The 144,179-nt window shown below is 46.8% G+C and overlaps 2 protein-coding genes across 2 annotated transcripts; one reads left to right on the top strand and one right to left on the bottom strand.

Annotated features, from left to right (window-relative positions):
- The first annotated feature begins 36,774 nt into the window (after positions 1-36,774).
- Positions 36,775-40,497, top strand: LOC137517929 (E3 ubiquitin-protein ligase TRIM39-like). The gene has a single exon (XM_068235005.1). It carries the CDS (start codon positions 36,783-36,785, stop codon positions 38,349-38,351), a length of 1,569 nt encoding a protein of 522 aa, XP_068091106.1. The 5' UTR covers positions 36,775-36,782; the 3' UTR covers positions 38,352-40,497.
- Positions 40,498-43,070: 2,573 nt separating this feature from the next.
- Positions 43,071-123,255, bottom strand: OPLAH (5-oxoprolinase, ATP-hydrolysing). Its single transcript, XM_068238115.1, has 27 exons — positions 123,204-123,255; positions 116,289-116,472; positions 111,854-112,045; positions 110,833-110,947; positions 107,303-107,426; positions 102,946-103,141; positions 98,587-98,752; positions 97,357-97,495; positions 92,701-92,768; positions 91,300-91,565; positions 89,040-89,152; positions 84,413-84,583; positions 77,410-77,547; positions 73,581-73,719; positions 68,936-69,048; positions 67,364-67,515; positions 67,118-67,278; positions 66,571-66,672; positions 64,801-64,975; positions 62,233-62,417; positions 58,673-58,819; positions 57,912-58,046; positions 57,053-57,202; positions 55,564-55,721; positions 51,025-51,185; positions 48,161-48,258; positions 43,071-45,162 (listed from the first exon to the last, which is right to left on the bottom strand). The coding sequence occupies exons 2-27, from the start codon at positions 116,454-116,456 to the stop codon at positions 45,013-45,015; spliced, it is 3,882 nt and encodes a 1,293-aa protein (XP_068094216.1). The 5' UTR covers positions 116,457-116,472; positions 123,204-123,255; the 3' UTR covers positions 43,071-45,012.
- Positions 123,256-144,179: the final 20,924 nt, after the last annotated feature.

The raw sequence follows: 144,179 nt of genomic DNA, 5'->3' as shown, positions 1-144,179 counted from the left end.
GCTTGGGGGTAATCAGTAACAAGCTGCTCCCCATCCCCTTCTTGCACCTCTGACACTGTAGTTGCCATTGGCAGGGATTGCTATGTATAGAGTGCTTGGGGGTAATCAGTAACAAGCTGTTCCCCATCCCCTTCTTGTACCTCTGACACTGTAGTTGCCATTGGCAGGGATTGCTATGTATAGAGTGCTTGGGGGTAATCAGTAACAAGCTCCTCCCCATCCCCTTCTTGTACCTCTGACACTGTAGTTGCCATTGGCAGGGATTGCTATGTATATAGTGCTTGGGGGTAATCAGTAACAAGCTGCTCCCCATCCCCTTCTTGCACCTCTGACACTGTAGTTGCCATTGGCAGGGATTGCTATGTATAGAGTGCTTGGGGGTAATCAGTAACAAGCTGCTCCCCATCCCCTTCTTGCACCTCTGACACTGTAGTTGCCATTGGCAGGGATTGCTATGTATAGAGTGCTTGGGGGTAATCAGTAACAAGCTGTTCCCCATCCCCTTCTTGTACCTCTGACACTGTAGTTGCCATTGGCAGGGATTGCTATGTATAGAGTGCTTGGGGGTAATCAGTAACAAGCTCCTCCCCATCCCCTTCTTGTACCTCTGACACTGTAGTTGCCATTGGCAGGGATTGCTATGTATATAGTGCTTGGGGGTAATCAGTAACAAGCTGCTCCCCATCCCCTTCTTGCACCTCTGACACTGTAGTTGCCATTGGCAGGGATTGCTATGTATAGAGTGCTTGGGGGTAATCAGTAACAAGCTCCTCCCCATCCCCTTCTTGTACCTCTGACACTGTAGTTGCCATTGGCAGGGATTGCTATGTATATAGTGCTTGGGGGTAATCAGTAACAAGCTGCTCCCCATCCCCTTCTTGCACCTCTGACACTGTAGTTGCCATTGGCAGGGATTGCTATGTATAGAGTGCTTGGGGGTAATCAGTAACAAGCTGTTCCCCATCCCCTCCTTGCACCTCTGACACTGTAGTTGCCATTGGCAGGGATTGCTATGTATAGAGTGCTTGGGGGTAATCAGTAACAAGCTGCTACCCATCCCCCTTCGTGCACCTCTGACACTGTAGTTGCCATTGGCAGGGATTGCTATGTATAGAGTGCTTGGGGGTAATCAGTAACAAGCTGCTCCCCATCCCCTTCTTGCACCTCTGACACTGTAGTTGCCATTGGCAGGGATTGCTATGTATAGAGTGCTTGGGGGTAATCAGTAACAAGCTGTTCCCCATCCCCTCCTTGCACCTCTGACACTGTAGTTGCCATTGGCAGGGATTGCTATGTATAGAGTGCTTGGTGGTAATCAGTAACAAGCTGCTCCCCATCCCCTTCTTGCACCTCTGACACTGTAGTTGCCATTGGCAGGGATTGCTATGTATAGAGTGCTTGGGGGGTAATCAGTAACAAGCTGCTCCCCATCCCCTTCTTGCTCCTCTGACACTGTAGTTGCCATTGGCAGGGATTGCTATGTATAGAGTGCTTGGGGGTAATCAGTAACAAGCTGTTCCCCATCCCCTTCTTGCACCTCTGACACTCTGGTTGCCATTGGCAGGTTTTGGTGCGCCGTATCATTTGTTATGTATAGAGTGCTTGGGGGGGCCCAATGTAAACCTTGCACCGGGGCCCACAGCTCCTTAGGTACGCTGATGGTCCGGCCCGAGGGAAGCTGGTTGAAGAAGCGGAAGCCTGGGTGAGATGGGTCCTTGATGATTCTTATAGCTCTGGAGCGCAGTCTGGAAAAAAACGTTAAAAAGTTGATCCAGGGAGGGAAGAGGTTTCCCAATGATCCTTTCCTGATCTTATGACCCTCTGTAGTTTGAGTCTGTCGTTGGCTGAGGAGCAGAGGTCAGATTGGATCGTGGCAGTGTAGAAGCTCGTCAGAATTTCCTGGGCCATGCCCAACTTCTTCAGTTGGCGGAGGAAGAATAGTCTCTGCTGGGCTTTTTTCTGGGTGGAGGTCATGTTGGCTTTCCAAGTCAGGTCCTTGGAGATTGTAGTGCCTAGGAGGCGTGCACAGGGGACGCTTGCCACTTTCGTGCCATCAATACAGATTGGAGGTGGGGTGGGAGCAGGCCTTCTAAAGTCAACAATCAGCTCAAGGATTTTTCCAGTGTTGAGGACTAGGCCATTCTCCCTACATCACTGGCAACAACCATCCCACCACATTGTTTAGAGATCAGCAATCTTTCATCAATAAACCACAAGCAGATCATTATCTTGCTTTGTCCACAGCACTGACTGTCCTGAGAGGAGCTCACAATCTAATGCTGGATACACACCATGCGTTTCCGCGTTCGATGCGACCGTCGATACGCATCGATTCGATTATTTCCGACATGTCCTATTCGTGGTTCGATGGATCGTTAGGTCGATTTGCCATACTTTACATGGCATTCGACCTAAAAATCATCGAAATGCGTTCGGAAATGCTAGGAAATAATCGAATCGACGCGTATTGACGGTCGCATTCGACGCGGAAACGCATGGTGTGTATTCACCATAACCCTACCATAGTCATAGTCTAATGTCCTACCATATTATTATTATGTATTTATATAGCACTGACATCTTCTACAGCACATTACAGAGTACATAGTCATGTCACTGACTGTCCTCAGAGGAGCTCACAATCTAACCCTACCATAGTCCTAGTCTAATGTCCTACCATATTATTATTATGTATTTATATAGCACTGACATCTTCTGCAGCACTGTACAGAGTACATAGTCATGTCACTGACTGTCCTCAGAGGAGCTCACAATCTAATCCTACCATAGTCATAGTCTAATGTCCTACCATATTATTATTATGTATTTATATAGCACTGATATCTTCTGCAGCACATTACAGAGTACATAGTCATGTCACTGACTGTCCTCAGAGGAGCTCACACTCTAACCCTACCATAGCCATAGTCTAATGCCCTACCATATTATTATCATGTATTTATATAGCACGGACATCTTCTGCAGCACATTACAGAGTACATAGTCATGTCACTGACTGTCCTCAGAGGAGCTCACAATCTAATCCTACCATAGTCATAGTCTAATGTCCTACCATATTATTATTATTATATACTAGCTGATGATCCGGCGTTGCCCGGGTATGTATTTGGCTGGTGTCGGCTCCGCCCACTTTTTCTAACCCTAACACACAAACACTCAATGGCCAAGTTTGTGAGCTTTGGCATCAATAATTTGTATATTCCCATAAAAATTAAATAAATCAGATTGGTGTTTTGTGGCTCCGCCCCTCTCCAGCATTTGAACCCCAGTCACCCAATGACCAACTGTAGCAGGTTTGAGGCATCTGCTATTAGCAGTGTAAAAATGGCAGCAATTTAAATATTCCCTTTGAAAATCAACAAGTGAATTTTGATTAGCTATTATAGGCTCCACCTACTCCCCATAATATTAATGTCAGTCACCCAGTGACCATCTGGGCAAAATTTGAGAACCCTGCCATTAACAGTGTAAGAAGGGCTGCAGTTTATATTTTACCAGTGAAATTAGTTTTTGGCTCCGCCCACTTTTTGTAACCTGGACACACAGTCACTCAATGACCAAGTTTGTGAGCTTTCGGGTCCTTGGCATCATTAAAAACAAATCTGATTGGCTGTTAGTGGCTCCACCCCCTTTTCTGAATTTGAACCCCAGTGACCCAATAACCAACTAGCAGGTTTGAGGGTGACTGAGATTAATATGCAGGGAAAATGGATGGAGCCTATAATAGCCAATCAAAATGTACCTGTTTATTTTAAAGGGGAATATTTATATTGATGCCATTTTTACACTGTTAATAGCAGATGCCATTGTCATTGGGTGACTGGGGTTCAAATGCTGGAGAGGGGCGGAGTAACAAACTGCCAATCTGATTTGTTTAATTTCTATGGGAATATACAAATTATTGATGCCAAAGACCCCAAAGTTCACAAACTAGGTCATTGAGTGTTTGCGTGTTAGGATTAGAAAAAGTGGGTGGAGCTAACACTAGCCAAATGCATACCCGGGCATTGCCGGGTCATCAGCTAGTGTGTATATGTATACACACGCTCGCGCACGCACGCACGCACGCACGCACGCACGCACGCACGCACACACACACACACACACACACGTATGTTTGTATGTATGCATTACAGTGAACCCAAGGTGAGAATGATACGGAGGCTGCCATATTTATTTCCTTGTATGTGCCACGGCCCGGGATCACTCGAAAACGGCTTGACTGATTTGAACGAAACTTGGTATACAGATCCCTTACTACCTGGGATGATAGGTTCTGGGGGTCTCACATCCCCCCGCACACCTGGGCGGAGCTACAAACAGCAAATCAGATTTCACCCATTCAAGTCAATGGAAAAAATGGAAAAGGCTGCCATTCTCACAGCAATCAAGCCAGAGTCCCCACACTTGGCACAGTTGGTCACTTGGTGATCGAGGTTACAAATCCAGGAAAAGTGGGCGGAGCATAAAACAGCCAATCACATTCCAGCCATTCATTTTCACTGGGAAAATGTAAACTGCAGCCATTCTTACACTGTTAATCGCAGGGTTCTCAAACTTGCCACAGTTGGTCACTGGGTGAACGAGATTAAAGGGAACCAGAGAGGAAGCACCCTTGTGTATTTTACCATGTATATCAGTAAGAACATTAGAGAAAACACTTACCATGCTCTCTGTTTCCTCCTCACTGCTAAAAGTGTCTGTTAACAGCAGTCACAAGAATCCCAGACTGAGCAATTAAATCTGGCTTTGCTGGGAATGATTATTGCTGAGTCATTATAGCAAAGCCACAAGGGGGCAGGCTTGGGCTTGAAATAACACCACAGAATACAGACTTAGCTATAATCTTTCTGTAGCAAAGCTAGACGGAGCAGCCTGACTTCTCAGTCGGGGATTCTTATCAGACGTGATAACAGTCAGATTACACAGAGAACAATGAAACAAAGGGCAGATTAGGTGTTTACTGTCATGTTCCCACTGATTTATAAGGTAAAATACAAGAGGGTGCTTCATCTCTGGTTCTCTTTAATATTCGGGGAAGTGGGTGGAGCCTGCAACAGCCAATCAAAAGTCACCTATTGATTTTCAAGGGAAATATTTAAACTGCTGCCATTCTTACACTGTTAATGGCAGAGGCTTCAAACAGGGGTTTAAATTCACTTAAGGGGGCAGAGCCACACACTGCCAATCAGATTTGTTTAATTTCAATGGGAAAATACAAGTTTTCACATTGGGCACTTTACCGCATTTGCATCCGCGAATCGGCAGCCCAAATCTCCCGATTATTTCAATAGAACGAGAATCACAGAGCAATCGCCCCAAAATGCTGCATGCAGCGCGTTTGCGATTAATCAAAATCACAACCGCTGCAGTGTGAATGTATCCATAGGGATACATTGTAGCAGTGCTTTGGTAATCGCCGGCGATCAGCAAAGTGCTGAAAAATCACCCCAGTGTGAACCAACCCTCATTGATGCCAAGGAGTCCAAAGCTCACAAACTTGGCCATTGAGTGTTTGTGTGTTAGGGATAGAAAGTGGGCGGAGCCAACACCAGCCAAATACATACACAGGCAACCAGCTAGTCTATATATATTACTAGCTGATTGCCCGGCGTTGCCCGTGTATGTATTTGGCTGTTGTCAGCTCCACCCACTTTTTCTAACCCTAACACACAAACACTCAATGGCCAAGTTTGTGAGCTTTGCGGTCTTTGGTATCAATAATTTGCATTGAAATGAAAAAATCTGATTAACTGTTTGAAGCTCCACCCCCTTTTCTGAATTTGAACCCCAGTCACCCAATGACCAACTGTACCAGGTTAACATTAACAGTGCAAGAATGGTAGTAATTAAATATTCCCCTTGAAAAGCAATAGGTGAAGTATGATTCACTTTTGTAGGCTCCACCCACTTTTCTGAATATTAATCTCAGTCACCCAGTGACCAACTGTGCAAAGTTTGAGAACCCTGCCATTAACAGTGTAAGAATGGCTGCAGTTTACATTTTCCCAGTGAAATTTGTATTTGTCTCCAGCCACTGATGACCCGGCGTTGCCTAGGTATGTATTTGACTGGTGTTGGCTCCGCCCTGCCATTAACCTCCTTGCCGGTTATCCCAAGCTCAGCTCGGGGTAACCTGCGTAGGAGGATTTCTCAGGCCCCGCTGGGCCAATTTTCAAAATGTTTTTTTTCCTACACGCAGCTAGCACTTTGCTAGCTGCGTGTGGTACGCGATCGCCGCTGCTACCCGCCGATTCGCCGCTACCCGCCGCGCCAATCAGTGCCAGGCAGCGCTGAGGGGTGGATCGGGATTCCCTCTGACGTCCATGACGTCAGTGACGTCATCCCGCCCCGTCGCCATGGGTGACCGGGGAAGCGCAGCAGGAAATCCCGTTCTGAACGGGATTTCCTGCTTACTCTGATTGCCGGAGGCGATCGGAGTCGGTGGGGGGATGCCGCTGCTCAGCGGCTATCATATAGCGACCCCTGGGCTCGCTACATGATTTAAAGAAGAAAAAAATTTAAAAAAAGTGCTGCGCTGCCCCCTTGCCGCGGGAATTAGACCGGCAAGGGGGTTAACAGTGTAAGAATGGCTGCAGTTTACACTTTCCCAGTGAAATTTGGTTTTGGCTCCGCCCACTTTTTGTAACCTGGACACACAGTCACTCCATGACCAAGTTTGTGAGCTTTGGGGTCCTTGGCATCAATAATTTGTATTTTCCCATGAAATGAAACAAATCTGATTCACTGTTTGTGGCTCTGTCCTCTTTTCTGAATTTGAACCCCAGTGACCCAATGACCAACTGTACCAGGTTTTAGGCTTGTGCCATTAACAATGCAAGAATGGCATTTTATTATTCTCCTTGAAAAGCGACATGTGAATTTTGATTGGCATTTTTAGGCTCCACCCACTTTCCTGAATATTAATCCCAGTCACCCAGTAACCAGCTGTGCAAAGTTTGAGAACCCTGCCATTAACAGTGAAGAAAGGCTGCAGTTTACAATTTCCCAGAAAAAAAATCTGTTTTTAACTCCACCCACTTTTTGTAACCTGGACACACCATCACTCAATGACCAAGTTTGTGAGCTTTTGGGTTCCTGGCATCAAAATTGTGCTAATGGAAGCAGTTTATCCAGCAAAGAAATCTGGCTGTTTTTGGCCCCGCCCCTTTACTGAATTTGAACCCCAGACACTTAAAGTGAACCTCCGGACTAAAAATCTACTCAGCAGAACTGAAAAGGCTTGGTGTTTCTTTAACAGTTTCACAGCATCAGAACTTTGTTTTTCTTACCAAAGCATCATTTTTACCTGCATTTTTAGCTAAGCTCCACCCACCAAAGAAAACTGCCTGGGCTTTTTTCCCTGATGCTGTGCAAAGCATGATGGGATTTTCTACGTAATTTACGTTGCCTAGCAACTGGGAGGGGTGATCAGCACACAGGACAGTTGGAACTGTGTTTCATGCTACCTGTCACCTCGTTTCAATCAAAAAGATGGCTGCCCTCACGAAATCAAACATTTGCCTGTTTATTAAAACAGGGTGGGTAAGAGATTATATTACCTATCTATTTTAATTAATATAAGTAATGTAACTTAATGACAGTATGTTTGTTTAGGCTGAAGTTCCTCTTTAACGACCGACTGTAGCAGGTTTGAGGCCTCTGCCATTAACAGTGTAAGCATGGCTGCAGTTTCAATATTCCCCTTGAAAATCAATAGGTGAATTTTGATTGGCTCTTGTAGGCTCCACCTACTTTCTGAATATTAATCCTAGTCACTCAGTGACCAACTGTGTCAAGTTTGAGAACCCTGCCATTAACAGTGTAAGAATAGGTGCAGTTTATATTTTCCCATGTAAAAAGTTAGTTGTTTTTGGCTCCGCCCACTATTTCTAACCATGACATACAGTCACTCAATGACCAAGTTTATGAGCTGTGGGGTCCTTGGCATCAATAAGTTGCATTTTACCATTGAAATTAAACAAATGTGATTGACTGTTTTTGGCCCGCCCCCTTCAGAATTTAAACCTCAGTCTCCCAGTGACTGACTGTACCAGATTTAAGGCCTCTGCCATTAAGAGTGCATGAATGGCAACAATGTAAATATTCCCCTTGAAAATAAACAGGTGAATTTTGATTGGCTGCTGTAGGCTCCACCCACTTTCCTGAATATTAGTCCCAGTCACCCTGTGAGTCGTGACCAACTGTGTCAAGTTTGAGAACCCTGCCAATAACAGAATGGCTGAAATCATTCTAACAAATCTGATTGGCTGTTTGTGTCTCCACCCCTTTAGTGAATTTGGACCCCAGTCACCCAATGACTGACTGTATCAGGTTTGAGGCCTCTGTCATTAACAGTGTAAGAATGGTAGCAATGTAACTATTCCCCTTGAAAATCAATAGGTGAATTTTGATTGGCTGTTGTAGGCTCCACCCACTTTTTGAATATTCATCCCAGTCACCCAGTGGCCAATTGTGTAAAGTTTGGGAACCCTGCCATGTAAAAAATTTAGTTGTTGGCACCGCCCACTTTTTCTAATCTTGACATACAGTCACTCAATTATCAAGTTTATCAGGTTTGGGGTTCTTGGTATCAATACTTTGTATATTCCCATTGAAAAATAAACAAATCTGGCTGTTTGTGGCTCCGCCCCCTTTCTGAATTTGAACCCTAGTCACCCAGTGACCTACTGTACCAGGTTTGAGACATCTGCTATGAACAGTATAAGAGAATGGTAGCAGCTTAAATATTCCCTTTAAAAATCAAGGTTTGAGGCCTCTGTCATTAACAGTGTAAGAATGGTAGCAATGTAAATATTCCCCTTGAAAATCAATAGGTGAATTTTGATTGGCTGTTGTAAGCTCCACCCACTTTCTTGAATATGAATCCCAGTCACCCAGTGACCACATGTGCAAAGTTTGAGAACCCTGCCATTAACAGTGTAAGAATGGCTACAGTTTATATTTTCCCAGTGAAATTTGTTTTTGGCTCCGCCCACTTTTTGTAACCTGGACACACAGTCACTCAATAGGCAAGTGTGTGAGCTTTCAGGTTCCTGGCATCAAAAATGTGTGAATTGAAGCAGTTTATCCACCAAGTAAATCTGATTGGCTGTTTGTGGCCCCACCCCTTTAGTGAATTTGGACCCCAGTCACCCAATGACCGACTGTAGCAAGTCTGAAGCCTCTGCCATTAACAGTGTAAGAATAGCAGCAGTTTAAATATTCCCCTTGAAAATGAATAGGTTATTTTTTATTGGCTGTTGTAGGCTCCACCCACTTTCCTGAATCTTAATCTCATTCACCCAGTGGCCAAGTGTGAGAACCCTGCGATTAACAGTCTAAGAATGGCTGCAGTTTACATTTTCCCATTTAAAATGAACGGCTGAAATTTGATTGGCTGTTTTATGCTCCGCCCACTTTTCCTGGATTTGTAACCTCGGTCACCAAGTGACCAACTGTGCCAAGTGTGGGGACTCTGGCTTGATTACTGTGAGAATGGCAGCCTTTTCCATTTTTTCCATTGACATGAATGGGTGAAATCTGATTGGCTGTTTGTAGCTCCGCCCACGTGTGCAGGGGGGCCGCGAGACCCCCAGAACATATCATCCCAGGTAGTGAGGGATCTATATACCAAGTTTCGTTCAAATCGGTCAAGGGGTTTTCGAGTGATCGCGGCACATACACACATACATACATACATACATACATACATACATACATCCGATTTTATATATATAGATATGCTGCCCCAGGGTAGGTAGTACAGCTGCCCCAGCGTAGGTAGTACAGCTGCCCCAGCGTAGGTAGTATAGATGCCCCAGCGTAGGTAGTATAGATGCCCCAGCGTAGGTAGTACAGCTGCCCCAGCGTAGGTAGTATAGCTGCCCCAGCGTAGGTAGTACAGCTGCCCCAGTGTAGGTAGTATAGATGCCCCAGCGTAGGTAGTACAGCTGTCCCAGCGTAGGTAGTACAGCTGCCCCAGTGTAGGTAGTATGCTGCCCCAGGGTAGGTAGTATGCTGCCCCAGTGTGTAGGTAGTATGCCTGCCCCAGGGTAGGTAGTATGCTGCCCCAGTGTGTAGGTAGTATGCCTGCCCCAGGGTAGGTAGTATGCTGCCCCAGTGTGTAGGTAGTATGCCTGCCCCAGGCTAGGTAGTATGCCTGCCCCAGGGTAGGTAGTATGCTGCCCCAGCGTAGGTAGTATGCTGCCCCCCATATAGGTAATATGCTGCCCCAGCGTAGGTAGTACAGCTGCCCCAGCGTAGGTAGTACAGCTCCCCCAGCGTAGGTAGTATAGCTGCCCCAGCGTAGGTAGTATGCTGCCCCAGTGTGTAGGTAGTATGCCTGCCCCAGGGTAGGTAGTATGCTGCCCCAGTGTGTAGGTAGTATGCCTGCCCCAGGCTAGGTAGTATGCCTGCCCCAGGGTAGGTAGTATGCTGCCCCAGCGTAGGTAGTATGCTGCCCCCCATATAGGTAATATGCTGCCCCAGGGTAGGTAGTACAGCTGCCCCAGTGTGTGGGTAGTATGGCTGCCCCAGCGTAGGTAGTATAGCTGCCCCAGCGTAGGTAGTATGCTGCCCCAGTGTGTAGGTAGTATGCCTGCCCCAGGCTAGGTAGTATGCCTGCCCCAGGGTAGGTAGTATGCTGCCCCAGCGTAGGTAGTATGCTGCCCCCCATATAGGTAATATGCTGCCCCAGGGTAGGTAGTACAGCTGCCCCAGGGTAGGTAGTATGCTGCCCCAGCCTGCTCCCCATCCCCTCCCGCGGCCGCCGCTTGTGCATCCTTGTGAGCTGGTGGCCACTACCTCTGTTTCTGTTCCCACCTGCTGCCTCCTCTCCTACGTCAGGCGTCTCCCCGCCTCCTCTCCCTCTGTAGTGCTACAAGAAAATGGCCACCGATGTCCGCATTTGTAGACATCGTAGGCCATTTTCTTGTAGCAATACAGAAGGGAGAGAGAGCGGGGTGGCGATCGGCTGGGGGTGCTTGGAGAATTTTAGGGGATGCTTCAAAACCCCCTGGCGCCGCCTATGTGCACAGGGGCACCCAGCATGGCACCACATCACCCAGAAGGCCCCATAGAGGCACCATAGCTCCCAGCATGGCAACACAGCACACAGCAATGGGGGGTATGCTGGGAGCTATGTTGCCTCTGTGTGTGCATATTGGGTGCTGTGATTCCATGCTAGATGCTGTGATCAGGGTTGCCAACCGTCCGGCTGTGGACGGGCAATCTGTACAAATCACTTGAAATTAATCATGTTTTCAAGGTCGCCGTCCGTCAAAAAAAAGAAAAAACAATTTCACAGTTTTTGGTGCATTGCTTTGGGCTCTTTTCCACTATGAAATGCAATCGTGTTTTCGATCGCGTTTCAATTTCCACCATGCGATTGAGCTTCTATACTCAGTATAGTAGAGCTCAATCGCATCCAAAACGCTGCAGGAGGACGACTGTGCTTGGACCAGAATGGCATTGCAATCGGATCGCACTAATGGAAATTGCTGCTGCACTACTTTGCAATTTGCAATCAGAAACAAATCACAAATCGCAGGGCAGTGGAAAAAGGCCCTTAGAGAGGATGAACAGCTCCCACTATCAACATGCGGTTCAACAAGCCTGAACAGTTACGCCTCCTCCTGCTCCCGCCCTCCAATCAGAAGCCTTCTGTTCCGGCTGTCAGCTCTCTGTTCCGGCTGTCAGCCAGCAAATAGAAGCGAGAGAGACAGCCAAGCGTGCCCCACCCCCACGACCCCGGAGTCCTGCTCTAGGCCAGCATGGTGAGGAGGTAACTGTATCCCTGAAGTGCTTCTCCAGGTATCACTGCCCTGCAATCCACCTTATCTATGCTGCTCACACCGGAACGGATAAAAATGGCGCCGCATTGACTTCAATTATATAATGCTATTTAGCGTTATGTGTTAAATGGCGCAGGCAGTGTGCCTTACACTTATAACGCTAAATAGCATTATAAGTCTTAAAGGATTTCCGAGGCAAAATAAAAAAAAAAAAGTTAACTACCTGCATCATATTTGAGGGCATGGAGGACGCCGTCCGCGCCCTCCGTGCCGTTCCGCCGGGTCCCCGCCGCTCAATAGCCCCCCAGGCCGGCTTCGGACCTCACGGCCCGGGTCGGGCTCTCCTGCCTCTACAAACATGGCCGCATGAGCTGGCGGCGGCTGCGCAGCTCTAGGGCCAACTAGGGCTGTTTCCTGTAGCGTGGATCGGGAGGTTGGCCCTAGAGCTGCGTAGCCGCACTCACGGCTATGCGGACTGTGCAGCCGCGGCCAGCTCATGCAGCCATGTTTGTAGAGGCAGGAGAGCCCGACTCGGGTAGTGAGGTCGGGAGCCGGCCTGGGGGGCTATTGAGCGGCGGGGACCCGGCAGAACGGCACGGAGGGCGCGGACGGCGTCCTCCGTGCCCTCAAATATGATGCAGGTCGTTAACTTTTTTTTTTGATTTGGCCTCAGAAGTCCTCTAACCTCCCTGTCGGTGCATTTCTGTTTGGAATTATGAGCCAAAAGCGGTTTATTTTTTTTCTAGAATTTTCGGCCTCCAATTCTTAAGTCATAATTTACCAAAATATGACAGAATAAAAGCCTGGTAGACATTCTGCATATAAATAAAAGACTAGAACACAAATTTTGTGAATTAATTAAGCTTATGAAGACCCTTACAAATGTTGAAAATGTACAAATAAGAGAGTAGTCAAAATCAGGGCAGAGGTTGGTGCAGGCAGCAGGCAGAAAACAGTGAAAATCAGAGCAAAAATCGGTAACAGTATGGCAGAAGAGCTTCGCTCAGAAGCAGTTGGGAACCAAATGGCTATATTGTTACCATCCTGTGCTTTCAAATAAGCTTTTCTGCCATCTCTGCCTTGGCAGTCAGGTGACACAGGGGAGAGATCAAATTACAACTTGTGATTAGAGACAAATGAGGCTAAACTCTCTCTATATATACATGTACATACAAACATGTACATACAAACATGTACGTACATACATACATACAAACATACATGTACATACATACACGTACATACATACATGTACAGTGACTTGCAAAGGTATTCGGCCCCCTTGACGTTTTCCACATTTTGTCACATTACTGCCACAAACATGAATCAATTTTATTGGAATTCCACGTGAAAGACCAATACAAAGTGGTGTACATGTGAGAAGTGGATCGAAAATCATACATCATTCCAAATATTTTTTACAAATAAATAACTGCAAAGTGGAGTTGTGCGTAATTATTCGGCCCCCTGAGTCAATACTTTGTAGAACCACCTTTTGCTGCAATTACAGCTGCCAGTCTTTTAGGGTATGTCTCTACCAGCTTTGCACATCTAGAGACTGAAATCCTTGCCCATTCTTCTTTGCAAAACAGCTCCAGCTCAGTCAGATTAGATGGACAGCGTTTGTGAACAGCAGTTTTCAGAACTTGCCACAGATTCTCGATTGGATTTAGATCTGGACTTTGACTGGGCCATTCTAACACATGGATATGTTTTGTTTTAAACTATTCCATTGTTGCCCTGGCTTTATGTTTAGGGTCATTGTCCTGCTGGAAGGTGAATCTCCGCCCCAGTCTCAAGTCTTTTGCAGTCTCCAAGAGGTTTTCTTCCAAGTTTGCCCTGTATTTGGCTCCATCCATCTTCCCATCAACTCTGACCAGCTTCCCTGTCCCTGCTGAAGAGATGCAGCCCCCGAGCATGATGCTGCCACCACCATATTTGACAGTGGGGATGGTGTGTTCTTAGTGATGTGCAGTGTTAGTTTTCCGCCACACATAGCGTTTTGCATTTTGGCCATTTTGGTCTCATCTGACCAGAGCACCTTCTTCCACATGGTTGCTGTGTCCCCCACATGGCTTGTGGCAAACTGCAAACGGGACTTCTTATGCTTTTCTGTTAGCAATGGCTTTCTTCTTGTCACTCTTCCATAAGAGCCAACTTTGTACAGTGCACAACAAATAGTTGTCCTATGGACAGATTCCCCCACCTGAGCTGTAGTTCTCTGCAGCTCGTCCAGAGTCGCAATGGGCCTCTTGACTGCATTTCTGATCAGCGCTCTCCTTGTTCGGCCTGTGAGTTTAGGTGGACGGCCTTGTCTTGGTAGGTTTACAGTTGTGCCATACTCCTTCCATTTCTGAACGATCGCTTGAACAGTGCTCCGTGGGATGTTCAAGGCTTTGGAAATCATTTTGTAGCCTAAGCCTTCTTTAAATTTCTCAATAACTTTATCCCTGACCTGTCTGGTGTGTTCTTTGGACTTCATGGTGTTGTTGCTCCCAATATTCTCTTAGACAACCTCTGAGGCTGACACAGAGCAGCTGTATTTGTACTGCTGACATTAGATTACACACAGGTGTACTCTATTTAGTCATTAGCACTCATCGGGCAATGTCTATGGGCAACTGACTGCACTCAGACCAAAGGCACACCCCACTTTGCAGTTATTTATTTGTAAAAAATGTTTGGAATCATGTACGATTTTTGTTCCACTTCTCACGTGTAGACCACTTTGTATTGTTATTTCACGTGGAATTCCAATAAAATTGATTCATGTTTGTGGCAGTAATATGACAAAATGTGGAAAACTTCAAGGGGGCCGAATACTTTTGCAAGCCACTATACATACATACATACATACATACGTGAACGTACATGTATGTACATGCATGTACATGTATGTACATGCATGTATGTACTAGAGATAGCCCGAACGGTTCGCTGGCGAACGGTTCCAGGCGAACTTTGGGGGTTCGCGTTCGCCGGCGAAGGCGAACTTTTGCGGAAGTTCGATTCGCCCCATAATGCTCCATTAGGGTCAACTTTGACCCTCTACATCACAGTCAGCAGGCACATTGTAGCCAATCAGGCTACACTCAATCCTGGAGCCACTCCCCCCCCCCTTATATTAGGCAGGCTCCGCCGGCCATTACACTCACTCGTGTGCCAGCAGTAATTAGTGAAGGGACAGCTGCATCAGACTCTCTCATAGGGAAAGATTAGTTAGGCTCTTGGCTTGTTAGCTTGCACCTGCTGATTGTTATTGCTAAATTAGCACCCCTCACCCTCAACAGCTCATTTGAGAGCTAATGTTTTATTGATGTGTTTTTTTTTTTTTTTGTGCTGCTCATTGACACTGACATTATACAGCCCTATCTGTTGCAGCTGGACCTTGGTAATTGTTATTACTGTGCCAGCCAGGCCCTGCCTAACTATCTATACTGGGACACCTACCTATGCCTACCTAACTACTGGGGCACCTACCTATGCCTACCTACCTATACTGGGACTCCTACCTATGCCTATCTACCTATACTGGGACGCCTAACTATGCCTATCTACCTATACTGGGACTCCTACCTATGCCTAGCTAACTACTGGGACACCTACCTATGCCTACCTACCTATACTGGGACTCTTACCTGTGCCTAGCTAACTACTGGGACACCTACCTATGCCTACCTACCTATACTGGGACTCCTACCTATGCCTACCTACCTATACTGGGACTCTTACCTGTGCCTACCTACCTATACTGGGACTCCTACCTATGCCTAGCTAACTACTGGGGCACCTACCTATGCCTACCTACCTATACTGGGACTCCTACCTATGTCTACCTACCTATACTGGGACTCCTACCTATGCCTAGCTAACTACTGGGGCACCTACCTATGCCTACCTACCTATACTGGGACTCCTACCTATGCCTACCTACCTATACTGGGACTCCTACCTGTGCCTAGCTAACTACTGGGACACCTACCTATGCCTACCTACCTATACTGGGACTCCTACCTATGCCTACCTACCTATACTGGGACTCCTAACTGTGCCTACCTACCTATACTGGGACTCCTACCTATGCCTAGCTAACTACTGGGGCACCTACCTATGCCTACCTACCTATACTGGGACTCCTACCTATGCCTACCTACCTATACTGGGACTCCCACCTATGCCTAGCTAACTACTGGGGCACATACCTATGCCTATCTACCTATACTGGGACTCCTACCTATGCCTATCTACCTATACTGGGACTCCTACCTATGCCTATCTACCTATACTGGGACTCTTACCTGTGCCTAGCTAACTACTGGGACACCTACCTATGCCTACCTACCTATACTGGGACTCCTACCTATGCCTACCTACCTATACTGGGACTCTTACCTGTGCCTACCTACCTATACTGGGACTCCTACCTATGCCTAGCTAACTACTGGGGCACCTACCTATGCCTACCTATACTGGGACTCCTACCTATGCCTACCTACCTATACTGGGACTCCCACCTATGCCTAGCTAACTACTGGGGCACATACCTATGCCTATCTACCTATACTGGGACTCCTAGCTATGCCTATCTACCTATACTGGGACACCTACCTATGCCTATCTACCTATACTGGGACTCCTACCTATGCCTAGCTAACTACTGGGACGCCTACCTACCTATACTAGGACTCCTACCTGTGCCTATCTACCTATACTGGGATACCTACCTATGCCTATCTACCTATACTGGGACTCCTACCCATAGGGCCCAACCGTCCCGTTTTCGTCGGGACTGTCACGATTTTGGGGGGCTCTCCCGCTATCACGGTATGAGCCCCCCAAGTCCCGGGCAGCAGTGGGCAGTGAGGGTGGAAAAAAATGATCGAGGCGCCAGCCGCGCGGAAGTGGGATGCGGGACACGTGCATCCCATTACTACCTCCCTCCCTCCCTCCCTTGGAATCTGCCCCCCCCCTGTGTCTCCCCCCTGTTTGCAGAGTGCGCAGCTAAGCGGAGCGGGCTGTCAGCTTACCGGTATCCATGGACGCATACCGATGTCCGGCTTCAATCTGCTTCCTGTGACGTCACAGGAAGCAGGAAGCCAGATGATGGTACGCGTCCATGGATACCGGTAAGCTGACAGCCCGCTCCGCTTAGCTGCGCACTCTGCAAACAGGGGGGAGACACAGGGGGGGCAGATTCCAAGGGAGGGAGGGAGGGAGGTAGTAATGGGATGCACGTGTCCCGCATCCCACTTCCGCGCGGCTGGCGCCTCGATCATTTTTTTTCTTGCATTGGCACCCTGCTCCTCCCCCACCCACCCACGGACACCCTCCTCCTCCTCACCCACCCACCCACGGACACCCTCCTCCTCCTCCTCATCATCATCATATATGGGGGAGATATGTATTAAAAAATGATTAGGGGATATTATTATTTGAAAAAAAAAAAAAAAATTTCTATGGTTGGTGTGACGGGGTGGGCGGGGGGGAGGGGGGCGTGGTTAGGGGTGTGGCCTAAGTGTCCCGATTCCTACATTTAAAATGTTGGGAGGTATGCTCCTACCTATGCCTAGCTAACTACTGGGGCACCTACCTATGCCTACCTACCTATACTGGGACTCCTACCTGTGCCTATCTACCTATACTGGGACACCTACCTATGCCTACCTACATACAAGAAGATAATAAGGTCGTTGCTTCATTGTGGACAGACCAAATTTGATCAGCTGGACAGGCACTGTTGTTCTATCATTGAGCTACCACAGCCCGGTGACCATATGGGCTGGAAAACTGCCACGGCCGTTCACTCTGGCCACGGTGCGCACCAGTCCAGCATGGCCGTCACTACGCAAACAGCTGTTTGCGGTGCATTACACAGTGAGTTTGGTGTGTCAGTATGAAGCAGTACTCTAATTACACTACCTGATTGGTGTATACACATGCAAGATGTTTGAAAGCACTTTAGGCCTGCAATTTAGCATTCAATGTGATTTCTGCCCATAAAACGCTGCTTTGCGTCAAATCCAGATTTTTCCCTGGGACTTTTGGGGTCTATCCCACTCCGCCACCTGGGGGTCCAGATGTTAGACCCCTTGAAACATGTTTTCCATCACTTTTCTGGCCAGCATAAGTGTTTCTAGTTTTCAAAGTTCGCCTCCCCATTGAAGTCTATTGCGGTTCGAAAATCGGAGGTTCGCGACATCTCTAGTATGCACGTGTGTGTATGTATGTACATGTATGTACAGGGAGTGCAGAATTATTAGACAAGTTGCATTTTTGAGGAACAATTTTATTATTGAACAACAACCATGATGTCAATGAACCCAAAAAACTCATTAATATCAGCTGAATATTTTTGAAAGTAGTTTTTAGTTTGTTTTTAGTTTTAGCTATTTTAGGGGGATATCTGTGTGTGCAGGGGACTATTACTGTGCATAATTATTAGGCAACTTAACAAAAAACAAATATATACCCATTTCAATTATTTATTTTTACCAGTGAAACCAATATAACATCTCAACATTCACAAATATACATTTCTGACATTCAAAAACAAAACAAAAACAAATCAGTGACCAATATAGCCACCTTTCTTTCCAAGGACACTCAAAAGCCTGCCATCCATGGATTCTGTCAATGTTTTGATCTGTTCACCATCAACATTGCGTGCAGCAGCAACCACAGCCTCCCAGACACTGTTCAGAGAAGTGTACTGTTTTCCCTCCTTGTAAATCTCACATTTTATGATGGACCACAGGTTCTCAATGGGGTTCAGATCAGGTGAACAAGGAGGCTATGTCATTATTTTTTCTTCTTTTATACCCTTTCTTGCCAGCCACGCTGTGGAGTACTTGGACGCGTGTGATGGAGCATTGTCCTGCATGAAAATCATGTTTTTCTTGAAGGATGCAGACTGTATTACTGCTTGAAGAAGGTGTCTTCCAGAAACTGGCAGTAGGACTGGGAGTTGAGCTTGACTCCATCCTCAACCCGAAAAGGCCCCAAAAGCTTATCTTTGATGATACCAGCCCAAACCAGTACTCCACCTCCACCTTGCTGGCGTCTGAGTCGGACTGGAGCTCTCTGCCCTTTACCAATCCAGCTACTGGCCCATCCATCTGGCCCATCAAGACTCACTCTCATTTCATCAGTCCATAAAACCTTAGAAAAATCAGTCTTGAGATATTTCTTGGCCCAGTCTTGACGTTTCAGCTTGTGTGTCTTGTTCAGTGGTGGTCGTCTTTCAGCCTTTCTTACCTTGGCCATGTCTCTGAGTATTGCACACCTTGTGCTTTTGGGCACTCCAGTGATGTTGCATCTCTGAAATATGGCCAAACTGGTGGCAAGTGGCATCTTGGCAGCTGCATGCTTGACTTTTCTCAGTTCATGGGCAGTTATTTTGTGCCTTGGTTTTTCCACACGCTTCTTGCGACCCTGTTGCCTATTTTGAATGAAACGCTTGATTGTTCGCTGATCATGCTTCAGAAGCTTTGCAATTTTAAGAGTGCTGCATCCCTTTGCAAGATATCTCACTATTTTTGACTTTTCTGAGCCTGTCAAGTCCTTCTTTTGACCCATTTTGCCAAAGGAAAGGAAGTTGCCTAATAATTATGCACACCTGATCAGTGGTGCTCAACAGAGCTCGAATATTCGAGTAGCTCGAATATTCGAGCTCTTTTTCAGCTATTCGAGCTCGGTATTCGAGCTCCGAATAGCTACAGCTATTCGAATGGGCTATTCGAGTAAACTCGAATAGCCCATTCACTATTCGCGCTATTCGAGCAAACAGCGCTATTCGAGCTCGAATACCGACCTCGAATAGCGTCATAGCCCAGATTGATGTCCTTAGAGCCAATCAGAGGGCTCCCAGGCCCTCTGACGGCAGCCAATCACAGAGGGGGACCCTGGCCAGCCCCTACCCTATAAATAGCGGCCGCCATTTTAGGTTTTTCCGTCCTTGCCTGACTTTGTACAGAGAGAGAGTTGCTCCTTTGTGCTTTGGCTTAGCAAGAGCTTTATTGTGGTCAATCACCTAGCGTTTTTGCTCACATACACCTCCTATTTACACCTATATTGTTGTTAGTTAGATAGACATTGTATTTTAGTTAGTAGCTTGTGTGTTACTAGAGAGACAGCCAGCTGCTGCAGGCAAGCTTACAGCTTTAGGCCTCAGGGCCTTGCCTGTGTGGGCAGCTGTCCTCCTGTCCTCTGTTACTTTATTTCTCATCTTATCTATACCAGTGTTTCTGCTGTCCTTTACTACTGAGTGATTGTGTTTTGTAGTTATACTGTAACTGTACTAGGACACTCACTGTCACTGTTTGTTCATAGCTCCTGCGTGTATGCGTGCACAGTACACACTCTATTTCCTTCTGATTACTACTGATTATTGTAATTTCTAGTTGTACTTACTGTTACTACTTACTACTAGGGACACTCAGTCAGTCACTGTTCATAGGCTAGCTCCTGCGTGCGTGTGTGTGTGCGTGCACTCACTGTCTGTAGTGTACACACACTCTATTTCCTTCTGATTATTTACTACTGATTATTATTGTAATTTCTAGTTGTACTTACTGTTACTACACTTACTACTAGGGACACTCAGTCACTGTTCATAGGCTAGCTCCTGCGTGTGTGTGTGCGTGCACTGTCTGTACAGTACACACACTCTATTTCCTTCTGATTACTACTGATTATTGTAATTTCTAGTTGTACTTCGTGACTGTTACTACTTACTGTACTAGTAGGGACACTCAGTCACTGTTCATAGGCTAGCTCCTGCGTGTGTGTGTGCGTGCACTCACTGTCTGTAGTGTACACACACTCTATTTCCTTCTGATTACTGATTATTGTAATTTATAGTTGTACTTACTGACTGTCTGTTACTACTTACTGTACTAGTAGGGACACTTAGTCACTGTTCATAGGCTAGCTCCTGCGTGTGTGTGTGCGTGCACTCACTGTCTGTAGTGTACACACACTCTATTTCCTTCTGATTACTGATTAATGTAATTTCTAGTTGTACTTACTGACTGTTACTACTTACTGTACTAGTAGGGACACTTAGTCACTGTTCATAGGCTAGCTCCTGCGTGTGTGTGTGCGTGCACTCACTGTCTGTAGTGTACACACACTCTATTTCCTTGTGATTACTACTGATTATTGTATTTCTAGTTGTACTTACTGACTGTTACTACTTACTGTACTAGTAGGGACACTTAGTCACTGTTCATAGGCTAGCTCCTGCGTGTGTGTGTGCGTGCACTCATTGTGTGTAGTGTACACACACTCTATTTCCTTGTAATTACTACTGATTATTGTATTTCTAGTTGTACTTACTGACTGTTACTACTTACTGTACTAGTAGGGACACTCAGTCACTGTTCATAGGCTAGCTCCTGCGTGTGTGTGTGCGTGCACTCACTGTCTGTAGTGTACACACACTCTATTTCCTTGTGATTACTACTGATTATTGTATTTCTAGTTGTACTTACTGACTGTTACTACTTACTGTACTAGTAGGGACACTTAGTCACTGTTCATAGGCTAGCTCCTGCGTGTGTGTGTGCGCGTGCACTCACTGTCTGTAGTGTACACACACTCTATTTCCTTGTGATTACTACTGATTATTGTAATTTCTAGTTGTACTTCCTGACTGTTACTACTTACTTACTGTACTAGGGACACTCAGTCACTGTTCATAGGCTAGCTCCTGCGTGTGTGTGCGCGCGTGCACTCACTGTCTGTAGTGTACACACACTCTATTTCCTTGTGATTACTACTGATTATTGTAATTTCTAGTTGTACTTCCTGACTGTTACTACTTACTTACTGTACTAGGGACACTCAGTCACTGTTCATAGGCTAGCTCCTGCGTGTGTGTGCGCATGCACTCACTGTCTGTAGTGTACACACACTCTATTTCCTTGTGATTACTACTGATTATTGTATTTCTAGTTGTACTTACTGACTGTTACTACTTACTGTACTAGTAGGGAGTAGGGACACTCAGTCACTGTTCATAGGCTAGCTCCTGCGTGTGTGTGTGTGTGCGTGCACTCACTGTCTGTAGTGTACACACACTCTATTTCCTTGTGATTACTACTGATTATTGTAATTTCTAGTTAGTGTACTATTGGAAACACTCACTGTGTTCACTGTTCACACTTACTGATTACCAATACCGATTATTGTATTTTGTATTTGTACTGTACTAATCACTTAGCGATCTAATCACTTAGTGATTATTAGTGTCACCTCACCCACCAACCCACTCCATTAAAGTACCCCACTTTTTCACCCACCCTTTTAAAAAACTTTTGTGTTTACGCCCAAAACATCTAAGATGTCTGGAAGTGGCAGCCAGCGCGGTTTGGGCAAGGGGAAGGGCAGCAAGGGAATCAGGAGGAGAGGGAGCAGCATTGTGGCAAGCCGCGGCCGTGCCACCATGCACAGTTCCGCAGCAGCAGCAGCTGCGTCAGTGGCTAACATTCCTCCTATAGCCACTGGCCGTGGACGCCTTGGGCGCCGCCCAGCAGGAGCATCTGCAACTCACGCTGCAGAGACACAGCAGCAGCAGCGTGTAGCACCTGCTCCTATTTTCCTCCAGCCGGGTCGGAAACGTCCCATTGAGGAAAAGGATGCATCCACTGTGGTGCAACTGATAACGGAGGAAGATCAGCCCGCCATCAGCTCTGCATCCGAGGCCTCCACCCTCACCACCACCACCACCACCACCCCTGTTCGCAGCAGCCGCCCAGCAGGGCCTGGGGAGGAGGCCAGTTCACCGTCAGTCGCCGACCTGTCATTCAGCAGTCTTTTGACCCCAGGCATCATGAGTCAATTGTCTGCTGTTGTTGGCGATCTTGAGGAGGAGATGCTGATGGGCACTTTGGGGGAGGAGGGATTGGACAGCAAGACTGTGGCGACAGTCAAGCAGCCCATCCATGCATCAGGAGAGGAGTTTGGGGGGTCATCATCCCAGCAGGACATGTTTCAGGAGGGGGAGGATGATGATGACACGGTGACAGACAAAGACTGGGTGCCACCAGCTCCTGGGGATGTCGTCATCAGCAGCTCTGAGGAGGAGGAGGAGGATGCGCTTGTGGGCCTTGCAAGGAGGCGCATCATTGCAAGCATTGGCAGCAGTAGGCAGGTCCCACAGCCTGCTGGTGTCTCAGGCTCAGCAGCAGCGGCAGCAGCATCTGCCAGTACCACCACCTGCCGCACCCAACCCCCCCCCCCCCCCCCCCCCCCAACCACCACAGGGAGACAGGCAGCAGCGGCTCCAGGCCGTAGGGGGTTGTTTTTGTCACCAATCTGGCGATTTTTCACCATGCCCACAGTGTACAGCAAGTACGCCACTTGCAACCACTGTCAGCGGAAGTTGAGCAGAGGTGCAGACCCCTTAAAGTTCAGCACCAGCTCGCTCATCAACCACCTTGCTGCTAAACATTTCCACCAGCATGAGGAGTTCCAGAGGCTGAAGGCATCTGGTGCTGGCAGTGGCACCACACCCATCACTGCACAGCCTTCAGCAGCAGCAGCAGCAACAGCAGCCACCCGCCCTCCTGCTCCTCCAGCAGCACCAGCAGGAGTGCGGAAACGCACTGCTCCTCTCCCCTCTGCAACTCCTGCCACCGACACTGAGGCCTGTTCTGGCAGGCAGTCCTCAGTGGCCTCCTCTGCTGTGTCCGCTGATTCCCGTGCCAGCAAAAGGCCACGCCAGAGCCTTTTGAGCGAGTCCTTTCAGGGGGTGGTTAGGGCTCTGCCTCCCAGCAGCCGTCGCGTGCGGCAGCTGAACGGCTTGCTGGCACGGGCCATGTGCTCCCAACTCCTGCCGTACACGCTCGTGCAGGAGGGGAGCGACATGCGTGCGCTGCTTGCTTGTGCAGCCCCAGACTGGCAGCTCCCCAGCAGACACTTCTTCGCCCGCAAGGCCATTCCTGCACTGCACCGCTTTGTGATGGCCAATGTGGAGCGAGGGCTGGAGCACGCGGTTGGTGAAAGGGTCCACGTCACCATGGACTACTGGAGCAGCCGCTTCGGGACAGGCCGCTACCTGTCCTTCACTGTCCACTGGGTCAGCTTGGTGGAAGGGGGTGAGGATGGGAGAGCAGCAGCGGGCACAGCAGCAGCAGCAACACAGTGGGTGGTGCCACCCCGCAGGGTCAGGGGAACTGCAGCAGGTTCCTCCGATCCTCTGCCATCCTCCGGCACACCTGGCCAAACCCCCCGCCTCAGCAGCAGTGTGAAGGCCAGCCACTGCCAAGCGCTGCTGCAGTTGGTCAGCCTTGGGAAGACCAAACTGACGGCAACCCATGTGTTGGCCAAACTCCAGGAGCAGGAGAGGATTTGGCTGACCCCCAGAGGCCTCAGAGTCGGAGAGGTGGTGGCCGACAATGGGGCCAATCTGGTTGCCGCAATTGACAGGGGAAACCTGACCCACATCCCCTGTCTTGCCCACGTGCTGAACCTGGTGGTGCAGAAGTTCTTGCGCACCTACCAGGGGATGGGAGAACTGCTGGAAATGGCAAGGAACGTTGTGCGTCACTTCCGGCGCTCGGCTGCAGCCTGTGCGAGCCTGGAAGACATTCCAACTCGCTGGAACTCCACCCTGGCGATGTTGGAGCGTCTGGTTGAACAGAAGCACGCTGTCAACCAGTACCTTGCCCTGGCCACTGTTTCTGCCGCTCAGAGAAGGGACAAGACCAGCAACATCCCGTCCATCGTCCCCGATGATGACTGGAGGCACATGCAGCAGGTGTGCTTAGTGCTGGCTCCCTTTCTGCAGACCACTAACATGGTGAGCAGGGACCATGCTATGGTCTGCGAGTGGGTACCCCTGGTTTGTCTGCTGAACAGGGCCCTCGATGCTTTGCTGGAACAGGGAGCGGCAGCCTTGGACCAGCAGGAGCGGCATGCAGCTGCACAGTCCACCTCTGAGGGGGAGGAGGAGGAGGACTTGGTGGAGGTCCCTGACCTTGCTGCTGATGAGGGGGATCAGCACAGTGCAGCTGAGTTGGTGCGGGGGTGGAGAGAGGCTGAGGAGGCAGAGGAGGAGGATGATGACAGCAGCACTGCCGTCGATGTGCCAGCAGACGTGGCCCGCCTCTTCCCAATGGCAGCGCACATGCTGACGTGCCTGCGCAGGGACCCCAGGGTGATCCAGATGAAGCAGAGGGAGGACATCTGGATCAGCATGATGTTGGACCCACGCCTAAAGGGGAAGTTGAGCCAGTTCCTGCCGCCTGCAGGAGGAGACCCAGCGCAACAAATAAGGAGCTTGCAGCAGGCCCTTGTTGAGCGCTTGGAGGAAGCCTTCCCCCAGCCTTCCACCCCCACTGTCCAGCCAGCACAGAGGCAGCAGCAGGTGCCTGCATCCAGCAGCAAGCGCCCCACAGACCTGCTGTCTCTCAGCAACGAGCTCTACAGGACTGTAGAGGCTCCGGCAGCAGTGACTAGAGAGGAGGTGCATGCAGCAGCATCCTCCTCCGGTCACAGCCAGCGCCTGACCCGTATGGTGGCTGACTACATGGGGTCCTACAGCGGGCTTGACAGCGATGCCCCTGTTGATCCCATGGAGTATTGGGTCAAGCGCCTGGAGATCTGGAGCGAGCTGGCGCAGTACGCCCTGGAAGTGCTGTCCTGTCCCCCTTCCAGCGTGCTGTCCGAGCGCTGCTTCAGTGCAGCTGGTGGCGTGGTCACCGAGAAATGCTCACGTCTGTCTCACAAGTCTGTGGACAGACTGACGTTTCTCAAGATGAACCAGGCGTGGGTGGAAGGCGAGTTCCTTGCCCCTGTTGTCGGCGAGAGGGGGACATGAACTGGCTAAGAACCATCGTTAATGTGCCTTACCACCCTTTACCACCTCCTGGCTCCTGCTCACTAAGCCAGCCTGGTTCACTTTGACTATTACGTCGCCTGCAGCCACACATTTTACACCTACAGTGGGCTGCTCTGTACTGCCCTTCTGCTGTCTGTCTGTGTTTCCCACTGCCAGGGTACACAGATTTACCTTCTGCTGCCACTCTGCCACCAGCTATTACGTCAAACAATAGCTATATATCTGTGTAATTTGTGGTAAAAAGAAAACAAAAAAACCATTAAAAAAAAAAAGGTTTAATTTTTTTCTGAGGTGCCCGGGTTGAAAACTGTGTTGTCCCAGTTGTGTATTGGACACGATGTGGGCTGCACGACCGCTGTCTGGGACCTCCTGTTGTGTTTATTTACGGCCTGGTATCACCGCTAGGTACCAGGGCTATTATGTCTCGCTGCCTGCCTGCTGCCACACTCACACTACTCCTCCATTCCTCCTGCTGCTGCTGCTGTCTGTCTGTGTTTCCCACTGCCAGGGTACACAGATTTACCTTCTGCTGCCACCAGCTATTACGTCAAACAATAGCTGCTCACATTACTCCTCCATTCCTCCTGCTGCTGCTGCTGTCTGTCTGTGTTTCCCACTGCCAGAGTACACAGAATTACCTTCTGCTGCCACTCTGCCACCAGCTATTACGTCAAACAATAGCTATATATCTGTGTAATTTGTGTTAAAAACAAAACAAAAAAACCATTACAAAAAAAAAGGTTTAATTTTTTCTGAGGTGCCCAGGTTGAAAACTGTGTTGTCCCAGTTGTGTATTGGACACGATGTGGACTGCACGACCGCTGTCTGGGACCTCCTGTTGTGTTTATTTACGGCCTGGTATCACCGCTAGGTACCAGGGCTATTATGTCTCGCTGCCTGCCTGCTGCCACACTCACACTACTCCTCCATTCCTCCTGCTGCTGCTGTCTGTCTGTGTTTCCCACTGCCAGGGTACACAGAATTACATTCTGCTGCCACTCTGCCACCAGCTATTACGTCAAACAATAGCTGCTCACATAATTACTCCTCCATTCCTCCTCCTGCTGCTGCTGCTGTCTGTCTGTGTTTCCCACCGCCAGGGTACACAGATTTACCTTCTGCTGCCACCAGCTTTTACGTCAAACAATAGCTGCTCACATTACTCCTCCATTCCGCCTGCTGCTGCTGCTGTCTGTCTGTGTTTCCCACTTCCAGGGTACACAGAAGTACCTTCTGCTGCCACTCTGCCACCAGCTATTACGTCAAACAATAGCTATATATCTGTGTAATTTGTGTTAAAAACAAAACAAAAAAAACATTACAAAAAAAAAGGTTTAATTTTTTCTGAGGTGCCCGGGTTGAAAACTGTGTTGTCCCAGTTGTGTATTGGACACGATGTGGGCTGCACGACCGCTGTCTGGGACCTCCTGCCTGCTGTGTTTATTTACAGCCCCCTGGTATCACCGCTAGGTACCAGGGCTATTATGTCTCGCTGCCTGCCTCATTGACTGCCTGCTGCCACACACTCATCCTCCTCCTCCTGCTGCTGAATTTACCTCTTGCTGTCTGTGTGTTTCCACTGCCAGGGAGCACATACAATGGCGCTTCCAACATGCGTGCGCCACCAGCTATTTGTTACGCTCAAAAATAGCTGCATTTCTTTAAAAAAAAAAATATATAAAAGAGAAATAAGTGAAGAAGAAGAAGACGACATAGAAGAAGAAGAAGATATAGAAAAAGAAGAAGAAGGAGAAGAAGAAGAAGAAGATATAGAAAAAGAAGAAGACGAAATAGAAAAATAATAATAAGAAGAAGATATAGAAGAAGAAGATGAAGAAGAAGAAGATGAAGAAGAAGATGATGAAGATGAAGATGATGAAGATGAAGAAGATGAAGATGAAGAAGATGAAGAAGTATATACAGTACTGAACAAAATTTTTGACACAACTTCTCTTTCCACCTTTTTTTTTTTTAAGGAACATCCCCACATAATCACTTGCTGTTGTTACTTGGAAAAAAAGATGTTTCTTGCATCATTCACCCTCAAAACAAGTGTTGGAAGGCTGGAAGCTATTTAAGGCTCATTCGAATAGTCAGCTCGAATAATGAGGTTGAATACCGACTCGAATAGTGAGCTCGAAGTCCGAGGTCGAATCGAATAGTAAAAAATATTTGACTCGAATATTCGACCGACCTCGAATAATTTACTATTCGAATTCGACCAAACTCGAATTATAAAAAGGGGTATCCGAGCACCACTGCACCTGATATAGGGTGTTGATGTCATTAGACCACACCCCTTCTCATTACAGAGATGCACATCACCTAATATGCTTAATTGGTAGTAGGCTTTCGAGCCTATACAGCTTGGAGTAAGACAACATGCATAAAGAGGATGATGTGGTCAAAATACTCATTTGCCTAATAATTCTGCACTACCTGTATGTACATGCATGTATCTACATGTCCAGGTATATACATATATGTACGTGTGTGTGTGCGTGTGCGTGTGTGCGCGGTCACATGGTGACCGAGGTTACAAATCCAGGAAAAGTGGGTGGAGCATAAAACAGCCAATGACATTACAGCCATTAATTTTTAATGGGAAAATGTAAACTTCAGCCATTCTTAGACTGTTACTTGCATGGTCCTAAAACTTGGCATACTTGGTCACCGGGTGAATGAGATTAATATTCAGGAAAGTGGGTGGAGCCTACAACAGCCAATCAAAATTCACCTATTTATTTTCAAGGAGAATATTTAAACTGCTGCCATTCTTACACTGTGTAATAGCGGAAATACCGCCGCAGAGACAAGCGGCATGGCGGCTATCTCCGCGTATCATTTAGCGGTCTCTGCCGCGCGGTTACATGCTGAGACTCGTCCTGGTCCTTCTATTGCTCACAGGTTAAGGGCTACGCGTGCGAGCGAGCCGAGCGACAGGACCTTTATGCATCTAGGAGGGGAGTCAGCTGACGCGCGGTCAGCTGATTCCAGCCAGCGTCTGGATTGGCTGAGTGACTGGGGCGGCACTGTGGAGCATGGTTGGGTATATATATAGGACAGGCCTGTCAGTAGCTCCTCGTCTGCTTTTGCAAATGCTATCGTGTTAGCGCTCAGACCCTAGTCAGATCCCAAAGTGTGCTAGAACCGGCCGGAGCTGGGGATCCACACTTAGCCAGATTCTGTTGATAGCTTAAAATACTAATTGCATTGTTTATTTGTTATGACTTTCTGCTTCCTCTGACTATCCTCCTGTTTGTCGATTCTGTGCCTCAGCCATCTGATTCACGTTGCCGACCCTGCTTGTTATTGACGCTGAATCAGCCTTCCGTTTCTGTACTGTACCTGTCCGCTCGTTGCCTACTCTGCCTGTCTGACCTCGCTACTCGCACCAGTGGGCCTAGCCATTGGTGAGGGAAATTACTGTTTGTATCATCTACTCCTAGGCTGCAGTACTGTCTGTATCATCTACTCCTAGGCTGCAGTACTGTCTGTATCACCTACTCCTAGGCTGCAGTACTGTCTGTATTGCCAACACTACTAGGCTGCAGTACTACCTGAATCACCTGCTCCACAGGTGATTAGTTGTTCAGTTCTGGTTGTATTATCTTCTACTTGCGCTTGTGCTTCCAACACTCTCGGCTGCAGCATGGTCTGACTCACCTGCCCAATAGTGAGCACCGGCTGCAGTACTGTCTGGGTCACCCGCTCCTCGGGTGAACCCGCTCATCCTTATTACTGTTACACCAAACACTATACTACATTAGCTGCCTGGTGCTTTGCTATACTTGTATTATTGGTGATTCTGCAGATCACCATATAATCAGGTATAGTATCTGTATTATTGGTGATGCTGCAGATCACCAATAATCAGAAAATCTGTTCAGCTGACACTTATCGTTACACACTGTTAATGGTAGAGGCTTCAAACTTGCTACAGTCGGTCTTTGGGTGACAGGGGTTCAAATTCACTAAAGGGGCGGGGACACAAACAGCCAATCAGATTTCTTTGCTCGATAATCTGCTTTCATTCACACATTTTTGATGCCAGGAACCTGAAAGCTCACAAACTTGGTCATTGAGTGACTGTGTGTCAAGGTTACAAAAATTGGGTGGAGCCACAAACAGCCAATCATATTTGTTAGATTGATTTCAGCTATTCTGTTATTGGCAGGGTTCTCAAACTTGACAAAGTTGGTCACTGGATGACTGGGAATAATATTAAAGGAGTTATCCGGGCTAAATACAGAAAATAAACGCTACTTACCGGGGGCTTCCTCCAGCCCTAAGCTCCCAGGACCTCCCTCGCCGCACCTCTCCGCGCAGCCGTTCGCCGGAGCTCCGTTTCCGTTCCCCGGCGATGACGTCAGAGCGACCTCCAGGTCGCTCTGTACTGCACCTGTGTGAGCGGCGCTGTCAATCACCGCCACGTGGGCTGGAGCGGACTGCGCAGGTGGTAGTAGTTCTGCACCTGCGCAGTCCGCTCCGGCCCACGTGGCGGTGATTGACAGCGCCGCTCACGCAGGCACAGTACAGAGCGACCTGGAGGTCGTTCTGACGTCATCGCCGCAGACCGGGACGGAGCTTCGGCGAACGGCTGCGCGCAGAGGTGCGGCGATGGAGGTCCTGGGAGCTTGGGGCTGGAGGAAGCCCCCGGTAAGTAGCGTTTATTTTCTGTATTTAGCCTGGATAACTCCTTTAAGGAAAGTGGGTGGAGCCTACAACAGCCAATCAAAATTCACCTATAGATTTTCAAGGGGAATATTGAAACTGCTGCCATTCTTACACTGTTAATGACAGAGGCCTCAAACCTTCTGCAGTCGGTCATTAACCTCCTTAGCGGTAACCCCGTGTGTGACACGGGGTAACCTGCCGGAGGGTGCCGCTCAGGCCCTGCTGGGCCGATTTTCATAAATTTTTTTTTGCTGGACGCAGCTAGCACTTTGCAAGCTGCGCCAGCACTCTGATCGCCGCCGGCCCCCGCCCGATCGCCGCTATCTGTTGCGGCGCGCGGGCCCCCCCCCCCAGACCCCGTGCACTGCCTGGTCAATCAGTGCCAGGCAGCGCCGAGGGGTAGTTCGGGACTTCCAATGACGTCCCGACGTCGGTGACGTCATCCCGCCCCGTCGCCATGGCGACGGGGGAAGCCCTCCAGGAAATCCCGTTCTTTGAACGGGATTTCCTGATCGTAGATCGCCGAAGGCGATCAAAGCGGGCGGGGGGATGCCGCTGAGCAGCGGCTATCATGTAGCGAGCCCTGGGCTCACTACATGATTTTAAAAAAAAAAAATTAAAAAAAAACTGCTGCGCTGCCCCCTGGCGGTATTTTTCATACCGCCAAGGGGGTTAAGTGACTGGGGTTCAAATTCACTAAAGGGGCGGAGCCACAAACAGCTAATCAGATTTATTTGCTGGATAAACTGCTTTTATTCACAGTCATTGAGTGCCTGTGTGTCAAGGTTGTGTGGATTCAAATTTCCCAGGGAAAATGTAAACTGCAGCCCTTGTTAAAGAGACTCTGTAACGACAAAAAGATCCCCTGGGGGGTACTCACCTCGGGTGGGGGAAGCCTCAGGATCCTAATGAGGCTTCCCACGCCGTCCTCTGTCCCACGGAGGTCTTGCTGCAGCCCTCCGAACAGCCGGCGACTGTGCCGACTGTTCAATTTAATATTTACCTTTGCAGGCTCCAGCGGGGGCGCTGTGGCTGCTTTCGCTCCGAAGGAGGCGGAAATACCCGATCTCAGTCGGGTCCGCTCTACTGCGCAGGCGCCGGAGACTTGCGCCTGCGCAGTAGAGCGGACCCGACTGAGATCGGGTATTTCCGCCTCCTTCGGAGCGAAAGCAGCCAGAGCGCCTGCGCAGGAGCCTGCAAAGGTAAATATTACGTCACCGCTGTACGGAGGGCTACAGCGAGACCCCCGAGGGACGGCAGACGGCGTGGGAAGCCTCATTAGGATCCTGAGGCTTCCCCCATCCGAGGTGAGTACCCCCCAGGGGACGTTTTAACGTTACAGATTCTCTTTAATGGTAGGGTTCTCAAACTTTGCACAGGTTACTGAGTGACTGGGATTAATATTCAGAAAAGTCGGTGGAGCCTAAAAAAGCCAATCAATATTCACCTGTTGATTTTCAAGGGGAATATTAAAATTGCTGCCATTCTTGAACTGTTAATGGCACAAACCTCAAACCTGGTACAGTTGGTCATTGGGTCACTGGGGTTCAAATTCAGAAAAGGGGCGGACCCACACACAGCCAATCAGATTTATTTTTATTGATGCCAAGGCCCCGAAAGCTCACAAACTTGGGCATTGAGTAGTGACTGTGTGTCCAGGTTACAAAAAGTGGGCGGAGCCAAACACAAATTTCACTGGGAAAATATAAACTGCAGGCCTTCTTACACTGTTAATGGCAGGGTTCCCAAACTTTGCCCAGATTGTGTCTGGGTGACTGAGATTAATATTCAGGAAAGTAGGTGGAGCCTTTAATAGCAAAATTCACCTGATTTTCAAGGGGAATATTTAAATTGCTGCCATTTTTACACTGTTAATAGCCGATGCCTTAAACATGCTACAGTCATTGGGTGACTGGGGTTCAAATGCAGGAGAGGGGTGGAGTCACAAACCGCCAATCTGATTTATTTAATTTCTATGAGAATATACAAATTACTGATGCCAAAGCTCACAAACTTGGCCATTCAGTGTTTGTTTGTTAGGGTGTGAAAAGTGGGTGGAGCCAACACAGCTAAATACATACCCGGGCAACACCGGGTCATCAGCTAGTTTCCTATAAAATGGGAGAGTGTTCACTAGCACCATCTAGTAGCCACAAAGTAAAATTACACATACAAGCAAATACTTACACATACACTTATTAAATATTAATAAAATTAATAACACACTTCCAAAGCCCCTCCCCCTCAAAAATAAAAAACAATTAAAAAAATTACATAAATAGTTGCCATAGGGACTCAGCTTTTTTAATCTATATTTTATGAGGGAATATTATTTTTACTTTACTACATAGGGGCTTGTAATTATGGACCGGACCAAAAAAAACAGAAAAATAACACCTTTATTTCCAAATAATATATTGTCGCTATACATGGTGATAGGGACATAATTTAGACGGTTTAATAATTGGGACAACTGGGCAAATAAAATGTGTCGGTTTTATCCAAAGGAGAATGTTTAATTTTAATGCTATAATGGCCAAAATCTGAGAAATTATTTTTTTTCATGATTTTCTTATTTTTCCTGTTAAAACGCATTTAGAGTAAAAAAAATCTTAGCAAAATGTACTACCCACAGAAAGCCTAATTGGTGGCGAAAATAACAAGGCATAGATCATTTTGTCATACACTAAAGAGAAAGATCGGGGCACCGTCTCTCTGTAGAACCTTTTATTGTTCCAAAAGAGTTGCCATCATTTGGTTCGGTACATATCCAGCGTGACATGACAGATAAAGTTCATCTCAAACCTGGTTTCCTGCGCTTGTGCTGTGATGGTCGGAGTAGGGTGACCAGGGGGTAGTAGGATGGCAGGACTGTGCCGTCCTACTACCCCCTAGTCACCTCACCATGACAGCACATGCGCAAGACACCAGGTTTGAGATGAACTTTATCTGTCATGTCACGCTGGATATGTACCGAAGCAAATGATGGCAACTCTTTTGGAACAATAAAAGGTTGTACAGAGAGGTGGTGCCCCGATCTTTCTCTTCAGTGTATGGTAATTTAAAGTGTTCCTTCTCTGGTACCGGTTGCACGTCCCTCTAGAAGCCTGCCAGATGCAGTTGGATGGTCTTATGTAATGTTGCTGGTGATTTTGGACTACTACCTCAACCCATGCGCTGTGGGCCAAGCAACCTTTTCTTTTCTTAGTGTTACTATAGATCATGTTGTTGTAATAAGTAGTAACAAAGTTATTAGGGAATAAAAGGGAGGAGCACTGACAGGTGAAAATTGCTCTGGTCCTTTAGGGTAAAAACTGGTTAAAGCACTTTATTCCACAACTTTAGGAATGTAATGTGGTTTATGCCCTTTAGAGATTAAATAATAATCCTTTCTAATAATCGCGGTGTCCAGCTGTCCCTGTGTCTGTGCTTTTTGTACTGTGCGCAGCATGGACAGCCGTTTGGACAGGAGGACGGGATCAGGGAGCCAGGCGGGTGCGCGCGCATGCGCGGTGGTAGCGGTTTAAAGAGACCTAGAGCCGTGTTTAAACAGGCTTAGATTAGCTAGTAATAATAATAATAATAATACTAACATTTGTATAGCGCTTTTCTCCTGTCGGACTCAAAGCGCTCAAGAGCTGCAGCCACAGGGACGCACTCAAGAAGCCACCCTGCAGTGTTAGGGAGTCTTGCCCAAGGACTTCTTACTGAACAGGTACTGACCCTAGCCAGGATTCAAACCCTGGTCTCCCGTGTCAAAGGCAGAGCCTTAGGGCCCGTTCTCAATTGAACGGCAATCGCGCGATTCCCGCTCAAAGGCAAACCGCTAGCGGTTTTGTAAAAACCAAGACAGCATGTAACACATGGCAGTGTTCCCACTGCCGCATTTGCGGTTAGCGTTAACCGCAAACGTGTTACATGCAGCGGTTTGCCGGCGATTAGCGATCGCGATTAGCGATTAGCATGCATAGCATCGCTAATCGCGATCGCTCCAAAACAGTCACATTTCCAGCGATTTTTCCACGTTAATCCCGGGAAAATCACTCCCGCAAAACTACTGCCGGCGTTTGGCGATTTTAGATGTGAACAGGGCCTTAAAGGGAACCTTAACTGAGAGGGATATGGATGTTTCCTTTTAAACAATACCAGTTGCCTGGCAGTCCAGCTGATCTCTTTGGCTGCAGTAGTGGCTGAATCACACACCTGAAACAGGCATGCAGCTAATCCAGTCTGACTTCAGTCAGAGCACCTGATCTGCATGCTTGTTGAGGGGGTGTGGCTAAAAATATTAGAGACACAGGATCAGCAAGAAAAGTCAGGCAACTGGTATTATTTTAAAAGGAAAAATCCATATCCTCCTCAGTTTAGGTTCCCTTTAACCAGTACACTATTAAAATAAGACTCCTCCAGCATGCCACAGTCCAGGTGTTAGGCCTCTTTAACCATTTTGCAGCCCGGGTATAGTATATCTACGCTCCTTTTAATTTCATTTCCCCGCCCGGAGCCGCCCCGCCCTTTTAATTTCATTTCCCCACCGCTACCGCCGCTGTCCGCGCTCCCGCTCGCACGTGTGCACGCTCCCGCACTCGTGCATGCCGCCACCCGCTCGTCCGGAGATCAATGAACGGGAAAAAACATTCCTGTTCGTTGATCTATGCCCCCAAGCAATGATCGGCTGCTTCTAGGAGAAGCAGCGCGATCATTGTGAAGAAAAAAAGTTTCCCAGCCTTCCTGAACGTCCTGTAAGCGTACTTCCTACGCTTATAGGGCACATTAACAAAAAAAGTACTGTGGCCATCTTGTGGCCAAAAAGTAACACTACACCCAAAAACATTTTTCATATACAAATACATTATTTTACAATATAAATTAACACATTAACTCCCACACTCCCCAATTGTTACCAATTTTTTTTTTGTAATTAAAAAAAAAAAAAAAAAAAAAAACTTACAATAAAAAAAAAAAAAAAACATAAATAGTTACCTTAGGGCAGGGGTCAGGAACCTTTTTGGCTGAGAGAGCCATAAACGCCAAATATTTTAAAATGTAATTCAGTGAGAGCCGTACAATAGGTTTCAAACTGGGACAGTGCGCATGTGCAGTATAGGGATGTCCCTGTTGCCATGGTGATGTGCACACAGTTGATCCGCCGGGCAGCGGCAGTGTCAGACACGTCTCCAGCTTCTCTTGGGTTTCAGCAACATCAGCGATTTACCCTAGAGCCAGAGAGGAGAAATACCGACTAACAGCTTGTACAATTAGCTAGCTGACTTTGGCCCAATAGGCTGCCTGTCAAGTGACAGGCAGCCTATTGGGCCATTCAAAGTGTGGGGATCTTGTCCTACAAAGTGACTGGACATGACAGGATCCAGAGTGGGACAATTGGAGCAGCTGTTCGTTTTGGGGGGAGCGTGAGTAAGTTAGTAGTGCATGCTAGAGCAGTAGTATGCCTACTTTGAAAATTTTATTTGCGCTGCCAAACTAAGCTGAGCTGCTTGAGCAGTGTAGCTTAGTGAATCAACCCCTACTGATTTGTCTGTGAGCCAGATGTAGCCATCAAAAGAGCCACATCTGGCTCCCGAGCCATAGGTTCCCTACCCCTGCCTTAGGGACTGAACTCTTTAAATATTTACATCAAGAGGGTATAACACTGTTACTTTATAAACTATGGGCTTGTAGTTAGGGATGGACGCAAAACTGAAAAAATGCATCTTTATTTGCAAATAAAATATTGGCGCCAAACATTATGATAGGGACATAATTTAAACGGTGTAATAACCAGGACAAATTGGCAAATAAGTTACATGGATTTTAATTACAGTAGCATGCATTATTTAAAAACTATAATGGCCGAAAACTGAAAAAAATAATTTTTCCAAATGTTTTCCTATTTTCCCATTAAAACACATTTAGAATAAAATAATTCTTGGCATAATGTCCCACCTAAAGAAAACCTAACTGGTGGCGGAAAAAACAAGATATAGTTCATTTCATTGAGATAAGTAATGATAAAGTTATAGGCGAATTAATGTAAGGAGCGCTGAAAGGTGAAAATTGCTCTGGTGCTCAAGGGGTAAAACCCCTCAGTTGTGAAGTGGTTAAACAACTTTTCCAACACTTCTGTGGCCAGAAACAGTCCCTATAGGTTTTAAAATTCTCCTGCCCATTAAAGTCTATGGCGGTTTGCTGTTTTGCAAACATTTGCAGGCAGTTTCACGTTCACAAAGTGAAAATTTCAAGTGCTCGACATCACTATATACATTATATATATATATATATATATATATATATGATATAATTGTGACTGCTTGGACCTCTGAGAGAGAGAGAGTTCTAGTATTTCGGTGTTGAAATCTTCCCTCCCCCAGGCAAATAATCAGTAACTGCTTCTTCTGGATTCCGAGAATCAGACAGTTTCATTTTCGTTTCCTCTCCTGCTGCCAGCGATGGCGTCTGCTGATCTGAGCGAGGAGCTGAAGTGTTCCGTCTGTCTAACAAGTTATACAGATCCTGTAAGCCTGAGATGTGGTCACAGCTTCTGCCGGGTCTGTATTGATCGTGTGCTGGACTCACAGGAGGGGTCTGGAGATTATTTGTGTCCTCAATGTAGGAAGAGGTTCAGGAACCGGCCAACACTGCAGAAGAACATTGCTCTGAGGAACATAGCAGGGCGTTTCCGGTCTACTCAGCCAGATCAGGAGGAGGCCGGAGTCCGCTGTACTTACTGTATCCATTCTCCTGTACCTGCTGTTATGTCCTGTCTGCACTGTGACGCTTCTATGTGTGATAATCACCTGAGAGTCCACAGCAAGGCACCAGAACACGTCTTATGTGCCCCCACCACCTCCCCGGAGACCAGGAAATGCTCCGTCCATAAGAAGATCCTGGAGTATTACTGCACTGAGGATGCTGCCTGTGTCTGTGTATCCTGCACTGTGATCGGGGGACATGTAGGACATAAGATGATGTCACTGGGTGAGGCCTCTGAGGAGAAGAAGAAGAAGCTGAGAAATGATCTGCAGAAGCTGATGGCAGAGACAGAGGAGGCTGAGAAAAGAGTCCAGAGTCTGGAGGAACTCAGGAGAAAAGCACAAGAAAAAGCAAATGGTGAAGCAGAGAGAGTCACTACCATGTTTAGAGACCTCAAAAGACGGCTGGAGGAGCTGGAGAAGAGAGTCCTGAGTGACATCATGAGGCAGGTACAATGCTATGATGATGTCATCAGACAGCTGGAGATAAAGAAGGAGGAGCTGTCCAGGAAGATGCGTCACATTGAGGAGCTGTGTCACATGACTGATCCATTGACTGTCTTACAGGAATCACACACAGGTGACTTGTGTGACACGGAGGACAGACATGATAAGCAGCTCCATGATGGAGGGGATCTGGATGTGGTCGGCATCTCACACACATTACACACAGGACTGGCTGATATCATGTCTGGGGTAACTGGGGGGATCTCTGTACAGCCTGCAGACATATTACTGGATGTAAACACAGCTTGTAATCATCTACGTATATCACGTGACAGGAAAACTGCATCCTGGTCACGCAGAAGCCAGAATCGCCCAGAAACAGCAGAGAGATTTCAGGATTATATTCCTCGGGTGTTGAGTGACCAGAGTTTCTCCTCAGGGAGACATTACTGGGAAGTGGATGTTGGGGGATCAGAGTGGTGGGAAGTTGGGATGTGTTACTACAGTATAGCCAGGAGAGGAGAGCTGTTTGGGTTTTATGAGAATAACAAGTCCTGGACTCTGCTCAGGAAGGATAATCATTACTCAGTGATACATGAATGGGAAGTGATCCAGTTACCTGATGGGATCCCCAGTGATAGAGTCAGGAGAGTCAGGATATATCTGGATTATGAGGCTGGGCAGGTCTCCATTTATGCCCTGTGTGACCCCATCAGACACCTCCACACCTTCACTGCCACCTTCACTCAGCCCCTCCATGCTGGGCTATGTGTATGGAGAGGTTGTATAAAGATATCTGGGGGGAGTCAGGGGAAGTGAGAGATCCGCCATCTGGTGACATTACTGCAGGGGGATTTTTGAGGCATAGGCATTTTCAGGCTCCTGCCTGGAGTGCCATTGGTCCTAGGGAGGGGGTGGTATCATGCCCCTGATTAAGCCTCGCCCCTGAACTAAAACCACCACCAGAACAAGACCATACTTCCCGAATGAAACCACGCCCCCACGGTTGTAGGTACCTCCTTGTGTCACCTTGTGCCACAATCAATTGAGATTGGCTCATTATCCAGCCAATCCTTACTAGCTGTCTGTGATTTCCAGGGACAATTCCTGGTTGTATTTGTTTATCTGTAACTGATAATAATCTCTATACTCTGTATTACTTCCATGATGAGCTGCCTGTGATAAGAAACATGTAACATGAGGCAGATTATCTCCAAATCTTCTTCTTATATCCTGGATTCATATCAAAAATGTTTTATTATAAAGCAGAAACACAAGAATCATTAAAGGAGAACTGTAGTGAGAGGTATATGGGGGCTGCCATATTTATTTCCTTTTAAGCCATACCAGTTGCCTGGCAGCCCTGCTGATCCTCTGCCTCTAATATGTTTAGCCATAGCCCCTGAACAAGCATGCAGCAGATTAGGAGTTTCTGATATTTATGTCAGATCTGACAAGATTAGCTACATGCTTGTTTCTGGTGTGATTCAGACACTACTGCAGCCAAAGAGTCCAGCAGGACTGCCAGGGAACTGGTATTGTTTAAAAGGGAACAAATATGGCAGTCTCCATATGCCTCTCACTACAGTTGTCCTTTAATCATGAACACAAATATTTACTGATTGTATCCTGCAGGGGGAGCTTCAGATACTTCATTACATTTATACAGCATTGTTTATCAGGTGTAGTTCTGCAATGAGATTTCATAGCGCTGCAGAATGACTAACACAGGAGGGACATAACCCTCTATGTTAGGGGTCCCCAACCACCGCATCCTGGTATTGGGCCGCAGGAAGTGTTGTGCTGGGCTGAGGCTCATCCCCTGCCTCTCCACACTGTAGCCATGCAGCCGCGGCTTTAATACCTTAACCTCCAGTCCCGCCCCTTCCATCGTGGTGTTCACAGAGCTATTTGCATAGGGTTACAAGCACCGCCCCCTTCAGTGCTTGGCTGCCTCTTTCTGCTCCCCTGGCCGTGGTCACCCTGAGGCGGAGTCGCTGATGACTCCGCCCCCTCCCTGAAGCCTTTGCGGCAGACTTGCTGAGGCAACGTGCGGAGTGATTTGGCGGGCTGCGTATGTCTGAAGCAAGCAGACGGGTATCGGGGAATCTGTGGATCCTTAGGTGTCTGCCTGATTTCCAAAAGGAGAGGGAGTCAGCCAGCTGACTAACCTGTGCAGGAGCGGAGGCCACCCACGCCGGAGGAGGCTGAACTGGTGTGCGGAGGGGGCCCAGGATTTTTGCTATGCAGGGAGAGGGGATCTGTGCTTTATAAATTGATTGTGATAGCAAGCCTGTGTTAGGAATAAGTCCCCTAAAAATGATTTTACCTTACCTGAGGCTTCTTGCAGCCCCCAGGAGTCCCTCTGTGCCCATGGCGTCCTCCACAAATCCAGCCTCTCGCCGGCTACTGCGCATGTGCGGCACTGAGCACATGCGCACCATGATAGCGGTCCCACCGGGAGCACTCTGCGCATGCGCAGTAGCAATTGTAAAGTGCTGTGCATGTGCAGGGCAATTTTTCATACCCAACCCGCTGACCCGCTACCCCCACCCGACACACAACCCGCTTTCAGGTGAATTTGATACCCACACCCGCAGACCCGCTACCTGACCCGCATTTTCCATTTTCTTCTAAATTACACATTTAAAGCAACATTGGGAAGCTGTAAAGTAAATAAAACCTTTTTTTATACACAAACCAGAGCCAAAGAAGTTGTTTAAAGTTTTTGTTTTTTTTTACTCTTATTTAACCACTTCATTCTTCAGTGTTGTTTCACCTTATGCATCCAAGCAACGTTCACCAATGACTCATATTCATTCCCAATAACTTTATCACTACTTATCACAATGAATTGATCTATATCTTGTTTTTTCCGCCAATTACGCTTTCTTTGGGTGATACATTTTGTTAAGAATTATTTTTTTCTAAATGCATTTTAACGGGAATATTAAAGGGAACCAGAGAGGAATGATTAGTAAAAATAGAAAAAGGCTTTTATACATACCTGGGGCTTCTTCCATCCCCATAAGCCTGGATCGCTCCCACGCCGCCATCCTCCGCTTCCTGGATCGGCGGTACCGGGTCCCGTCACTTCCGGCAGACGTGGCCAATTGTCCGCATCACAGGGGCTCCCTCCATACCCGTACGCATGAGGCTGCGCAGTAGGCAGCCTCATGCGTATGTATATGGAGGGAGCCCCGTGTGATGCGGACATTTGGCTGCATCTGCCGGCCTACTGGCCGACTCGCGGCAATGACGGGACCCGGTACCGGCGGATCCAGGCAGCAGAGGACGGCGGCGTGGGAGCGATCCAGGCGTATGGGGCTGGAGGAAGCCCCAGGTATGTATAAAATCTTTTTTCTGGGGCCTCTGGTTCCCTTTAAGGGAAAAAAATGGAGGAAAAAAAATCTGTATTTCTCAGTTTTCAGCCATTTTAGCTTTAAAATAATACATGATACCATAATTAAAACCCACGTATTTTACTTGCTTCTTTGTCCTGGTTATTACACCATTTAAATTATGTCCCTATCACAATGTATGTCATCAATATTTTATTTGGAAATAAAGGTGCATTTTTTTCAATTTGCGTCCATCACTATTTACAAGCTTATAATTTAAAAAAAAATATAGCAATATACTCTCTTGACATGCATGGAGAGAAGGAGAAAAAGGAGGCACTGTGGAAGCAAAGAAAAGTACCTTTAATCCACAGTGTAACAGACAGCAGGGTACACAGATGCCTGACATCCCCTCACCCCCACTGTGTACCCTGCTGTCTTTTACACTGTGGATTAAAGGTACTTTTCTTTGCTACCACAGTGCCTCCTTTTTCTCCTTCTCTCCATGCGTATGTATGTTTCTGAGAGCACGTCCTAGCATACAGTACAGGATCCGGTGCACCCAATGTCTTCCGCCCTCATCTAGTGCCAGTCTTTTGCCTCTCCATATTGTACTCTCTTGACATGCATATTAAAAAAGTTCAGACCGGTAGGTAACTATTTGTTTTTTTTATTAAAAATATTTGCATTTTTTTGGAACTGTGAGGTAAACAGATTCTTTTAAATGTATTTAATTGTGTATATTTTTAAAAATATATGTAGATGTAGTTTTACTATTTGGCCACAAGATGGCCACAGTGATTTTTTTGGTTCTTCATCCTGTAAGCGAGAGCTCTTTACATCGTTTATGTGTGTATTCTGCTGGGTCATTGAACGGTCGTTACTTTATTGTTGTCTATCTTTGATTGCTCGTTTAGAACGATCGTTCGTTTAAAAATGATCTGATGTGTGTACGTACTTTTGGATGGCTGTCAGCAGATTGTCACACGTGTGTACACACACACACACACACACACACACACACACACACACACACACACACACACACACACACACACACACACACACACACACTACACACTGTACACACACACTGTACACGCACACACGTGCATATACACACCACACACTGTATACACACACACGCACTGTACACACACATACACACGCGCACTGTACACACACGTGCACCCACACCACGCACTGTAAACACACACTGTACACACGCACACACACTGTACACGCGCACCTACACACACTGTACGCACACACACATGCGCACATATACACACCACACTGTACACACACGCGCACATACACACTACACACACACTGTACGCACACACACACGCGCATATACACACCACACACTGTACACACACACACGCACTGTACACACACACCACGCACTGTAAACACACACTGTGTACACACACAGACACACACACACACTGTACACACACGCGCACATACACACCACACACTGTACACACACACGCTGTACACGCGCACCTACACACACACTGTACGCACACACACTGTACACGTGCACCTACACACACTGTGTGCGCGCATATACACACACCACACACTGTACACACACACTGTACACTGTACACACACACACTGTACACACACACACACACACACACACACACACTGTACACACATACACTGTACACACACACACAGTACACACATACACACACACACACTGTACACACACACACTGTACACACACACACACGCGCGCGCGCACATACACACCATACACTGATTAGCCAACCACTGGCCAATTTTACCACCTACATGTAGTATCAGGGTTTACTTACACAATCTGATCAGAGTATTCAATATCTGTTAACCTTCATAGCCCATGGAGGTGGTAAAATTGGTCAGTGATTGGCCAATCATAATTGAAAGTGTGTACCAGGCTCAACTTTTGCTTACTTACACTTGCACCAACAATAAGTGATAATTGAATGATAATCGCACAAAGAGATCATTCCCTGTGTGTGGAGACAGCTGTCTGTCTATCTATTCACACCTTTGCGTGGTTATTCAACAAATGATTGTCTGACAATCAGCACGTCAGCTGCGGACAATCGTGTAAGAACGCCAGCATCTGTGGCAGGATTATAAGGATTCCGCCCGACACTAAACTAACATCTGAAGTAACAACTGAACAAAGCTGAAATGGCTGCATCAATATTTTATGAATATAATTTGATCATCAATAGAGAAAATAAAACAGATAGAAAACATGGCATGGTCTGTCACTAAGCCCCCAATGTACAGAGCAAATGCAGCGCCCTCTTCTGGCCATCTAAGAGACAGAGCTGCGCATGGTAGTATGGCAACCGTTACTAGGGAAACATGTAGCAGTAAGTAGCAGTATCAGTTATAGCGGGCTCTAATCACCATTTCCTTAGCTTGCCATAGCTCTGCCCCGGGGTAATTTGGAGGGGGTATCAGAGCTCCAGCGTAGGGACATTTTATACTGAAGACATGGATGGGTTACCAGAGCCGGATCGTCCACAAGGCAAACCGAGGCATCCTCCTAGGGCCTGGAGAGAGTCTAGGGGCCTGGTGGATGCCAAGCCCCCACCAAATCTTACTAAGAAAGCCAGGTGACCATCAGAGGTGGACAAAAGCTGCTATCTTGCCCAGGACTCCATTTCATCTGATCCTTTTTTTGGTGGTTACATAGTTTGCTGGTTTGATAGTTGGTAGTCGTCAACACATCTAAAGGTAGGCACACATTAGTAGATTACCACCCGACGTGGCATAAAGATCAATCGATCTCTGATCAGAATCTTATCGATCTCTTCCATACGCTGCACTTAGAATTACAATAGCGTTCAGCGTTAAATCTATTGAAATTCCATCGTACGCAGTGTTGCACGACTTGCATTTAAACGCTATGGGCCGTCCATCTCCCCGTGCTCCGCCTCTCGATCTACAAAGATTTTTTTGCCTACTGACATTGAAAAAACAAAAAACGATTGAAATGATGATCAATCGGACATATTTGGACAAATTTCTGGAAGATTCGATAAGAGTGATTGGATCTTCCAAGAATCGTCAGGGAGAATCTATAAAAGTATGGCTGCCTTTAGGGTGTGTTCACACGTTTAATTGTAATTGGCTAATTTTACCCCCTCCATGTAAGAGGAGGGCTGGCAGGTTTTGAATACTATAAGCAGATTATGTAGGTCAGCTCTTACTCTTAGGCAGGCCATACCCTCACCGATTTCTCACGACAATCGCTTAGAACGAATCGGCGAGAAATTGGTGCAGCTTTCGGCCTGAAAAATCAACCACTCCAGCAACTTCCAGCTGAAATCACTGAATTAGGTTGATCGGCCCAGACAGAAAATTTCTGTTGATCAGCAGCGAATCAGGAGCGCTTCGCTAGCGACGTCTGATTCAGCAACACACAGTGACCTATCCGCCATACGACCCAGTCTCCGCCTCTTTCCGGCGCCTTCTTTACTTCCATATGCCTGGGCGTCTGTGTGATGCAGGAGATAAATGCCGTATAGAGACCTCTGGTGGTCACAGTGCCCCTAGTGTCTGTCCCCTGCATTACATCACACAGGCACCCTGGGACAAGTGAAGAAGATGGAGCAGCTGGTGGGGAGAAGCAGAGACCTGGACCATGCGGCAGACAGGCGGGAACCGCATGGCCCGGGGGGAGGACGTGGATTTTCAAAGGTTTCATTGCAAAATAGATTTAAAATCTGTGTGTAGTGTGTGGAAGGAATCGAGTAGATAGATCAGATAATGATTGGAGGGGGAGCTATCTGCTGGCCATATTGACCAGTGTATCTGCTAGTGTACGGCCTCCTTTATACTTCATGGAAGCTGTAAAAATGTCCAATTAAAATTGGATGTGTGTGCGCTCCATAAGTATCAGTGGTACAGCGATATTGGTAGGTGGTTTGAGAGCTCTTTCGTTTTGGAAGCTGAAAGGTGAGTATTGGGAGATCTGGGCCAGACAATAGAAATAGCAGCAGATGGATGGGAGGACCTAACATTTCTCCAGCTGGGGACACCAGTCCTTTGTGGTCCAAATGAGACACCATACAGATGAAGCCCCACCCCTATGTAACATAGTTGGGTGAGCCGGGGTTCCGTCACACGGTCTCCTGCGCCATGCGGTAGTCAAACACGCTTCCCCGCTCTGCGAAGCTATGAGTGAGACTCTTGTTGGGCGCTGCGGCCTTCTCGTCTCCATTCTCCATCCCAAACCCCCCGCCGCCAGGTGTGTGGAGGGTGAAGACGTCCTGTACAGAGGAAACAACAAAGATCATTACAGGAAACCTGTGTGCAAATTACCACCCTTACCAAGTTACATTAAATCTTTACAATGTTATATTGCACTATGTATGACATTGGCCGTTTCTAGAGTAGTCCCAATGTTGGGCACAGTCTGACTTAGGAAAAATGGCTGCCGCTAGGTGGCGCTGTTGCTGGACAAAATCAGCCTTTTCAGCTCAAAGTGTCGAACTGAGTCATCCTCCACAGCTAAAGTCTAGGAGTAAAGGGTTGCCGGCACTACGGGATCTGCAGCCGTGTCACTGGGAGTGAGGATGGACGGATATTATTGATACTGTGTGCTCATGACTAAAATTGTGAAACATACACATAGGATCAGCATCAAAAAGGAAAACAGTTGAATCAGGCACTGCAGTATATACTGTTTTAATGGGGTTTTCAATTGTGAGTAAAATCACCATTTGTATCAAAAATTGTGACATTCAAAAGGTAGGTACAAAACATCATCATCTGTAGAAAAATCTTCATGTGCAAACATCTTGTGCGTTCAAACAGTTGCAAGAGGAGGATGTCCTACCATATCAGAGGGTGGCGGTGGTGGGTGCAGGGCAAAAACGATAGGCACTGCCACTGCCACCCTCTGATATGGTAGGACATCCTCCTCTTGCAACTGTTTGAACGCACAAGATGTTTGCACATGACGATTTTTCTACAGATGATGATGTTTTGTACCTACCTTTTGAATGTCACAATTTTTGATACAAATGGTGATTTTACTCACAATTGAAAACACCATTAACCACTTCAGCCTTCAGTCGTTTTCACTTTATGCATCCGAGCAATTTTCACCTCCCATTCATGAGCCTATAACTTTATCACTGCTTATCACAATGAACTGATCTATATCTTGTTTTTTCCGCCACCAATTAGGCTTTCTTTGGGTGTTACATTTTGCTAAGAGCCACTTTACTGTAAATGCATTTTAACAGAAAGAATAAGAAAAAAAAACAGAAAAAATTCCTTATTTCTAAGTTTTCAGCCATTATAGTTTTAAAATAATACATGCCTCCATAATTAAAACTCACGTATTGTATTTGCCCATGTGTCCCGGTTATTACACCGTTAAAATTATGTCCCTATCACAATGTATGGCGACAATATTTTATTTGGAAATAAAGGTGCATTTTTTCCATTTTGCATCTATCACTATTTACAAGTTTAAAATAACCACCCCCCTGGTGGTGCCTAACCCTAACCACCCCCCTGGTGGTTCCTAACCCTAAGACCCCCCTGGTGGTGCCTAACCCTAACCACCCCTCTGGTGGGGCCTACCCACCCCCCTGGAGGTGCCTAACCCTAAGCACCCCCCTGGTGGTGCCTAACCCTAAGACCCCCCCTGGTGGTGCCTAACCCTAAGACCCCCCATGGTGGTGCCTAACCCTAACCACACCTCTGGTGGGGCCTACCCACCCCCCTGGAGGTGCCTAACCCTAAGCACCCCCCTGGTGGTGCCTAACCCTAAGCACCCCCCTGGAGGTGCCTAACCCTAAGCACCCCCCTGGAGGTGCCTAACCCTAAGCACCCCCCTGGAGGTGCCTAACCCTAACCACCCCCCTTGGTGGTGCCTAACCCTAAGCACCCCCCTGGTGGTGCCTAACCCTAACCACCTCCCTGGTGGTGCCTAACCCTAAGCACCTCCCTGGTGGTGCCTAACCCTAAGCACCTCCCTGGTGGTGCCTAACCCTAAGCACCTCCCTGGTGGTGCCTAACCCTAACCTTAACAGTGTTACATTAAATCCATGCATCATTTTGCAGTTAAATAACGTCTGCTGTTTGGCATATGAACGGCGCTATTGATAAATAACGTTACTGTGTGCCGTTTTTCTTCTTTTTCCCTGTGCATGGCTTCCCTGTGCAGTACTAACGATAAATAGCGATAAGCGTATCTTTTTAATGCGGCGCCATTTTTATGCATAGGCGCTGTGCGCCATTATTCACTGATCCGAACCTCAATGTCTAGTAGTTCCCCTCCCTCCCCTATACAGTTCCCTGGTGTCTAGAGTCCCCCACCCTCCCCTATACAGTTCCCTGGTGTCTAGTGATCCCTTCCCTTCCCTATACAGTTCCCTGGTGTCTAGTGACCCCTTCCCTCCCCTATATAGTTCCCTGGTGTCTAGTGACCCCTTCCCTCCCCTATATAGTTCCCTGGTGTCTAGTGACCCCTTCCCTCCCCTATATAGTTCCCTGGTGTCGAGTAACCCTTTCCCTCCCCTATACAGTTCCCTGGTGTCTAGTGACCCCTTCCCTCCCCTATATAGTTCCCTGGTGTCTAGTGACCCCTTCCCTCCCCTATACAGTTCCCTGGTGTCTAGTGAATCCCTCCCTCCTTTGTACAGTTCCCTGGTGTCCCGTGCTTCCCCAGCAACAGTATATGCAGAGTAGTGACCATTTCATCCATGTCGGGTGCAACACATGATGTGCAGAAGGACCAGGATGGAGAGTGAACACCCATTGTAGAGGATGGATGGACATCATTGGAGCCCTGATCAGGTGCACGACTAACGATGCACCACTACTCTGCATATACTGGGCCTGGGGGTACACAAGATGGGGGAGGGGGGAACTGCATTGAGACACAAGGGGGGCACCAGGTCAGCTGCAATACAAATGCACATTTACTCTTGAGGGCCAAAAATAATTACTATTTGGAACAAATGTGAGACCCCTGTCATAAGTCATCTGTGTTATTTGGTAAAACATCCCATTTATGCCCCCCAGGGTCGGTTAGACCACTACACCAATTACTTCTCCAGTGATATCCATTGATGGTAATGTGTCATTAGTCAACACATGATCATCTCGTCCAATGAAGTATGTAAGGTGGATGTAAAGATTGTTAGTCTGGCAAACCAACAGCTTCCCAATCTACTGAACACCACACATTGTCAGATGTTCATCCACCATGTTCAGGAACATTAAAAGATCATTCCCAGGCCACCCTCTTACCCCGGGCTCCAGAGACACAGACGTCTTCCCTCCTAAGTTGATGGTTCTCCCGTCCTGCCGGTGGAGAAGGTTCAGCCCTGCCACGCCCGGAGATCCTCCTATCAATGCAGAAAGACAATATATGAGAAGGAGCAGATGGGGTGGCATGCTAGCTGGACCACTCGTGTCTGAAATTCCAGGAGAACTACAGAGGAACTCTGGGCAAAACTTCATTTTCATTTCAGTCAGATTTGGGATAGATAAGAATCAGGAATTGTAGTTCACTATGGTGAACTTCCATCCACTAGTGCCCAGCATGACCTTTGACCTCAAGTCAGCTGCCCAACAGCGATGGTGATCACCACGGCGCCCATGCTGATGAACAGGCTCGAGCACGGTTACTGCAACAGCGATGGTGATCACCACGGCGCCCATGCTCATGAACAGGCTCGAGCACGGTTACTGCAACACACTCCATCCCTATTGGGCATTCCTGTTGGCCACTGGTGGAACATTCCACAGCGATCTACCAGCCCTAATTAGAACCTCTGTCAGATTTGGCTGGGTTGGGATTGGTCAGATTTTCTTTTACTTTTTGTCCAAATGATTATTGGGTCAACGAGAAAGGAGGTAACATCCACTGTCTCCAAATGGTAGAAACTTAGAAATGAAAACAAATGGGAAGGTATCTGTGGGCATTCTCTGCAATATCCAAAAAACAACCTGTAGGCTAATGAGATGTCTGTACAGAACTCGGCTCTGATCGAGTCCCAATCCCTATGGATCCCTGTATTATAGAAGGTAAGTACACTTATCTCTTAAATGTATCAAAGTCAGAAACTAGTGATTTTAAAGAGAAACTCAGACCAAAAATTTAACTTTATCCCAATCAGTAGCTGATACCCCCTTTTACATGAGAAATCTATTCCTTTTCACAAACAGACCATCAGGGGGCGCTGTATGGCTGATATTGTGGTGAAACCCCTCCCACAAGAAAAGTACGTACTCCTGGCAGTTTCCAGTCTGTGAACCTGGCTGCATTGTGGGAAATAGCTGTTACAGCTGTTTCCAACTCCCAAAAACCATGCAGCAGCTACATCACCTGCCAGCAGTAAAATGTTCACTGCAGTTCCTCTTTAAAGGTTTTATTGGCACTACAACACATTTCGTGGGTCTGGCTCTCTTTCTCAGGTGTAGTGCTTATACCAGTGATGGCTAACCTTGGCACTCCAGCTGTGACAAAATTACAAATCCCATCATGCCTCTGCCTCCCCGAGTTATGCTTAGAGCTGTCAGAGTATTGCAATGCCTCATGGGACTTGTAGTTCCACCACAGCTGGAGTGCCAGGGTTAGCCATCACTGGCTTATACAGTGGAGCCTTGCTAGGGTACGAGTGCCTCATTGTGTGATGCCTATAGGAAAGCATTGTAGTGTCTAACCTGTCCAAGTCAGTCTGCTGTCCGGCTTCTAAAAGGACTTACGAGGCGAAATTACTAAAAAAAAAGTAAATTACCTGCCTCATCTTTTTACGGCACGGAGGACGCCGTCCGCGCCCTCCGTGCCGATCCGCCGGGTCCCCCCGCTCATTAGCCCCCCGGGCCGGCTGCCGACCCAACGGCCCGGGTCGGGCTCTCCTGCCTCTCGCAACATGGCCGCTTCCTCTGGCCGCGGCTGCGCAGTCCGCCTGGCCGCGAGTGCGGCTGCGCAGCTCTAGGGCCAACCCCTCTGATCCACGCTACGTAACGTGGATCGGGGGGGTTGGCCCTAGAGCTGCGCAGCCACGACCAGAGGAAGCGGCCATGTTGCGAGAGGCAGGAGAGCCCGACCCGGGCCGTCGAGTCAGCAGCCGGCCCGGGGGGCTAATGAGCGGGGGGGCCCGGCGGATCGGCACGGAGGGCGCGGACGGCGTCCTCCGTGCCTTAAAAGATGAGATTACTTTTTTTTAGTAATTTCGCCTCGTAAGTCCTTTAATATGCAGGGCAGTGGACTTAGTGTTGACCAATCCATGAAAAGTACCTGGGTGGGGGGTGATGGGGGAATGCAGGGCCGGTGTAACTCTGCTTACAGCAAAGGAGGAGGATGAGCAGGCAAGTCAATGATAGCCGGGTGCTCACCAAAATTAGCCGAGTGGAGCACCTGGGAGGCTGATGGTGAAGCGGCGCTCCGTCATTGTAGCGGGGATGCACGCGCATCGGTGCACGCAGTTCCCTGCGAAACTCCGCCCCAAGGACTTTACGCCGATCGGCGCTAGGTGGTCCTGGGGCTGGCGCCGCGTGCACGCCCATCAGCGTGACGCGATCGACAAGAGGTTAAAGACCACTTCCATTCATTTGAATGCAATGGTGGCAAATCTTTTAAAGGAGGCTGGAGGCTGCCATATTTATTTCCTTTTAAGCAATACCAGTTGCCTGGCTGTCCTGCTGATTCTCTGCCTCTTAGCCATAGCCCCTGAACAAGCATGCAGCAGATCAGGTGTTTCTGACAATATTGTCAGATCTGACAAGATTAGCTGCATGCTGGTTTCTGGTGCTATTCAGACACTACTGCAGCCACATAGACCAGCAGGGCTGCCAGGCAACTGGTATTGCTTACAAGGAAATAAAAATGACAGCCTCCATATTCTTTACATTTAACGCATTTTAATTGAAATCTTTTTCACAATGCACTGCTATAAAAAAAATGCGTACTAACGCACACCAACTGATTAAGTGTAAATGGGCCCTCAGTGACAAGACAATATACTGTGTACAGCGCTGTGGAAGATGTCGGCGCTATATACATGCTAAATAATAATAGGAGAGCCAGCGGACACCAGAATTTCACCAGAATCCACCGATAACTGATCTACCAGTGTTTGGGGGGCAGCCCCCTGATGTATACGCACCGCTGAGACCGTAAGGCTGGAACACTCTGCGTTCCGTCAGAACTGACAAGATGACATTTTCTCTGAAAAGAATCTCCCTGGTGACCCCATCTCCTCCCCGATATCTGCCGCCACCTCCAGACCCCGACCGGAGCTCAAACCTCTTCAGAACGACGGGATACCTGCAGGAGAGAGAAGAGGGTCTCATACCCATATGACTGTACATTATATACACACACACTGTATACACATGCACACACAGGTACTGTACACACACTGTATATACTGTGTGTGTGTGTGTGTATACAGTGTGTGTGTGTGTATATATACAGTGTGTGTATATATACAGTGTGAGTGTGTGTGTACAGTACATGTGTGTGTGTGTGTGTGTACAGTACATGTGTGTGTATATACTGTGTGTGTGTGTGTGTGTGTATACACACACATGTACTGTACACACACACACACACACACACACACACACACACACACACACACACACACACACGTACTGTACACACACACACACACACTGTATATATACACACACTGTATATATACACACACACACACACACACACACACACACTGTATATACACACACATGTACTGTACACACAGGGTCGGACTGGGCCACAGTAGTTACAGTTTTTCCCCTCGGTGGGCCCAGCCTCCAGGTCTCTGGTAGCCTAACCCTCCCCCCCACCCCCCCCCCCCCCCCCTTGTCTGACAGAGCTCCAATTGCTGCCTGCAGCACAAAAATTCTCTTCTCAGTGCTGTAATCACTCATGCTGAGAGCAGTGGGCCTCAATGCAAATTTTACAATGGGCCCCCCCCCAAGCACTCTATACATAACAAACGCACCAAAACCTGCCAATGGCAACTACAGTGTCAGAGGTGCAAGAAGGGATGGGAAATATCTAGGGATGCTCGGAAAATTCCACGGAATTATGAATTCCGTGATTCCGGCCGGAATTAGGTTAATTCCGATTCCGGTAGTCAAATCGGAATTCCTATACCTCTCAAACGGAATTCCGCGGAAATTTTATATTTCCAACGGAATTTTCCGGAATAGCACAAAAAATCTCTCTCTCTTCCTCTTCCTCTTCCATCCATCCATCCATCTATATCATGCAGTAGGGAATTGCAGATTTTCAAAACAGCTTATATACCATAGCTGGGATTTGAACCCAGGACCTAGTGTGTAGCAGGTATCTGTCTTAACCTCTAGACCATGACCCACACTACATGCTAAAGCTGGCGGTAGCATAAACCATACTTCCATTATGATCAATTCGATAGAAAAAGTAGCATGATTAAGGATTTGTACTTTTTGAAAAGCATGCTTATATACCATAGCTGGGATTTGAACCCAGGACCTAGTGTGTAGCAGGTATCTGTCTTAACCTCTAGACCATGAACCACACTGCATGGTAGTAGGTATCTGTCTTACCCACTAGTAAGGCTGAGGCTGGAGAGGCTGCAGCCTCAGGGCGCAGTGTAGGAGGGGGTGCACAATTCATTCAGCTGTCATTCCCAATTGTGTTTGAAGCAGAAAGAAATAAGAAAAGGTGATACATGGCAGCGACTGCAAGCCAGATAAGTAGAGATTAAGGTGTTGGGGGTGGGGGCCCTGGGGCACCTCTTAGTGTAATAGCAATCAGTGTGTGACAGCTGGGGTGGGAGGGATGGGGGGGCGCACTTTGCTGTCTCAGCCTTGGGTGCTGAAGGACCTTGTCCCACCTCTGACCACACTACATGCTAAAGCCTGGCCCTGAGTGTGGTTGATGGTCTAGAGCAGTGGTCCTCAAACTAAGGCCCGCGGGCCGAATGTGGCCCCCTAAGGCTTTCTTACCGGCCCCCCACACAGAAAATGTATTGCTTATAAATGCAGTCAGCTACATCTTTAAATATTGGTGGTCCACATATGGAATAACTCTGCAAACCAGAGTTACAGGGGTCCAAAATTGGTAAAATCCCCCATAGGCTTTCATTGCCTCCCTATTTCACTTTCCAAAATCTCACATCTTTTCAAAGGGCAATGGCTCAGCAGTACCAAATTTTCTAGCATTGTAGGGACCCTTAGGGGGATCATGACTGGTGAGTTTTGCCACTGCTGAGCCATTGCCCTTTGAAATGGTGTGAGATTTTGGAACGGTAAATAGTAGGCCCAATGAAAGCCTATGGGGGATTTTACCAAATTTGGACCCCTGTAACTCTGGTTTGCAGAGATGTAGGGACCCCATCTTTGGAATCCAAGTCTAACAATATGTCTTCGACCTGCATGAGACATTTCGTGAAATTCAGACGTTGCTAACGGCCATTGCTGAGATTTATGTACGTCACCATCACTACCATTGAAATAGCCCAAATAAACAGGTTTTTGTGACCCTAGGCTATGACCTCTTCGGCCTAGGACTGCATTGAACGCGACCCAGGCATTGTGCGCATTCTGGACAACACCAATTACTGGGTTTATACCCTTCTGGATCCACGGTACAAACACAATGTTCCAAAACTGCTTGAAGAAAGAGTCAGACAGGTCAAATTGGAAGAATACCAGCAGGCCCTTGTGGAGACTTTAAAGAGGAGATTGACATCCTCCCCCTCCTCTAGCCAGTTGTACGCCGACAGACTGACTTCCGCAAACCCAGGACGACCAGGAGGGCAGCAAACAACACAAGCCGCAGCTAGTGCCCAAAAGGGAATGGTATCGGCAGTGTCCTTGGAGTGGGAAAATTTTCTGACACCCATGCAGCAGCACACAGAACAGCAAGCGTGCAGATCCACCTCCAACACCGATCGCCTGGAGAAGATGGTCAAGGACTACATGTCAGATGGCATAGCTGTGTTGAACAATCCATCTGCACCCTTCAACTATTGGGTATCGAAGCTAGACAACTGGCACAAACTAGCAATGTACGCAATAGAGGTGCTGGCTTGCCCGGCAGCCAGCGTTATGTCGGAACGCTCTTTTAGTGCTGCCGGAGGCATCGTCACAGATCGGCGTATCCGCCTCTCCACAGAAAATGCAGACCGTCTGACTCAAATTAAAATGAATCAATCCTGGATTGGAAACGACTACGCAACACTCCCGGACCCCAACCAAGTAACATGAACAATGAACATCTGTGATGGGTTAGCGTTACCGGTCCCTGTTTATTGAACCTCTCATCTGTATTAAATTTATGACTGCATGGCGACAAAACGCAAATTGCTATCCGCACGCTTCTTGTCCTCATGCAAGGCCTGGGTTGTTGTGTCTCAAAGCGTGGCCTTCTCCTCCTGCGCCACCCTCCTCCTGTTCCATCACGTGTGCTGCTGCTGGGTTAGCGTTACCGGTCCCTTTTCCTGGAACCTCTTATATGTATTACATTTATGACTGCATGCCGACAAAAAGCATGTTACCTGTGCAAAGAAAACAGACATTTCCCGCATTTAATAGACAGTTTTCCCTTTGAAACTTTAAAATCGATTTTCTCAAAAACTATAAGCTCTTTTTGCTAAAAAAAATTTTCCTCTTGTACCCACTCCCAAGGTGCACATACCCTGTAAATTTGGGGTATGTAGCATGTAAGGAGGCTTTACAAAGCACAAAAGTTCGGGTCCCCATTGACTTCCATTATGTTCGGAGTTCGGCTCGAACACCCGAACATCGCGGCCATGTTCGGCCCGAACCCGAACATCTAGATGTTCGCCCAACACTACACGTGACCCGTTCGGCCAATCACAGCGCTAGCCGAACGTTCGGGTAACGTTCGGCCATGCGCTCAGGTGTTCGGCCGAACCCGAACATCACCCGAACAGGGTGATGTTCTGCAGAACCCGAACAGTGGCGAACACTGTTCGCCCAACACTAGTGGTTACTTTAAAGAACCTAGACTATGACATATTTTCAGTTGTTTCACACTTTTTGGTTATGTACTGTACTTCCACATGTGGTAATTCATAGTTTGGATGCCTTCAGTTTGAATCTACAACGTTCATAGTCATGAAAATTAAGTAAACTCTTTGAATGAGAAGGTGTGTCCAAACTTTTGGTCTGTACTATATATATATATATATATATATATATATATATATATATATATATATATATATATATATATATATATATATATATATATATATATATACATATATACACACACAACTACTGTATACACACACGTACTGTACACACACTGTATATATATATATATATATATATATATTAGCCGGGCGCATCCGGCAGGTGGCGCTAGTTACTATTCCCCCTCCAGGCCGACATGGATAGTATGGAAAGATGTAACTCTGGTGGAGTTTTGTCGCCACCTAGAGGATGCGCCCGGCTAACGGATAAGTACCGTATATATATATATATATATATATATATATATATATATATATATATATATATATATATGTATATGTATATGTATATGTATATGTATGTATGTATATACACACATATACAAACACTTTACACAAACTCACATATATTGCACACACACACACACGCGCTGTACACCACACACTTACACACACACACGTTGTACACACACGCAGTCCTCACTATACCGTTTCTCCAGGATCTCTGGGTCGGTGATACGGGTGTTGGTCATGTGACTGTGGATCCCGCTCCTCCCGTGCCAGTGCGGTCCAGCTCCGGCGCCCCCGGCCACTGTCTCATAGTATCCGGCCTTCTGGTTCCCGAAGGTGACGTTGTTCATGCAGCCCTGTGTGACAACAGACATGCCTGAAGTATGCTGCACTTGTTCAGCCGCTGGCCGATTACCCCGAGATGTGATCCATAGAGGTGTAACACCCTACAGCCTCTGGCACGGCTAGACTTGGGACGCTCGCTTGGGGCCGCCCCGGGTGAGAGCCTAGCATGGGCACAGCTGCACCACAATCTAGTTTAGTGACCTGCCATAGATAACAGCTTATCACCAACAGGGCTGGTTTAAGCCACACGGCGGCCCTAGGGCATAAGTAACTTGAGTCCCTCCCCATGAAAGTCAGCTCCTGGGGCCAGTGCTGCAGGACCCCCAAGGTGACCTCCCCAGACTGCTACCTGTGGCCCCCATTCAATATTCATATTTCTTTCCTTACCAAAAAGGTCCTGATCCTATGACAAGCAGGGGGCAAGCCTAAGCTTAAATGCAGTGATTAGAAGTAGCAATGAGCAAACAAAAGCGGATGTGAGTGTGTGTGTGTGTGTGTGTGTGTGTGTGTGTGTATATGTGTGTGTCTGTGTGTGTCTGTGTGTGTCTGTGTGTGTGTGTATGTGTGTGTGCGCGTGCGTAGATAGGACACTGCGCTTCAAACAGTTGAAAGTGTCACACATGACTACATTTACACCTTCCTCTAGATAAAAGGATACCCGAACTGAAATGTGACATGATGAGATAGATATGTGTATGTACAGTGCCTAGCACACAAATAACTATGCTGTGTTCCTTTTTTTCTTTCTCTGCCTGAAAGACTTAAATATCAGGTATGTAAGTGGCTGACTCAGTCCTGACTCAGACAGGAAGTGACTAGAGTGTGACCCTCACTGATAAGAAATTTCCCTTTTTTACCTCTTTCTTGCTCTTAGAAGCCATTTTCTGCTAGGAAAGTGTTTTATAGTTGGAATTTCTTATCAGTGTGGGTCACACTGTAGTCACTTCCTGTCTGAGTCAGGACTGAGTCAGCCACTTACATACCTGATATTTAACACTTTCAGGCAGAGAACGAAAAAAAGGAACACAGCATAGTTATTTGTGTGCTAGGCACTGTACATACACATATCTATCTCATCATGTCACATTTCAGTTTGGGTATCCTTTAAGGGCAGAGGGAAGTGGAAGGGAGGGGAGGGGGGTGGCAGCTCATACAGCTATAACTGCAGCTATTCGAAACATGACAAACTGCATATAAAGAAAAGTTTACACTAGTCTGACCATAGCCTGTATTTCCTGGAGTTTGTCCTGCCTCCTAGTGGATGAAACATAAATTTGCATCTAGCTTCCACTACTGCTATTTGTTAGTCACCGTTCCTGAAGGACAAGCAGCTCTCACCCACCTGCGACGCCGCACAGACTTGGAAGGCCTTGAAAATGACGTCTACAATTCTCTGTGACGTCAGCACATTCCCACCAACCACAGCGGCGTCTGACGAGGGGTCCAGGATGGATCCTTTGGGAATGATCACTTTGATGGGCACAAGGCAGCCCTTAAGGCAGGAGATAAAAAGAGAATAAGGCGGAAGGAATAAGAGATAGATAACATTTATATATTGCACATTTCTCCTGGCAAACTCAAAGCGCCAGAGCTGCAGCCACTAGGGGACGCTCTATAGGCAGTAGCAATGTTAGGGTGTCTTGCCCGAGGTCTCCTTACTGAATAGGAAGAGCCAAGATATGAATCCAGGTCTCCTGTGTCAGAGGCGGAGCCCTAAAAGTGTACCAGGGATGGGGGATAAGGAATAAAATATACATACCTGGGGCTTCCTCCAGCCCCCCTCTAGGCTTATTGCTCCCACAGCGTCCTCTTTTCCCTCTCCGTTCGCCCGCAATTGTCCCCAGAAAATCCATCAGTCGGGGCCAGTCGGCGCATGCTCAGTCTGGCCAGGTGCGCTCCTGTGTCTCCCTCCCGTCACTGAGGGCGTTCTGCACCTGGCGACGTGAATGTGGAGGGAGTGTCCGTGCATGCACAGTTGGCCCCGGACTGGAGGACTCTCCAAAGCCAATTGCGGGCGAACGGAGAGTCAGAAGAGGACGCGGTGGGAGCGATCAGGCCGGAGGGGGCTGGAGTAAGCCCAGGTAAGTATATTTTATACCTTATCCCCCATCTCAGGTTCCCTTTAACCAGTACACAATCCAGCCACCGGTACGCCACATGGGCAATGCAGGGACAGTGATACAATATAATTCAATATATACCTGGTTCAGGGGGATATCTTGCCCCACCATGCAGCGGAGGCAATAGATCAGCGCAGAGAAGGTGATGGCGCGGGGGGCGTTACAGTTTCCGAAGACCTCGTATCCGGAGCCGCTGAAGTCAAACACAGCGCTGCCCTGCGAGGGGGGAACAGACAGAGGTAAGAACTGCAGCGGGGTGTAAAGGGTAAATGTTCAATAAGTACTGAATAATAAAAACCTGTCTCCCAGCTCCTTACTGTCCATATAGTCATGTGACCTTGGCCCAAAGTAATGCCACCTGTACAAAAATACATATAGTTCCCTTCATGTCACCAGGGCCGGGCCTACCATGAAGTGACCTGGATGGCTGTTTCAGAGCGGCAGACTGTAGGGGTGACAAACTGATAAGTGTCCGTAAAAAAAGACTGCCTGCTCTGTGCACCATAGTTCTAATGACAGCATGTGCACAGCCACATACAAGGAACTATACAAACTTTGAATTTGTAGATGGTAGGCCAACCCCCTCCCCCCCCCCCCCCCCCCTTCACCTTCGTGTACAGAGGAAGCTGTGCATGTGAGGAAAGAGGATTGTACTATTGCCGTGCAGTGCAGCTGTCACAGTCAGACATGCAGATAAGCTCCCTCCTTTGTTTTCTCAATAAACAGAAGCATCTCTCCTCTTCTCCATACATCAGTTCCATCTTTTGTGTTGGAATTCTGCTTTTAGTCAGTACCTAGCAGCACAGTTATAATGCATTACTACCTTGGCTTTCTCCCCTTACCTCTTCCTTGTTAATCTGCACCTTCAGTTTGATTGCAGAGCCATCATCCATGTACTCTACAGACTCCACCTCCAGCGCTCCCGTCTGCCTCTCCCAACGCTCCGCAAACGCCTTCAGCATCTCCCTGACGGCCACCTCGGCATTGGCCTGAAAAGGGGAGGCGGTACACATCAGACACGCCACGTCAGTGGCCTCCTATCTTGTGTGTTTAATAATGATTTGTCTCCAGAGATCCCCAAGTCTCTCCATGCAGAGAACCTGGATTTCTCCCTGTCTGTGCTCTGCAACTGCTGAACTAAAGGTACCACTAATGATAGTGGATTGTACAATCTTACTCCCTCCGTGTCATATGGGGTCTACCTAAACACTACATAGATATTCCTTCTGTTCCTAAACTTTAAAGCGGTCTGAAAGCCAGCATTTCTATTTTGCTGTAAAAGATTCCTCACAGCTTGAAAGCGACTATCCCAGAATTATTTTTTTTAAGCAGAACATCACTGAAATGGTTAAAAAAAGCACGTTGTCCTGCTATTCAGCTTCAAATCCACATCCAAACTGGAGATAACAGTATTTTTGTTTGCATTCCAATGTTGTTACAATGTGTGTAAACACAGTGTAACAAGTGAAAAGGAGCTCTCTGTGCTTCAGACACTCACACAGTTCAGAATAGCGCATTAGAAAATGTTAATACATTATAAAAAGCAGTTTGAATAAAATGCAATGAAAGCTCTCAGGGTAAGATAAACTACACTTTGGAAACTTGTAATTTGTAAACAGACAATATTACTTATGTACAAAAGCAAATATGATAACTGTGTGCGTAATAAAAGGTAGGAAAACACATTTTTATTGAATGTTATGTCGGAGTAGGCCCTGTACAGTCCTGGCCAAAAGTTTTGAGACTGTCAAAACTATTGCAAATGAGAAAAGTTGGTGCTTAGGTTTTGATAATAGCAATTTGCATATACTCCAGAATGTTATAAAGAGTGTTCAGATGAATTGGACAGTCCTTCTCTGCCATGAAAAAAAACCTTTCCACTACATTTCATTGCTGTCATTAAAGGACCTGCTGAAATCATTTCAGTAATCGTCTTGTTAACTCAGGTGAGAATGTTGACGAGCACAAGGCTGGAGATCATTATGTCAGGCTGATTGGGTTAGAATGGAATAGAATAGAGTGATCGCGGCACATACACACACACATACACATACATACATACATACATACACACACACACACACACACACACACACACACACACACACACACACACACACACACACACACACACACACACACACACACACACACACACACACACACACACACACACACACACACACACACACACACACACACACACACACACACACACACACACACACGATTTTATATACAGTGGGTTGCAAAAGTATTCGGCCCCCTTGAAGTTTTCCACATTTTGTCACATTACTGCCACAAACATGAATAAATCTTACTGGAATTTCACGTGAAAGACCAATACAAAGTAGTGTACACGTTAGAAGTGGAATGAAAATCATTCATGATTCCAAACATTTTTTACAAATAAATAACTGCAAAGTGGTATGTGCATAATTATTCGTCCCCTTTGATCTGAGTGCAGTCAGTTGCCTATAGACATTGTCTGATGAGTGCTAATGACTAAATAGAGTGCACCTGTGTGTAATCTAATGTCAGTACAAATACAGCTGCTCTGTGAGGGGCTCAGAGGTTGTCTAAGAGAATACTGGGAGCAACAGCACTGTGAAGTCCAAAGAACACACAAGACAGGTCAGGGATCAAGTTATTGAGAAATTTAAAGCAGGCTTAGGCTACAAAAAGATTTCCAAAGCCTTGAACATCCCACGGAGCACTGTTCAAGCGATCATTCAGAAATGGAAAGGGTATGGCACAACTGTAAACCTTCCAAGGCAAGGCCATCCACCTAAACTCACAGGCCGAGCAAGGATAGCGCTGATCAGAAATGCAGTCAAGAGGCCCATGGTGACTCTGGACGAGCTGCAGAGATCTACAGCTCAGGTGGGGGAATCTGTCCATCGGACAACTATTAGTCATGCACTGTACAAAGTTGGCCTTTATGGAAGAGTGGCAAGAAGAAAGCCATTGTTAACAGAAAGCATAAGAAGTCCCGTTTGTAGTTTGCCACAAGCCATGTGGGGGACACAGCAAACATGTGGAAGAAGGTACTCTGGTCAAATGAGACCAAAATGGAACTTTTTGGCCAAAATGCAAAACGCTATGTGTGGCAGAAAACTAACACTGCACATCACTCTGAACACACCATCCCCACTGTCCAATATGGTGGTGGCAGCATCATGCTCGGGGGTGCTTCTCTTCAGCAGGGACAGGGAAGCTGGTCAGAGTTGATGGGAAGATGGATGGAGCCAAATACAGGGCAATCTTGGAAGAAAACCTCTTGGAGACGACAAAAGACTTGAGATTGGGGCGGAGGTTCACCTTCCAGCAGGACAATGACCCTAAACATAAAGCCAGGGCAACAATGGAATAGTTTAAAACAAAACATTTCTATGTGTTAGAATGGCCCAGTCAAAGTCCAGATCTAAATCCAATCGAGACTCTGTGGCAAGATCTGAAAACTGCTGTTCACAAACGCTGTCCATCTAATCTGACTGAGCTGGAGCTGTTTTGCAAAGAAGAATGGGCAAGGATTTCAGTCTCTAGATGTGCAAAGCTGGAAGAGACATACCCTAAAAGACTGGCAGCTGTAATTGCAGCAAAAGGTGGTTCTACAAAGTATTAACTCAGGGGGCCGAATAATTACGCACACCTTACTTTGCAGTTATTGATTTGTAAAAAAGGTTTGGAATCATGTATGATTTTCGATCCAATTCTCACATGTACACAACTTTGTATTGGTCTTTCATGTGGAATTCCGATAAAATTGATGCATGTTTGTGGCAGTAATGTGACAAAATGTGGAAAACTTCAAGGGGGCCGAATACTTTTGCAACCCACTGTATATAGATTTAGAATCTCCAATCATCACTAATTATGGAGAACATTAGTAAATCAGGTATTATGTTTTTTTAAAAAAGAACGCTAACAAGTCAAGTCAGACTCAAAGAATTGCCCTCCCTACAAGTGCTGCACTGCTGCCCTCTGCAGGATTTCAGCAGAACTTCACACCTGGCGACAGCAGCTGCACTCAGTTGGCCTTGGGTTAGGAGCTGCCGAACAGGGATGGTCAATGAGATACAAATAATTTTGAATTGATGCAGCTTTAAGCAAATTTTGTATGCAAATGTATGCAGCTTAAACATGACCCAATCAAATCCTTTGCAAATTTGCATACAAAATGCGCATAAACCTGCATCAACTTGAAATTATTTGCATGTCATTAACCATCCCTACTGCCGAATCCAAGCAAGAAAATCTAGTGTAAACAAACTCCTAGGGGAAGAGGGGGCATAAAGGCAGAGGTAACCCTTTAGTGTCTGCAGCAGCTGTCAGACAGAAGTCAGGGACACCTGCTCAGCAGGAAAGGGAATATTCACATATTTCAGACTATACCCCTCACCTGGATATGGGCCATATAGGCCTGCACCACCTCCAGCCCATACACATCAATCAGCTCATTCACAAGCTGGATCCCCTTCTGATTGGCTGCCACCTGGGCCCGCAGGTCAGACAGGTTGTCATGGAGATTGCGGGTGCCACTGCTGCCCGGGATCAGGCCTGGAGCCATCAAAGCCTCTGTGACCGCTGCAGTGACAGAAAGAAGCACGTATTACAGATAATGCAGCTCCCCCTACTGGTCAGTGCTTGACCCCACAAGGTGTCCTGTGGTATCTAGCTATATATCTACAATACATATAATACACAATCAGCCTGTAATATAGTGCAGCTCCACCTGGTGGTCAGGCCTGGAGCCTCTGTGCCCGCTGCAGTGAGGGAAAGAAGCACATATTACAGACATGGTTATATAGCAATCAGCCAAATTATAACCTCTATCTGCCTAATAATGCAGCTCCCCCTACTGGTCAGTGCTGGACCCCACAAAATCTGTGAAGATGCCCTGTGGTATCTGACTATAAATATATATAAGTCAATATCAGCCTGTAATATAGTTCAGCTCCCTCTGGTGGTCAGGCCTTGAGCCATCATAGCCTCTGTGACCACTGCAGTGAGGTTAAGAAGCATGTATTACAGGCATAGTTATATACCGATCAGCCAAATTATCACTACTACCTGCCTAATAATGCAGCTCCCCCTACTGGGCAGTGCTCAACCTAACAAGATCTGTGAAGATGTCCTGTGGTATCTAACTATATATCTATAATAAATGTAATACACTACCAGCCTGTAATATAGTGGCAGCTCCCCCTACTGGTCAGTGCTGGACCCCACAAGATCTGTGAAGATGTCCTGTGGTATCTAACTATATATCTATAATACATATAATACACTACCAGCCTGTAATATAGTGCAGCTCCCCCTACTGGTCAGTACTCGACCCCACAAGGTGTCATGTGGTATCTAGCTATATATCTACAATACATATAATACACTAACAGCCTATAATATAGTGCAGCTCCCCCTGGTGGTGAGGTTGTTCTCTCTCTCATGCTACACATTCCCCATATACAGCAAGCTGTAATGCTGTGTGTGTTCTGACTGCTCTATCTCATGGGCAGCATTAAAGTAACATGTTAAATTCACTGAAAAAAAATAAAATCACTGTGCACCAGTCCTTTTCCTCCAACAACATAAGTTATCCTTAAAAGATAGTATACATTACCTGTTCTGCTGACCACCAGTGATATGTTGTGCTTGGCCTAGCCAGAGAGCAGGCTCCCCTCCCACACACACCTTTCACTTCCTGTTTCTGTATAGAAAGGATTAGAGCACGCCCCCAGGTGCTGGTCTATATACACAACTGGCTATTTGCATAGACCCTCCTCCTGGGACAGACATAATGATATATGCTCCTCCCAACGAGTACCAGGAACAGACTTGTATCTGGGGTGTAGCCCGGTGCTGTGCCTGACACTATACATTGCTACAGTGCAGTATTCCAAGTCTGTGTCCTTACACTGGAGTACTCCAAGCTTGCTGAAGTTAAGAACTCTAAAGGTGGTCACTAACGGTCCAATTCCTAACGAAAAATCCATCGAGGGATCAGAAATTCTGATCGGATTGGTTGTAAATAATCTCAGTTGATGGGCACAATCGATTAAAGGAAACCAGAGATGAACGCGTTGGCACAAAATAAACATATCCCCCGATATATTTTACAAAATAAATACTATATCTGGTATTTTCGCCGCTCTGGTGTGCAGTTTTTTTGTGTTTTTTTTACTAAAGCTCCATGCAAAACACAGTTCATCAGAAAAGCATATTATTTAGTGGGCGGTGTGCAAAATGAAATCACCATTACTACAAACCTCTTATGCCTAACAAATATAAATTAAAAAAAACAAAACACTTTTTCAAAATACCCTTACATTAGCAGCTCCTCCAATCTCATCATTGCTCTCTGTGATGCTGCCAGTATACAGAACAGGAAACAGAGCCAGAAGGGGGCAGACTTGGGCTTGAAAAGACACCACAGAAGACAGACTCAGCTATAACGATTCCTGAGCAATGCCAGACTGAATGCTCAGTCGGGGATTTTATCAGAGCTGTTAAGCAGGCTGAGCAGTGAAGAATGAAACGGAGAGCAGGGTAGGTGTTTTCTGTAATGTTCCCACTGATATATATGGTGAAATACATGAGGGTGCTTCGGCTCTGGTTCACTTTAAGAACGATTATAAAAATAGTTGCTCGATTGGATTTTCGGCAAAACAAAATTTGGGTTTTCTTGTTGGTTCTGATAAGTAGGAACCAAAGGTTGGTTTTGTTGATGGTGTAGTGAACGATTTTTCTTCCGATCAGAATTATCTAATCGCTCGAACGATTTTTTTGCTAGAAATTGGACCGTTAGTGGCCAGCTTAAGAGTTGGCAGGGGATATGTTGCACAGTTCAACTAAAAGTAATCATCCCCTCCTCTAATCTGTATTATGGGTATCCTATCAGCTGCACAGGAACTACAAGTCCCAGCACGACTCGTACACTCCTCCTGCATGTTGTGAAATGTCTACTCACCTTCTTCTTGAAACTGCCCCTCTTTCACCAGCTTAAAGGAGATGAAAACTGCTCCCTCCTCCTTCAAGGACTTTGAGTGTGGGGGCATGGAGCCCGGCGTGATGCCCCCGATGTCAGCGTGGTGCCCGCGGGAAGCCACAAAGAACACCGGGCGAGGAGCTTCTACCCGGAACACCTGCAGAACGGGAAACGGGGTGATTATGGCAAAAGGTCCCTGGATGGTCGCTTGCTTCTCATTTGCATAGCTCTGAAGTGTCCCTCTTTTGGAGGGACAGTCCCTATTTGGGAACCTAATCTGTCCCTCTTTCCTCCTCATTTGTCCCTCTTTCAGGACTGATGTACAGCTCTATGTAAATATATGTAATTTTCTACAGAAATATGTGTTTAACTGATTCAAAACTTTACACCCATCAATTAAAATGATTTTTTTTTGTTATTTTCAAATGTTAAAATGAAGAAAAACTAATGAATACAGAGAGGACCAGTATGGTTTGAATGCTAAAGCTGCATCTTTTGCTTCTGAATGCTCTGTGATATGCATGGCGAGGGGTGTGGTGGGGGCGTGGTTAGAGGTGTGGCGGGGGCGTGGCTTTTCCTATGTCTAAAAGTTGGGAGATATGCATTTAGTCCATCACTATGGAGGCCAGACATGCATCACGTTTGTAAATACAGGTGAAACGTCAAAAAAAAAAAAAAATGAACGTCGTGCAAAAGTCCATTTAGTTGAGTAATTCAGCATAAAAGGTGAAACTAATATATGACATAGGAACCCTTTGCAGGTGTTTTGGATGAATTAGCTGATTAGAGTCAGACACTTTGAGCCAATGGGCTGAGATTTGGCTTTTGGGGTTCGCATAAGCTGTAAGCCGTAATCATCAACATTATAACAAATAGAGCCTGGAAATATCTCGCTTTGCAGGTAATGAGTCTTTCATATATTAGTTTCACCTTTTAAAGTGACACTGAAGCGGAAAAAAAAAAGCATGATATAATGAATTGTTTGTGTCGTACGGATAATTACTAGAACATTAGTAGCAAAGAAAATAGTCTCATTTTTTTATTTTGAGTTATATAGTGTGTTTTATAACATTACATAATTCTCTAATGTTTGCAGTTTACACACTACTCAGCATTCTAAATGATTTTACAAAGCAGGCCAGTGAACTTTTGAACTTTCCTCTGCAGAAAAAAACAAAATACAGTGACTGACACTTGAGATAATAAGCTTCAGTAGACAGAGCTCTCTGCCACATTAAGTCTTGGAGCTCAGAGAAGCTCTTTTGCATAGATAACAACTGGAGTTTCTTAGCTCTTCCTGTACTGGAAACAATATTAGGCTTAGGTCTCTGCTCTTAATGTTTTATTTCTTAGCTGTACTGCACATACCATTCATTATATCATAAGTTTATTTTCCCTTCACATTTGCTGAAATAAAATGACTTTTTCATGGCATTTTAATTTTTTGAGTCTCACCTTTATCATTTAAACAATTAAGTTAGAAATTATAATTTTAATGTTCAGTTCCAAAACAAGGAGTCATGCGATATCCAGCTGAGCTCTCCCCGGGTGCACATATTATGTAGCCAGTAGTCTTCAGCAGAGCCTCCGACAAGGGTTGGTGGGCTGTGGCCATAGTGGGCAGCAGGCTGCTTTGCTGCTAGTGTCTGGCTACCACGGCCCCTGGGATTGCCACACCGGAGATGTCGAGAGCAGGAAGTATGCTTTAACTTTATCAGCTCTCCCAGAAGAGAGATCATGACGGCCACTTACCGGGGTGATGACGGTGAGGTCAGGTAGGTGGCTCCCTCCAGCAGTCGGGTGATTGCTGAGAAGAACATCTCCTAACTTCAGGTCGTCCTGCAGATTTTTAATCTGTGATGTAAAAGCAAAAAGACCAACAAAAAAAATCACTACTAGTTTTTAAAATGCCCATATTTCACATGCTACCCCAAGGAAAGTAGGTGTGGTTTGATCATGTGACCGGCTATGGCTGGCGGTGGCACTGTTGTGGACAGATCTAAGGTCCATTTGTGTCTATAAGAAGAAGTTGTTTTCCCAACACTTGATTGCCAAAGTATAGAGTAGATAGTTACGTTGAGATGGCCATTTGAATCATTTTAAAGCACACTTAAAAGTAAGAGGGATATGGAGGTAGTCCTGCTGATCTCTCTGGCTGCAGTAGTGTCTGAATCACACACCTGAAACAAGCATGCAGCTAATCCAGTCTGACTCCAGTCAGAGCACCTGATCTGCATGCTTGTTCAGGGGCTAAACCCCCTCTGGAGAATCTCCTTCCACTGGACATAATAAAACTGACCTGGAACTGGACAGTCTCCTGCATGGCCCCCAAGTGGACAGGAATGTGGGGGGCATTGGACACCAGACCCCCATCAGGACCAAAAAGCGCACAGGAGAAGTCCAGGCGTTCCTTGATGTTGGTGGAGATGGCCGTTCTCTGCAGGATCCGACCCATTTGTTCTGAGAAAAGAACCAGAAGGATGAATAATGACGGAGGCCACCATATATGTCAGTACGACGTGTATAACGCTATAGAGCGGCTGACCTGCAATGCTCATGAATCGGTGGGAGAAGATGGACAACTGAATGGTGTCCAGTTCGGTTCCAATCACCTGTTGCTTCCCGCTGCCCACCGTGACCTGAACATCTCCGTATTCAGTGATAGAAGCCACGCAGTCCGGTTCCACCAAGATTGTGCTGAGAATAACCAACAGCTTGTTACATCACAGGCAAGTTCCGGATACAGCAAAGTCCCCGTTACCCAGAATTCAGGCAACCGGAAGTCTCAACTAACTGTATACCTGAGGGATAATGGGGACTGGGTTTTGGGGAGTTAGCAGGTGGTTTGCAGGGCATAAAATACTTACTGAGCCTCCAGCACCTTCTTCTAACCTTTCTGTAGTTCCTAGTGGCTTTTTCGGCATCCGCACATGGTTCCCGACATGTCATGTAACCCGACGCGGAGCTACAGGATGGTCACTCTATAAGTATTTATTGTTGAGGGGAATTTTTGGAACCTGATCACCAGACTTATTATCTGAACAATATTTATTTTTCCTGTGGAGGTCTTTTTGTTTGATACAGATCTAGGAACACAACTGTTGCAGGAATGTAGAAATATTTTTGGAAACACTGAACAGCAAGATTATATAAGTGTAGTCTGTGGATGGTATCCTCACTTTGTCACACTGGGGCTGGCATGATCAAGTGATGCCGAGAGCTTTGCCGGCCATAGCATGGCTACTGGTAGGGTCTCCGTAGCCAGACAGGTCAAAAGTGTTGTCCCAGACAAAATAGGATACCCTGTTCCTTCAAGTCTGGGGGCTGGGCAATAGGCTAACAACCTGTTGCCGTAAAAACCCAATTGTTAAAGTGTAACTGTTGGGCATAAAATCAAAAATCAATTCTTGATTTTTATCTGGTAAACAAGTAATAAAGATGCTAACCAGGCAATCCAAAAGTTAAAATCTCTATTATTTTTCTTGTTGATAAATGATCATTCCCCAGTTTACCTGACTCTTATTTGGTGGTACACACAATATTTGGTACACAAAAAGGAAGTTGCAGGGCATGCTGGGTTTGCTTCTCCACTTCCCTTCAGACTGAACTAATGCAGCCTGATTGGCTGAAGCCTTTTTCCCTCCTGTTTTCCCCTCCCACACCTCTGTTCCTCTCTCATTGGCCAAAATTTCTCAATGCACTTTCTATAGTGAAGGGAGGTCAAATCAGGCAGAGGAGAGTAAGGGAGGAAATGACATCAGGATTGGCTTAAAATTGCCAGACTTAAAATGGGAAATGCTAAGAAAGATTTTCTCTTTTTTTACTGTAGAAAAATCACTAAAATCAAAATGTGGACTGTGCAATACATATGTTACGTAAGTAGAGCAAGTATTTATCTATTTATATATATGTTTTTTTTCTGAGATAGTATTGCTGACAGTTCCTCTTTAAGAAACATTCAGAGAAGCCTCGGAAATCACAAGAGATGGATGGGGCAGGAAAATGAAGAAAGTCGAGGCTCAAATCGGGCTGTAGTGCCATAGGAGGAAGAGTCTGTGGAATAAATGTTCCTTCAAGGCCCTTCTTTATGCACCTAACAGCTCATAACATGCCACACCTGTTTTTATCGATGATGATGGCCGGTCCAGGAATGGTGTGGTCACATGACAGGTCCTCCAGAAGATACACATTCGTGTCCTTATATCCCTCTTCAAAGTAGCATCTTGTCACCTGGGCAGAAAGGAACGGCCAGTAATTATATGTTACATTGTTGGGGTTGATCTAAATAGACAGGTAAATAGAAAACTGGAATAATACTTCACTAAAGGTGGCCACACACTATGCAGTAAAATGATCCAGTTTTATCGCAATTCTATGAAAATAGCCGGTGGTACAGAAAAAATGAAAGTTTTTTTTTTTATTTGTTCAAGAAATCTGATTGTATTTCCGTTTGTTTTGTTTTTTCGATAAAAGAAGGTCGGGCGTTGTGGATTTTTCTGATCCTTTTTTATGGAGACTGAATTAGTGAGTGGTAGATTACCAATTTCTTGGTTTATAGACCCAAGCAATTTTTTAAGAGTTTTCAATCATCATTTCATAATTGGGTAAAAATTGAACAGGTATGTGATACATTGGTCAGATTTTACAAATGTTACAATCAGAAAAACTGATCGCAATTCTTGAATTGAAAAAGTAAAAATGTTTTGTAAAAGTAATACCTTTTAATGGCTAACTGAAAAAGCTATTACTTTGACAAATCTTTGTTTTTTCCACATACTTAGTTTGTTTGGGTAACACGGTACATAAACTTTTTTGCTTCTTAAACTGAAAAGAATTTTTTAAAAATTGTACCGTATGTGGCCACCTTAACTCAGACTAATCAATTTTGTTAAAATTGTTTTTTAAAAAAAGGTTAACCGATTTCTTGAGGCACCTACAGTATTGCTTCAGTCTTAAATTCAGCCCAAAAAACTCCCATATGCTAGTACAGAAGTACAAATGTTTATTCACATCCCTCATATTTGTTGGTTTCAAGTTTGATTCCATGGACAGGTATGAAGCCTGTAGAGACTGATGTGGATCTGATTAAACGATCAAGAAAGACACGGCACTCTGGAGCTGTATGCAGCAACAAGCTGTATTGGAGCAGGCGATAACACTACATGTTTCGGGCGGAGCCCTTCCGCCCGAAACATGTAGTGTTATCGCCTGCTCCAATACAGCTTGTTGCTGTATACAGCTCCAGAGTGCCGTGTCTTTCTTGATCGTTGTGTCCATGGTTGTGCAGGAGTGGTGTACCTGCTAGACGCTGAGCACCGGCCGGACGATTGTGATATCGTCTTTTTCCCGAAGTTAGGAGAAGTATCTCTGTTTTTGGATCTGATTAATGCTGTCTGAACTCCTCCCACCACAAGCCCCTGCATCACAATCGAGAATCACTCCCACACCACCATATACCCCCCCCCCATGCAACACTAAATAAAAATCACACCCGTCTCCCCCCCTCCCCCCCTCATTCTCTCCTCCACACAAAAGTTTAATACACTGGAGGAAAGGTGTGGCTACAACAGCCACGCCTCTCCTCCAATCCAATCAGCAACCAATGGAGCATGTAAACCACATCTCCAGCCAGGCATGATTATAGGAGGCCAGGGCATGCGTTTAGAATGTGATGGAAGCCCCAGTAGGACGCCATCACCGAAACTATGGGGATCTCGCGAGTATGAATGGGGAGGAGCCCTTTACAGCATTGGTTGGACAAAGTACTAAAGACTGGAGGTGGACTTTAGCATGAGAAATAGAGCAAAAGTTAGTTATTTAACTTAGTAGAGAGAAGCCTCCAGATAGTCCAAAGGCTCCTCCTCTCCCCCCACAGATCCAGCACTAGGACCCTCCAAACATGTTCGGCAAGGGCTTGTTGAGTACATACACCCAGCCGCACTGCACAGGCACAATGACTGCCCGCACCTGCACGGCGTCACAGAGCAGCTTGTGGATAACTTTTTTCCTCCAAACAAGCATGGCACCTTTACAGGCGTGGGCTGTCATTGCCCCTGCACAGTACCACTGCACTCGTACACGGACCAGAGCATGGCCATGAAGAAGCAAAGGGTCTCAGCGAGTAGTGGTAGGGTAGAGGAGGATCATTCAGAGTCTTTTCTTTACTGAGGTATATAACCAGCCGTTGGTGAGTTATGCCCTGGTGACGAACCGTGTTGGGCGGAGCTACTCTGGTCTAGATGTTTGTGTGCCGTTACTGACTGCAGCTGATGCGGTGGAGAGTGTAAAAGTGTACTGCCGGCGTCACTAAGAGACTGTTACATGCTTTTTTACAAGTTTGTACTCTGTGCGTAGATTTTTTTTTTTTAGCAGGGATTTGTTTCTTATTAAAATATGTTTACACTGAGGAATGCATCTGTGTTTTTAGACCCTGACCTGCTGGAGGCAATGGCTGCCTAATCTACTAAATTGAAAGCAACCTGCGGGGAAGCAGGCACTTGAGGGGAGTGATTGGTCCCTATCATATATCATACATATACTGCATTATGCTATACAGTAGGCCTCTTTACTGCATTCCGCGAGAGCTGGGACAAGGTCCTCCAGCACCCAAGGCTGAGACACCAAAGTGCGCCCCTCCATCCCTCCCACCCCAGCCGTCACACACTGATTGCTATTAGACTAAGAGGCCCCTCCCCCATCCCTCCCACCCCAGCCGTCACACACTGATTGCTATTACACTAAGAGGCCCCTCCATCCCTCCCACCCCAGCTGTCACACACTGATTGCTATTAGACTAAGAGGCCCCTCCCCCATCCCTCCCACCCCAGCCGTCACACACTGATTGCTATTACACTAAGAGGCCCCTCCATCCCTCACACCCCAGCTGTCACACACTGATTGCTATTAGACTAAGAGGCCCCTCCCCCATCCCTCCCACCCCAGCCGTCACACACTGATTGCTATTACACTAAGAGGCCCCTCCATCCCTCCCACCCCAGCTGTCACACACTGATTGCTATTAGACTAAGAGGGCCACAGGGCCCACAACCTCCCCAACACCTTAATATCTAGTTATCTGGCTTGCAGTCACTGCTATGTATCTCCTTTTCTTATTTCTTTCTGCTTCAAACACAATTAGGAATGACAGCTGAATGAATTGTGCGCCCCCTCCTACACTGCGCCCTGAGGCTGGAGCCTCTCCAGCCTATGCCTCGGCCCGGCCCTGCATTCCGCTATAGGCCACTACAGGGCCTCTTTACTGCATTCCGCTATAGGCCACTACAGGGCCTCTTTTCTGCATTCCGCTATATGTCACTACAGGGCCTCTTTACTGCATTCTGCTATATGTCACTACAGGGCCTCTTTACTGCATTCTGCTATATGTCACTACAGAGCCTCTTTACTGCATTCTGCTATATGTCACTACAGGGCCTCTTTACTGCATTCTGCTATATGTCACTACAGGGCCTCTTTACTGCATTCTGCTATATGTCACTACAGGGCCTCTTTACTGCATTCTGCTATATGTCACTACAGGGCCTCTTTACTGCATTCTGCTATATGTCACTACAGGGCCTCTTTACTGCATTCTGCTATATGTCACTACAGGGCCTCTTTACTGCATTCTGCTATATGTCACTACAGGACCTCTTTACTGCATTCTACTATATGTCACTACAGGGCCTCTTTACTGCATTCTGCTCTATGTCACTACAGGGCCTCTTTTCTGCATTCTGCTCTATGTCACTACAGGGCCTCTTTACTGCATTCTGCTATATGTCACTACAGGGCCTCTATACTGCATTCTACTATATGTCACTACAGGGCCCCTTTACTGTATTCTGCTATATGTCACTACAGGGCCTCTTTACTGCATTCTGCTCTATGTCACTACAGGGCCTCTTTACTGCATTCTGCTCTATGTCACTACAGGGCCTCTTTACTGCATTCTGCTATATGTCACTACAGGGCCTCTTTACTGCATTCTGCTCTATGTCACTACAGGGCCTCTTTACTGCATTCTGCTCTATGTCACTACAGGGCCTCTTTACTGCATTCTGCTATATGTCACTACAGGGCCTCTTTACTGCATTCTGCTCTATGTCACTACAGGGCCTCTTTACTGCATTCTGCTCTATGTCACTACAGGGCCTCTTTACTGCATTCTGCTCTATGTCACTACAGGGCCTCTTTACTGCATTCTGCTATATGTCACTACAGGGCCTCTTTACTGCATTCTGCTCTATGTCACTACAGGGCCTCTTTACTGCATTCTGCTCTATGTCACTACAGGGCCTCTTTACTGCATTCTGCTATATGTAACTACAGGGCCTCTTTACTGCATTCTGCTATATGTCACTACAGGGCCTCTTTACTGCATTCTTATATATGTCACTACAGGGCCTCTTTACTGCATTCTTATATATGTCACTACAGGGCCTCTTTACTGCATTCTACTATATGTCACTACAGGGCCTCTTTACTGCATTCTGCTATATGTAACTACAGGGCCTCTTTACTGCATTCTGCTATATGTCACTACAGGGCCTCTTTACTGCATTCTTATATATGTCACTACAGGGCCTCTTTACTGCATTCTTATATATGTCACTACAGGGCCTCTTTACTGCATTCTACTATATGTCACTACAAGGCCTCTAACATATCCTCAGTTTATATTGTCCTCATTTATTTTAGCATCATTTTAGGGAGTAATGAGATTTCAATGCAAATAGAGACAAGCCTGGGACATATTCACCTACATTCTCCACACGTGGCGGCCGGCCGCTGGGCTGAACGCGGCTCTCACAGCGGATTCCAGTGCTGCCCGTCCCCCGGACACGTATGTCATCTACTACTATAGGCCGAGATGGGATTGTAAAGCCAAACTCCTTCATGTACCTGGAGAGATAGAGAGACCCATTATTTATCCTGACCGTCCTCAGAGGAGCTCACAATCTAATCCTACCATAGTCATAGTCTAATGTCCTACCATATTATTATTATGTATTTATATAGCACTGACATCTTCTGCAGCACATTACAGAGTACATAGTCATGTCACTGACTGTCCTCAGAGGAGCTCACACTCTAATCCTACCATAGTCATAGTCTAATGTCCTACCATATTATTATTATGTATTTATATAGCACTGACACCTTCTGCAGCACATTACAGAGTACATAGTCATGTCACTGACTGTCCTCAGAGGAGCTCACACTCTAATCCTACCATAGTCATAGTCTAATGTCCTACCATATTATTATTATGTATTTATATAGCACTGACATCTCCTGCAGCACATTACAGAGTACATAGTCATGTCACTGACTGTCCTCAGAGGAGCTCACACTCTAATCCTACCATAGTCATAGTCTAATGTCCTACCATATTATTATTATTATGTATTTATATAGCACTGACATCTTCTGCAGCACATTACAGAGTACATAGTCATGTCACTGACTGTCCTAAGAGGAGCTCACAATCCAATCCTACCACAGTCATAGTATAATGTCCTACCATATTATTATTATGTATTTATATAGCACTGACATCTCCTGCAGCACTTTACAGAGTACATAGTCATGTCACTGACTGTCAGAGGAGCTCACACTCTAATCCTACCATAGTCAGTCTAATGTCCTACCATATTATTATTATGTATTTATATAGCACTGACATCTTCTGCAGCACATTACAGAGTACATAGTCCTGTCACTGACTGTCCTCAGAGGAGCTCACAATCTAATCCTACCATAGTCATAGTCTAATGTCCTACCATATTATTATTATGTATTTATATAGCACTGACCTCTACTGCAACACATTACAGAGTACATAGTCATGTCACTGACTGTCCTCAAAGGAGCTCACAATCTAATCCTACCATAGTCATAGTCTAATGTCCTACCACATTATTATTATTATTATGTATTTATATAGCACTGACATCTTCTGCAGCACTTTACAGAGTACACAGTCATGTTACTGACTGTCCTCAGAGGAGCACACAATCTAATCCTACCATAGTCATTGTCTAATGTCCTACCACATTATTATTATTATTATTATTATGTATTTATATAGCACTGACATCTCCTGCAGCACATTACAGAGTACATAGTCATGTCACTGACTGTCCTCAGAGGAGCTCACAATCTAATTAGAGATGACCCAAACAGTTCGCCAGCAGACAGTTCCCAGAGAAGTGTTCGCATTCGCGGTGAACGGAGAACATATAGCATGTTCGACCTGCCCCCTATCATCATGGAGCCAAACTTTGACCCCTTACCTCACAGTCAGCAGAAGGGGCAGAAGGGGGGTGGTATGTGTGAGCGGGACATACCAGTGGTGGAAGGGGGTGGTATGTGTGAGCAGGACATACCAGTGGTGGAGGGGGGTGGTATGTGTGAGCAGGACATACCAGTGGCAGAAGGGGGGTGGTATGTGTGAGCGGGACATACCAGTGGCAGAAGGGGGGTGGTATGTGTGAGCGGGACATACCAGTGGCGGAAGGGGGGTGTATGTGTGAGCAGGAAATACCAGTGGCGGAAGGTGGGTGTATGTGTGAGCAGGACATATCAGTGGCATGTGTGAGTGGGACATACCAGTGGTTGAAGGGGGTGGTATGTGTGAGTGGGACATACCAGTGGCGGAAGGGGGTGGTATGTGTGAGTGGGACATACCAGTGGTGGAAGGGGGTGGTATGTGTGAGTGGGACATACCAGTGGTGGAGGGGGGTGGTATGTGTAAGCAGGACATACCAGTGGCAGAAGGGGGTGGTATGTGTGAGCGGGACATACCAGTGGCGGAAGGGGGTGGTATATTTACATTTAAATCCCTGAATAATTTAGGCCTTGGATACATGAAAGATATGTTGCAGCTGCGTAGCAATCCCCGCATTCTCAGATCAACAGGTTCTAATAATCTAGTCATACCCAGAGTCCACTTGGAATCTTTTGGTCCCAGAGCCTTCTGTCATGCTGCCCCTACGTTTTGGAACTCCTTACCTCAACAGATCAGGACAGCTCCATCCCTGGACGTGTTTAAATCCAGACTGAAAACCCACCTGTTCAGTTTGGCATTTGCAGAAATATAACTTTTGTTGTGTGAATACTTCATCCTACTACCAATTACTGAATTTGAGAGAGCCTAAGCGCTTTGAGTCCTATGGGAGAAAAGCGCTATAGAAATGGTATTGTATTGTATTGTATTATATGTGATCCTCCATAGTCCTCTCTATTCAGGCTTACTTTAGGCCCAGATTTGCACAGGCGGCAGATGATGGTTTGGTCCAGAGGGTAGAAGCAGGAAATCTGGGCGCCCAGAGAAACGCAGAAGTGTGGGCGCCGCCATAGGCATCCATACAAATTTCATTTACAGTACTGTAAATTTACTGTAATTCCCTATAAACTAAACAAGCCACGCCCACAGGTTTTCAGAGAGCCAAGGCACTTTCAGACAGTAGCAAGGGTTCATGGGAGCTCAGTCTGGGCAGGAGGAGGGGGAGGTATTACTAGCCAGAGATTTCCGAGGCAGAGGGGAGGAGGATTAGATTTTTGTCACAGGCTGAGGGCTGAAGATGCAGATAAGCTCGCCTCTGTGTAATGTTTACAAACAACATGGCTGCAGTCATTGTATCACAGGAAGAAATAATCATATTCTATTAAAGCTGTTTGCAGCTAGATTTGCTGTGTTAACTATATAAACTAGATAAGATATATAGACAAGTTACTTGTTATAGTTAGTTTTTCATCTTGGATCTGCTTTAAGCTTCAGCAGATGGGTTGGTTAAGGTTAGGCAGCGGTGTGTGTGTGTGTCGGAGGGGGGGGGGGTGTTTAGGCATTGGCAGGGAGGGGTTGGTTAGTGATCGGCAAGGGGGGATGTTTAGGCATTGGGGAGGTGTTTAAGGTTTAGGCACCAGTGGGGGGTGGAGTCAGGCGCCACCAGCGGGGGTTAGGTGCCACGGGGGGGTTAGGGTTAAGTATCAGGGAGTAGTTAGGATTAGGCATAGGCAGGGGGGTGGTTAGGGTTAGGCAGCGGTAGAGGGAGGGTGCAGCATGAGAATAAAGTTAGGTTTAGCTGTAGTAAAACATTGATATCATTTGCCAATATTTTACTATCGTAATTTGCACTTCATATGGTTAATTTACCGATAGCTGATATTTTGGGCTGCCCAAATTTCTGGCGCCCTTTTTGCGTGTATGCCCGAGGGTGGCACAAGACACTCCTGGACAACAATGACCAGATCTGTTGGATCTGTGGACTATTCAATCTTCAGTCACTGCTTACGTTTTCTCTTTTTGTACTGATAATAGATCAGCTTTATCTGTTCAAAACATTTTTCATGTGATTGTTCGTTAAATACAAATACAGTGACACCACTCCTTTATAGAGAACTCAACAATACCTTATAAAAACACTATTTTCCAAAACGTTAAGGCACAAGTATTGACATCTGAAAAGTAACTAAACAGTTGAAAAGTACAAAAGTTTTCTATATTCTTCTGTCACAGGTTTTATTTTGCTATTCTAGTAAATCGGCCTTTTAATAACCGGCCTGTGCAGGATCGGTCACACGTCTCACCTGGCTGTGAAGGACGCTTTGAAGTCCCCCGCACGGCAGGAGTCGGGGGGCGCCGGGTATCCCCTGGATGAACACATGAGGGCGCAGTCGGTGCGCTCATAGCGGAGATGTAAGAAGGGCTCCATGTTAATCTGTGACCTTGTCAGGGAAAAAATACAATAAAAAATACTGTAAATTATTTTGGTTATCTTTATGGTGGTAACAAATGACCCAGCACAACAAAGCAACACTAAGGGCTCGTCCACACTAGCGGCGTTTTTTGGAATTTTTTAGGGCAGGAGATTTGTACAAATCGCCGTAAAAGCGCTTACACTATGCTTTCCAATGAGATTGTTCTCATTGGGGCTTTCCGTTTGCTTGCCGCTGACTAAAGCGTTGCATGGAAGGTAGAGGGAAATTGCAAAAGCGCTTGAAAAAGCGCTTTGTATAGTGATTTCCCCAGCACTATAATGAATAAATACATTGTATTTGTTCATTTCCGGGGGCAAAGTATTCAAAGTGATTTAAATAATTGCTCTGCTAAAGCGATTAGAAAAAAAAAAATTATCGCTCAGTGCGGGCGATAGTGCGAGCGCAGCGCAATGTGAACAAGGCCTGAATGTATTAAACTAGCCATACACTTCATGCACATCAATCTTTAAAAGATTTCAGCTGGAAACGTATTGAAGATCGATTGAATCGCACCTTGCCCTGCTCGATACCGTGCCAATGCTGTGGGCAGTCGATTGACTGCCGCTCCCTGACCCCGATTTACAGAGATTTTGAAATTGACAGCTCTTGTGTCTACTTCTAGGAGGTCCACTGATGCCTCCGTAGCAATTTTAAGATTTTTAAGGTGGCCATACACTGGCCCGATTCGCGGCCGTTTCGACAGCAGATTCGATCCTGGGATCGAATCTGCTGCCAATCGTTCGTGCTAAACGCACCCGCCGATCCGATTTCCTCCCGAAATCGGATCGGTCCGTCGATCGCGCCGTGCGGGAAATTACCCTCGATCGCCCGCGGGTAGGGAGCGCGTCGCTAGCGGCGGCCGACCGATCAGGTATACATTACCTGACGCTGGCTCCCGGGCATCTTCTCCGCATCTTCTCCACGCTGCACCCGCTCCATCCTGGTGCTTCCTGTCACTGCAGTGACCAGGAAGTTCAAATAGAGGGCGCTCTATTTGAACTTCCTGGTCACGGAGTGACACAGGAAGCGCCGGGATGGAGCGGGTGCAGCGTGGAGAAGATGTGGAGAAGACGCCCGGGAGCCAGCGTCAGGTAATGTATGCGCGGGGGGGAGGGACAGGCGGCAGCGGCGGCTCCACAGATTGTGATCGGTTTCAGGCTGAAATCGATTTACAATCTGTTTGCAGTAAAGGCAGCCATACGATCCCTATCTGATCAGAATCGATCAGATAGGGATCTGTCAGCTGGTCGATCTAATGGCAAATCGACCAGTGTATGGCTACCTTTAGTGTTTTTTTTTTAAATCCTTTGGCACCTCTGTTTATCCCTCCCCAGTATAGATAGCCAGATGTGCCCCCAGTATTAGGCAGCCCCCCTCTCCAGGTTCTATAGCCAGATGAGCCCCCAGTATTAGGCAGCCTCCTCCCCCAGTATAGATAGCCAGATGAGCCCCCAGTATTAGGCAGCCCCCCTCTCCAGGTTCTATAGCCAGATGAGCCCCCAGTAATAAACTCCCTGGCGTTCAGTTTTGACTGAATTTCTGTGCAAAAAGTGGTTGAATTAATTTTGATTATTATTATAATTTCTTCATATACGGTAACTTACCAAAATGTGTCAAGCAAGGGTCTAGCATATATTTTTAGTATAATAAGTCCCAAACACAAAATCATGTTAATAAAAGAAATTCAACTTAATTCTCCCTTTCTGCCAGGCCACAGTTTCCCTACTCTTCAGCTTTTTGGCAGAAAATGTGCAATTTTTTGCATTAAATGTGCAGCCGTGTGCAAACTTCCACATCCAGGTATCCAGAGCATGCAAAAAAATTGCATACAAATGTGAAGTTTAATGTGAAAAAACTGGAACCCTGCCTTAAGGTGCCCATACATGGTACAATCTTTTCTTTTTTTTTTTTCTATTAGATAATTTTGTGCGATTATTCCGCTAGATCGGAAAAAAAAATTGCATGCACGAACATTCGATTCGTCAGAAAATGCTGAAAAAAAAAAAAATATCGAGTATAAAGATTTGTCCAACATGTCCGATTACATTTTTATATTTAAAAAAATGGGATAATTGTTTGTTCTTTTTGACTTTCATTCAATTCAATTGTTTTGGTCGAATAAATGGGAAAATCTAATGTTTTTATTGTACAATGTATGGGCACCATTAGGCTGCATTTCCACTTGAGAACGGAAATAATTTTTGTCCATTCTCTGCTCATTGCAAAATGGAGAGTGAATGGCTCCTATTTTGTGAATATAGGAGCTATTCACGCTTGTCAGTCTGCAACGGATCCATGGGATAAGCGGCCTCTCTGTGTAGTGAGCGAAAATCCCGGACAGGCGGATGCATTCCCCATATAGCCTATGCGGATAATACCAGGGGAGTAGCAATAGGGGGTGCAGAGGTAGCAACCGCATCGGGGCCCTTGGGCTAGAGAGGCCCCCGAAGGGCCCTCACTCAACTACAGTATTAGCTCTCTATTGGTCCTGTGCTCATAATAATCACTTCTATAGATACTTTGAGGCCTCTTTCACAGTGGGACGTTGCGTTTGATGCGACAATAAGGTCGCACAACGTGCCCCTAACGCAACGCATGTTAGTTTTGAAGTTGGACGTTATATTGAACTGCGTTATGCGTCTCTTGGTGCGCCGTTTTCGTCGCATACTGATAGAATGAAAACGGCGCATGCGTCACATTTTTAAAAAAAATCAAAAACATTACTGAGCATGTGCAAACAGTCCCAACGTAGCAAATAATGCAGACAACGCACAGCATGCAGCACTACCTAAATATTGCTACACGCTACACACAGTGCAACGTGTGCACTGTGAATGTCGCACAGACTTGTATTGGTGTGCGCTACTCTGCGTTATTCCTTTTTATAACGTGCAACTTTAACGTCACACTGTGAAAGCAGCCTGAATAGTGGTAATCATTAACAAGCAATTTCCCATCCCCTTCTTGCTCCTCTGACACTGTAGTTGCCATTGGCAGGGATTGCTATGTATAGAGGGCTTGGGGGTAATCAGTAACAAGCTGTTCCCCATCCCCTTCTTGCACCTCTGACACTGTAGCTGCTATTGGCAGGGATTGCTATGTATAGAGTGCTTGGGGGTAATCAGTAACAAGCTCCTCCCCATCCCCTTCTTGCACCTCTGACACTGTAGTTGCCATTGGCAGGGATTGCTATGTATATAGTGCTTGGGGGTAATCAGTAACAAGCTGCTCCCCATCCCCTTCTTGCACCTCTGACACTGTAGTTGCCATTGGCAGGGATTGCTATGTATAGAGTGCTTGGGGGTAATCAGTAACAAGCTGCTCCCCATCCCCTCCTTGCACCTCTGACACTGTAGTTGCCATTGGCAGGGATTGCTATGTATAGAGTGCTTGGGGGTAATCAGTAACAAGCTGCTCCCCATCCCCTTCTTGCACCTCTGACACTGTAGTTGCCATTGGCAGGGATTGCTATGTATAGAGTGCTTGGGGGTAATCAGTAACAAGCTGTTCCCCATCCCCTCCTTGCACCTCTGACACTGTAGTTGCCATTGGCAGGGATTGCTATGTATAGAGTGCTTGGGGGTAATCAGTAACAAGCTGCTCCCCGCCCCCTTCTTGCACCTCTGACACTGTAGTTGCCATTGGCAGGGATTGCTATGTATAGAGTGCTTGGGGGTAATCAGTAACAAGCTCCTCCCCATCCCCTCCTTGCACCTCTGACACTGTAGTTGCCATTGGCAGGGATTGCTATGTATAGAGTGCTTGGGGGTAATCAGTAACAAGCTGCTTCCCATCCCCTTCTTGCACCTCTGACACTGTAGTTGCCATTGGCAGGGATTGCTATGTATAGAGTGCTTGGGGGTAATCAGTAACAAGCTGTTCCCCATCCCCTTCTTGCACCTCTGACACTGTAGCTGCCATTGGCTGGTTTTGGTGCGCCGTATTAAATGTTATGTATAGAGTGCTTGGGGGGGCCCCATTGTAAAACTTGCATCGGGGCCCACAGCTCCTTAGCTACGCCACTGGATAATATATCAGTCCTGGGTTCCAGCCGACCACAGCAGAGCATCGGAGCAGACAATAGATTGTCCCCTCCCACTGGCTGCTTATGTCCAGCTGCAGATGGGAACCGAGCCTTAGAACTTCTGGAGGAACCTGACTCATCCATACCGGTTTCTGTTACCGTATATACTCGGATATAAGACGAGAAATCTAGGACTGAATCTAGACTGGATGCCTGATGGCTGCATCTCTGCCGATTAGCTACCTGCCAGGTGCCAATCCCTCCGTAGACAGTGTGGGCTCCTCTACCTCCAGAGTCCCAAGGGAAGGGAGCTACTGAAACCACGGGCTACTGTGAAAGGACACGTGACTTGGATACTGAATCTGATGTGTCCTAACCTGTCCAGGAGTGGCGAGTGCTGTGTATGCAGCTGGCTACCGTAGTTCAAACGTATGTGCTGCTAATTGCACAAGTTGGGTCTGTGTTGTGTGCATACAGAGTATAAAAGTGCATTTGGATTGGATTAACAAAAGTAACCACAACCAACATTGGATTTATCTAGCAAACTTGCTTTGATATGTGTATAGTGTTGTTTATAAGAGGTCAGGGCCACCATTAGAAATTTTGGGGCCCCTCACACATCAGGCCTGGGCCCCTCCCTCCCTGGGCCCACCCACTGGTTGCTGTGCCCACCCACTAGCCACCCCACCCCCGTGTCCGTGCGCAAAGTGCACTGCGGCAAAAAATGTGCATGGCTCCGACACTGAAGAAAACGGCATGCACAGCGTGATGCGGCAAAAAGTGGGCGTGACCATGACATGTGGGTGGAGCCAAATACTAGCAAAGTACAGATAGTCCCCGTTTAACAAATGAGACTTGTAGGTCCTTTCTTATTTTTTATCCAGTCTCTTTTGTCCCCCTCTTTTCTTCCTGTGTCTCTTTTTTCCCCCTCTGTCTCACCTCAGTTTTTGTCTCGTGTCCCTTTGTGTGACCTCATGTTCATCAGGTTTTTTTAGCTTCTAAAACGGTTTGGAAGCATTTTAAAGACCACTTCCGGTTTTCAATCCGGATATCCGAATCCGACTGGATATTGAGTTCGGATATCCGATTCGGATCCGGATATCTGGGTATCCGGATCCGAATCTATTCGGATTTTAAAAATTGGTATCCGAGCACCCCTGGTTTTAGGCCATTTAGTCATTTCTGATCAATTGCTGTGGTGATCATCCATGGGATTGTATAGTTAACGGCCACCTTTAGTCTGATTGGATTGCTTATCGTTTTCCCCTCTGTTGGCAGGCTCAAATAATCGCTCGGGAAACTGGATTGTTAATGGCCACTTTTAGAGTAAAACACCCCACATGTGATATCAGAAGACATCGGAGAGTGGAGGTCTCCTGTGGATCAGATGCTCTCCATGATCACAGCAGACATAAACGTGGCAGTCAGGTGAGACACAGCGGACACAAACGTGGCAGTCAGGTGAGACACAGCGGACATAAACGTGGCAGTCAGGTGAGACACAGCGGACACAAACGTGGCAGTCAGGTGAGACACAGCGGAAACAAACGTGGCAGTCAGGTGAGACACAGCGGACACAAACGTGGCAGTCAGGTGAGACACAGCGGACACAAACGTGGCAGTCAGGTGAGACACAGCGGACATAAACGTGGCAGTCAGGTGAGACACAGCGGAAACAAACGTGGCAGTCAGGTGAGACACAGCGGACACAAACGTGGCAGTCAGGTGAGACACAGCGGACACAAACGTGGCAGTCAGGTGAGACACAGCGGACACAAACGTGGCAGTCAGGTGAGACACAGCGGACACAAACGTGGCAGTCAGGTGAGACACAGCGGACACAAACGTGGCAGTCAGGTGAGACACAGCGGACACAAACGTGGCAGTCAGGTGAGACACAGCGGACACAAACGTGGCAGTCAGGTGAGACACAGCGGACACAAACGTGGCAGTCAGGTGAGACACAGCGGACACAAACGTGGCAGTCAGGTGAGACACAGCGGACACAAACGTGGCAGTCAGGTGAGACACAGCGGACACAAACGTGGCAGTCAGGTGAGACACAGCGGACACAAACGTGGCAGTCAGGTGAGACACAGCGGACACAAACGTGGCAGTCAGGTGAGACACAGCGGACACAAACGTGGCAGTCAAGTGAGACACAGCGGTCACAAACGTGGCAGTCAGGTGAGACACAGCGGACATAAACGTGGCAGTCAAGTGAGACACAGCGGACATAAACGTGGCAGTCAAGTGAGACACAGCGGACATAAACATGGCAGTCAGGTGAGACACAGCGGACATAAACGTGGCAGTCAGGTGAGACACAGCGGACATAAACATGGCAGTCAGGTGAGATACAGCGGACATAAACATGGCGTTGGCGTCTCACCTGTGACACAGCGGACATAAACATGGCATCGGCGTCTCACCTGTGACACAGCGGACATAAACGTGGCGCCGGCGTCTCACCTGTGACACAGCGGACATAAACGTGGCGGTTGGCGACTCACTTGTGACACAGCGGACATAAATGTGGCGGTCGACGTCTAACCTGTGACACAGCGGACATAAATGTGGCGGTCGGCGTCTCACCTGTGACACAGCGGACATAAATGTAGCGGTCGACGTCTCACCTGTGACACAGTGGACATAAACGTGGCATCGGTGTCTCACCTGTGACACAGCGGACATAAACATGGCGGTTGGTGGGCATCTCACCTGTGACACAGCGGACATAAAACGTGCCGGTCGGCGTCTCACCTGTGACACAGCGGACATAAACATGGCGGTTGGTCGACGTCTCACCTGTGAAATCCTTGCTGCTGAAGAGCCTCGGTACACTGGCGTTCCAGAGCCGCAATGCGTTCCTCCAGCAGGGGGAAGGAGTCCCGGTCATACGGCACAGAACACGGTTCCTGCGCCTCGTGTACCACGTCTGCCAGCGCCATACCATACGCTGAGAGGACTCCGCCATACCTGGAGGGGCAACACAACGACAAGGGCAGTTACATCTCCGGCCACACAGGGCAGCATTCTCTCCACCAGGAAGGGATCTGCCAATTAGTCAAGCACACCTCAGCTGAGAGGGACATAGGAGGGTGCCATATGCGTTTCCTTTTAAACAATGCAGATTGCCTGGCTGTCTTGCTGATCCTGTGTCTCTAATACTTTTAGCCATAGACCCTGAACAAGCATGTAGATCAGGTGCTCTGACTGAAGTGTGACTGAATTAGCTGCATGCTTGTTTCAGGTGTGTGACTCGGACATTACTGCAGCCAAAAAGACCACCAGGTCTGCCAGGGAACTGGTATTGTTTAATAAGTGATAAATATGGCAGCCTCCATATCTCTCTCGCTTCAGGTGCCCTTTCAGCTTTACATGATTAAGTAGTAACTCCTACAATACCTTTCAGTCAGGTCAGTGAACAAGCATGCAAATCATGTCCTTATTAGTGATGCTCCGAACAGTTGCCGGGGACGGTTCCCAGCAAACTTGGGCTGTTCGCATTCGACGCTCATTTTTTTTTGTCAAAAATTTGCATTCACAAGTCAATGGCTGCTAACTGCTAGCGGTTAAAGGGAACCTTAAATTAAAAGGATATGGACGTTCCTTTTTAAACAATACCAGTTGCCTGGCAGCCCTGCTGATCTCTTCGGCTGCAGTAGTATCTGAACCACATACCTGAAACAAGCATGCAGCTAATCCAGTCTGACTTCAGTCAGAGCACCTGATCTGCTCCATGCTTGTTGAGGGGCTGTGACTAAAAGTATTAGAGACACAGGATCAGCAGGAGAGTCAGGCAACTGGTATTATTTTAAAAGGAAAAATCCATATCCTTCTCAGTTTAGGTTCCCTTCAAAGCAAAGCCCCCCTACGTGCTAAAAACACCAAATTTACAGGGCATGTTAAGGAGGACAGTGGGAACAAGAGGAAACATTTTCAAAAAGACCTTAAAGTTTTGAAGATTATCCATTTTAAAGTTATGACAGGGAAAAAAAAATTCAATGCGGTAAATGACAGATAATGTCTCAGCCTAACAGTAGTGTAAATTTACTTATGTCAAAAGAAAGAGCAGAGAATTTTATGACGAGGTTTCCAGGGGGTCCGTACACAGTGCATAATGACCACCTGGAAACCCTGTGGAAGTGGCAACGCTTTGGCCAGGGATCGCTATACAGCAATATGGCTGTATAAGGATCCCTGGCATCTTTACCTATTTTTTGGACATTACATTTTTTATTTTTTGTTCAGAGTGTGGGAAATCAAAAATCCTCCTTATTCCCATTGGTCGGTTAGTAGACCAATAGGGAGCCTTAGAGGGCTATTTGAAGATGCTTTTGTGCTCAGCTATACTATGGTAGAAGGCGGAGGTGGGGAATAATTTCTTGTCCATGGATTGGACAAGAGCTCCAGGCCGCTCCTCTCCTCCAGAAACCCCCCATATCATGGGCTGGTATAGCTCAGGGTGCGAAGATCCAGGTGGCCGGGACTCTGCATTCTGGCTATCCCAGCCTGAATGGGGTGCAAGGGGTTAAAGAGGCTCTGGAGGGGGGGACCCATGTCATTTTTTTTTATTTCCCACACTCTGAACATATAAAAAAAAAAAAACATTTATATACTGTACATGTTACTACATTATATTATACCACATTTGAATGTAGACGATTTTTCCTCTAAATTTAACATTGATTTTCTCAAAATCTATAAGGTCTTTTTGAAAAATGTTTTGCTTTTGTTCCCATTGTCCTCCTTAACATACCCTGCAAATTTGGCATGTCTAGCACGTGTCCCCCCCCCCCCCCCCCCCTTGCATGCTCACACTAAAGGGCGGCCCACTCCACTGCATCAGCCTAGGAACGCCACTGGGCTCCCTAATACCCTAAGGTGGCCATTAACAATACAATCCCCTGAACAATCGTTTATAATTGAACGGACGATCGGTTAAGTCCATGAAAGGTACAAAAAGTTGCTTACCTATTTAATTAGTTTAATGGAATCAATCAGTTTTCCGGATCGTTCCCATCAATCTGATAAGATTGGTTAGCAGTTTCTTATCCATTAGTTAGCTCATTCGATCATTTCTGATCAATCTTTGGGCAAGACTCCCTAACACTGCTACTGCCTACTGAGTGCGCTCTAGTGGCTGCCTCGCAAGCGCTTTGAGTCCGACAGGAGAAAGGCGCTATACAAAAAAAGGAATTATTATACAAAAAGGAATTAATTATAATGACAAGATCGATCATCCAGGGTATTGTATTTTTAATGGACTAATTTGTAACATACTGCTTTGTGGACTACCAACTAACAGACTGGCACAGCTCCAGTCTGTACTGAACTCAGCTGCTCGTCTCATTCATCTCTCTTCTCGCTCTTCCTCTGCTGACCCTCTCTGACAAGCTCTTCACTGGCTGCCAATTACCCAGAGGAGCTAAAAAGCTCTAGACAATCACTCTCCCCGGTACATATCCTCACTCATTTACAGATACAAACCCAACCGCAATCTCAGATCTGCACATGATCTTCTGTTGTCCTCCTCTAGAAGTGCCTCCTGGCATTCAAATATACAGGATTTCTCACGTGCCTCCGCCCTCTTCTAGAATCCCCTACCACAACACATCCGTCACCCTCCTACCTTTGATATCGTTAAACGCTCCCTCAAAACTCACTTTTTCCAAATAAGAATAGGCTCTACCTTAGGCCATTCCCCCTTTGTCCTAAGGCAAAGTTGTACTCCTACTAGATAACCAAAAACACACTACCTCTAGGTATGGTGTATTGTATACTCCCCCGCCTCTTGTTTCCCCCCTATACCTTAACCTCCTTAGCAATAACCCCGAGTCAGGCTCGGGCCAGAAATCCGCAACTCAGAGTGGTAACCCTGAGCTGGATCCATCGGAGGTATGTAATGTGCAGGGCTGCCGCAGGTCTATCTAGCAGTATGATTTTTACAGCCTAAAAGCATTTGAAAAAAATTATACCGCTTTCAGACACTACAATCCGGAATTAATCATACCGCTAGGGAGGTTAAGATTGTAAGCTCGCAAGGGCAGGGTTCTCTCACCATTTGTGTCTTGGAATTGGTTACACATTGTATTCTTATTACTTTTTTCACTGTAATTACCAGTTCTGTATTTTGTTACCAGCTCTGTATTTCATTTATTGGTGTATATCATTGTCTGTATTACTTTGTACCCCATGCTTGTTTCCTACTTTGTATATAATATTGTTTCTTTATAAATAATAACAATAATAATAATAATAATAGCCACCTGTAACCTTTTGGGGACCGACGTAGTTTGAATCTACGTCCAGCAAGTGGTGCTGCTGCCCTGACTGGACGTTGATTCAACGTCCGCGCTAACGCACCATCCCGACGCGATCGTGCGCACCGAAGAGGGGTGATTAAGCTGCCATATGACAGCTGACATCTCCCCTCAGTGATCAGCAGCCATCGCGAATTTGTGCTGATCACATGATCACTATGATCGCCGGCGGAACATAGTGATCACTTACAGAGCTGCGGTGGTAGGGGGGGGGGGGGGGGGGAAGGAAGAGGACCCACTCACCTTCCTGCCGTTCCCGTCCCCCCGACGATTGGCGCTCCCCTCCGCTCTGGCCGGCATCCCTGCTGTACTGACGCCAAGTGCCGGGTCCCGGCTTGGTGACGTCATCAAGCCGCGGCTCGGTACTTAGTGTCAGTACTAGCCGGGAAGCCAGCGAGAGCGGAGGTGTCTACAGCTGCTCATCACTGCAGCCTGGGAGGTGAGTAAAGGCTGCCATCAATACGGGGGACACCTGGCCACCCAGGGAGGACCAAAGCTAAGTGCCCACAGTACGGATCTGGCTGCCTGACCCCCCCAAATGCGCCCCCCCCCCCCCCCACCGCATGTAAAATACCTGGTCTTTAAGAGGAGGGAGGCAGCCGGTCCCGAAAGGGTTAAGGTCTGGCTCACACAATTCTGCTTCAAGAGTATGAGAATCATGCTTGGGAGTCGTTTGGTACTTGTGCTATAAACTCACTCATTCTTGTAACCTTGATACCATTCAAAAAGTTTTAGCACTGTTTAAAATGTCAGACAGTTATCCTGATTTAAAAAAAAAAAAAAAAAAAAAAAAAAATCACCCAAGTTTGGTCACAGATGTTTTCACAACTTTGTATCCGCCAGCAAGGAAAAGAAGTACTGCAAATCATTTCTCCCAATTTTTTCCCTCCATTTGTTGACCTTTTTGAAAGCTAACTGCTGAAATGGTATTTTGTAGATGAGGTGATAAATTATCTCCTGCATGGAAAATGTATCAGATGAAGGAGATGTTTTTTTATCAGTAGGATTACAGGAAGCGCCCTCTGAGAATTGGGGCAGCAGCAGGCCGGATGAAGTAGTGTGACGACGATAGACTGATGATTGTGTGATATAATGAAATGTCCGCTTACTTGTGAATGAAGACGGTCTTCATGCCCAGCGAGCGGGCGATAGCGCAGGCATGCTGCCCCCCAGCACCCCCAAAACACGCCAGAACATGGCGGGAAGTGTCATGGCCTTTCGCCTACACAAGACGAAGAAAACAAACAGTAACCAAAACATATAAATGTAGATATATTAAATAAGCAGCCACTGTAACCACAAAATACATTTTTTTTTTTTTTTACATTTGAGATAGGTCAGTGGTCTTCTACTTGATCACTGACCCTCGCCTGGCGCCCACCTCAACCTCCTTCCTGATCACTGAACAATGTTGGACCACCGCCACCTCAACCCTCCATTGTATCACTGACAGAGCCGGATCATCCACAAGGCACCCTAGGCAGTAACCTAGGACCTGGAGAGAGTCTAGGGGCCTGGTGAATACTAGCCCCCAGCAAATCAAGCTAAAAAAGCAGGGTGACCATCAGCGGTGGGCAAAAAGTGCTCATATGCCCAGGAACCCATTTCATCATATCTTTTTTTCTGATCACTCAGCGCCATGGAATATGCTGGCGCTATATAAATTTATAATGACAAAAATATCTGACGTCTGCCTTCCCGCTTTATCTCCCAGCCTATTCCCTGAGGCTTTTGTCTGCTACCAGTGCTGATCCACCGATTGACTCCTGCTCTTGTTAATAATAATCATAATCCGAACATTCATATAGCGCTTTTCTCCTATCAGACTCAAAGCTCAAGAGCTGCAGCCACTCAGAGCACACTCTAGGGGTCATCCTGCAGTGTTAGGGAGTCTTGCCTTAGGACTCCTTACTGAATAGGAACTGATCCTAGCCAAGATTCAAACCCTGGCCTCCCACATCAAAGGTGGTGTGCCCTTAAAGAGGAACTCCAGTGAAAATAATGTAATAAAAAAGTGCTTCATTTTTACAATAATTATGTATAAATGATTTAGTCACTGTTTGCACATTGTAATATCTTTTAAATCCCTGATTTACATTCTGACATGTATCACATGGTGACATTTTTACTGTTGGCTGGTGATGTCACTGGAAGTAGCTGCTGCATGCTGTTTTGGCAGTTGGAAACAGCTGTAAACAGATATTTCCCACAATGCAGCAAGGTTCACAGACAGGAAACTGCCAGGAGTACCACAGTCCTCAGAGTTTCTTGTGGGAGGGGTTTTACCACAATATCAGCCATACAGCGCCCCCTGATGGTCTGTTTGTGAAAGGGAATAGATTTCTCATGTAAAAGGGGGTATCAGCTACTGATTGGGATAAAGTTAATTTCTTGGTCGGAGTTTCTCTTTAACCAGTACACCATCCAGCCACTCCTCCCCCCCGCCATGACTTCAGCTTGTTATTGAGCATGTCCTTCTGCCAACTGTCAAGATCTTCTGCTTCATACTCCCAGTAATATCAGCACCCGTGTGTGCAGAAAAAACAGAAAAGGAAACGGAGTGCCTCAACCAAGACTGCCCTTAGTACCACCTGGGCAGAGAATACAAGTGAAGATCCAAAGGCTGGTGTGGTCAGACTCTGACACAAGCTGCCTACATCACCCCTACTCCCCATTGCTGTACACAGAGCAGGATCATCCACCAGGCAACCTAGGCAGGTGCCTGAGGCCTAGTGGGTGTCACGGGGCCCACCAGGCACCTTCTCAAGCCCCCCCTCTGGCACCTAAGGACCTCATTACATCTTAATCCATCTCTGAATGTATATATCTGTTATCCACATTTCCCATCTTCAGTGGGTCAGTCCCCGAGACCATAATCTGGAGTTATTCCACTGCAAAGCTTCCAGTTTCCACTAGGGGCAGCATCCCTTGTCTCCTACAGGGGGCTCCACTGAAGACAGAGTGCTCACTTAGTCCCCGCGCCCCGGGAAACTCAACTCTATGCAATTACAAGTCAAGCTAAGCGGGTGCATGATGCTGATGATCATTTCTGTCAAGAAACAATCAGCGACATGCTAATCATTTTCACTTTTATGCAAATATAATGCAAATTGCACACAGCTTGCAAAATTTGCATCAACCGCTTTGTTTACTTTGGCCCAGTTGCAAGCTGCATTCACTTTGCTTTCAAGCTGCGAGTATTAGCCTCCGACCGATCATCTGTATCCATGGCTGACATTTCTGCAGTGAGATACAACGTGGAGGAAACGTGTCCCTGTGACGAGGACAGCAGCGATTCCCAGAGATGTCGTCACACATCTCTGGCCTGAGGCGGGGATTTTACATAAACAACTGAAAAAGGACACCCACCTGAGTGAGCGATCTGATTGGTCGGCACATGGCTTCATTGGCCACTCGGATGAAGCCCATGGCCACTTCCTCCACGCTGAGAGAGGCTCCTCCTCCTGGGCGGCCGCTCTGAAAGCAGTTGATCTCGGCGGTCAGTTCCTGAAACTTCTGCATTGTATCTTCTGTAGAGAGGGGCTGGTCCTCCGAGGGGCCAAAGATCCGAGGGAAGTAATCAGGGAGTAAGCGGCCGAGACACAGATTGGCATCCGTCACCGTCAGGGGGCCCCCTGGAAATCACAGGATTACAGACGTCACACCAGATGGAACAGGCGATTTAATAATAAATAAAAAGTTTGGGGGATTTCCTAAAGAGTGTAAGCGTAATGCAAAGGACAACTAACTTTACAACAATAAACAGTAGAGTGTAAATCAATTCAGATTGGCCTACAGGAATTAAGAAAAAAAGATGGGCTCTGTGTACTAGCTAACTGATAGTAATGACTGTAATCAGCCAATTACGATTACACGAAATTTAATGTAAATGTTGGCAATTACCCCTATTATGATTTGTAAATTCAATTAATTTCATATAATCATTTGTTTTTTTGCATAATTTTGTGCTGAATTTAGCAGTGAACATCAAAGTCCTCATACGCGCTACCAACACCAAAATTGCTACATATGTTTAAGGAGAATAGTAGGTACAAAATAATTTGGTGATGATAGCATGTATGGAGGATTAGCTATTAAAGGATACCTGAAGTGACATGTGACATGATGAGATAGACATGGGTATGTACAGTGCCTAGCACACACATAACTAGGCTGTGTTCCTTTTTTTCCTTTCTGTGCCTGAAAGAGTTAAATATCAGGTATGTAAGTGGCTGACTCAGTCCTGACTCAGACAGGAAGTGACTACAGTGTGACCCTCACTGATTCCAACTATAAAACACTTTCCTGCTCTCAGAAGCCATTTTCTGCTGGGAAAGTGTTTTATAGTTGGAATTTCTTATCAGTGAGGGTCACACTGTAGTCACTTCCTGTCTGAGTCAGGACTGAGTCAGCCACTTACATACCTGATGTTTAACTCTTTCAGGCAGAGAAGGAAAAAAAGAACACAGCATAGTTATTTGTGTGCTAGGCACTGTGCATACACATGTCTATCTCATCATGTCACATGTCAGTTCTGGTATCCTTTAACCGGCAAACTCTGCACGAAATTACGCAAAATTTTGTGTAACATAAATGGATGTTTACATGCAAAATTAATTACGAAATTTCACATTAGAATTTCACATCGTACACCCGCTGTGTAAACATTCATGTTTGGGTTTGTGTGTTTAGCAGACGTCCCGGCTGCAGGGTTATGATTTCCGATGCTCGGTGTACTGTAGTATTAGAGTGACATGAGGCCGATATTACCTTTCCGGTAGCACGCAGGACCAGGATGAGCTCCGGCAGATTCTGGGCCGACCACAAACAGTCCCGCCCTGCAGATAGAGGGGATAAAATAAGGCATCTTTTAGTTTTCTGACTGCTTCATCTTCTGGATTTTCCATCCTTAAACCAAATCTGAAGCAGAAAAAAAATTAAGATAGAATAATGAACTGCATGTGTAGTATAACATTACCTCAAGCTGTCTCTCGCTGTGTCTTAGCTGTTTAATGCTTCAGAAAACAGGACTGTATTCCACCCAGCTGGGTCAAATAGCTCAGAGAAGCTCTTTTGCACAAATAACAAGTGAATGTTTGAAACTTTTTTTTTTTTTTTTTTAAAGTTTAAACTTACCTGGGCCTTCTAACTGCCCCCTGCAGACGTCCTATGCCCCCGACGGTCTACAAGGATTCTCCTGTCCCCTGCCGCGGCCCTCTTCCCCCTTTTTATTTGTTTTACCGGCCCCCTGCAGATATCCTGTCCCACGCCAGTCCACAAGGATCCTCTGGTCCCCCGCCGCGGCTCACTTCCCATTTTTTCATCTTACATGACAAACGCCACTGCGCCTGCGCGGCCATGGCCACACACCTCCTCGCTCGTGTCGCCGAGAGCGTCCTGCGCAGACGCAGTACGAGAAACGTTGTACTACCCCTGCGCAGAACACTCCCAGCTAGGAGAGCGGGAGAGAGAGGATGCACGTGGCCATTACCACGGAGGCGCAGTGGCGTTTGTCTCTTTAGATGAAAAAAATGGGAAGTGAGCCCCGACAGGGGACCGGAGAATCCTTGAGGACTAGTGTGGGACAGGATATCTGCAGGGGGCCAGTAGAAGCCCCCAAGTAAGTGAAAGTTTTTATTTCAAAAAAAAAAAAAGCTTAAAGACTTCCTTTAACTCTTCCTGTACTGGAAAACAATATGAGACTTTTCTTTGGTACGAATGTTCTATTCCTTATGCCTGGTACAAACTATGCAAATTCCCAATCAGACAGACAGGTCAAATAGATAATTTCCAACAGGTCCAATCTGATTTCCGATGGTTTGTCTGATCAAATTTGTATAGAAGTGTATGGAAAATTGATTAGAAAAACGATCGAAAATCAGATCGGATCTGTTGGAAATCTATTTGACCCATCTATAGGACGGGAAATTGCACGGTGTGTAGCATGCATTGGCTGTACTACACATACAGTCTCATTATCTCATAAGTTTATTTTAGGTTCAGGTTTGTTTTAAAGAATAAACTACACAGTGGCTGGAGTTACCCCTTCCCTAGTTCTGTGAAGGTGATTACCCCAAGTATATAAAATCACTGAAATGTGTGGCGGAGCTCTGATCAGTATCCCTTCCCCCGTTCAGCTGCAATCAGAATTCAGATAGAGAATACCAGAACGGTAGAGTTGAGCGGATCATGTGCGAATCACACTTCAGCCAATGGGGGAGCAAACAAACAGCTACGAGTTCATACAAATTGTCCGACACATTTGATGGTCAAAGACCCACTTCATTGAAGATTCGGGGGGGAAATATTGCTGGTATTAGGGTGAAATTTATTGATAAATGAGTATCTGAGGTGAAGATCTTCCCGTTAAAAAGGGAAGGGGAGGAGTCAGGGAAGAGGAGGAGTCAGCAGCACATGCCTAAATGTGCCCATTAATGATTTTTAGCAAATTATTTTTCAACAAGATGATTCAGTTCAAAATAAAAAAAGTTAGTATTCAGTTGATCCTCCACAGCAATAAAGAATCTCAAACTATGCCGGATATATAAACTAGTTGCGGTCAGATCTATGAAAAAATATGTCATGCCGATCAACCAGTTCTTTAAAGCAGTAGGATCAGCCATACTATGCCAGGGGAAAAAAAACACATATATATGTAGATAAATACTTGATCTACTTACATAACATGGATTGTACTGTCCACGTATTGATTTCAGTGAATGTTATATAGTACGGTAAATGAAGAGAATTCTGTTCCTGGTGGGAACCATGTCTTTTGCCCACAGTTTAGGCTAAATCCTGATGTCATTTCTGCCCTTTACTTTTTTTATTTTCTCCTCCAATCGCTGAGTCACTTCAGCCTTGCTTGTAAACACAAGTGAGCAGGGAATCGTGTTTCAGATAAGCAGTAGGCAGGGAAATAAATGGAAGAGGAGGAATACATTATAGATAAAAGAACCCCCAGCATGCAACTGTTTGGCAATGGCTATTAAAGGGCCTGTGATGTGATAACTCCAAACCATAACAGCAGGAAAAGTTTTGAAAGTTTTTAATGCTGGATTAGCATCTTTATCACTTAATACACTCAGACCAGGTGCTGTTGAAATTTGATTTTTATGCTTACAATCCCGCTTTAAAGAGACTCCGTAACAAAAATTGCATCCAGTTTTTTATCATCCTACAAGTTCAAAAAGCTATTCTAATGTGTTCTGGCTTACTGCAGTACTTTGTACTATCACAGTCTCTGTAATAAATCAACTTATCTCTCTCTTGTCAGACTTGTCGGCCTGTGTCTGGAAGGCTGCCAAGTTCTTCAGTGTTGTGGTTCTGCTATGAACTCCCCTTTATGCACACTGCCTGTGTGTTATTTAGGATTAGAACAGCTTCTCTCTTCTCTCTTATCTTTTACAAGCTGGATAAATCGTCCTCTGAGCTGGCTGGGCTTTCACATACTGAGTAATTACAGACAAGGGCAAAGCTGTTTGCAGGAAGAAAAGAGCAGCCTGTAACTTCAGTGCATGAGAGATGCAGGGGGAAAGAAACACACAAATGATCTCTTGAGATTCAAAAGGAAGGGTGTATACAGCCTGCTTGTGTATGGATGTATTTTCTATGTGTGGACATACTGTACATCAACCTACTTCCTGTTTTGGTGGCCATTTTGTTTGTTTATAAACAAACTTTTTAAAACTGCTTTTAACCACTTTTAATGCGGCGAGGAGCGGCGAAATTGTGACAGAGGGTAATAGGAGATGTCCCCTAATACACTGGTATGTTTACTTTTGTGCGATTTTAACAATACAGATTCTCTTTAAAGAAAAGACTGAGAATGTGATAGTTCAGGATCAGGGCTGTTTCCTGCCTTGTCACCACAGGCAAGAAGTCTTGCGTCAACCCCTCCCCCCACAGTTTAAGGTGGATACATAATACTGGGAGTGCCCGGGATACACACAGCCCCCCGATCCTGTTGCATTTCGTTACACACCCTCTTCCTGCACTCACACAACATGGAGAGTGAGAAGCTGGCATTAAGGGAGCATGGGACCGACAGGAAGGTTGCACAGGCACAGCACTGGATTCCAGCGGAGAGGTGAGAGCACAGCTTTTGCTGCACTATACTTTGCATTTACACACTAGGCTGGGGGAGTGCAGGAAGGGGATGGGGACAGACAGGATGGTCACACGGGCACAGCGCTGGACTCCAGCGGAGAGGTGAGAGCACAGCTTCTGCAGCACTATACTCTGCATTTACACACTAAGCTGGGGGAGTGCAGGAGGGGGACAGACAGGATGGTCACAGAGGCACAGCACTGGACTCCAGCTGAGAGCACAGCTTCTGCAGCACTATGCTCTGCATTTACACTAAGCTGGGGTAGTGCAGGAAGGGGATGGGGACAGACAGGATGGTCACACAGGCACAGCACTGGACTCCAGCGGAGAGGTGAGAGCACAGCTTCTGCTGCACTATACTCTGCATTTACACACTAGGCTGGGGGAGTGCAGGAGGGGGATGGGGACAGACAGGATGGTCACACAGGCACAGCACTGGACTCCAGCGGAGAGGTGAGAGCACAGCTTCTGCTGCACTATACTCTGCATTTACACACTAAGTAGGGGGAGTGCAGGATGGGATGGGGACAGACAGGATGGTCACACAGGCACAGCACTGGACTCCAGCAGAGAGGTGAGAGCACAGCTTCTGCTGCACTGTACTCTGCATTTACACACTAACCTGGGGGAGTGCAGGAAAGGGCCGGGCATAGTGGCAAAAGGGGACAGAGGAAGCACAAGGAGACAGGAGGAGGCACATGGGGCAGAAGGATGAACGGGAAGGGGGTTGTTAAGGGGGATACAGGTGGCACAGAGGGACACAGCAGAGGCTGCCTGCAACTTTTACTATCCATACCTTGTGATTTCTGCTCTCCTGGGAGCGGCAATTATGCTTCTGTTCAGGACAAAAAAACTTCCCGCTGCTACACACACAGAGCAGAAGCAGGTGTCTGAACACCCGTGGGAGGTAGGGCTTCACTCGGGCGGGGCTTCATTTGGCAGGTGGTGCTTAATCCAGGGGCATGACGCCCCCCAGGACCAATGGCACTTTAGGCAATGCTCTGGAATGCCTTTTGCTAAAAATGGCCCTGTTTAAGTGAGCCCATCACCTTCTTTGTTTCCAATCAGGAGAGCCGATGGAAAGTGCAGTGAAAAGATTACAGAACGCTGTGGAGATGGCTCAGGAAATGTTCTGTTGCATTTTTTATCATTATTAACACATTTTATTAGGGTTTACAGGATTTTGAGTCCCAGCGCCCCCCTGAAGAGCACCTGTCTCCCAGCACCCCCCTAAAGAGCACCTGTCTCCCAGTACCCCCCTGAAGAGCACCTGTCTCCCAGCACCCCCCTGAAGAGCACCTGTCTCCCAGCACCCACCTGAAGAAGAGCATGGACCCGCCTCCCGCCGCCACTGTGTTTACATCCAGCTGCGGAGCCTGGATACTGATTCCGGCAGTCGTGGCCTCAAACACGTGTTCATACTCTCCGGCGTAACGACTGACGTCCGTGGAGGTGCCTGCCAGACACAGAGACATGACAGTGCAGCAATCACATACCTTCCTGACCAAAACACACGGCATACATTGGAGCATTAAAAAAGCGAGAATAGTGAAATAAGTTGCTCGGCTGTGCACAGGCCGGTTTCACTGCTACATCCTGAATCCTGCTTCTTTTTTCTCATTTCAAAAAAAGTTTGTCATGTAAAGCTGTGATAGTGAAGGGTGACCCAAAAAATTCCAACTAACCTCCTTACACAGGGCCAGATGTCTGAAAAGAGTGGAGAGCACATGGCCTAGGGCGCAGGGCTGTGGAGTCGGAGCCATTTTGAGTATATGGAGTCGGAGTCGGTGGTTTTAATAAACTAAAGAGTCAGAGTCCGATTCAGATTTTTGAACCAAATCCATACTCTTTGTAAAAATGAGACTAAGGCCCCATTCACACTTGCAAAATGCTAGCGCTTTTGCTAGCATTTTGCTCTGGCAATTTTTGGCGATTAACGCGGAAAAAAAACCCGCCATTCACACTCGGCGATTTTTTGCGATTGCTATTAGCACTTCTATAGCACTAAGGGCGATCACCGGGAAATCGCCTGAAAATTATGCAGGATACAAATTTGCCTTTGCCTATTTGCTTTAATCACTGGCAATTAACGCAAATCGCCCAAGTGAAAATGGGCCCATAGGGTATTATGGTGCTGGTGCTTTTAAAAAGCGGTAGCGCTTGAGCATTTTGCCGAAATCGCTGGCAAAATGCTCAGATATGAACTAAGGAGTCGAGTGGTCGGCGCAATTTTGAGTATATGGAGTTGGAGGTTTCATAAACTGAGGAGTCCGATGATTTTTGTACCGACTCCACAGCCCTGCGGTGGCTTCTGCCCAGGGGCCAGCTAGACATGTAGGAGCTACTGAAGAGGAGGATACAAACAGGGAGCTGTGCATGAGAGAGGCGGTTGCTGTACATGAATGTTACACATGGAGGAGTGTCCGAACTACGGCCACAGCCAGGTATAGAAGGCGGTTAGATTTTGAGGTACCTCGTAAGATCCGGCTGTGTGTGGCTCAGTAATGGTATATGGAGTGATCAGCAACTGCTTTCCTTCCATCTCACCTCCCATATCGAAGCCAATCACAGGCTGGGGATTCTCGGGGCGATAGGTAGTGATGGCGTACCCTACCACGCCCCCTGCTGGTCCGGAAAGTATGGCGCGCGAACCGCTGAAGCTGTGCATTGGGGTCAGGCCGCCGTCAGAGCGCATGAAGAGAACCTGTAAGTCCTGCGGAGACAAGTAAGGGGGACGTTCATGTGATTTCATTCAACAACAATGCAAACATCTGATACAATGAGACCAGGCTTCAAGTCAAAGGAAGCCTGGTACACACATCCAATGTGATTGGCCAATTTTATCCCATCCATGTAGTATCCAAAGCTTTCATTGGCCAGCTCTCTCCCCCTGGCCACGCCTCCTGCAGCTCCCCCGCCTCCCTGCACACTGTGAGAGACACACAGTCTCTCAGTGCAGCGTCGTGACCCAGGGGTCATGAAAGTGAAAGTGGGCCAGTGCGGCCCACGGGAGCGGCGGTTTTTGTGGCTACCTGATTCGCTCAGCCCCACAGCTCCGGTAGCCTTCTTTTTTTGAGCCCACCTCGGGCTCTCTCCAAGGTCAACTAGATTTTAAAGCAATATTTGTGTTTTAGAGTAGCTTCTTCACCGTCACCACCATACAGAGTCATGATGAACTGGCCAGACTTAAAGGAGTGTCACCCGAAGTGACATGTGACACGATGAGATAGACGTGTATGAACAGTGCCCAGCACACAAATAGCTATGCTGTGTTCCTTTTTTTCTTTCTCTGCCTGAAAGAGTTAAATATCAGGTATGTAAGTGGCTGACTCAGTCCTGACTCTGACAGGAAGTGACTACAGTGTGACCCTCACTGATTCCAACTATAAAACACTTTCCTAGCAGAAAATGGCTTCTGAGACCAGGAAAGAGTTAAGGGCCAATAGTTCATAGATTTTTTTTAGCTCTGGCATACGTTAATGAATGAGTCATTGAGCAAAAACAATAAAACAGTTAAAACTTAAAAAGTAGATTAAAACATAAAATAAAGCTGTGGCATATCTTAAAAAGTCATTTTTAGGAGAAGGAAGATGGATACAATTGTTTATTTCATTAGTTTATTTTCGCTTTGGGTGTCCTTTAAGCCTGCTACACACTTTCAACTATGGTTGGCCAATCACTGACCAATTTTACCACCTTCATGCAGCATGAGGGTTTATCTACACAATCTGCTCATATCTGTTGGACCTCATACTACAGGAAGCAAAAATGGATTAAGATGAAATGGGCAGGGATGCTCACTGCATGCAATCATGAGTAATCTCGATTACTCGTGATTCAAATGAGGTTTAATTGATGCAGGTGTGCGGTGGGGATAAAAGGAGTTAATTACCCATAATTCCGCCATGCACCCCGCTTTCCTAAGAGCTTGGCAGCCTCCTATTGGTCGCGTTGCAAGCCTCACACCGGCGCACTTCCTCCTTCAAGCCGGAAGCTCTTTGGAACGCGGGGCGCACAGCGGAATTATGGGTAAATTATCCCCGTCGCACACCTGCGCCAATTAAACCTCATTTCAATCACGAGTAATGACTCGAAATTACTCGTGATTGCATCAGGTGAGCATCCTTGGAAATGGGGGCCCTAGGCAAGGCTCCTACTTATCGTTCGAATGGTTCTAAGATAATAGAAGGGTCAGAGGAAGTGGCAGTTGGGCCCCTTGATGCAAACTGGGGCCCCAAGGCACCTGCCTGGGTTGCCTTGTGAGCGATTCAGCTCTGATATGAAGGTAGTAAAATTAGCCAGTAATTGGCCAATCAAAATTGAAAGTGTATACCAGGCTTTACTGGCCACTTACATTGTGACCCAGGACTGTTCCCCGATTGGCCAGTCATGCTCCCCATACACGGCTCAATATTTATTTTACTTTGATACCCTCTGCTGTAGATTCCAAATTGAATCACTTATCCCTCATTATGAATGCTGACAGATTAGCTCTAAGGGGTACACACGTCAATGATTGGCCAATTTCACCACCTCCATGTAGTATGAAGGACAACAAGTATTGAATACAGATTGGTTATCATTCATAAAACATTCCCGCATGCGGAAATGCTGAAAACAGCCGACTTTACCGGACACATAGCAAGATCACCATTCATAAAGGCTCTTTCCACATGAAAAGCTGACATTACCGAGCAGAGTGAGAAATCACTGCCTTGTGCGGTGACTATCGTAACAAATGTAACAAAATGTTAATTCATAAAGATCACCGCAAGCGGTGTGAGGTCGGGAAGTACCGCTCCCTCTGATGTGGCGATAACAATGTTAAGTGGAGACACAGAGACCTCCCAGGCAGCTGCAGTAGAGCGGAACACGGAGAAATGTATCAACTCGGCAGCTTCCTGTGTTTCCGCAAGCCTACCACCTGCCTAGTTTGGGGAATCTCCTCACTGCTATTGCAACTGTGCACTTTTTTATGAATGACCACACAGAAGTGTAAAATACCGGCAGCAGTGTTTTCCCGCACTGATTCTTATTACCGACAACACTTGTATGAATGATAGCTATTGTGTAGGTGAGCTCTCATACTGCAGGGAGGTGGTAAAATTGGTCAATGAAAATGTGGATGAGTGTACCAGGCTTAACGCAGCGAAATGGAATTGGGCAAGCACCGGTAAGAAAATAAATAGTAATGGAGTGTGCAGAAAAAGATCTGGAACAATTGGTACAAACTAAGTAAAGAAAAGTAGTTCTGAACACAACCGTACCACTCATAAATATGCACAAAAAGATCCATTTTTATTAAATATATAAATATAAATTAGAACAATTAAAAAACAATTAAAAACCAGGTAACGTGTACCAGGCTTAAAGGGAACCAGAGACGAAGCACCCTTGTGTATTTTACCATATATATCAGTAAGAACATTAGAGAAAACACTTACCCTGCTCTCTGTTTCATCCTCACTGTTAAAAGTGTCTGTTACAGCTGTGATAAGAATCCCGGACTGAGCATTCAGTCTGGCTTTGCAGGGAATAATTATAGCTGAGTCATTATAGCAGAGCCACAAGGGGGCAGGCTTGGGCTTGAAAAGACACCAGAGAAGACAGACTCAGCTATAATCATTCCATAGCAAAGCTAGACTGAGTGCTCAGTCGGGGATTCTTATCAGAGGTGATAATGGTCACATTAAACAGAGAACAATGAAACAAAGAGCAGATTAGTTGTTTACTGTCATGTTCCCACTGATTTATAAGGTAAAATACAAAAGGGTGCTTCATCTCTGGTTCTCTTTAAAGCACTCATGAACTTAGGACAAAAAAATGACCGAAGCCCATGGTGGCCTGTAATACCTGCTTAGAAGTGTCCTTGGGCTGCCCTCTGTTCTTGGTTGTCTTTATATTCAACAGAATCATCTTGTCAAATATGAAAACTAGGAAGCACCTGCTTGTCATGGGCTGCGACTCAGAATTGCGCAGGCTCAAGTTCTAAATTGCGTCAGCACAGAGAAAGCAAGAGCTTGTTTTCTTTCACTCGCATGCACAGTCCGAAACTTGAGCCTGCACACTTCAGAATAGCTCAGTATCACTCAGAAAAACTTTGGGGAGGCATGTGAGCTGTGAGGACCCGGGGCGGGGAACAGAGGGGACCTCAAGACAGAGGAGCTCAGTGTTGATGATACTGGCAGATGCTATTTACTCCTATTTGTTATTGCCTGATGAAGCGGGTTTGTATCTCGCAAAACGCGTTGCACTTTATTTGGAGTATCCAATAAAATTGTTTTGACTGAAAAGCCACAGTCGTATGTTCTGCTTGGAGGAGGTGAGTCCACCACTGCCTCTTCTATTACCAAGAGAGTAACCAAGCAGCTCAGGGTGACCCAAACTACTAGGAATGTATAGGGGGATAAAAGGGACCAAAAAGCCCTCCTACTAAAAAAGCAAAGCTTGGTGTAATTGCCTTCTTAAAACAGAAGGAAATTTGCAATAATTCAGTTATAAATGAACATTTGTGGTTACCCACAATGCACTACCACTAAATATGCAAATTATCCCTTTACGCCCTTGTTAACAAGGGCGTAAAGGGCGTAAAGGGATAATTTGCATATTTAGTGGTAGTGCATTGTGGGTAACCACAAATGTTCATTTATAACTGAATTATTGCAAATTTCCTTCAGTTTTAAGAAGGCAATTACACCAAGCTTCTATTACCAAGATGGGTTTTTAAGTTCTTTTAATGTTTTTTATCCTGTTGGCGCCTCTGCTATCCTATTATCTAGAGGGGACCTCAAGGACATTGAGCATTGGCAGGACAGATCTTATCAGGCCCCCCATGGGATTCATTTAAATGATTTTACCCCGGTTCACAGGTACATTAAGGACCAGCCTAGAAGTCCATTGTCTCACCTTGAGCTGGTTCTGGAAGCCACTGCTGAAGCCGTCCAGGTACCTCTGTATACACGGCGTCAGGTAGGCATCGGCACACGCGGTGTAACCCCGGGGCACCATGCGGATCATCGGCATCACCTCTGAGGACAGAGACACGTGGGTGAAACCCAGAGAGCGGGCCAGCTGCCCAATCTGCTGCTCATGTGACGACCAACTGTGGACAACACGGACCAGAGAGATAAATACAAGGAAAATACCCTAAATCCCGTCCATTGACGAATCCACTCTTCATAAACAACTGCCAAATTCCACTACTGATTGCTTATGCCATTAATATGTATACTTCATCTCCAGATACCGTCCCACTCACAACCTATGCTGCTCACATGAACCCCACCGCAACCTATGCTTCTCACATGAACCCCACCGCAACCTATGCTGCTCACATGAACCCCACCACAACCTATGCTTCTCACATGAACCCCACCGCAACCTATGCTGCTCACATGAAACCCTCCCAAACCTATGCTGCTCACATGAACCCCACCACAACCTATGCTTCTCACATGAACCCCACCACAACCTATGCTGCTCACATGAACCCCACCGCAACCTATGCTTCTCACATGAACCCCACCGCAACCTATGCTTCTCACATGAACCCCACCGCAACCTATGCTTCTCACATGAACCCCACCGCAACCTATGCTTCTCACATGAACCCCACCGCAACCTATGCTTCTCACATGAACCCCACCGCAACCTATGCTTCTCACATGAACCCCACCACAACCTATGCTGCTCGCATGAACCCCACCGCAACCTATGCTTCTCACATGAACCCCACCACAACCTATGCTTCTCACATGAACCCCACCGCAACCTATGCTTCTCACATGAACCCCACCACAACCTATGCTTCTCACATGAACCCCACCGCAACCTATGCTTCTCACATGAACCCCACCGCAACCTATGCTTCTCACATGAACCCCACCGCAACCTATGCTTCTCACATGAACCCCACCACAACCTATGCTTCTCACATGAACCCCACCGCAACCTATGCTTCTCACATGAACCCCACCGCAACCTATGCTTCTCACATGAACCCCACCACAACCTATGCTTCTCACATGAACCCCACCACAACCTATGCTGCTAGCATGAACCCCACCGCAACCTATGCTTCTCACATGAACCCCACCGCAACCTATGCTTCTCACATGAACCCCACCGCAACCTATGCTTCTCACATGAACCCCACCGCAACCTATGCTTCTCACATGAACCCCACCACAACCTATGCTGCTCGCATGAACCCCACCGCAACCTATGCTTCTCACATGAACCCCACCGCAACCTATGCTTCTCACATGAACCCCACCACAACCTATGCTGCTCGCATGAACCCCACCGCAACCTATGCTTCTCACATGAACCCCACCGCAACCTATGCTTCTCACATGAACCCCACCACAACCTATGCTTCTCACATGAACCCCACCGCAACCTATGCTTCTCACATGAACCCCACCGCAACCTATGCTGCTCACATGAACCCCACCGCAACCTATGCTTCTCACATGAACCCCACCACAACCTATGCTGCTCGCATGAACCCCACCGCAACCTATGCTTCTCACATGAACCCCACCACAACCTATGCTTCTCACATGAACCCCACCGCAACCTATGCTTCTCACATGAACCCCACCGCAACCTATGCTTCTCACATGAACCCCACCACAACCTATGCTGCTCGCATGAACCCCACCGCAACCTATGCTTCTCACATGAACCCCACCGCAACCTATGCTTCTCACATGAACCCCACCACAACCTATGCTTCTCACATGAACCCCACCGCAACCTATGCTTCTCACATGAACCCCACCGCAACCTATGCTGCTCACATGAACCCCACCGCAACCTATGCTTCTCACATGAACCCCACCACAACCTATGCTGCTCGCATGAACCCCACCGCAACCTATGCTTCTCACATGAACCCCACCACAACCTATGCTTCTCACATGAACCCCACCGCAACCTATGCTTCTCACATGAACCCCACCACAACCTATGCTTCTCACATGAACCCCACCGCAACCTATGCTGCTCGCATGAACCCCACCGCAACCTATGCTTCTCACATGAACCCCACCGCAACCTATGCTTCTCACATGAACCCCACCGCAACCTATGCTTCTCACATGAACCCCACCGCAACCTATGCTTCTCACATGAACCCCACCACAACCTATGCTTCTCACATGAACCCCACCGCAACCTATGCTGCTCGCATGAACCCCACCGCAACCTATGCTTCTCACATGAACCCCACCGCAACCTATGCTTCTCACATGAACCCCACCGCAACCTATGCTTCTCACATGAACCCCACCGCAACCTATGCTTCTCACATGAACCCCACCACAACCTATGCTTCTCACATGAACCCCACCGCAACCTATGCTGCTCGCATGAACCCCACCGCAACCTATGCTGCTCGCATGAACCCCACCACAACCTATGCTTCTCACATGAACCCCACCACAACCTATGCTTCTCACATGAACCCCACCGCAACCTATGCTTCTCACATGAACCCCACCGCAACCTATGCTTCTCACATGAACCCCACCGCAACCTATGCTTCTCACATGAACCCCACCGCAACCTATGCTTCTCACATGAACCCCACCGCAACCTATGCTTCTCACATGAACCCCACCACAACCTATGCTTCTCACATGAACCCCACCGCAACCTATGCTGCTCGCATGAACCCCACCGCAACCTATGCTTCTCACATGAACCCCACCGCAACCTATGCTTCTCACATGAACCCCACCGCAACCTATGCTTCTCACATGAACCCCACCGCAACCTATGCTTCTCACATGAACCCCACCGCAACCTATGCTTCTCACATGAACCCCACCGCAACCTATGCTTCTCACATGAACCCCACCACAACCTATGCTTCTCACATGAACCCCACCGCAACCTATGCTGCTCGCATGAACCCCACCGCAACCTATGCTGCTCGCATGAACCCCACCACAACCTATGCTTCTCACATGAACCCCACCGCAACCTATGCTTCTCACATGAACCCCACCGCAACCTATGCTTCTCACATGAACCCCACCGCAACCTATGCTTCTCACATGAACCCCACCACAACCTATGCTTCTCACATGAACCCCACCGCAACCTATGCTTCTCACATGAACCCCACCGCAACCTATGCTTCTCACATGAACCCCACCGCAACCTATGCTTCTCACATGAACCCCACCACAACCTATGCTTCTCACATGAACCCCACCACAACCTATGCTTCTCACATGAACCCCACCACAACCTATGCTTCTCACATGAACCCCACCGCAACCTATGCTGCTCACATGAACCCCACCGCAACCTATGCTTCTCACATGAACCCCACCGCAACCTATGCTTCTCACATGAACCCCACCGCAACCTATGCTTCTCACATGAACCCCACCGCAACCTATGCTTCTCACATGAACCCCACCGCAACCTATGCTTCTCACATGAACCCCACCACAACCTATGCTTCTCACATGAACCCCACCGCAACCTATGCTGCTCGCATGAACCCCACCGCAACCTATGCTGCTCGCATGAACCCCACCACAACCTATGCTTCTCACATGAACCCCACCGCAACCTATGCTTCTCACATGAACCCCACCGCAACCTATGCTTCTCACATGAACCCCACCGCAACCTATGCTTCTCACATGAACCCCACCACAACCTATGCTTCTCACATGAACCCCACCGCAACCTATGCTGCTCGCATGAACCCCACCGCAACCTATGCTTCTCACATGAACCCCACCGCAACCTATGCTTCTCACATGAACCCCACCGCAACCTATGCTTCTCACATGAACCCCACCGCAACCTATGCTTCTCACATGAACCCCACCGCAACCTATGCTTCTCACATGAACCCCACCGCAACCTATGCTGCTCACATGAACCCCACCGCAACCTATGCTGCTCGCATGAACCCCACCACAACCTATGCTTCTCACATGAACCCCACCACAACCTATGCTGCTCACATGAACCCCACCACAACCTATGCTCATTTTACTCTGGAAAAAAAAATGTACTTATTTGTATAGGTTTGCACATATTTTAAATTTTACAGTTTTTCGCTGTAGTGTCCCTTTAAGAAGACTGTGAAAAATGATCTCCTAGGAGAAAACTTAACAGAAAACATGATTTGAATAAGAGCCCATGGCCCATCTGCTAGCCTGCCTGTCTCCTCACCTAGTCTCTTCTCCACACACTGCCCTACAGACTGATGTGACGGGTATTGTACACTCACGTGTAGGAATGCATGAGGACCACGGCCAGGCTGCGGATCCCCCGGGACAGCGCCCCCTGCAGCCGGACCTTCAGATGCTCCAGATTCACTGGTTCCCAGACCTCCAATGAGTGCCCCGTGGAGCCTGAGAATAGAACAGCGAGCAGAAATCTGTGAGAAACGGTGACGACAGATCTTCCAGACAGACAGTCTCTCCTACGTGTTATTTTATTTTATTTTATAATTTCGTTTATTCAAATTGTTGAAACTTTATAGACTTGCCGCAAGTTTGCAAACTTTCCAAAATTCCAAAATTTCTGCTCTGCCGGTGATAAGTGATGATGCGTACATTTAGCAGTTTAACGATTAATAAAATTAATTTGCTGCGTAAACTATAATGTATAACGATTTCCAATTTTAAGAAAAAACAGACAGCGTGGGGTCCCCCCTCCCAAGCCCCCATAACCCCTTGTCACCCATGCAGGCTGATATAGCTGGAATACGGAATACGGAGCCTGGACCATGTGGAACTGAGCACCCTGAGCTATACCAGCCTGCATGGTCCATGATGTGTGGGGGGCTCAGGGAGAAAGGGGTGGCTAATCCTGCCCCTCCTGCCCCCCCTAAGCCCTTGTACATACCATAGATAAGGGTCTCTTCCACATTAGGTGCCCTGTATAAATAAGTATACAGAACTTGGAACGCTGTATATATCAAAGAGTGCAGCAAACTTCATTTTACCAAGTTTAACCTCCCTGGTGGTATCATTATTTCCAGATTTTTTTTCCAAAAGCGGTGCAATTTTTTTCACCCGCTTTCAGACCCTTAAAATCATACGGCTTGATAGTTCTGTGGCAGCCCTGCTCATTCCACACCTCCGATGGATCCAACTCGGGATTGCTGAGTTACCGCTAAGGAGGTTAAGAGCTTGTTCACAATAAAAGCGATTACGCGCTTTTTTTTAGCGCTGGCGATTTAAAAAAAAAAAAAAAAAAAAAAAAAAATCGCCTTAAAAGTGCTAGTGCAATGTTAACTCATGCAAGTGTTCTCACATAAGCGATGAGCTTTCTATGAAAATCGCAAACGTGGCTCCTGCACCATTTCCTGAGCGTTTGCGATTCAATAGAAAGTATAAGGAAATCGTAAAGTGCTTGAAAAAGCGCTTTGAATTTTCCAAGCGCTTTAATGAATAAATACAATGTATTAATTCATTTCAGGGTCAAAGATTTCACTTCCTGATTGACATCAGGAAATGAAAAAAAAAAAAAAAAAAAAAACCATCGCTCCACAAAAGCGCTTAGAAAACACTTGTAAAAACGCTTAAAAAAAAAAACAACTCCTATAAAATCGTTCAGTGCTTGTGATAGCACCGAGATTTATAATGTGAACAAGGCCTGAAAAACCCTTAGGCTGGTTTCACAGTGGGACGTTAAAGTCCCACGTTACAGCAGCCAGTAACGCAGCCTAACTCACAGCACTGTAATATCAATTGTGCTGTTCACAGTGCCCACCTTGCATTACATTGTAACGCAGCACGTTTACACAAAGTGCTGCATGCTGTACACTGGGCTAAGCCATGTTAGACTGCTTGCACATGCTCAGTAATGTTGGAGGAGGAGGTCTCCCCTCCTCCTCCGCGGCCAGCCACATGGCTAATTAATATTCACTGCACTGCAGAGACTCTTGGTGGGACTGTAGTGTTGTCCGGATCATGAACTAATCGTTCATTTGATCCGGATCTTTTTTGTGAGTCGAATCATCCGGATCATCACAATGAAAGATTCAGTTCACAGTGGATGTCTGTCTGGAAGAAACAGGAACATACAGAATGTCCAGTGCAGGGAAAGTCCTGTCCTGCTAGTCATTTCACCCAGTCGGCTTCCCTAGTGAAATGATTTAAATGATTCAGTTCAAAGATCAGATTCAAAATGATCCGCATAAGATCCGGACTTCCTATCACTAACCTGGAGCGGCTGCTTTAGGAGCTGCATAACTCAGCTCAATCTGACGTCCAACTTCAACACCACCATGCGTTCCTTTAGGGGCACGTTATGTGACCATAACGTCCCCTAAAACGCAACGTCTTGGTGGGAAAGTAGCCTTAGGTTTATTTTTAACCACTTGACTTTTGGTACAGTATATCTACGTCCCACGGGAGGACTGTTCCCATTCCAGGGGCATAGATATAAGTACCTCGCCGCGATCGCTCGCTCCTGTTCTTGTCTCCGCCCGTTAGTATACTGATCAGTGAATGTTCCCAGTCACCGATCAAAGTGCCTGTGATCAATGACCACCGGCAACAATGAGTTTGACAAAATGAAAGTGAAAGCATAGACACATATTACTGTGTACTGTTCACAGACAGTACACAGGAATAAGCAGGGGGTGGACATCTAGTGGCCGAATAGTAAAATTACACCTACATACATAACATGAAATACAAATACATACAATGCCCCATTAAAGTTATACAATTTGTATATTAAAAATAAATTTAAAAAAAAAATCATAAATCCTTACCATGGCTACTCAACTTTTTTTTTTTTTTTTTAATATGTATGTCACAAGGGTATATTACTGTTATTTTTGCAAACAACAACTGGAAAAAACACTTATATTTCCAAATAAAATATTGTCTCCATACATTGTGCTTGGGCCATAATTTGAAGGTTGTAATACCCGGAGCAAAATGGGTAAATACAATGTGTGGGTTTTATTTTAAACTATAATGGCCAAAAACTGAGAAATAATGATTTTCTTTTTTCTTATTATCCCCATTAATATGTAGTTAGAGTAAAATAATTGTTAGCAAAACCCAAAGAAAGCTTAACTACCTAATGACCGCGTCACGTGAATGTGGCGGCAGCCCCAGGACTGCCTAACGCCAATTGGCGTCAAGTCCTGGGGGCGGGGTTTTGCAGGAGATTGCGCGTGCCGATGCTCTGCTCCGTCATCAGTCTTCCAGCGGCAATTGTTAAATGGCAAAACCGCAGTCTATTTACAATGTACAGCGCTGCGATCTACGGCAGTGCTGTACTGGGGACACCCGTATGACACGGCTGTCCCCTCTGGAGGCAGAGGAGCGACTGTCTGTCATAGGCTGCTGTCATTGGCTGGCGGGGGGGAAAAAATAGCCTAGCCACTAGGGGGGGAGGGGGGGGGTGTAAGCCCATGGTTCCTCAAGTAATTAAACAGAATATAGATAAGTTTGTTGTGATAACTAGTGATAAAGTTATTGGCAAATGAAAGAGAGGATTGCTGAAATGTGACAATTGCTCTGGTCCAGAAGGTGAAAAAGCCCTAAGTGGTTACATTGATTTGCTCAAAAACTACAGGGTGTTTTTTAAAAAAAAAATTTTGAATGGATTGAGTGAACATATTTAACAATTTACACAAAAATGTATTTAAGACGTGCCAAGTTTGTAAATTTGGACAACATGCAAAATTTACATATGGATTACAGGGAATCAATTACATTTCAAAATCATATATTCGTGTAATCGTAATTGCGAAATTTTGCAGGAAGTTTCCTGATGATCGCTCGCGCTCACCTACAAAGGTCTTGAGTGAAGGGTCCTTGGACAGCTGGCAGTCTGCCTGCTGGAGGACAACCCTCTCCTCCACTTCGATCACCTCCTCATACAGGACCTCCGGCATCCGCACCTCCTGTGAGACAGAAAACCAAGGACTTCACACCGGCCTAACTCACTGCAGGCTTCCAAGGCAGCGCAAAGCAGTGCTGACCGAGCGAGAACCAGGAGAGCTGGCCGTAAGGGTGCACAAACTGAAATCCTCGCCTGGGTCACATCAGATCATTAACCCTTTACGCTCAAGACACACAGTAAGCTGGAACACTAACAGCGATATAACAACTAGGTTGGAAATTCTATTCAGTCACAGAAATAGAGGACATTAGCTTCCAAAATGGATTGCATGCAACAGGCAGCATTCTGTACCTGACCCTTTCACCAGCGCTGAGGTTTCCTCTGTAGAAAGGGTCCCTACTCACTACACAATACACACAGGTCAACTAGCAAGCAAACATTTCATGCTCTTCAACCTGAGATTCAAGATGAAGCCTGTCAGGTTTCCACCATTATAAAGAAATCTCCAGGGAGCGAAAAACTGTACTATTTTCACCATTAAATGGTGATAGAAAGGGGAGGGGAGAAAAGAGAAGAGGAAGGAAAAAAGGAGAAGCAGCAATGTGTTCCCAGCGGCAGGGGGGGCGGGCTACACATCGTTACACTACTGCAAAAGGACTGTATGGGCAGGCGCGAGACAGGGCAGTGCTGTACTCACAGCACTATCCCTGCTGTCTGCTTTCCATGTTTGCCTAGGTTTAGGCTCTATATTGAATACAGAGATGCATTGCTCTGACTCGCCCCATTGAAAGACTGTGCAAGCAGGAACTAAGGTCAGGGTGGAAGAGGACACTCATACAGCAATCCATGAAACAGGATTTCAGTATATAAAATTATTTCCAGTAATGACAGGCCATTGTACGTCAGGCTGACCTCAAAGAAAGCAAAGCTGTGCCTTTTCTGTAACTGCAGATACACTTTAACCTACTAAGTCAAAGATTTTGGGTCGGGCCTGATTGCCGATGTGCAGAAGATCTTTGAAGCCCTTTGTGATGAGCAGAGCGATCCGTTCCCCCTTCCTCTCCAGGAGGGCGTTGGTGGCCACTGTGGTTCCCATCCGGATCCATTCAATCTGCCGAGTGTCCAGGGGGTGGTCCCGGGGGAAAGCGGATCCCGTTTCCTGTACGACAAACTCACATCAGACTCTGGACAGTATTACAGTGACTGGCAAATTATATATATGGTAATGGCCAAAGCTTAGTCATATTTGTGTTTGATATCCTCCTAACTCCATTCTACTGCAACAAAGAGAACATGGCAGCACGGCTTCGGTTTGTAAAGCTGCATCTGAACAAAACTACAAGACTGCTGGAACTATGTCTTACCAACATATGAAACCAAAATTTCCCTACTGACCTCTGCTGCCCGCCTCATCCACCTCTCCTCTGCTCCTCTGATGCTGCTCCTCTCTGCCAATTCCTACTGACCTCTGCTGCCCATCTCATCCACCTCTCCTCCCGCTCCTCTGATGCTGCTCCTCTCTGCCAATTCCTACTGACCTCTACTGCCCATCTCATCCACCTCTCCTCCCGCTCCTCTGATGCTGCTCCTCTCTGCCAATTCCTACTGACCTCTACTGCCCATCTCATCCACCTCTCCTCCCGCTCCTCTGATGCTGCCCCTCTCTGCCAATCCCTACTGACCTCTGCTGCCCGTCTCATCCACCTCTCCTCCTGCTCCTCTGATGCTGCCCCTCTCTGCCAATCCCTACTGACCTCTGCTGCCCGGCTCATCCACCTCTCCTCCCACTCCTCTGATGCTGCCCCTCTCAGCCAATCCCCACTGACCTCTGCTGCCCGCCTCATCCACCTCTCCTCTGCTCCTCTGATGCTGCTCCTCTCTGCCAATTCCTACTGACCTCTGCTGCCCATCTCATCCACCTCTCCTCCCGCTCCTCTGATGCTGCTCCTCTCTGCCAATTCCTACTGACCTCTGCTGCCCATCTCATCCACCTCTCCTCCCGCTCCTCTGATGCTGCCCCTCTCTGCCAATCCCTACTGACCTCTGCTGCCCGTCTCATCCACCTCTCCTCCTGCTCCTCTGATGCTGCCCCTCTCTGCCAATCCCTACTGACCTCTGCTGCCCGGCTCATCCACCTCTCCTCCCACTCCTCTGATGCTGCCCCTCTCAGCCAATCCCCACTGACCTCTGCTGCCCGTCTCATCCACCTCTCCTCTGCTCCTCTGATGCTGCCCCTCTCTGCCAATCCCTACTGACCTCTGCTGCCCGTCTCATCCACCTCTCCTCCTGCTCCTCTGATGCTGCCCCTCTCTGCCAATCCCCACTGACCTCTGCTGCCCGTCTCATCCACCTCTGCTCCTGCTCCTCTGATGCTGCCCCTCTCTGCCAATCCCTACTGACTTCTGCTGCCCATCTCATCCACCTCTCCTCCCGCTCCTCTGATGCTACCCCTCTCTGCCAACCCCTACTGACCTCTGCTGCCCGTCTCATGCACCTCTCCTTCTGCTCCTCTCAAGCTGCCCCTCTCTGTCAATCCCTACTGACCTCTGCTGGCCGCCTCATCCACCTCTCCTCCCGCTCCTCTGATGCTGCCCCTCTCTGCCAATCCCTACTGACCTCTGCTGCCCGTCTCATCCACCTCTCCTCCCGCTCCTCTCAAGCTGCCCCTCTCTGCCAATCCTTACTGACCTCTGCTGCCCGCCTCATCCACCTCTCCTATCTGCTCCTCTGATGCTGCCCCTCTCTGCCAATCCCTACTGACCTCTGCTGCCCGTCTCATCCACCTCTCCTCCCGCTCCTCTGATGCTGCCCCTCTCTGCCAATCCCTACTGACCTCTGCTGCCCGCCTCATCCACCTCTCCTCCCGCTCCTCTGATGCTGTCCCTCTGCCAATCCCTACTATCCTCTGCTGCCCGCCTCATCCACCTCTCCTCCCGCTCCTCTGATGCTGCCTCTCTGCCAATCCCTACTGACCTCTGCTGCCCATCTCATCCACCTCTCCTCCCACTCCTCTGATGCTGCCCCTCTCCGCCAATCCCTACTGACCTCTGCTGCCTGCCTCATCCACCTCTCCTCCTTTCTGCCAATCCCTACTGACCTCTTCTGCCCATCTCATCCTCTTCTGCCGCTCCTCTGACAAAGCCTCTCTCTGCCAATCCCTACTGACCTCTGCTGCCTGCCTCATCCACCTCTCCTCCTTTCTGCCAATCCCTACTGACCTCTTCTGCCCATCTCATCCTCTTCTCCTGCCGCTCCTCTGACAAAGCCTCTCTCTGCCAATCCCTACTGACCTCTGCTGCCCACCTCATCCACCTCTCCTTCCTCTGCCCATCTCTCCATTGGCTACCTATTGCCCAAAGGATTCCGTTTAAACTCCTCATGCTATCATACAAAGCTCTACATAAGTTGTCATCTCCATACATTTCCTCATTAATCACCAATAGCCATCACTACTCCCAGGAGACCCTCTTGTCCTCTAGCTTGGTCACCTCCTCCCACTCTCGCATCCAGGACTTCTCACAAGTTGCCCAGGGGATTTTGGGTGTTTAATTACCTTGTCCTGCCGCAGGAATGCGGTGTTTTAGCTAGGCTGATACTGCTTTACATAAATGGCAAATAAAGGTGATTTTTAAAAGGCTTCAGACTCTCTTTAACCACTTAAAGACCGTGGTGTTAAACCCCCCTAGTGACCAGGCGTTTTTTCACAAATTGGGCCACTGCAGCTTTAAGGCTTAGCTACAGGGACGCACAACTCAGCACACAAGCGACCCCCCCCCCCTCCCCACCAACAGAGCTCTCTGCTGGTGGGGTTTGATTGCTCCCCCAGTGTTTTTTTTATATATATTTATTTTTTAAATACAGTTTACTATTTTTTATTCTTTATTTTTTTATACCCCCCTCCCTCCCCCAGCCAGCCAGCCGGCCAGCCAGCCAATCAGCATGATTGGCTGTCAGACTTCAGCCTATGACAGCAGATCACAATTTTGCCTCCCAAGGGGACAGCCGTGTCACACAGCTGTCCCCAGTACAGTGCTGCCTTAGATCACAGCGCTGTACTAAGTTATTAGGTGATCGCCGCTGGGAGACTGAAGCTGGCGAGAAGCTCAGTCACTCTCCTGCACAGCCCATTCCCAGCGGTCCTGGGGCTGCCGCACTGCTCACGCCAATCGGCATGGAGCAGTCGGCAAGAGGTTAAAGGATACCCGAAGTGACATGTGACATGACGAGATAGACATGTGTATGTACAGTGCCAAGCACACAAATAACTATGCTGTGTTCCTTTTATTCTTTCTCTGCCTGAAAGTGTTAAATATCAGGTATGTAAGTGGCTGACTCAGTTCTGACTCAGACAGGAAGTGACTACAGTATGACCCTCACTGATAAGGAATTCCCTTTTTATCTCTTTCCTGTTCTCAGAAGCCATTTTCTGTTAGGAAAGTGTTTTTATAGATGGAATTTCTTATCAGTGAGGGTCACACTGTAGTCACTTCCTGTCTGAGTCAGGACTGAGTCAGCCACTTACATACCTGATATTTAACTCTTTCAGGCAGAGAAAGAAAAAAAGGAACACAGCATAGTTATTTGTGTTCTAGGCACTGTACATACACGTCTATCTCATCATGTCACTTCGATTATCTTATAAGTAGTTAAGCAGCACAGGGGCCCCAAGGCAAAGGTAACCTGGAGGGTGCGTACTCCCCCTCCACAGCAAAGTTGGGCCCCTGAGCCAGCTGCCACCCCCTCTTCCCCGACTGTTCCAGAGTCCCTGTGGGCCCCTGCACAATGTGTGGCTGTAATAACTCACCTGTCCTGGAATGCTGCTTCCTCTGTGCCCTGCCTTCATCCCTGCTGCCTGCCTCCTCTCCTTCGAGCACGTTATGAGTAAAAACCTGCGCTGGGTCATGGAGAGGAGGGGCTGAAGGCGGAGCACAGACCGAGCAGCATGCTGGGACAGGTCTGTTAGGTCCGATGGCGCAGTTCTGCTCTGAGCCAGACCTCCGCTCTACCTTCCGTAAGATCTCAATCCACGGCTGGGATTTTCTGCGTATGCGCAGTTCACAGAGAATTGAACTGTGCAAGTTTATAAATTACCAGATGTATCCTTTAAGGTGCTTACTAATGATACAATCTTGATTGTACAATCTTATGACCTCTATGTAATATGAGGGACGACCTAAAGCAACCGTTCAAAGTATATTCACTCCATTTATCCTTTCACTAGATATATTTGATAAGATTGTACAATCAAGATTGTATCATTAACGGGCACTATTAGTTCACATTCAAAGCCTACCTCTCCCTTGTCGGCCCTCATGGACAACCTGTTTTTTTTTTGTGGTTTTATTTTTTGCAGAACTCTCCTTTCCCGTACAGCATTGCCCACCACACATATTCCCTCTCACCTCCTCCAGGATTCGGCGAATCCCCTCGGTCGGGGCGTCCCGGTAGTTTGCAGGATCCTCGGAGAGCAGCTTCATGACGCGGACTTTACCCCCCGGGCATCGGGCAAAGACATCCGTAAAAGTCCCGCCGCGGTCGATGGCAAACTGGAACTTCTCCGGGACCCCCATATTGCTCAGCGCTTCCCTAGAGGCGACAGGCAGGATAGGTTATAAAGCTGAGAAATACAACATCTGCAGTGGATAAAGATGCACACACACGTGATAACTGGAAGCCGCAACAGCCAATGACGAGAGTTTCAGCCAACAATTGTTCTGTGTGTACAGCGGTCACTGATCGATCCTGCTCAGTCATTTGGAGTTGTTAAGGATCTGTCCTGTCAGATGTTTAACTACCCGTGACACCTAAGCAAGACCAATTGCAAATGTCAATACAGCTCCTCCACCCAAAGGAATCCGCTCCATAGTGCGCAGATCATCGTCCCCCCGCCCCTAGCAACTACGCATTGCAAGCCTGAAGACTAGGAATGTGTCTGCACAGCATCGGCCACACAATTGTTTCACAATCCCAGACGGATGACAATTATCATATGTGTGTAATTAGCTCAAAAGACAGGTGTCAGGGATATGGAAACTGCCGTATTTATTCCCTGTTAAACAATACTAGTTGCCTGGCAGTCCTGCTGACCTCTTTGGCTGCAGTAGTGTCTGAATCACACCAGAAACAAGCATGCAGCTAATCCAGTCAGACTTCAGTCAGAGCACCTGATGAGCATGCTTGTTCAGGGGCTGTGGATAAATGTATTAGAAGCAGAGGATCAGGAGGACAGCCAATGTGCATTGCTTAAAAGGAGATAAATATGGCAGCCTCCATATTCCTCTCCCTTTAGAATTCATTTAAAGGGAACCTAAACTGAGAGGGATATGGATGTTTCCTTTTAAACAATACCAGTTGCCTGGAAGTCCTGCTGATCTCTGTGGCTGCAGTAGTGGCTGAATCACACACCTGAAACAAGCATGCAGCTAATCCAGTCTGACTTCAGTCAGAGCACCTGATCTGCATGCTTGTTGAGGGGCTGTGGCTGAAAGTATTAGAGACACAGGATCAGTAGGAGAGTCAGGCAACTGGTATTATTTTAAAAATGAAAATCCATATCCTTCTCAGTTTAGGTTCCCTTTAAGGCTTGGAGTATCGAGAGACTTCTGACTGACTACTTACAGACAGCTGCAGACCCCGGTCACTGAGAATTCTGAGCAGAAAATGGCGTACAACGCTCACTTTATACAGACACTGCCTCACAAATGCTTTCCCAGCAATTATTAACACCTCGCTCCTGAGCTGTGAGGATTGAGAAGATGTTTCACGGTTCACTGGAGAGATTATTCCAGAGTTCAAAGTAGAAAACGCGATGCTAGCGGGATCCTGGGAATAACAACTCAGGGGTTAAATAACTCGCTCTGTCTTTATGATATAGGCAAAAATTTTAACCACTTCCGCACCACAGGTTATTTTCTGTTAAAAACCAGAGCAATTTTCATATAACATTCTCCTCTCATTCATTCGCCAATAACTTTTATGCCACACCAAAATGGTGTAAAGATTTTTTTGGCCACAAATTAGACTTTCTTTGGGTGGTACTTTTTGCTAAGAATTATTTTATTTTAGCTGCATTTTAAAGGCAATAATAAGAAAAAAAAATTATTATTTCTCAGTTTTCAGCCATTATAGTAGTAAAATAAAATGTGATACAATTGATAAAACTGACACGTTTTATTTGCCCATTTGTCGCAGTTATTGCAACACCTAAATTGTGTCCCTAGTACAATGTATGGCAACGATATGTTATTTGGATATAAAAAAGTGTATTTTTTCCATTTGCATTTCTTTATACTAAATCAATAATTACAAGTCTTAATTTGCAAAAGCAATAGTGATATACCCTAATGATACAATAATATATATATATATATATATATATATATATATATATATATATATATATATAAATAAGCTGTGGGAGGGGTTTCACCACAATACCAGCCTGTAAGGATCCACTCAGCTGGCTGCACAGGCAGACAGCTGTTTGACCATTCCTTGTGTCTGAGGGATGCAGGTCTCTGGATAAGAGACCTGGCTTTGTCTTGCAAGTTCCAGGCCTGTTCTGCTGCTGAGGGATTTGCATACATTGGTTATGCAAATCACCTACCTGCCTCCTGTGATGACTGGCACTATAAAAAGCTATGTTTCCCAGAGTCCTTGGCTGGTCATTCCTTCTGGGTTTGTTGAAACTCTCCTAGAGTGTCAGCCATGCTATCTCTTGTCGAAGTTATCTTAGAGTAATTCCTGGGACTGCACTAGGCAGCTTCCCTAGTGCAGTTAGATTTCATATCTGTTTTGTCTGTCTGTTGCGATTGTCCTGTCCCAGCGGTGGTCAACAGGAAATCGTTCTGTTTGTCTGGGTGCTAACCGGGGCAGCGGTTGCTACCGGTAGTCCCTTCTGATCTGTCTTGCTTGGATCACACTAGTCTTGCGCTAGCGCTGTGGATCCTTCTATTCTGTTTTCCTGGATCGCACTAGCCTCTAGCGGTAGTGCTGTGGATCCTTCTGATCTGTCTTGCCTGGATCGCACTAGCCTTGCGCTAGTGCTGTGGATCCTTCTGTTCTGTTTTCCTGGAGTATAGCTGGAGCAGCGGTTGCTACCAGCTATCTCATCTTGGATCGCACTAGCCCCTAGCGGTAGCGGCTGTGGATCCTTCCTAGCTTATTCCTGTTTTCCGTTTGTCTGTCTTGTCTGATACGAACGCTTGCTGTAGGCTCGGTGAGGTAACCGTTAAGCAAGCGCTCGCGTTCTTTGTTTCGTGTTTGTCTGTTTGTCTGTCGGTGGTTAGTTAGGCGTGCTTGTCTCTGTTGTGCTTAACACACAGAGACCGCGCAGTAAACGCGTTCGCTGTTGCGAATGAGTGCGGTGTTCGCGTTTAGTTAGCGTTTGTTATTATTGTTACTTCTCATTGTTGTTTGCTGTGCCTTTGCTCTCGTGCTCTGTCCTTTTTCTGTCTGGTGTCTCTTGGCAATCGCCATTCTCTGCGATTGCGTTCTTGCTTTGGTTTCTGCTGATGTGTGTTCACCGTCGCTGGGTCGCGACTACATTGGTGGATACACATTCATCCTATATCTGTGCTCTTTCTCTTTTAGGGCTGTTCAGCCCTGCGTGTCTTAGATCTGTACAATCCCCATCTGGCACCTGTGGCCGTGCAGCGATTGTGCTCGTCTGCACCCCACAACGCCATCTGCCGGTGGGAATTGCCCTCTGCTGGTGCATTGCACCTAGCCTGGGTTCCCTTAATTATACGCTTGTGGGAGGGGGGGTTCGTTGTGTCAGTGCGCATCTTGTGCGCTGACCACGAAAACAATTCCGCAATTGTTACACAGCCATACAGCGCCCCCTGATGATCTACTTGAGAAAAGGTAAAAGGCAAAAAGTACCTCCCAAAGAAAGCCTAATTGGTGGCGAAAAAAAACAAGATACAGATTGTTTTGTTGTGATAAGCAGTAATAAAGTTATAGGCGAATTAATGGAAGGAGCGCTGACAGGTGAAAATTGCTCTGGTTTTTTTAAAGAGAACCCGAGGTGGGAATTACTTTTACTATTGGGGCACAGAGGCTGGTTGTGCGCACTAAGACCAGCCTCTGTTGCCCCATCGTGTGTCTCCATGTCCCCCCTGCTCGCCGCTATACCCCCCGCATTGCTGGCGACACGCAGCGTGTCGCCAGCTCAATGTTTACCTTGCGCTGTCAGTCAGCGCTGCTCCCCTGCCTCCTCCGCATCGGCGCACCCGCCCGTGTCCCTTCCCTCCCGCTGATAGGAGGGAAGTGACGCGGCGGGTGGCGCCGATGCGGAGGAGGCGGGGGAGCGGCGCTGACAGACAGCGCAAGGTAAACATTGAGCTGGCGACACGCTACGTGTCGCCAGCAATGCGGGGGGTATAGCGGCGAGCAGGGGGGACATGGAGGCACACGATGGGGCAACAGAGGCTGGTCTTAGTGCGCACAACCAGCCTCTGTGCCCCAATAGTAAAAGTAATTCCCACCTCGGGTTCTCTTTAAGGGGAAAATAAAAAACATTTGAGGTGAAGTAGTTAAACAGAAGGTATTTGCAATTCAAGTTGGAGTGAGCATATGATGTCCCCCATGATACATCACTGCTGAATATGCAAATCATCCTTTGTTGTCCCTGTAAGCTAGCCACACCTCCAGAATCGCTGGAATGCAATGATGTGTCAGCTTGTTAAAGAAAAGCTGTAATGAGAAACAGTCCCCCTGGGGGGCACTCACCTCGGGTGGGGGAAGCCTCCGGATCCTATTGAGGCTTCCCCTGTCCTCCTATGTCCCACGGGGGCAGCGAAAATCCTCCCGGAACGGCGGGGATTTAAATATTACCTTCCGGGCTTCAGCGCAGGCGCAGTATCAGCTCCCCGCTCGGAGATAGGCGGAAATAGCAAATCGCTGTCGGGCCGCTCTACTGCGCAGGCGCAAGTCTCCTGCAAGTCTCCTGCGCAGTAGAGCGGACCAGACGGCGATTGGCTATTTTCGCCTATCTCTGTGCTGAGAGCCGCAACAGCGCCCCCCGCTGGAGCCAGGGAAGGTAAATAAATCAGCGCTTGTCGGGCTTGTCGAGCCAGGATTCTGGGACACTTGGGGGAGCCAGCGCTGGACTACCTGCAGCTACAGGGGAGGGGGAAGCATCATTGGGACCCTGAGGCTTCCCCCTCCCGAGGTGAGTACCCCCCAGGGGACTTTTTTTTTTGTTACAGGTTCTCTTTAATATTACAGAGCCACATAATCCAACATGCATGCAGACTGTTTCGGATTGGTTGCTCCTCATCAGTGCATGGCATGGATTACTGTGGCTCTATGGGGCAGGACTTGAAACACCCAGAGTTACAGAGTACCCGGCAAGCTCATGGTGAACCAGACCTCCTAGAAGTGTATAAGAGGGCTTTTTGGTCCTTTGTAGCCCCTTACACACTCCTAGAGCTTGCTGGGTAATCTGTAACTCAAGTTACCGAAATGATCAATGTATTTGCTGCCACAAATAGAATGTTCTTGGATCTGAGCAGCACTCTGCCTTCTGTAGTTTCTCTGGCAGATGACATTTCATTTCCAGTTCAGTGACCTCTTATCGTGTCTGTGTACACAGAGGTGTCAAACGGGACAGCCGTGCCAATGTTTGCCCTAGAGAAGTGCGCCAAGCAATAGGTGGCGGACGCTGGCAGGCACGGTGGCAGTTGGCAGATGCTGGCAGGCACGGTGGCAGGCTTATGATAAGAGACGTGGCAAAGTCAGCAGTCATTTCTGCATGCATTTCACAGCTACACACAGAACCAGCCTGTCCCGTCAGCTTCCTGCATAAGGTCTGGTTCCCACTCGCAATTATCCTATTCGGATCAGAGCAGAGATTTCAGTGTTTGCTCTGATTTTTTCTTTCAGTTTGCGTCTGGCGCGAATGCATTTGAACATCAGGTTTTAATGGGATATGCGGGCGCAATTAAACACACTGCAAAAACCTAATCGCAAGTCGGAAGCGACATGTTACTGTACAGCGCTTCCAAGCGTTGGGGAATTGTGACCGCAAGTGCCCTAGGAATCTCTGCACACAGCGCTGTGGCAATTTTAAAGCGATTCCTAGTGTGATCCTAGCCTGAGGGTCCGTTTCCACCAGCTACAGATTACAGCATTTTCCGGCATGTGAGCTGCATGGGAAGCCATTGCCTATCTGTACCGTGGCCTGCCGTACAGATTACACTGCAGTGCCAATTTGGACAGCATGCTGCAGATTTTTGCAGTACACAGCGGGATCCCTACACCCATGCATGGCATGCAGCAGATCAGGTGTGTCTGACATTGTCAGGTATGACAAGATTAGCTGCATGCTTGTTTCTGGTGTTATTCAGACACTACTGCAGCCAAATAGATCAGCAGGGCTGCCAGGCAACTGGTATTGTTTAAAAGGAAATAGATATGGCAGCATCCATATTCTTCTCACTACAGTTGTGCTTTAAAGGTACCCATACATTTCCATTGATCACACAATCAACTTTATTAGGCGATAACTATAGTGTGGTTAAGTTAAGCGATCGATTAATGGCACACAGACTGCAAGCAAAATCCTGGTAGCTCTCCTTCACTAATCAAATCCTTTACAATCGACCAATATTTTCCATCTTGCACAATCAAACAAATTAGTCAATTTGACCAAATATCATCCAATTTCCATCAATCGAGCAGAATGGAACATAATCGATTCTCCTCCGATCTGATAAAGCGATCCAATGGTGTAGCAGTTAGCGCTCTCGCCTTGCAGCGCTGGGTCCCTGGTTTGAATCCCAGCCAGGTCAGCATCAGCAAGGAGCTTGTATGTTCTCCCCGTGTCTGTGTGGGTTTCCTCCAGGCACTTCGGTTTCCTCTCACATCCCAAAAGCATACAGATAAGTTGATTGCCTTCCCCCTAAATTGGCCCTAGACTACAATACATACACTACACAATACACACATAGATATGTGACTATGGCAGGGATTAGATTGTGAGCTCCTCTGAGGGACAGTCAGTGACAAGACTATATACTCTGTACAGCGCTGCCGAAGATGTCAGTGCTATATAAATACTAAATAATAAAAAATAAATAATGACCTTCACAAACTGATCAGCCCTGTGATTGCAGTGTCCCGAGGAGCTGACACTCATTACACAGTAACGTAACCTGCAGTGTCAGATTTCACATCACACATCTATACGTTATACACATCCACATGCCAGACTGTATCCAGGAAGAGACTGTATATTATATATATATTTCTGTATATGCCATATGCTTCCCCTCCTCCCCCAGCATAGCTCAGCCTGCTGTCAGCTCTCTCACCTGTATGTCCTGCAGGCTGGGGGGATGATATCAGGCACTGCAGGGGTTAAGGCATTCCTCTTTGATGGTTTAGGGACACGCCTCCCCAGCAGCCAATCACAGGCAAGGGGAAGAGAGCAGCCGCCTGTGATTGGCCGGAGGGATGTATAGGCTGCACCTCTGGTCCGGGAGGGAGGGAGTCACATGTAGACTAGAGCAGCTTTGTGATATGGAGGGAGGAGGAGGCAGGGAGGACACAATGTAACTGCAGAGGTGAGGGCAAGAAATCCAATCAGGAAGTTTTCTCTTGTTTTACTCTGAGTCTGAGCAGAACATTCACCTGGCCTGAACCGGATCTCTGCACGGGCCTGAACCGGATCTCTGCACGGGCCTGAACCGGATCTCTGCGCGGGGCTGGACTGGATCTCTGTGCGGGTTCAGAATGATTGATGCCTGACTGATCAATCAGCCATCAGTAATGGAGGCTGGAAGCACACTCAGTGGCGTAGCTAAGGAGCTGTGGCCCCCGATGCAAGTTTTACATGGGGCCCCCCAAGCACTCTATACATAACAATTGATACGGCGCACCAAAACCTGCCAATGGCAACTACAGTGTCAGAGGTGCAAGAAGGGGATGGGGAAAAGCTTGTTATTGATTACTACTATTCAAAGTATCTATAGAAGTGATTATTATGTGCACAGGACCAATAGAGAGCTAATACGGTAGTTGAGGGTGGGCCCTTCGGGGCCCCTCTGGCCCAAGGGCCCCGATGCGGTCGCAACCTCTGCAACCCCTATTGCTACGCCCCTGAGCACACTTGTCTGTATAGAGCCAGAGAGAGTTCACACTGGGGATCACAAATCACGACCATTTTTCATCAGGGATTTGTTTGCATTCTTTTTTTGCGTATTTTTTTTACTGGACAATTTCACGATTTTTGAGCGATCACGATTTGCATTTAACATTTCAGTCGCGATCGCTCCAAAATCACGTTAAATAAAAAAGTGCTGCATGCACTACGTTTTTGTCTTCTGAAAATCATAAATTGCCGGCGGTCGCTGCAGTGAGATCACTGTCATATACGTTTAATTACCCTAGCGCTTTTCTTTTGAAATCTGCGGAAAATGCCCGCAAATCAACCCAGTGTGAAGGGGCCCTTGTCAATCGTAAAACGATAGTCCTTAGTGGTACCGTTTTGTGCTGGTGATTTTACCGCATTTAGCGCGGTAAAACGCTGAATGCTCTTGTTTCCACTTGTCAGGATTTCTGAGCATTTTTCTGTGCAGAAAAAATCTGCACGGCAGAGCCATCAGGGCTCGTTTCCACTATCGCGAATCCGCATGCGTCCAACGCATGCGGATTCGCACATGTAATGCAAGTGGATGAGCCTGTTTCCACTGTAGCGTTGTTGAGGTGCGTTTTTTTTCAGCGGTGAAAAAACGCACAAAAGAGCCGCAGAATTCGCCTGTGAGGGGAATGCATGCGAATCGCATGCGAATCACATGCAATGTATTTAATAGGAAAATCGCATGCGATTTCCCCATGTGTTTTTGCCGTGAATTCGCATAGGTACCAATGTAAATCCACACAGGCAGTGACATGGTTAAGATCGCATATACCCTCACCTATGCGAATTTGCGGCAAAAACCGCATGGGGAATCGCATCTGCATGCAATTTCATCAGTGGTGGAATCCAGGCGATTCCGCACCGCAATAGTGGAAACGAGCCCTCAGAGTTCGCATACCGCTATGCGATTCACATACAATGTATTTAATAGGAAAATCGCATGTGGTTCTGGTATGCGAATTTTCATGCGAATTCACATACTATTTCGCATAGAAACAATGGAAAAGCACACAGGCACTGTGATGGTTAAAATCACATACATAGTCTTCAATGCGAAATCGTATGTGAATTCGCATACAACTGCATGCAAAATTTGCATCCGCATGCAAATTTTTCCCGCGGCAATTCCCACCGCACAAGTGGAAACGGGCCCTTATAGTTCCCAGATCTGATCAGTCCTATGCAAAGTTCCAGTTCTGCCCGCAGGAAGTCCGCTTCTTGCACAGCAGAAGCAAAGCTCACCTGTCAGGGCCGTTTCCACTACATACAGATTCACAGCGTTTCCCCGCTTGCGAGCTGCACGAGAAAACGCTGCCTATCTCTTCAGTGTCTTGCCGGCCAGATCGCACTGTGCGACTCTGGACAACATGCAGCAGATTTCTACAGCACACAGCTCAATCACCGTACCCATGCATGGCGATTTGTGCTGCAGCAACGCTAGAGAACAGGAGGCATAACACAAATAAACTGAAACTGTTACATTGTCTCCAGCCTATATTGACTTTTCTAACACAAGAAGATGAAAGATATGATTGTATTGTGTGGTATCCGTCTGCAGCACTGAGCAGGAGACTCTGCAGAGTTTTCTCTAGATAAAGCCTAGTACACACATTCAATTTTGATTGGCCAATTTTACCACCTCTGTGTAGTAGGACTGCTTAGCTGCACAATCTGCTCATAGTATTCAACATGCGTTGGCCTTCAAACTACATGGAGGTGATAAAAATGGCCAATCAAAATTGGATGTGTGTATGATCGGTAATCCGAGCAGTCACAGCCTTCTGCACATGTGTGGCTTGGCCATGCGCGCACCCCTCGTCACATTTCCGTCCCCTGGAGCGCTCTGCACCTGCGCAGTACTGAGTGTGGTGAGGGCATGCGCACGGCCGAGCCACGCATGCGCAGAAGACCTCGACTGACTAGATTACCGGGAGTGGTACTGCCCGAACGGAGGGGGCGAGTAACTCAGCGCTGCTCATGGGGCTGGAGGAAGCCCCGGGTAAGTATAAATTACAGCCTGGTACACACTTTCAATTATGATTGGCCAATCACTGGCCAATGTACCTTTTCCATGTAGTATGAGGGGTTACCTACATAATCTGCGCTTAGTATTCAATACCTGTTCACCCTCATACTACTACATGGAGGTGGTAAAATTGGTCAATGATTGGCCAATCCTAATTGAAAGTGTGTACCAGGATTTAGCCGGATTTAGCCTAGTGTACCATCTCTGGTTCAATTTTAAGGGTGTGTACGCACATCCAATGTTTATTGACCAATTTTACCACCTGAACGGAATATGAGGGCCATTAGATATTGAATACTATGAGCAGATTGTAGGTAAGCTCTCATACATACTACATGAAGGTGGTAAAATTAGTAAATGATTGGCCAATCAAAATTGGATGTGTGTATTCACCCTAAAGCCTGGCATTGTTGATATTTTGTTCATATGCCACACAAAGAGAACAGATTTCTGCAGATTCTGCTTCACCTGGTTTAAATTCATCGATTTCTGCAAATAGAGACACTTTTTTTTAATAACATGAATTTGTATTAAAGAGGAACTTCAGCCTAAACAAATATACTATCATTAAGTTACATTAGTTATGTTAATTAAAATAGATAGGTAATATAATCTCTTACCCACCCTGTTTTAAAAGAACAAGCAAATCTTTTTGCAGCCATCTTTTTGGTTGAAAGGAGGAGACAGGGAGCATGGGACACAGTTCCAACTGTCCTGTGTGCTGATCACCCCTCCCAATTGCTAGGCAACGTGAATAACAACATAGGAAATCCCATCATGCTTTGCACAGCATCAGGGGAAAAAAGCCCGGGCAGTTTTCTTTGATGGGTGGAGCTTAGCTAAAAATGCAGCTAAAAATGATGCTTTGGTAAGAAAAACAAAGTTCTGATGCTGTGAAACTGTTAAAGAAACACCAAGCCTTTTCAGTTCTGCTGAGTAGATTTTTAGTCCGGAGGTTCACTTTAAGTCTGGAGGAACCCTGAGATATGGATGCGGCAGTCCTCAGTGATAGCTGGATATACAGTGTGGATGATGCTGCATCATGTCCTGTTCAGCACGGCGTCCCTGCTGCGGTAGCTATAGCCACATGACTTCTCAGCTGTGTGACATCTCATGCAAATAATTCTGACTCAGGAGCGTAACTAGAGGGGAGCAGCAGGGAGGGCCTAGAGCTGTGGGGGGCCTCCAACTACAAGCCTTCCCTTCCCCCCCATACACTGGCCTTTACTTCAGATCAGGTGTGTTTTGTGGCTGCACTTGTTATGGGTGAGAAGATCATGTTGTTGATCGCACTTGTTTTATGTCCCGTGTGAGATGGCCCCACCCCCAGGCTGGGAGGGTCACAAGTGGTTGGCAAGGAAAGGGGTGTGAACAATGGGGGAATACCATCTGCACTGTTGGTCCCCATAAAATGTAGTAGTTACGCCACTGTTCTGACGTAATAATTCCATATTAATTCCAATATCTGTACAGCGCTTTTCTCCTGTCAGACTCAAAGCGCTTGCTAGGCAGCCACTAGAGCGCACTCAGTCGGCAGTAGAATTGGTAGGGAGTTTTGCCTAAGGACTCCTTACTGAATAGGTGCTGGCTTACTTAACAGAACGAGCCGAGATATGAATCCAGGTCAAATGCAATTTTTATGTAGGCTCGAAATGGCCAGTCAAATGCACGTTATAAGATAAACACTGACTATGCCTGTTATCTCACACATTATCCAGAAACGCACTGCAGCCACAACAGGCTCTTGAGGTTCTGCTATACAGTGTTGTTAACTGGCATGGCTGGTAGTTCCATCAAACTGGGCAACTGCCCAGGGCGCCCAAGCCAGCTGACCAGGTCTCCACCCCCGCCCCCCCCCCCCCCCCCCCATTTTTTGTGGGCAGCTGATGACAGTAAATTCACTGCCTGTCAGCTGCTCCTGTCCCCCCCACCCCGGCCTGGTGCTTTCCAGCAGAGGCGTGTCTAGGGGGAACAAAAACACCTATGGCAAATACTAAAATTCCACATGTTAAGGTGTAGTCACATTGCTTCCAAGTTGAAGTGAAGAATGGCATGTAAGAATGAAGTATGGCAACAAGTCACTGTATACATTTCCTCAAAATAACGCTTAGGGCTGGAACCCACTAGGCTGTGTGCAGCAATTCCTAGGCCGATTGCAATCGTGTTTCACCCCAATTGGCAGTTTCTTTTTTTTTTTTTTTAAATAAACTTTATTATACTTACCAGGTGTAATGATCCGCTCGGCTGGCTGCACAGGCAGACAGCTGTTTGACCATTCCTTGTGTCTGAGGGATGCAGGTCTCTGGATAAGAGACCTGGCTTTGTCTTGCAAGTTCCAGACCTGCTCTGTTGCTGAGGGATTTGCCTACATTGGTTATGCAAATCATCTAGCTGCTGGCAGTATAAAGGTTGGGATTACCCACAATCCTTTGCTGGTCATTTCTTCAGGGTTTGTTGTAAACACTCCTAGAGTGTCAGCCATGCCATTTCTTGTTAAAGTTATCTTAGAGTAATTCTCGGAACTGTACTAGGCAGTTCCTAGTGCAGTTAGATTGCATATCTGTTTTGTCTGTCTGTTGCGATTGTCCTGTCCCAGCGGTGGTCGACAGGAAATCGTTCTGTTTGTCTGGGTGCTAACCAGGGCAGCGGTTGCTACCGGTAGCCCCTTCTGATCTTTCTTGCTTGGATCGCACTAGTCTTGCGCTAGCGCTGTGGATCCTTCTGTTCTGTTTTCCTGGATCGTACTAGCCTCTAGCGGTAGTGCTGTGGATTCTTCTGATCTGTCTTGCCTGGATCACACTAGCCTTGCGCTAGTGCTGTGGATCCTTCTATTCTGTTTTCCTGGATCGCACTAGCCTCTAGTGGTAGTGCTGTGGATCCTTCTGATCTGTCTTGCTTGGATCGCACTAGCCTTGCGCTGGTGCTGTGGATCCTTCTGTTCTGTTTTCTTGGAGTTTAGCTGGAGCAGCGGTTGCTACCAGCTATCTCATCTGCCTGTCTTGCTTGGATCGCACTAGCCCCTAGCGGTAGCGGCTGTGGATCCTTCCTAGCTTATTCCTGTTTTCCGTTTGTCTGTCTTGTCTGATACGAACGCTTGCTGTAGGCTCGGTGAGGTAACCGTTAAGCAAGCGCTCGCGTTCTCTGTTTCGTGTTTGTCTGTCGGTGGTTAGTTAGGGTGGCGTGCTTGTCTCTGTTGTGCTTATCACGCGGAGACCGCGCTGTAAACGCGTTCGCTGTTGCGAATGAGTGCGGTGTTCGCGTTTAGTTAGCGTTTGTTATTTTCCTTATCTTCTCATTGTATGATTTGCTGTGCCTTTGCTACTCTCGTCCCCTGTCTTGCTTAAGCCTTGTGTCCCCTCCGGCAATCGCCTCTCTCGCGATTGCGTTCTGACTTTGTTTCTGCTGATGTGTGTTCACCGTCGCTGGGTCGCGACTAGTTTGGTGAACACACATTCATACTGTACCTGTGCTCTTTCTCTTTAAGGGCTGTTCAGCCCCGCATTGTCTTGATCCGTACAATCCCCATCTGGCATCTGTGGCCGTGCAGCGGTTGTACTCGTCTGCACTCCACAGCGCCATCTGCCGGTGGGAATTGCCCTCTACTGGTGCTTGCACCAAAGCTGGGTTCCCCCCTTTATACGCTTGTGGAGGATTTCCGCCGTGTCAGCGCACGCCTTGTGCGCTGATCACGGAGATTATTCCGCAATCTTTACACCAGGTGTCCCAATGTCCAGCTTCCATCTGTAGCCCCGCCCCTAATGGAAGAGGTCATAGGTACTGCTCTAGGACAATGTTTCTCAACATTTTATTGGTATGTACCCCTTTTGAAACCCTGTACTCACCAAGTACCCCCCTAGCATAGTAACCATTATCACAAGTACCCCTTGACAAATATATATTTAGTCGTAGTACCTGATAATTGGTTCTAAACAATTTCCAAGCATTTACTATTGCTTTGAGGGCTTGGTCACACGAGGGGCGTTTTTACCCTTTTTTCAAGTGCAAGCGATTTTCAAAATCAGCCATAGTACGCTTGTGCAATGAATCTCTATGAGAAGGTTCATATTAGCGGGTTGTGTCTGCTTTGCAGTCGGCAAAGCGGCGCTTGTACCATTTTTGTGGCGTTTTTGCTATAATGGAAGGTATAGGAAAAATGCAAAAGGCTCACAAAATCGCTTTGTGCAGCGATTGCGTGAGCATTTTTAAGAATAAATACATTCATTATTTATTATTTTCCGGGTCAAAGAGTTCAATTCCTGACTTGCGTCAGAGAGTGAGTTACAAAACCGCTCTGGAAAAGCGCTTAGAAAAGTGCTTTTACCAGAAACGCAGCGCGCAGTGGAGCGCCGGGAGGGGGAAACATAAGTGCACAAAAACACAAAACGCTTGCGTTTTCAATTTTAGGTGTGAATGAGCTAAAATACTAATCTTGTGTTATTTAAAGAGAACCCGAGGTGTGTTTAAACAATGTGATCTGCGTACAGAGGCTGGATCTGCCTATACAGCCCAGCCTCTGTTGCTATCCCAAACCCCCCTAATGTCCCCCTGCACTCTGCAATCCCTCATAAATCACAGCTGTGCTGTGAGGCTGTGTTTACATCTGTAGTGTCAGTCTCAGCTGCTCCCCCGCCTCATGCATAGCTCTGGTCCCTGCCCCCGTCCCTTCCCTCCAATCAGCAAGGAGGGAAGGGATGCAGGCGTGGACTGGAGTTCTGCAGGAGGCGGGGAGAGCAGCAGACTGACACTATAGAGATAAACACAGCCAGCTCTGACAAGCTGTCAGCAGCGTGGCTGTGATTTATGAGGGATTGCAGAGTGCAGGGGGACCTTAGTGGGGTTTGGGATAGCAACAGAGGCTGGGCTGTATAGGCAGATCCAGCCTCTGTATGCAGATAATATTCTTCAAACCCACCTCGGGTTCTCTTTAAATAACATTTATCATATTCTAAAACTCTACATTTGTTATTCTTGGTTAAGTATATCAAGCCCGAGTACCCCCTGAAACCATCAGAAGTACCACACGTTGAGAACCTAGGCTCTAGAACCAATCAGAGAAAAGCCTGTGACCTCGACTGCTAGGGGCGGGGCTATGGATTCCCGGAAAGTATAATTAACTTTATTTAAAATTCAAATTTCTCAGCACCCAAATTGCTGCAAAATCGTTTTTAAAGCGATTTTGCAGCGCTTCTATACATAGCATTGAGCGCAATGTCCTGCAATTGAGATTAACCCTAATTGCCATCGCACTAGTGGGTTCCCCACTATTAAAATGTATTGGCAAAGCGGTTTTTTTGTAACCCCTGGCGAATGTCGGCGATCCAAAATCGCCCTAGTGGGTCCCAGCCCTTAGGCAGGTGGTTCCCACCCTAAATAGTGTAATCAGGCTGCAGAATGTCCCTCAAACATTAAAGACTGCCTTCTTTCATTTACAGCTAAAGCTTACCTTTCTCCTTTCTTCATGCTATCCAGCATCGAGTTATCCGACTCTGAACTGATTTTCTCTGCTTCCTGCAGAAATATATGTACGGCAAAAAGCACCTCTGGCAAACACAAAAATTGTGCTCTGGGGAAGGGTGAGGGAGGCACAGCCTCCAAAAATGTTACAGTTATTTTGGTTGAAAAAAGACATACGTCCATCGAGTTCAACCAGAGAACAAAGTACAACTCCAGCCTGCTCCCTCACATATCCCTGTTGATCCAGAGGAAGGCACAACACCAGCCTGCTCCCTCACATATCCCTGTTGATCCAGAGGAAGGCGAAAAACCCTTACAAGGCATGGTCCAATTAGCCCCAAAAGGGAAAGCATCTAAGCCCCCTTTAAATGCCGGTATAGAGTTTGCCATAACTACGTCCCATGGCAATGCATTCCACATCTTAATCACTCTTACTGTAAAGAACCCTTTCCTAAATAAATGGCTAAAAAGTTTTTCCTCCATGCGCAGATCATGTCCTCTAGTCCTTTGAGAAGGCCTAGGGACAAAAAGCTCATCCACCAAGCTATTATATTGCCCTCTGATGTATTTATACATGTTAATTAGATCCCCTCTAAGGCATCTTTTCTGTCGACTAAATAAACCCAGTTTATCTAACCTTTCTTGGTAAGTGAGACCTTCCATCCCACGTATCAATTTTGTTGCTCATCTCTGCACCTGCTCTAAAACTGCAATATCTTTTTTGTAATGTGGTGCCCAGAACTGAATTCCATATTCCAGATGTGGCCTTACTAGAGAGTTAAACAGGGGCAATATTATGCTAGCATCTCGAGTTTTTATTTCCCTTTTAATGCATCCCAAAATTTTGTTAGCTTTAGCTGCAGCGGCTTGGCATTGAGTATGATTATTTAACTTGTTGTCGATGAGTACTCCTAAGTCCTTCTCCAAGTTTGATGTCCCCAATTGTATTCCATTTATTTTGTATGGTGCTAGACCATTGGTACGACCAAAATGCATGACTTTACATTTTTCAACATTGAATTTCATCTGCCATGTATGTGCCCATATAGCCATCCTATCCAGATCCTGTTGCAATATGACACTATCTTCCTGAGTGTTGATGATTCTGCACAATTTTTTATCATCTGCAAAAATAGCAACATTGCTTACTACTGCATCTACTAGGTCATTAATGTAACGATTGTATAACGTTTTGGTGTAGCAACACAGACGTCTGATTATGTGGTGATCTGCAGAATCACCAATAATACAGACGCTATACCTGATTATGTGGTGATCTGCAGAATCACCAATAATGCAAGTATAGCTAACAGGAACACAGAATGAGATGTGCTTGGTGCAACAGTAACTGATTACCTCACCAGAGGAGCTGGTGGGTACTATCAGAAACAGTAACTGAGTAGATTTAATTAAACCTCACCAGAGGAGCTGGTGGGTACTATCAGAAGAGCACCTCACCAGTGGCAAGGGCCCACTGGTGAGTAGAGAGTTCAGACAGGCTAGGTTCGGCAACTGAGAGGCAGATACAGTACAGAATCAGTAGGCAAAAGAGTAGTAGGTATTCAGGCAGAGGTTCAGCAACTAGATCAGATAGGCAGAGCTACAGAAACGTAAAGCAATAGCAGAGTCAGAGATAAGCCAAAGTCATACACAAAATATCAATAATAATACAATAAGCAATAGTCCTAGTCTTGTGTGAAATCCCTGGTTTCCTCCCAGATCAAAACACACCGGATACTAGTCTAAGGTCTGAGCACTAACACGTATGTATTCACAACAGCAGACAGGTTGCGAGTGAATCGTGAAGGCTTAAGAAGCAGAGGAGACCTCACAGCCGCGCCCACTACAATCAGCCAATCCTGAGCGGCGTGAGTCCCCTCTGACGTCAGCCCACCAGCGGGTCAGCTGACGTGCCTCCTCCCAGCATAGAGGTCCTGTCTACGCGCACGGCCGCGCGATACAGCAACCCTATGTGCTAATGACAATTCTGTCCTCGGCGTGCTAGACGCCGGCAGAACCGAAAAACCCTCTGAGCAGGGAACTGAGGCAGCTGCGGGGACACCCTGCGTGCCCGCAGCCGCAGATGTTACAATTAATAAATAAATTGAAGAGCACTGGACCCAGAACAGACCCCTGTGGGACCCCACTGCTAACAGTCTCCCATTTTGAGTATGATCCATTGACCACAACTCTTTGTTTTCTGTCCATTAGCCAGTTCCCTATCCATGAACACAGACTCTTCCCCAGTCCTTGCATCCTCAACTTTTGTGGGGAACAGTGTCGAAGGCCTTTGCAAAGTCCAAGTATATCACATCTACAGCATTCCCAATATCCACATTAGCGTTCACTACCTCATAAAAGCTGAGCATGTTAGTCAAACAGGACCTGTCTTTAGTAAACCCATGTTGATGCTGAGAAATAAGATTATTTTCTACTATGAAGTCATGTATAGTATCTCTTAGTAACCCCTCAAATAGTTTGCATACAACTGATGTTAAGCTTACAGGTCTATAATTTCCTGGATCTGATTTTTTGCCCTTCTTAAATAAGGGGAAAACGTGGGCTGTACGTCAATCCACTGGGACTCTGCCAGTTGAAAGAGAGTCACAAAAGATAAGATAAAGGGGCTTATCTATAACTGAACTTGATTCCCTTAGGACCCGAGGATGCATGCCATCCGGGCCAGGTGCCTTGTCTATTTTTAATTTATTTAGTCTTGCCTTCACTTCTTCCTGCGTTAAGTATTTAATATTACAGTTAGAAGATCGAGACTCTTCTGCCTCTGTAATTTGCAACAGTGCTGTTTCCTTTGTGAAGACAGAAGCAAAGAAAGCATTTAATAACTCTGCCTTACCTTAGTCATCCACCATTGAGTTCCCACCCTCATCCTTTAGGAGTCCTATACAGTCAAGCTTTCTTTTTTTTAGAGTTGATGTACTTGTAAAACTTTTTTGGGTTAGATTTGATATCCCTAGCGATTTGATTTTCAGCTTCGATCTTTGCCAGCCTAATTTCTTTTTTTACAATTTTTATTGCACTCCTTATAATTGCTTAGTGCAGCCTCCATCCCCTCCTGTTTTAGGACCTTATAGGCATTCTTTTTCCTCTTCATTTTATCCCTAACCTTTCTATTTATCCATAGAGGCCTTTTTTTATTCCTAGACATTTTGTTTCCATATGGGATATACATACTACAATATTGATTGAGAATAAGTTTAAAAGCTTGCCATTTCCCTTCAGTGTCCTTCCCTTGTAGTACATTATCCCAGTTCACCAAACTTAGTGCCTGCCTAATTTGATTGAACTTTGCTTTTCTAAAATTCATAGTTTTAGTGGTCCCACTGCCCCGTGGCCTATTAGTCACCAGATCAAACGTTATCATGTTGTGATCACTATTTCCCAAATGTTCTTGAACCTGCACATTTGATACATTATCTGGTCTATTAGAAATGATCAGATCCAGTAAAGCATTCCCCCTAGTTGGTTCCGTTACCATTTGAGTCAAGTAATTGTCCTGTAGTGCTGCCAGAAATCTGCTGCTTTTACCAGAATGGGTAGCCTCAATACCCCAGTCAATGTCTGGAAAGTTGAAGTCGCCCATAACTATGACCTCATTTTTACTTGCAGCTTTTTCAATCTGCTGTAGTAATCGCAGTTCTGCAGCTTCATTAATATGAGGTGGCCTGTAGCATACCCCAATAAGCAATTGGCAACTTTTAATTCCACCATGAATATTTACCCAAACGGGTAAATAGGTGTAGTCACAATTTTAAACCTCAATTAATGCTGAAGAGCAGAGCTGCAGCAGAGCCTCTGCCAGCTGTTCAATCCCTTTAAAACAAGGGGCGCCTATGACACATGCCACGCCCGCACCCCTCTAGATACGCCTCTGCTTGCTAGGGCTTGGTACCCCGAGCTGCTGATAGGCAGCCCTCCCCATGATGTTGCATGTGGGCAGGACAGTTGCCGTGCTCAGTTGGGACAAGAGACCCTTTTTTTCCCACCGAATAATGCTGCCACGAGTCAAGCCCAGTAGGAGTCACAGCATCTGCTGAGCTCGCTGATATAATACAGATGCTGTGACTCCTACTGTATGTTGCCTGAGGAAGCGGGATGTATGGCCCGTGAAACGCGTTGCATTGTTTTTTGGAGTTCCGAATAAATTATTGACTGTCTGAATCACAGTCCTTGCCTGTGTCTGTTTGGAGGGGGTAAGACCACCGCTGCCTCCTCTGTTTAACCAGTTGGCTTTTTAAGTTCATTTGATTACCTTTTATTCTTTTGGCGCCTCTGTATCTTGTACACTATATTGAGTCCACCCTGGGTGGAGAGTTGTTACCCTATTTTCCTGTCTACAGAGAGCGACTTTTTATTCCTGAGTGGGGTCAGGCTTGTTCTCCCCACCTACCTATACAGTGGTTGCCTATTGGTAACCCTGGTTTGTAAGTATCATTTTAACTTCTCATTTATTTTGTTGGCCCCCGAGACAAATTACACTATTGGGGCTCTTGGTGTCCCTCTGCTTTACCTGTGAAGATGGAAGACCAGAGACTGAAGGAAGAGCTCGCTGGACAGGGGAGTTCACCCCTCAGGGACACCTGTGCTCCTCCATCAGTCTGTGTGTTTCCTGTCTTCATCCCCATTGGCCGCCTCTACTCAGTGGCCTGAAGGTACGTTACATAAGCTGGGTCACTGGGAAGAGGTGCCCTGTGAAGATGGAAGCACAGAGACTGAAGGACGAGCACGCCGGCCGGACAGGTGAGTTCACTCTGCAGGAGCACCGGCGACTCTTATTCACTTATGGAGGGGGGAACCTGGTGCGTACGAGAGGTATCGGCGCGGGAGACTTGGGCGCAGGATACAGCCGGTATATGGCTGATCCTGCTGCTGCACAAGTTCCCGGCCATATTAAATACTATTCCCCCTCCAGGCCGCCATGGATAGTGGGGAATTAAATATTTCGGCCAATTATTGTGTTATAAAAGTAACTTCAGCTCCATCTTCTGACGGCGCCGACGTTACTCCCTGTGCGCTGCTATAGATGTAATTCCTATTACAGCCTATGGTGGCGCCGGCTGCGCACAGATCTCCTGCGCTGGATTCACCGTGTTCGAACCTGGGTGGTCTGCAAGCCAACTCTGGGCCCGGAGGAACAGTTAAAGTGGACCCAAATTAAAAAGACAAGATTTCAGAAATAAAATCTATTTTCTAACTTATAATGATAAATAGCTGCCTTTTTTCAGCTGCATAATGACAAATATAAAATATTTTACATTTATTGGAGGAACCCCTCCCTTCCTTTCATATTGCCGGGACAGAATCCGGCAAACTGGTGGAGTAGGTGGTGTCCGGCAATGGAGGAATTGCTAATGGCTGCCCCAGTATAACCCTAGTTATGGAAAGAGAAGGGTGAAAAGCATGCACTGAAATGCCCATAGGCTTGAAGGAGTGTTTATTTCTCTTTGTATGTGTCAGAGTGGTGCAACTAAATATTTTCAATTAAAAAAATGTTTGATTTGGGTCCGCATTAATACTATCTGGGGGAAGAGCCCCATTGTAGCTTGATCCGGTCCTGCCAGGAGGGCAGCTGACAGTTTGCACTATGAGCATGGCTGCAGATGAACCTCTGTCCATTCTATTATATGGGCATGTCCACATATATATGTTATAACGGGTGAAGGAAGCCTCGGGTGCGTTTTGCAAACTCTTGTGATTTCTGAAATGTGAAAGTCTGCTACAAGTGGAACCAAAGAGATCGACAAGCGCTGCAAAAGTGCTGCCGGTGGGCTCCAGGCCTGACTCACTTTCTACAGCGGATTTGTGGATAACACGCAGGTTGCACAGTAATCCTTCATGCTGTTAGAGTGATGTGCACGTTACAGTGCGCCTGTTTTATAGCGTGAATGTTACGCAGATCACACATTGCCAATTTTGATTGGGTTGTTTTATCACTTTCCATGTCTTTTATGTAGCTTGAAAAGGGCTGATCAAACTCAGAATTATTATCATCTGATTGGCTGTCCCTCCAGAGCACGTACGAATGAAATCGCCGCCGGGAGACTTGGGCGCAGAGTAAAGCTGACTTTACCCTGCTGCTGCACAAGTCCTGGCGGCGGTAATTACTATTCCCCCTCCAGGTCCATGTGGATATTGGGGAATGATGTAATTCAGCTTCCAGCTATTGCTGGAAGCCGAATGATTGTGTTTTAAAAGTAACTTCGGCTCCGCCTTCTGACAGCGCCGGAGTTACACCCTGTGCGCCGCTGTAGTTGTAATTCTTATTACGGCCTATGGTGGCGCCGGCTGCACCCATATCTCCAGCGCTCTAATCGACGTGTTCGTTCCAGAGCCACAGTCGCTGCCTTGATCAATAACCCTTTACATCTCCATTCAAGAACGCAAACCTTTCCCTACAATGGTGCTTCACTACGTTTGCATTTCATTGTGTTTTTCATGTGCATTTTCCAATTTAAGAAATGCTTTTACCAGGGCCGGTTGTAGACTTTTTTCTGCCTGAGGCAAACTTGTGAGGATGCACCCCCCCCCCCCCCATCTCCCCCACCTTCCCGATTTGGAATGATCGCACAGCACACGACAATTTACTCTGCTTAATTTAATGTTCTCACATGACATGCTGCAGCTCAACACAATGGCACACTGGCTGGCTGTGAGTCTGTGACAAACACACTGCTCACCCTCAGCCAGTCGGCCATCCTCCATTCCTCCTAAGTCAGGACAGCAGTGCCACCTCCTTCCTTCTGCTGTGCTAGTCAAATGAAACACTGCTGCTCTCCTGCCTCCCCCCTCCTCACTGACTGACAGACTCCTCACACAGCACAACAAACTGCTTTTCCCCAGTGATGCTCTCCTGCCTCCCCCCTCCTCACTCACTGACAGACTCCTCACACAGCACAACAAGCTGCTTTTCCCCAATGATGCTCTCCTGCCCCCCTCCTCCTCACTCACTGTCACACTCCTCACACAGCACAACAAGCTGCTTGTCCCCAATGCTGCTCTCCTGCCTCCCCCTCCTCACTCACTGTCAGACTCCTTACACAGCACAACAAGCTGCTTTTCACCAATGCTGCTCTCCTGCCTCCCCCTCCTCACTCACTGTCATACTCCTCACACAGCACAACAAGCTGCTTTTCCCCAGTGATGCTCTCCTGCCTCCCCCCTCCTCAGTCACTCACTGTCATACTCCTCATACAGCACAACAAGCTGCTTTTCCCCAATGATGCTCTCCTGCCTCCACCTCCTCACTCACTATCAGACTCCACACACAGCACAGCAAGCTGCTTTTCCCCAATGCTGGCCTCCTGCCTCCCCCTCCTCACTCACTGTCAGACTCCTTACACAGCACAACAAGCTGCTTTTCACCAATGATGCTCTCCTGCCTCCCCACTCCTCACTCACTGTCAGACTCCTCACACAGCACAACAAGCTGCTTTTCCCCAATGCTGCTCTCCTGCCTCCTCACTCACTGTCAGACTCCTCACACAGCACAACAAGCTGCTTTTCCCCAATGCTGCTCTCCTGCCTCCCCCCTCCTCACTCACTGTCAGACTCCTCACATAGCACAAGCTGCTTTTCCCCAATGATGACCTCTTCACCTTGCTCTCCTCTTACTTCTCCTCCTCCTCCTCTGACTGTATCCTGTAAGTGTAAACACACTACAAACATGCTACCCCTGTAATCTCTGTGTCTGATGCAAGTGCTTCACCTTGCTTCATGAGAGAACCGGCCCTGGCTCTTACCTGCGTAATAATGGAGCTCCCTGAAATACATGGAACGTGAAACGCTCGAGGCATGCGTTACAAATCAGAAAAAATGTATTTCCAAAACTGTGGTATGCACAAGAAAACATAAACACCGTAAAATGTGATGGCGGGAAAATGTATTCCCAGGTCAAGTGTGCTCCCAAAGCTTAGTACACACCTTCAATTTTTATTGGCCAATGAATGCCCAATTTTACCATCTCCATGTAGTAGGAGGGCCAACCGATTTTTAATACTATGAACAGATTGTGTTGATAAACCCTCATACTAAATGGAGGGGGTAAAATTGGTCAGTGATTGGCCAATCAAAATTGAAGGTGTGTAGCAGGCTTTATAGTCTATCTGTGCATTGGCAGGTGGCAAGGCTGCTGATTGGCTCGGCATTGTTGTGTTTTACCTGGGAGAAGGCGGGGCACAGACACAGCTCTCTGATAGGACCGCAGCCTGCAGCTCTGGAAGTCCAGCGATCCACTGATAGGAAAATGAGCTCAGAGTTCACAGATAACAAGTAAAGTATTTTTCATAGAATAAGAGGCCAGACGACAGGCTAGCATGCTTATAACACTTTATTGAGCTGATAATATCCTGTACACGTGTGCTGGAGACAATACAGCATTGCTTCTGCCTATTTCACAGACTTGGCTCACTGTTATGGCTGCTCTCTCTCTTTCTGGCCTCCGGGCTCATACATTCACAATCTCTGGACAGGAGAGAAAAGGCTTCCCGGAGGCCATACATGACAGATCCTTCTGTGACGGGCAGCAAAACACACTACAGTGCCACACCCGATTCATGCAGTGAGCGGGAACAGTATATTCATATTACAGCGCGATTCACAGGAGCTCCGCCTACCAAAAAAGCCCCGCCTATCTCAAAAGTCCCGCCTATCACAAAAGGCCCGCCTATCTCAAAAGTCCCGCCTATCGCACAGGACAAGATAAGCGGCACTTTTATGCTATGGCCTTTTAAAAAAAATGTTCAGTTTTTGTAAACTGGCGGATGGCTGACAGACCAGGATCTCAGTGATCTCAGTAAAGCCCCATCTACACGATACAATTCCACGTGCGATCCATCGAATTCGATTGGATCAAATTTGGTCGGATCGATTAAATCCGACATGTCCAATCGGGATTCGATTGATAGTGTGATCAATTTTAGTTAGTTATCAATGCAAAATCGACCACACTATCAATCAAATCCCGATCGGACATGTTGGATTTAATTGATCCAATCGAATTTGAGCCAATCGATCGCACCTGGAATTGTATCGTGTAGATGGGGCTTAAAGGAGGAAACTATTCACTTTCACAGTTAGGAATTTTTAAAGCCAACCTGAAGTGGAAAAAACATAGGAGATAATGAAGTGTATGTGTAGTACGGATAATGAACAGAACATTAGTAGTAAAGAAAAGAGTCTAATTTTTTTATTTTTTTAGTTATATAGTTTTTTTTTTTTATAGCATTGCATTATTCTTTCATGTTTGCAGTTTATAAACCACACTCTGTCTTTTAAGCTATAAAACAAAGCAGAGATAATGACCCTTTAAACTTTCCTGCAGTAAAACCTTATCTAAAACTGTCTCTCACTGTTTCTTGGCTGTTTAAAGTGAACCAGAGATGAAGCACCCTCATGTATATTACCATCTATATCAGTGGGCCCAGGAATCATTATAGCTGAATCATTATAGCAGAGCCAGGAGGGGGCAGGCTTGGGCTTGAAAAGACACCAGAGAAGACAGACTCAGCTGTAATGATTCCTGAGCAAAGCCAGACTGAATGCTCAGTCGGGGATTTTATCAGGGCTGATAACAAGCAGGCTGAGCAGTGAAGGATGAAACAGAGAGCAGGGTAGGTGTTTTCTCTAATGTTCCCACTGATATATATGGTAACATACAAGAGGGTGCTTCGTCTCTGGTTCACTTTACGTGCTTCAGACAACAGGACTGTATTCCACCCAGTGGATTGAATAGCTCAGAGACACTGTTTTGCATAGATAACAACTGAAGTTTTTTTTTTAATTTTTCATGTACTGGAAAACAATACAAGACTCTTTTCTTTGCTGCTAATGTTCTATTTCTTGGCTGTACTGCACATTCAAAGCATTATCTCCTAAGTTTATTTTTGCTTCAGGTTCGCGTTTAAAAAAAAAAAAACAATAAAAAAAAAAAGTAAAAGAAATAGGATGCACTAAATGTCAAATGCTGTTCAGAGCATTCTACTGCTTTACTGGCCTGAAAGCCAATCGCCAGAATCCCCACCACCACCACCACCACGAACTTCCACTTCCACTTTGGGCCACTCAGTGAACTTCCGCCCATAACGTCGGGTGAGATGATCCTGCAGGCCGGGTATCTTGTTACTACATCGGGGAGGGTCGGGGGGCGCTCTACACACACTACATTTTCGGCAGAGGCGGTCTTTAGCAGCCAAGACGAATGATCTAGCGTGTGTACAAACCTTAGGTCTCCCTCTGTGGGACAGGTAGTGGCAAGAAGTGTTCAGTATAAAAGTGCTGTGGGAAACATGTCAGTGCTACATAGAGGCATAATAACAGGGAGTGGTAAGGTAAGTGGATAGGATGCTACCCTCCTACCTGTTTCATTTACAGCAATTAGGTACATGATTTCTTTAATGCAAATAACCTTTATCAGCATGTGTTAAAGGATAACAAGAGGAGTAACAGTGTCTAGGCACTCAGCAGTTCCAAAACTTTACAACAAAATGAGTGTACTGTATGTGGAGCACAGCCAAGGTGTGCAAGAGCTCCTCCCACCACTAGAGGCTGCCATTACAAAAAATTAGCTATAACAGCGAAGACTAAGGATTGCAAGAGCTCCTCCCACCGCTAGAGGTCACCTCTAAAAAAATGATCTGTAGCAACCAAGACTAAGGAGTGCGAGAGCTCCTCCCACCACTAGAGGCTACAACTACAATTAAAAAAATTTGCTGCCTAGACTAAGGATTGCAAGAGCTCCTCTTACCACTAGAGGACGCCACTACAAAAATGAGCTGCAATGGCCAAGATTATTTTATTTTTTTTAAATCAAAACTCGTTTTTTGAGTAATTAAAAAAAAAAAAAATAATGTTCTATTAAATGCACAAAAAAAAAACGAAACAAAAAAAACTGAAAAATTATGGCTGAACTGATGAGTGCCTAAAGCAGGGGTCTCAAACTCGCGGCCCGCGGGCCATTTGCGGCCCTCGATACAATATTTTGTGGCCCTCGCCGGCAAAAGCTTCCTTATAGTTCGCTTCAGTGCTCCCAAGTAATCCGCCGCATCCCCGCCGCTAAACGAGGGCTGCAGAGCCCCCAAATCGCCCGGAGGGCAATCCGCCGGCATTTCCTGGAAGGGGCAGAGCTTTCAGCTTCAGCTCTTCCCCAATCGCCGCACGGATCGCCGCCTCTCCCCGCCCCTCTCTGTGAAGGAAGAGTGAGAGGGGCGGGCAGAGGCGGCGATGCGCCACGATTGTGAAATTCCTTATGCGGCCCAGCCTCATCCTGACTTTGCCTCCTGCGGCCCCCAGGTAAATTGAGTTTGAGACCCCTGGCCTAAAGTCTAGTTAGTGAAGTTATCCTTTAACATTTCATAAAAAAAATGTATGTCCCATTCTTGGGCTTACATGGGGTAGAAATATAATCTCATTATATATGCAGGATATGCCTCCCGCATCGATAGTGCTGCACAGCGATTGTGCCGTTACTGTGTCTCAGTGCAAGTATAGCAGTCCGGTCTGACTGATTGAACACAGTGCACTCTCCTCGCTGCTGAGGTTTTATCTCAACAGTTATTACCGATCAGGAACAGAGTGCCTAAAATACAGAAAAACAAATGATATACGTATGTGTGTAATGCGATATCGGTTAAAGATATGGCACAGCAAGCATGTAGTACAAGAGGCTACATCAAGGAATACTTTCAGGTAAAAAGATCATAACTAACCAAACAATAATAACTCAAAACGTGTCACTGAAAATACACGGTCGTTAAATATAAACCATAAAACACAAACGTTTTCATATAACGGGAGATAAGAGAGAGGAAGAGATTTGGCACGCGCTCACAGGCGAGTTCAGCTAGGAATAAATAAATACAAACTATATTGAAAGTAAAAGTAAATATTCAACACAAAAATATAATGTAATGGCACTTAAAAAAAAAACAAAAGAGAAAAAAAAAAGCAAACCAGTCACGCCTCGTCTAACTTTACAGTAAACAGGTGTCTGCAAACGCGTTTCCCTTTTTACTGCTACTTCAATCTCTGGAAATGCGGACACATTGTTATCACTGTCGTTGTGTCCACTGATTAGGTTATATTATTAACTCTAAAGTGGTTCTAACCCCTCCCCCCCATACGGAATGGGGGACGACCCCTCCCCCCACAGTTCAAGCAATGATGTCATACTGAGCTCGCATGTGGGTCGCGATTGGCTCCTGAAGGGGAGGGCCACCAGTTTATTACAGCAGCCCATCCATGACTTAAGGGGGAGGGCACCCCCAACAACCCTCCCCCCCCCCCACCTTCTCCAGTGAATTAATTGGTGGAGGAGGAATGGTTTTGGCAGCAGAGCTGGGGGTTTGCGGGGGTCCCTGGGTTACCTAGTGGGAAATGTCAGAGGGGAGGGGTCAGGACAGCCCTAATCAAACTGAAGTGGCTCAAAGTGACTGTGGCTCCATGGCTGTCTGGACGGATGATGGGAGGGTCATAAGACTCCCGAAGGTGAGTATAGTGGGATGTTTAGGTGGGTGTAGGAGGGAGATTGGGGTAGTGGGGGGGGGGGGGGCAGTTAGGAGATAGGGAGTAAAATATAATTCATGAAATCGGATTTTATACTGACAACAGTCATAGATTGCACAGGTGCAACAAGAACAGTGCAAGCTATAATGGCGG

Source organism: Hyperolius riggenbachi, chromosome 5 (assembly GCF_040937935.1).
Source record: "Hyperolius riggenbachi isolate aHypRig1 chromosome 5, aHypRig1.pri, whole genome shotgun sequence".
Classification (NCBI taxonomy): Eukaryota; Metazoa; Chordata; class Amphibia; order Anura; family Hyperoliidae; genus Hyperolius; species Hyperolius riggenbachi.
The sequence above is the reverse complement of the archived record's forward strand: the minus strand, read 5'-3'. Positions and strand labels throughout refer to the sequence as shown.

Excerpts from the sequence above, each read along its gene's own strand:
- OPLAH (XM_068238115.1), bottom strand. The coding sequence starts at position 116,456 with ATGGGGGTCCCGGAGAAGTTCCAGTTTGCCATCGACCGCGGCGGGACT. Across the intron at positions 84,584-89,039 it reads AAGACCGTCTTCATTCACAA|GTATGGCGGAGTCCTCTCAG; the intron begins GTAAGCGGACAT and ends TTGCCCCTCCAG. Across the intron at positions 48,259-51,024 it reads CCAGCCTTACGGTCTCAGCG|GAGGATCTCCGGGCGTGGCA; the intron begins GTGCGTATACAT and ends CTGCATTGATAG.
- LOC137517929 (XM_068235005.1), top strand. The coding sequence starts at position 36,783 with ATGGCGTCTGCTGATCTGAGCGAGGAGCTGAAGTGTTCCGTCTGTCTA.